We start from the raw sequence: 144179 nt of genomic DNA, 5'->3' as shown, positions 1-144179 counted from the left end.
CTAAAACTAAAAACAAACTAAAAACTACTTCCAAAAATATTCAGCTTTGATATTAATGAGTTTTTTGGGTTCATTGAGAACATGGTTGTTGTTCAATAATAAAATTAATCCTCAAAAATACAACTTGCCTAATAATTCTGCACTCCCTGTATAGTGGGGTTATGTAGTCGGAGCCAAGGCAACCCTAGTACCACCTCAACCGGTAGGTTCTCCAGGACAAAAAGGGAACATCTCTCTGAGTGGCACACACCCACGGTTAGAGAAATCTCTGAGGTACATGAGCTCACCGTACCACCAATAAGAGGAGTAGCATCAATAGCCATGACATGGATAGGAGTTGGTAAAGCAAACATTGGAATACCCAATCTTACAGTGTACTCAGAGTCAATAAAGCTGGCCGCTGAGTTAGAATCAATAAAGGCTTTACCCGTCCATTTTTCTACCCCCAGAGAAATCGTAATGGGTACCAAAAGCTTACATTTAGAAAAATCAGGGTGTACCTGGTCTTTAGGTTGCCTTGCCTTAGGAGACTTGACAGAGAGGACCTTCTTAGGACACTGGTTGATCCAATGGTCAGGATCTCCACAGTAAAAGCATTCTCCACGTCTGCGGCGAAGATTCCCTCGGGTCATGCCAAACCTGCATGGGTTCCTCGGTGGAGACCTCAGCGTTGTCTCTGGGATAGGCCTCTGGCTGGACCACCATCTGGGAAGAGAACTGTCGTTGCTGTCGTCTCTCTCTAACCCGTCGGTCAAGTCGGACAACAAGGGTCATCATCTCCTCAAAGGTCTCTGGACCTGACCTGAACTGACTCTTCAGGGCTGGTTCGTTCCATCCTGAGGGGACACACCACCTTCAGAATTGGGTGCAATAATCCTCCGCAGGTAGATTGCCCTGAACCAGTGCCTTTAGAGCCGTCTCGGCTACCAGAGCCCTGTCTGGTTCATCATAGAGGGTACCCAGGACCTGAAAGAACCCCTCCACAGAAGTTAAACAACTGGCGCCAGCAGGTAAAGAGAACGCCCAGTCCTGGGGATCACCCTGTAGTCGGGAAATGATAATGCCCACGAGTTGACTCTCGGGGCCAGAGGACACGGGGCGCAAACGGAAGTAAAGTCTGCAACTCTCCTTAAAAGAGAGAAACTTCTTTCGGTCTCCAGAAAAGGGTTCTGAGAGCTTAATCTAGGGCTCAAAATGCGGACTGGAGGCCTGAGGAGTGGAAGAACCTTGCCCTAACTCAAAAGAACAGAGTTTTTCCCCTAGCTCCTGCACCATCTGCGTCAGATTAGAGACATGGTCAGTCAGGGTCACCAGAGGATTCATTATACAGTGGTTATTGGGCCTGTTAATCTGTAACGGTCACGTACACACACACACAGGGGGGAGGATAGTGACCACTGCGCTCCACCCTCACCCCTGGCCCTGCCTACTTGCCTCACGGGTCCTGATGACAGGGGACAACTGGACGGCAGTCCCTAACTTAGGATACGTGCGGGAAGGACAGACAAGACAAATAACGGATAGTGAACGGACCGGGTCAAAACCAAGAGGACAACGCAGTACAGAGGGATAAGCAAAGAATGGTCAGGAGAAGCCGGGGTCATAGATACCAGGAGAGTCGAGAAGTACCAAAGGAGTCCGCAAAGAAAAGTCAGGTGGAAGCCGAGGTAAAAAATACCAGGAGGGATGTGCAGTACAGGAGGAGCAGGCAAAGGATCGTCAGGGAACAGGATCAGGTAAGTATACAGGTATCCAACAAACGCCAGGAACCTAAATTAACAGGCAACCTGTGGCCAGCAGGCTGCCTGTATTTATAGTGGGGAGTGAAGGTCATGTGACGTGGCCAGCGTCACATGACCGACAGACAGACCAGTCGAGCACCGAGTGATCAGCTCTGCGCTCAAGGCAGACCTAGGAGCAGGGAGCCTCCCAGCTAGCAAAGCCGCCCTGGGAACGAGGTCAAACACAGATCCTTGCTCCCGAAGCTAAGCAGCAGGTCTGCGGCTGATGGGAGACCGAGTGCGCCTTCGGCACCCCGTTACAGCCATTTTATTTTTTGTGGACGTTACAAGGCTTAGAAGTTTAGAAGCAAATCTTGAAATTTTTTGGAAATTTTCAAAAACCCACTTTTTAAGGACCAGTTCAGATCTGAAGTCACTTTGTGAGGCTTACATAATAGAAACCACCCAAAAATTACCTCATTTTAGAAACTACACCCCTCACAGTATCCAAAACGTATTTTACAAACTCTGTTAACCCTTTAGGTGTTCCACAAGAGTTATTGGCAAATGGAGATGAAATTTCTGAATTTTAATTTTTTGGCAAATTTTCCATTTGAATCCATTTTTTCTAGTAACAAAGCAAGGGTTAACAGCCAAACAAAACTCAATATTTATTGCCCTGATTCTGTAGTTTATAGAAACACTCCATATGTGGTCGTAAACTACTGTACGGGCACACAGCAGGGCGCAGAAGGAAAGGAACAACATATGGTTTCTGGAAGGCAGATTTTTATGGACTGGTTTATTTACACCATGTCCCATTTGAAGCCCCCCTGATGCACCCCTAGAGTAGAAACTCCAAAAAAGTTACCCCATTTTGGAAACTACGTGATAAGGTGGCAGTTTTGTTGGGACTATTTTTAGGGTAAATATGATTTTTGGTTGCTCTATATTACTTTTTTGTGAGGCAAGGTTACAAAAAATTTAAATTCAGAAATGTTATCTCCATTTGCCAATAACTCTTGTGGAACACCTAAAGGGTTCACAAAGTTAGTAAAATCAGTTTTGAATACCTTGAGGGGTTTAGTTTCTTAGATGGGGTCACTTTTATGGAGTTTCTACTCTAGGGGTGCATCAGGGGGGAACATGGTGTCAAAAAACCAGTCCAGCAAAATCTGCCTTCCAAAAACCATATGGCGTTCCTTTCCTTGTGCGTCCTGCCATTTGGCCATACAGCATTTTACTACCACATATGGGGTGTTTCTGTAAACTACAGTATCAGGGCAATAAATAAAGTGTTTTGTTTGACTGTTAACCCTTGCTTTGTTAACAGAAAAAAATTATTAAAATGGAAAATTTGGCAAAAAATAGCTGTTTTGGCACCGTTTTATACAAACCGGATTCCAGAAAAGTTGGGACACTATACAAATCGTGAATAAAAACTGAATGCAATGATGTGGAGGTGCCAAACTACTAATATTTTATTCAGAATAGAACATAAATCACGGAACAAAAGTTTAAACTGAGAAAATGTACCATTTTAAGGGAAAAATATGTTGAATCAGAATTTCATGGTGTCAACAAATCCCCAAAAAGTTGGGACAAGGCCATTTTCACCACTGTGTGGCATCTCCCCTTCTTCTTACAACACTCAACAGACGTCTGGGGACCAAGGAGACCAGTTTCTCAAGTTTAGAAATAGGAATGCTCTCCCATTCTTGTCTAATACAGGCCTCTAACTGTTCAATCGTCTTGGGCCTTCTTTGTTGCACCTTCCTCTTTATGATGCGCCAAATGTTCTCTATAGGTGAAAGATCTGGACTGCAGACTGGCCATTTCAGTACCCGGATCCTTCTCCTACGCAGCCATGATGTTGTGATTGATGCAGAATGTGGTCTGGCATTATCTTGCTGAAAAATGCAGGGTCTTCCCTGAAAGAGATGACGTCTGAATGGGAGCATATGTTGTTCTAGAACCTGAATATATTTTTCTGCATTGATGGTGCCTTTCCAGACATGCAAGCTGCCCATGCCACACGCACTCATGCAACCCCATACCATCAGAGATGCAGGCTTCTGAACTGAGCGTTGATAACAACTTGGGTTGTCCTTGTCCTCTTTGGTCCGGATGACATGGCGTCCCAGATTTCCAAAAAGAACTTCGAATCGTGACTCGTCTGACCACAGAACAGTCTTCCATTTTGCCACACTCCATTTTAAATGATCCCTGGCCCAGTGAAAACGCCTGAGCTTGTGGATCTTACTTAGAAATGGCTTCTTCTTTGCACTGTAGAGTTTCAGCTGGCAACGGCGGATGGCACGGTGGATTGTGTTCACTGACAATGGTTTCTGGAAGTATTCCTGAGCCCATTCTGTGATCTCCTTTACAGTAGCATTCCTGTTTGTGGTGCAGTGTCGTTTAAGGGCCCGGAGATCACGGGCATCCAGTATGGTTTTACGGCCTTGACCCTTACGCACAGAGATTGTTCCAGATTCTCTGAATCTTCGGATGATGTTACGCACAGTTGATGATGATTGATGCAAAGTCTTTGCAATTTTTCGCTGGGTAACACCTTTCTGATATTGCTCCACTATCTTTCTGCGCAACATTGTGGGAATTGGTGATCCTCTACCCATCTTGGCTTCTGAGAGACACTGCCACTCTGAGAAGCTCTTTTTATACCCAATCATGTTGCCAATTGACCTAATTAGTGTTAATTGGTCTTCCAGCTCTTCGTTATGCTCAAATTTACTTTTTCCAGCCTCTTATTGCTACTTGTCCCAACTTTTTTGGGATTTGTTGACACCGTGAAAATTGGAATCAACGTATTTTTCCTTCAAAATGATACATTTACTCGGATTAAACCTTTGATATGTCATCTACGTTCTATTACAAATAAAATATTGACATTTGCCATCTCCACATCATTGCATTCAGTTTTTATTCACAATTTGTTTAGTGTCCCAACTTTTTTGGAATCCGGTTTGTATTTGTTCATTTGAGGGATTAGGTCATGTGTTATTTTTATAGAGCAGATTCTTACGGACGCGGAAATACCTAATATGTCTACTTTTTTAAATTTATTTAGGTTTTACACTATAATATCCTTTTTTAAACAAACAAAAAAAAACATTTTAGTATCTCCATAGTCTGAGTGAGTTTTTATTTCGTTTTTAGCGTATTGTCTTAAGTAGGTGCTCATTTTTTGCGAGATGAAAGGACGGTTTTAATGGCACTATTTTGGGGGGCATATGACTTTTTGATCGCTTGCTATTACACTTTTTGTGATGTAATGTGACAAAAAAATGGCATTTTTTACACCGTTTTTATTTTATCTTTTTGACTGTGTTCATCTGAGGGGTTAGGTCATGTGGTATTTTTATAGTTCAGGTTCTTACGGACGCGGCGCTACCTAATATGTATACTTTTTTAATTTATTTTAGTTTTACAAAATAATATCATTTTTTTAAAAACTGTTTTAGTGTCTCCAAAGTCTGAGAGCCATAGTTTTTTTTTTTTTCTGGGCCATTGTCTGTGGCCAAATAGAATTAGAATTGGGGAAGGGGATTATAAATTTAGTACTCCATGTAAGTGTGGTATTCCCTGAAGCAACCGTCAATGCAGAGGCCCGGATGATCGGAGCACGTGTCACACTGAGTGGTGGTGTCCTTCCGTATCCCCCTCCTGTGACACACTCTACAATATTTTTGGGACCGTCCTTTCTTTCCAGTATGGGGGGGACGGGGACGATCCGGGCGCCTCCAGTTCCCGAGGTACTCTGGCCTGCTCTTTCCCGGTCAGAAAAGATCAGGGCCTTGAGGACTGCCTCATAGAACTGAAGGAATTTCCCTGTGTTGCCAGCACTCCGACACAGCACAAAAGAGTTGTACAAGGCAACCGGTCCCAAGTAGACTGCAACTTTTTTGTACCATGACCAGGTTTTGTGCATGGCGTTATATGGCTTGAGGACTTGATCAGAGAGATCAACTCCTCCAATATACCGACTGTAGTCCTCGATACAATCGGGCTTGAGGACCGTTGCCGCGGTACCTCGCACAGGGACAGGGGTGATGCCGTTACCATGAATTGTGGACAGTACAAGGACATCCGTCTTATCCTTATATCTGTCCAGCAACAGGTTTCCACTGGTAAGGGCTCGGGTCTCACCCCTGGGGATAGGTACCTGGAGGGGGTGGGTAGGGAGGCCGCGTTGATTTTTCTGCACGGTCCCACAAGTGGACTTGGATCTGGCGGCGAGGGACTGGAACAAGGGGATACTAGTATTAAAGTTATCCACGTACAGGTGGTAACCCTTATCTAGCAGTGGGTGCATAAGGTCCCACACAAGTTTCCCGCTAACACACAGAGTGGGGGGACATTCTGGGGGTTCAATACGGGAATCTCGCTCCTCGTACACACGAAACTAGTAAGTGTACCCTGAGGTACTCTCACAAAATTTGTACAGCTTCACGCCATACCTCGCCCGCTTAGAGGGAACATACTGGCTGAAAATGAGTCTCCCCTTGAAAGCAATGAGATACTCATCAACAGCGACCTCCCTTCCAGGTACATAGGCCTCCAAAAATTTGGCCCAGAAGTGATCGATGACCGCCCTGATTTTGTACAGGAGGTCATAGGCAGGATCACCTTCGGGGGGGGGGGAATATGCTGCATTATCTGCATAATGCATGCATTTCCGAATGGCCCCAAAACGGGAACGTGTCATGGCCATACAGTAGAGTGGGGTCTGGTAGAGGACGTCCCCACTCCAGTACTGCCTGACACTGGGTTTTTTGACTAGGCCCATGTGCAGCACGAGGCCCCAAAACGTCCTCATCTCGGCTGCACTGAGCGGAGTCCAGCCACCGGACCTAGCCAAAAAAGAGCCCGGGTGTTGAGCAATGAACTGTTGGGCGAACAAGTTCATTTGCTCCACCATCAGATTCACAAAGTGGTCACTGAAAAAAATAAAAAAAAAGTCAGTGAAGCCCACTGTGGGAATCTGGATTCCTGGTTGGCCAACAAAGTCAGGAATCACGGGCTCAAAATCCTCTGGGGTACACCAGCCAAGTTCACCGGTAGGGGGCTCAGGTGGACTTATCTGGTGGGCCGGAAAACTAGTACGAGCCCCAGGGCGGCTTATACTAGTGTGGGCCACAGGGTCCCTGGCATGGGGATCCCCTGGCTCCGTCTGGCCTGTACGCCCTGTGTCCTTAAGAGGTTAAGCATTTACATCATAACTCACAATCTGAAATAAGCATTTCTTGGCTATACGCCTGAAGCGTCCCCTTAATCTTAAATGTGGCTGTTCATCACGGACTTGTCCTTTTAATAATTGTACAAATTCCTTTAAAGGGCTTCTGTCACCCCACTAAACATTTTTTTTTTTTTTTTGTGTACTTATAATCCCTATACTGCGATTTATCCATACATAATGTGATTAATCATTTTGGTTCAGTAGATTCTGCTAAAAACGTACTTTTATAATATGTAAATTACCTTGCTACCAGCAAGTAGGGCGGTTACTTGCTGGTAGCAGCCACATCCTCCTCTCATAATGACGTCCCCTCCGCATGTTGATTGACAGGGCCAGCGAACGCGATCGTCCTCTGGCTGGTCCTGTCTGCTATCAAGATCTCGCGCCTGCACCGTAACGGTATTCAATCGGCGCAGGCGCACTGAGAGGAGGACGCTCGCTCGGCCGCTCCATCCTCAATGCGCCTGCGCCGATGACGTCACATCTACACCTGGCGCAGGCGCATTGAGGATGGAGCGGCCGAGCGAGCGTCCTCCTCTCAGTGCGCCTGCGCCGACTGAAGACAGATTTTGAATGCAAACAGGGCCAGCAGAGAAAGATCCCGTTCGCTGGCCCTGTCAATTAACATGCGGAGGGGGCGTCATTATGATAGGAGGATGCGGCTGCTACCAGAAAGTAACCGCCCTACTTGCTGGTAGACAGGTAATTTACATATTATAAAAGTACGTTTTTAGCAGAATCTACTGAACCAAAATGATTAATCACATTATGTATGGATAAATCGCAGTATAGGGATTATAAGTACACAAAAAAAAAAAAAAACAGTTTAGTGGGGTGACAGAAGCCCTTTAAGGTACAAAACTGGAGGGGCTACTAGCTAGGAGCGACCTTGAAGTCACAGTAGTCTCACACAGAGAAATTCACAGATTCTACACACAAAGGTTTTTAAGGCTTATAACATAAAATGGCTGTACGAGGCACAACATGGAGTCTCAACCCTCAGAATTCCCCCATTTTGAGATATTCACTCATCGCGAGTGACAGATACACATACTTCAGCTGGACGTTCCTCTTGCTGCTGGTTTTCCCAGATTCTGCATATCTGTATCTGCGTGAGGAATCATCTCAACATGTCTCATAATCTCTCCTGTTTCGATCCCTGTTACACATTTTATTCAAGCACATCAATGTGAGCTTAATTACAATGTAAATGAGTGCAACAATCAACAAAATCCGTATTATCCCTTTTACTATGCCCATACTCGAACAGTTCGATTTTTTAGGGCAGTAATATTGCTTGGGCACCAGGGGCCTCAACCCACCCTGTGATAGGGAGGGGAACTTCTGTAGAATTAAAGGGGTTCTGCAGTTAGTTTTAACTGATGATCGGGGGGGGGCTGACACCCTCTTTGAGAAGGCAGCGGCGCTCCAGCAGAGCCGCGGCCTTCTCACTGTTTACCGCAGGCCCAGTGACGTCACGACTAGTATCAACTGGCCTGGGCGGTGCTAAGCTCTGTTCACTTGAATGGAGCTTAGCCCCGCCCAGGCCAGTTGATACTAGTCATGACATCACTGGGCCTGCGGTAAACAGTGAGAAGGCAGCGGCGCTGCTGGAGCGCCACTGCCTTCTCAAACAGCTGATCGGCGTGTCGGACCCCCCCTGGTCATATGCTGATGATCTATCCAGAGGATAGATCATCAGTTTAAACAAAGTACAGAACCCCTTTAAGGTTAAGGCTATCATCTCCTGGCCTCCTGATCGATAAGAAGTCTTTGCAGTTCATGTTAACTAATTCTGACCACGGTACCGGAATGGCCAGATAAGGCATAGTCTTTGAATTCACAGGACTAACAGTTTTTATAATTGTCCGCATTTGTCATGTTTTTCAACATAACCTGATGATCAGGGCCGGCTCCAGGATCATGTGGGCCCTTGGGCAATAAAGTCTCAGTGGGCCCCCTTACACAGTGGTAACTCTCTGAGTACAGATAATACAGTAGATATCACCTCCAGTCCTATGTAACAGCATAGATAACACAGTCATGGCTATCTGAGTACAGAAAATGTAGTAGTGTTACCTGCAATCCTATGTAAAACCACAGATAACACTAGTCCTGATAATGTGGTAGTGACAGGGACAGACACACACACACACAGGGAGGGACAGACACACACAGGGAGGGACAGACACACACACACACAAGGACACACACACAGGGACAGACACGCGCGCACACACACAGGGACAGACACGCACACACACACAGGGACAGACACGCACACACACACACAAGGACAGACATGCACACACAGGGACAGACACACACACACACACAGGGAGGGACAGACACACACACACACAGGGAGGGACAGACACACACAGGGAGGGACACACACACACACACAGGGAGGGACAGACACACACAGGGAGGGACAGACACACACACACACACACAGGGAGGGACAGACACACACAGGGAGGGACACACACACACACACAGGGAGGGACAGACACACACAGGGAGGGACAGACACACACACACACAAGGACACACACACACAGGGACAGACACGCGCACACACACACAGGGACAGACACGCACACACACACAGGGACAGACATACACACACACACAAGGACAGACACGCACACACACACACACAGGGACAGACACACACACACAGGGAGGGACAGACACACACACACACACAGGGAGGGACAGACACACACAGGGAGGGACAGACACACACACACACACAGGGAGGGACAGACACACACACACACAAGGACACACACACACAGGGACAGACACGCGCACACACACAGGGACAGACACGCACACACACACAGGGACAGACACGCACACACACACACAAGGACAGACACACACACACACACAGGGAGGGACAGACACACACACACACACAGGGAGGGACAGACACACACACACACACAAGGACACACACACACAGGGACAGACACGCGCACACACACAGGGACAGACACGCACACACACACAGGGACAGACACGCACACACACACACAGGGACAGACGCACACAGGGACAGACACGCACGCACACACACACAGGGACAGACACGCACGCACACACACACACAGGGACAGACACACACACAGGGACAGACACACACACACAGGGACACACACACAGGGACACACACACACACACAGGGACAGACAGACACCCACATCATGGCCCTCAGAATACACCCGGATCTGTATAATAAACCCCCTTAATTGCACCAGATTCCACTCCACTTGAACCCCACTGCCCCCTCATATATGAGCTCCATATGCTTCCCCTCATGAAGTTCTGTGTTCTCCAGCAGCACATCCTCCCTCACTCTGCATCTTGCAGGCACACACAGCCCCTCAACCTTCAACAAGCTGCTGCTGCCGAGGGTTTGTCATGTGACCATGAAGGAGCATATGACCAGTGATGTCACAGACCTCCTTCTAACAACTACATTCTAGCATAGGATCGATCTACCGAAACAACTCCATCTACCCTGTTCTGAGTTCTGGGGCCGCCCACCCCAGCAGTGCACATGGCGAAAATTGTCTGCATTGCTGGGGAAAGCTGCCCTAGAATTCAGAACAGGCAGGACACAGCTGCAGGAGTGAGCGGGCACAGTGAGCCCCCCCAGGAGCAGGGGGCCTCGGGTTTGCCGGGTGGTGGCGCCGGCCCTGCTGATGATACCTAATAAGGGCATTGTCCCAGTCACTTTTCAGGTTCACATACAGAGCGTGAATGTTCAGGGCCAGGGTTAGCAGTACAAGAATCCTTATCCTTAGCCAGTGGCGTCGCTACAGGGGGGGGCAAGGGGGGGCACTTGCCCCCCTCCAGTTCATTCCTTGCCCCCCCGGGTCCCCCCCCCCACTGATTCACTGCTGCGCCCGGCCGCCCGCACTAGTGATGTCCGGTTCATGAACGAATCGTTCTTTTGAATGGATTCAGTTCACTGAACCGGAGGAGTCGATTCCTCTGACTGAGCCGATCCGTGTGAAGCCGCTCAGTCAGATAGCAGAGCAGAGAGAGCTGGCAGCAGGGAGGAGCCTAATCTGATCCTAGAGTGGAAGCCAGCCCCGCCCCTCCCCGCCCACCTCGGCCTGCAACCAATCAGAGCTCAGGCAAGCAGCTCTGAGTCACACACTGTACAGGAGGGAGTCTAAGAATCCAATGATTCACAGGTTAAAAGAATCTAAAGATCCGACTTATAGTTAGAGACTCATTCCATTCTTTGAGTTAAAAGAACCGTCAGTCACTAGAACAGTTTACACTGAGGCTGATGCTTTTGTTGCAGCAGTGATAAGGTTAAGGGGCAGTCAGCAGAGAGATAAGAGAAGTGACAGGGCAGAGTTTAGATTACAGGTTGAATTAACCCTTTAGGATCAAATTAGCTTCTCAAGGAGATATATATGTTAAAGGCATCCCTTCTTCTGAAACTTCTATCTCATTCAGTAGCTATATAACTAGTGGCGTCGCTACAGGGGGGCGAGGGGGGGCAATTGCCCCCCCTATGTTATTCTTTGCCCCCCCAGGTGCCCCCCCGCTGATTCCCCCAAAGCAGGCCGGTGAATACTAATGAGCGCTTCCATTATGGAAGCGCTCATTAGTACCAAAGGACCAGGAAGCGGTGAACGCTCTGTACTTACCACTTCCTGGTCCTCGGCTGTCGACTGTGCAGGGCTGCGCACAGCGTGAGGGCGCTCTGTGACCTCACGCTGTGCGCGCCAGTTCAGAGCACAGTCGACTGAGGGGAGAGAAAATTGCAGGCGGCGTCCAGGAGCAGGAGAGGTAAGTGTTTTTTTATTTTATAAAAAATGTGGCTGCTGGGGGCATAATAGGGGCTAATCATGAGAGGCATAATGGGGCTAATTGGAGGCATATAGGGGCTAATTAGAGGCATATGGGGGCTAATTAGAGGCATATGGGGGGCTAATGAGGCATATGGGGCTAATGAGGCATATGGGGGCTAATGAGGCATATGGGGGCTAATGATGCATAATGGGGGCTAATGAGGCATATGGGGGCTTATGATGCATAATGGGGGCTAATGAGAGGCATCATGGGGGCTAATTAGAGACACAATGGGGGTTAATTAGACTATTAGAGGCATATGGGGGCTAATGAGGCATATGGGGGCTAATGAGGCATATGGGCGCTATTAAGAGGCATAATGGGGGCTAATAAGAGGCATAATGGGGGCTAATAAGAGGCATAATGGGGGCTAATTAGAGACATAATGGGGGCTAATTAGGCATATGGGAGCTAATTAGGCATATGGGGGCTAATAAGAGGCATAATGTGGGCTAATGAGGCATAATGGCTCATAATGGGGGCTAATGAGGCATAAGGGCTGATATGGGGGCTAATGAGAGGCATGGGGGCTGATATGGGAGTGATTAGAGGCATAATGAGGGCTAATGAGAGGCATAATAAGTGCCCCCATAACAGTGTGTCTTCCACAGATCCACCATAACAGTATGTCTGCGCACTGACAAGAGACAGAGAGAAGGGGAAAGAATCCGCGGAAGCAAGCAGAGGACGGCACAGCAGACGACTGAATAGCTTCTTTTGTAAGTAAATTGTTTTATTATAAATGTATCCCTGCAGACCGCAATTCTCTCGTATTTTGTAATCTTATTTATATATACTTATTTTGTTTTTGCCCCCCCCCATTTTTGACTGTGGTATCTTTGTGCCCCCCTATATATTGTTCCTAGAGTCGCCACTGTCCATAGGGTTAGGCACTTTCTTACAATGTGAGGCTTGAATCCAGTTAGGCTTTCCTTCCACCTTTACAGAGGTTGCAGTTTTCAGCAAAACTTGGAAGGGACCATCAAATCTGGGCTCAAGGGTTTTTCTCACATGCCTCATTATCACCATCCAATCTCCAGGTTCAAGAATGTGTGTACCCTCTACTGAATCAGGGTCTGGAATGGAAGCAAACACTTGTTTATGAGTGTGAACTAACCTTTCAGTAAGGGCCTTCATGTAACTGACCATAAGATCAGTCTGCAACTGCAACTGTTGAGGAAAATACAATCCTAGCCTTGGGGCACTGCCAAACAATAACTCGAATGGGGATAACCCTGTATTCTTGTTTGGAGTGGATCTCATGGAATATAAGGCTAGAGGTAAACACTCTGTCCAGGGCCTCTGGGTCTCCCGCATGACCTTCTGTAGTTTCAGTTTCAATGTGCCATTCAGGTGCTCAACTCGGCCACTGCTGGGAATAGTAAGCTGTATGGAAGGCTTGGGTCACCCCTAATGCTTGCATAACCTCTCTCATCACTTCACCTGTAAAGTGGGAACCTCTTTCTGAGGTTCAGGACACCATACCTGCATATCCGTTCCCTGACCAGTTTCTTTGCTGTGTTCTTTGCATTTGCCTTAGACACGGGATAAGCTTCTGGCCACCCTGAAAAGAGATCAACCCACACAAGAACAAACTCATGCACTCCTACCTTTGGTAGTTGTATGTAGTCTATCTGCAGTCTCTGAAACGGGTAAAGTTGCCTAGGGGTGTGCTTGCTTGGAGTCTTCACCACTTGGCCGGGGTTATTCAATGCACAGACCATGCATCCTTGCACAAAACAGCTGCAACTGTAGAGAACCCTGGAGCAATCCACCCTTTATTTACCACACCACTTACCATGGCATCTTTTGACAGATGTGTAGGCCCATGGGCCTCCTGAGCCATAACCGGGTACAGAGGGCGTGGAGGGCAGATTCTGTCTTTGTTTCTCCATAGTCCTTGGTCATCTGGCCCAGCCCCTTGTTTAGTCCATAGTTCTTTTTCTTCAAGTGGGGCCTGCTCAGACAATTTGATCAGCATGTCTTTGGATATATTCACAGGTTTTAAGGCTCTTTCCAGGGTGGCATCGGCACTCAGTAGCTGGAGAACAGCTAGCTTGGCTGCCTTATCAGCTCTGTCATCGCTTTTTACCTCTGCCATGGTACACCTTGTGTGAGCCTTTACTTTCACAATAGCAATTTCTTCTGGCAACAGTAAAGAGTTCATTAGTTCAAGCACAGAGTCTTTGTTTTTAATGGGCTGACCTGCAGAAGTCAAAAAGTCTCTAGCCCGCCATATGGGTCCATAGTCATGTGCAATACCAAAATCATACCTGGAGTCCGTGTAGATGTTCACCTTCTTCCCTTCTGCTATTTTACACACCTGAGTGAGTGCCTGCAACTCACTCAGACATGTGCGGAGGGAGTTGTTCAGCAACGGCTACCTCATGCTGTGTCACCACTGCATATCCAGTGTGGAACCGGCCATCTTCTCCCATAAACCTGCTTCCATCTACAAAATACTTAACATCAGGGTTATCAAGAGGCTTTTTATGCACATGAGAAAATCCAGAAGTTTCTTGTTGCATCCATTGTGTACAATCATGAGGATAATTTTTAGCTAAATCAGACAAGAGGCTACCTGTGCTACCCTCCCCCATTTTTGGATCTGTAATTAGTAACAAAGTAGCAGGATTCAGAGTAGTACACCTTGTGAAATAAATATTGTCTGCCATGAGGAGGGCACATTGGAGTCTGAGTTGTCTAGCCACAGAAATATGTTTTGGTTGCACCTGTGTGAGAATGCCCTGTATGTAATGGGTAGTTTGCACAATCACCGGGTAGTCCAACACTACTTCTGAGGCTTTTTCATGCATTGCCTGCACTGCCACGACTGCCCTGACACGGGAGGGGGCACCTCGAACAACAGGATCTAATCTAGTTGAGAATTATGCCACTGGGCGTTGATGTTCACCATGTTTCTGAGTAAGCACAGCAGTACTGTGACCCTGCATTTCTAAACAGAACAGGTTAAATTCCTTATCATGCTTTGGAATACCAAGGGCTGGAGAAAAGCATTAATTTGACTGGCCACTGCTCTCTCCTGGGCATGACTGAGGAAGGGGGGATGTACGGAGGGGGCACTGCTTCAATCGAGGGGTCTGACATCCTGACTTAAGATACACAGAAACCGGAGACATATTGAGTTTCCCTATGTCTGTTCATAATTTTTATTTTTATTTTTTATTTATAATATCCATAATAGAATAATTTCACTCCTTTTTTACCTAAATTCAGAGGACACACATCCCTGTGTTTTTTTATGATTCCATCAGTAAAGCTGATTTTGCTCACACAGACAAAGAAATATTTCCCATACATTAACACACACACAAGTCTTTGAACTTATTAACAAATCACATTTTCTGGAGCTCCATACACTCACACTAAGTACCTTACACACATTGCCTTGTTATTTTCTCTTAAAATGATGACAGTGTTCTCGCTATTACACATTCCAATGCCGTGACGTCACTACCTACTGCAAGCAGCCCCTGCATTCTCCCCTCTGTCTCACTCTTCATACTCAGCTTTCCGTCTCCATATGCTCTCTATCTCAGCAAACACAGTTCCTACGGGTTCTGCAACATATTCACCAGGTAACAGGTCACACAGATACACAGACAGGCAAGGCATAATACTTCCATCTGTCTTCATGTCATAGCAGAGAATCAGGCTTCACGTCACCCACCACTGGAACAGGCCACTGTCACACATTTAGGCCCAGGCACCCAGGCAGAGGAGAGAGGTCCCGTAACAGAGAATCTGGCCTTATGTCAGCACAGAATCTGTCTTCATGTCATAGCAGAGAATCAGGCTTCACGTCACCCACCACTGGAACAGGCCACTGTCACACATTTAGGCCCAGGCACCCAGGCAGAGGAGAGAGGTCCCGTAACAGAGAATCTGGCCTGATGTCAGCACAGAATCTGTCTTCATGTCATAGCAGAGAATCAGGCTTCACGTCACCCACCACTGGAACAGGCCACTGTCACACATTTAGGCCCAGGCACCCAGGCAGAGGAGAGAGGTCCCGTAACAGAGAATCTGGCCTTATGTCAGCGCAGAATCAGTCTTCATGTCATAGCAGAGAATCAGGCTTCACGTCACCCACCACTGGAACAGGCCACTGTCACACATTTAGGCCCAGGCACCCAGGCAGAGGAGAGAGGTCCCGTAACAGAGAATCTGGCCTGATGTCAGCGCAGAATCTGTCTTCATGTCATAGCAGAGAATCAGGCTTCACGTCACCCACCACTGGAACAGGCCACTGTCACACATTTAGGCCCAGGCACCCAGGCAGAGGAGAGAGGTCCCGTAACAGAGAATCTGGCCTGATGTCAGCGCAGAATCTGTCTTCATGTCATAGCAGAGAATCAAGCTTCACGTCACCCACCACTGGAACAGGCCACTGTCACACATTTAGGCCCAGGCACCCAGGCAGAGGAGAGAGGTCCCGTAACAGAGAATCTGGCCTTATGTCAGCGCAGAATCTGTGTTCATGTCATAGCAGAGAATCAGGCTTCACGTCACCCACCACTGGAACAGGCCACTGTCACACATTTAGGCCCAGGCACCCAGGCAGAGGAGAGAGGTCCCGTAACAGAGAATCTGGCCTTATGTCAGCGCAGAATCTGTATTCATGTCATAGCAGAGAATCAGGCTTCACGTCACCCACCACTGGAACAGGCCACTGTCACACATTTAGGCCCAGGCACCCAGGCAGAGGAGAGAGGTCCCGTAACAGAGAATCTGGCCTGATGTCAGCACAGAATCTGTCTTCATGTCATAGCAGAGAATCAGGCTTCACGTCACCCACCACTGGAACAGGCCACTGTCACACATTTAGGCCCAGGCACCCAGGCAGAGGAGAGAGGTCCCGTAACAGAGAATCTGGCCTTATGTCAGCACAGAATCTGTCTTCATGTCATAGCAGAGAATCAGGCTTCACATCACCCACCACTGGAACAGGCCACTGTCACACATTTAGGCCCCGGCACCCAGACAGAGGAGAGCGGTCCCGTAACAGAGAATCTGGCCTTATGTCAGCGCAGAATCTGTCTTCATGTCATAGCAGAGAATCAGGCTTCACGTCACCCACCACTGGAACAGGCCACTGTCACACATTTAGGCCCAGGCACCCAGGCAGAGGAGAGAGGTCGCGTAACAGAGAATCTGGCTTCATGTCAGCACAGAATAAGTCTTCATGTCATAGCAGAGATTCAGGCTTCACGTCACCCACCACTGGAACAGGCCACTGTCACACATTTAGGCCCCGGCACCCAGACAGAGGAAAGGTTCATTCAACTTTGGGTTGCCCCGCAATATAATGGTAAAATTGAATTAAAAATAGTATTGAATGAGGAAGTGCCCTGGAGTAGAATAATATATTGTTAAGGGGAGGTAGTTAATATCTAATCTGCACAAGGGATGGACAGGTCCTGTGGGATCCATGCCTGGTTCATTTTTATGAACGTCAGCTTGTCCACATTGGCTGTAGACAGGCGGCTGCGTTTGTCTGTAATGACGCCCCCTGCCGTGCTGAATACACGTTCAGACAAAACGCTGGCCGCCGGGCAGGCCAGCACCTCCAAGGCATAAAAGGCTAGCTCTGGCCACGTGGACAATTTGGAGACCCAGAAGTTGAATGGGGCCGAACCATCAGTCAGTACGTGGAGGGGTGTGCACAGGTACTGTTCCACCATGTTAGTGAAATGTTGCCTCCTGCTAACACGTTCCGTATCAGGTGGTGGTGCAGTTAGCTGTGGCGTGGTGACAAAACTTTTCCACATCTCTGCCATGCTAACCCTGCCCTCAGAGGAGCTGGCCGTGACACAGCTGCGTTGGCGACCTCTTGCTCCTCCTCTGCCTTCGCCTTGGGCTTCCACTGGTTCCCCTGTGACATTTGGGAATGCTCTCAGTAGCGCGTCTACCAACGTGCGCTTGTAGTCGCGCATCTTCCTATCACGCTCCAGTGTGGGAAGTAAGGTGGGCACATTGTCTTTGTACCGGGGATCCAGCAGGGTGGCAACCCAGTAGTCCGCACACGTTAAAATGTGGGCAACTCTGCTGTTGTTGCGCAGGCACTGCAGCGTGTAGTCGCTCATGTGTGCCAGGCTGCCCAGAGGTAAGGACAAGCTGTCCTCTGTGGGAGGCGTATCGTCATCGTCCTGTGTTTCCCCCCAGCCACGCACCAGTGATGGGCCCGAGCTGCTTTGGGTGCCACCCCGCTGTGAACATGCTTCATCCTCATCCTCCTCCACCTCCTCCTCATCCTCGTCCTCCAGTAGTGGGCCCTGTCTGGCCACATTTGTACCTGGCCTCTGGTGTTGCAAAAAACCTCCCTCTGAGTCACTTCGAAGAGACTGGCCTGAAAGTGCTAAAAATGACCCCTCTTCCTCCTCTTCCTCCTGGGCCACCTCCTCTTCCATCATCGCCCTAAGTGTTTTCTCAAGAAAACATAGAAGTGGTATTGTAACGCTGATAACGGCGTCATCGCCACTGGCCATGTTGGTGGAGTACTCGAAACAGCGCAACAGGGCACACAGGTCTCGCATGGAAGCCCAGTCATTGGTGGTGAAGTGTGTCTGATCCGCAGTGCGACTGACCCGTGCGTGCTGCAGCTGAAACTCCACTATGGCCTGCTGCTGCTCGCACAGTCTGTCCAGCATATGCAAGGTGGAGTTCCACCTGGTGGGTACGTCGCATATGAGGCGGTGAGCGGGAAGGCCGAAGTTACGCTGTAGCGCAGACAGGCGAGCAGCGGCAGGGTGTGAACGCCGGAAGCGCGAACAGACGGCCCGCACTTGATGCAGCAGCTCTGACATGTCGGGGTAGTTGCGAATGAACTTCTGCACCACCAAATTCAGCACATGCGCCAGGCAAGGGATGTGCGTCAAACCGGCTAGTCCCAGAGCTGCAACGAGATTTCGCCCATTATCGCACACCACCAGGCCGGGCTTGAGGCTCACCGGCAGCAACCACTCGTCGGTCTGTTGTTCTATACCCCGCCACAACTCCTGTGCGGTGTGGGGCCTGTCCCCCAAACATATGAGTTTCAGAATGGCCTGCTGACGTTTACCCCGTGCTGTGCTGAAGTTGGTGGTGAAGGTGTGTAGCTGACTGGATGAGCAGGTGGAAGAAGAGGAGGAGGAAGCTGAGTAGGAGGAGGAGGAGACAGGAGGCAAAGAATGTTGCCCTGCGATCCTTGGCGGCGGAAGGACGTTCGCCAAACAGCTCTCCGCCTGGGGCCCAGCCGCCACTACATTTACCCAGTGTGCAGTTAGGGAGATATAGCGTCCCTGGCCGTGCTTACTGGTCCACGTATCTGTGGTTAGGTGGACCTTGCCACAGATGGCGTTGCGCAGTGCACACTTGATTTTATCGGACACTTGTTTGTGCAGGGAAGGCACGGCTCTCTTGGAGAAGTAGTGGCGGCTGGGAACAACATACTGTGGGACAGCAAGTGACATGAGCTGTTTGAAGCTGTGTGTGTCCACCAGCCTAAATGACAGCATTTCATAGGCCAGTAGTTTAGAAATGCTGGCATTCAGGGCCAGGGATCGAGGGTGGCTAGGTGGGAATTTACGCTTTCTCTCAAATGTTTGTGAGATGGAGAGCTGAACGCTGCCGTGTGACATGGTTGAGATGCTTGGTGACGCAGGTGGTGGTGTTGGTGGTACATCCCATGTTTGCTGGGCGGCAGGTGCCAACGTTCCTCCAGAGGCAGAGGAAGAGGCCGAGGCGGCGGCAGCAGCAGCAGAAGAGGCCGAGGCGGCGGCAGCAGCAGAAGAGGCCGAGGCGGCAGCAGCAGAAGAGGCAGCAGGGGGAGCCTGAGTGACTTCCTTGTTTTTAAGGTGTTTACTCCACTGCAGTTCATGCTTTGCATGCAGGTGCCTGGTCATGCAGGTTGTGCTAAGGTTCAGAACGTTAATGCCTCGCTTCAGGCTCTGATGGCACAGCGTGCAAACCACTCGGGTCTTGTCGTCAGCACATTGTTTGAAGAAGTGCCATGCCAGGGAACTCCTTGAAGCTGCCTTTGGGGTGCTCGGTCCCAGATGGCGGCGGTCAGTAGCAGGCGGAGTCTCTTGGCGGCGGGTGTTCTGATTTTGCCCACTGCTCCCTCTTTTGCTACACTGTTGGCTCGGTCTCACCACTGCCTCTTCCTCCGAACTGTGAAAGTCAGTGGCACGACCTTCATTCCATGTGGGGTCTAGGACCTCATCGTCCCCTGCATCGTCTTCCACCCAGTCTTGATCCCTGACCTCCTGTTCAGTCTGCACACTGCAGAAAGACGCAGCAGTTGGCACCTGTGTTTCGTCATCATCAGAGACGTGCTGAGGTGGTATTCCCATGTCCTCATCATCAGGAAAAATAAGTGGTTGTGCGTTAGTGCATTCTATCTCTTCCACCCCTGGGGAAGGGCTAGGTGGATGCCCTTGGGAAACCCTGGCAGCAGAGTCTTCAAACAGCATAAGAGACTGCTGCATAACTTGAGGCTCAGACAGTTTCCCTGATATGCATGGGGGTGATGTGACAGACCGATGGGCTTGGTTTTCATGCGCCATCTGCGCGCTTTCTGCAGAAGACTGGGTGGGAGATAATGTGGACGTGCTGGATCCACTGTCGGCCACCCAATTGACTAATGCCTGTACCTGCTCAGGCCTTACCATCCTTAGAACGGCATTGGGCCCCACCAAATATCGCTGTAAATTCTGCTGGCTACTGGGACCTGAGGTAGTTGGTTCACTAGGACGTGTGGCTGTGGCAGAACGGCCACGTCCTCTCCCAGCACCAGAGGGTCCACTAACACCACCACGACCATGTCCACGTCCGCGTCCCTTATTAGATGTTTTCCTCATTGTTCCCGTTCACCACAATTTTGAGAATGGCAAATTTGGGAATAGTTTTTCAACCCAGAACAAAAAGTGTGCTTTTACGGTCACTACAAATAACTTGACCAGCTAAAACAGTACAGATTTGGTTGAATAGAGATGTGAGGCCAGTTTTTTTTTGCGCTGTGTGACAGGTATAGGTTTAATCACAGAATCAGACTTCTATTTGCACGGTAGCGTGTGTCTTAGGTTTTTCTGAATGACACTATCAGTACCTTCAATGTAAGATATCCTTTTTGGGATAGATTTCAAGTAGGCCTCATATAGCAGAAACTAGTTATTTTGAGAATGGCAAATTTGGGAATCGTTTTTCAACCCAGAAAAAAAAGTGTGCTTTTACGGTCACTACAAATAACTTGACCAGCTAAAACAGTACAGATTTGGTTGAATAGAGATGTGAGGCCTGTTTTTTTTTTGCGCTGTGTGACAGATATAGGTTTAATCACAGAATCAGACTTCTATATGCACGCTAGCGTGTGTCTTAGGTTTTTCTGAATGACACTATCAGTACCTTCAATGTAAGATATCCTTTTTGGGATAGATTTCATGTAGGCCTCAAATACCAGAAACTAGTTATTTTGAGAATGGCAAATTTGGGAATAGTTTTTCAACCCAGAAAAAAAAAGTGTGCTTTTACGGTCACTACCAAATAACTTGACCAGCTAAAACAGTACAGATTTGGTTAAATAGAGATGTGAGGCCTGTTTTTTTTTGTGCTGTGTGACAGGTATAGGTTTAATCACAGAATCAGACTTCTATCTGCACGGTAGCGTGTGTCTTAGGTTTTTCTGAATGACACTATCAGTACCTTCAATGTAAGATATCCTTTTTGGGATAGATTTCATGTAGGCCTCATATACCAGAAACTAGTTATTTTGAGAATGGCAAATTTGGGAATAGATTTTTAAACCCAGAACAAAAAGTGTGCTTTTACAGTCACTACAAATAACTTGACCAGCTAAAACAGTACAGATTTGGTTGAATAGAGATGTGAGGCCTGTTTTTTTTTGCGCTGTGTGACAGGTATAGGTTTAATCACAGAATCAGACTTCTATCTGCACAGTAGAGTGTGTCTTAGGTTTTTCTGAATGACACTATCAGTACCTTCAATGTAAGATATCCTTTTTGGGATAGATTTCAAGTAGGCCTCAAATACCAGAAACTAGTTATTTTGAGAATGGCAAATTTGGGAATAGTTTTTCAACCCAGAAAAAAAAGTGTGCTTTTACGGTCACTACAAATAACTTGACCAGCTAAAACAGTACAGATTTGGTTGAATAGAGATGTGAGGCCTGTTTTTTTTTGCGCTGTGTGACAGGTATAGGTTTAATCACAGAATCAGACTTCTATCTGCACGCTAGCGTGTGTCTTAGGTTTTTCTGAATGACACTATCAGTACCTTCAATGTAAGATATCCTTTTTGGGATAGATTTCAAGTAGGCCTCAAATACCAGAAACTAGTTATTTTGAGAATGGCAAATTTGGGAATAGTTTTTCAACCCAGAACAAAAAGTGTGCTTTTACGGTCACTACAAATAACTTGACCAGCTAAAACAGTACAGATTTGGTTGAATAGAAATGTCAGGTCTATTTTTTAGGTGCTGGGTGACAGGCTCAACTTGCCCCTGATGTAGTATATGGCCAAAAAATAACCACACTGTTGATGGTTAAATGCACTTGGGTGACACAGGCTCAGCCTGCACCAGATGTAGTATATGGCCAAAAAATAATCAGACTGTTGATGGTTAAATGCACTTCGGTGACACAGGCTCAGCCTGCAGCTGATGTAGTATATGGCCAAAAAATAACCAGACTGTTGATGGTTAAATGCACTTCGGTGACACAGGCTCAGCCTGCAGCTGATGTAGGATATAGCACAAAATAACCACACTATCGATGGTTAAATACACTTGGTGATAGCTTGTGCTGGCGCACCACAAGTCACAAAATGGCCGCCTATCACCCCAGAAAAAAAGTGATCTAAAAACGCTCTGGGCAGCCTCAAAAAAGTGAGCAAGTCAATAATAGCACTTCAATGATCCACAGCTGCAGATCGATCACAGAATGAAGTCTTTTGGAGGAGTTAATCTGCCTAATCTCGCCCTAACGTCGCAGCTGCAACCTCTCCCTATGCTTGAATCAGCAGAGTGACGTGCAGCGCTATGTGACCCAAGCTTATATAGAGGCTGGGTCACATGCTGCACTGGCCAATCACAGCCATGCCAATAGTAGGCAAGGCTGTGATGGCCTCTTGGGGCAAGTAGTATGACGCTTGTTGATTGGCTGCTTTGCAGCCTTTCAAAAAGCGCCAAGAAAGCGCCGAACACCGAACCCGAACTCGGACTTTTACGAAAATGTTCGGGTTCGGGTCCGTGTCACGGACACCCCAAAATTCGGTACGAACCCGAACTATACAGTTCGGGTTCGCTCATCCCTAGTATTCTTAACCGGGTTATACTGTGCCTCCCCTAACTTCAGGGCTACAAAGTCATTTAAGTCTGCTCATATTGCTCTGTAAGTGGCCTGTATCTGTTGTAACATTCGGGATATGGGCATGGATCGCGTCAGTGGGTCAGGTATCCTTGACAGCAGTCCCAGTTGGTCCTTAGGACTCCATGGAACATACTGTACAAGGTGCTGTTGAAAATAATGGGGAGCCTGAGGAGGTAGTGCTGCCTGTTGGCCATCTTGGCCATCTCCACCACCAGCTTCATCGGCGGAGGGTGCCTGAGGGACCTGTGGTATCATTCCTGTTCTCAATATCACTGGATATAATCCAGTACTGTATCTAGGGACACCACATGCACTGCAGGTTTCAGTCCAATCTGGATTCTGATTCCCGCAGGTCCTGCATACTCATCCCTCCGGTCCCTGTGCAGGGGCCGTTGGAGAGGCATGCGCCCTTGGAGGATTATACGGTGGCAGAGTTTCCTCTTCAGGGGGTTTGAAGTACAACTTTCCCGTGAAAACTTGTGGCTTCCAACCTTCGGTTTCTATCTCTCTTGCTACCTTAATCGAGATGCTTATTTCATCTTCACATGCATGATCCTTAATCCACCCATTGTGGGTGTGCTTAAACCTTTCCCAAACCTCTAAATCGAGGTTTCCATGCTTCTTACCTGCTTTTTCCAACACTTTGTCAACTTTCTTCAATGCATCTTTGCCACCTGTCTTTCCTACCAGTTGTTTAGCTGTCTCATACTCTTCGGGAACGCTGTTCTGATTACCTATTGTCTATTCCTGAATGTGTGCTTACTAGGGGGAATCTTAGACATCTATTTTCTCCCACAGTGGCTTCCCCACCCTCTCCTTCCAGGTGTACCTACTGTGTTAAAGCCAAAGCCTCTCTGGGCTTCTGGCCCCTTCCCATAGCTTCCTGCCAGATTCTACACACACAATAAACAATGACAAATACGTAGACAGTTACTCCCAGAACAATCCCAAGCAATTTCCAGCTAAAATCCTGGTTTAAATCCATCCACCACTCATGCGCTTATCTGCTAGCCCTTTATCAGGGTCACAGATTCTTAAACATAAATTAGGCACGACTGTAAAGTTACCTTATACTCTGCCGGACCCTCGAACAAGACAAATGCCAGACAGGGAGGTACAGACTCCTTGGAAGAAAAAGCTCTTATCTCAGCGCTGATTTTCATCTGTTTGTCCTGGTGTGGCATGTCCAGGTGTTGGAGATCTCAGCAGTAAGGACTTAGTCGTGCCCCACGTTGGGCGCAAAGTTTCTGTTGGGGCAAAAACCCCAATGCCGGATGAGCGGTGGACTCCTAATTAGTTAATTATATGAGTACTCAGAGAGAATAATTGATACACACGCTCAATGCCATGTACCAAGTTTCTCTAAACTTTATTGACCGAAAGCAGAGATTATAAGGCAAATTTCTAGATCATTTCCAAAGTGGGAAACATAATTAAGCATTTACATCATAACTCTGCATCTGAAATAAGCATTTCTTGGCTATACACCTGAAGCGTCCACTTAATCTTAAATGTGGGTGTTCGTCATGGACTTGTCCTTTTAATAATTGTACAAATTACTTTAAGGCACAAAACTGGAGGGGCTACTAGCTAGGAGCAACCTTGAAGTCACAGTAGTCTCACACAGAAAAATTCACTGATTCTACACACAAAGGTTTTTAAGGCTTATAACATAAAATGGCTGTACAAGGCACAACATGGAGTCTCAACCATTACAGCTGCAATGGTATACACAAAGGTACCACAGTGCATTATAAAAGCTGTAACCTGTAGTGAGAGTAAAAAAAAAACTAATATAAGTAAAAAACAAAAAAAACAAACATAAGAAAACATAAGTAAAAAAAAAATAATTTATAACCCCGCACACATCTACTGTATTGTGCTGGGGTCACCACAACCAGTATGATAAAGATAATGTTATTTACGCCACCCCCTGATCAACGTAAAAAGATGAAAAATGCAAAAAATTATGGAATTGTTAAAGGGATTCTGTCACCAAGTTTTGGGCTATAGAGCTGCGGACATGCACGGCTAGATCGCCGCTAGCATGTCCGCAATATACCTGTCCTATAGGGCTGTGTGCTTTTATTTTCTTTAAAAAAGGATTTTAGAGATTAATTTACATTAGTCTTGTAAGGTGACCAAGGGGCTGTACGAACCTTCCTGGTGCCCAGCCACACCCGCCTGTGAAGGAGCCCAGCACCGCCTATGTCCTCCGAATCTCCTCCTTTCATCAACGATAGATTGCCGTAATTTCGCGATGCGCGAGCTCGTGCATGTGCAATTCTTTCCCTGAAGCTGATGCCAGCACAGGGAAAGAACACTACACCTTATGGTCTTACCGATATAAAATCGCCCTCAGGGGCACAGTAGTAAATATACCACGTGTGTGCTCCGGCAGTTGATAAAGGTGTTGACTCTGTGCTGGATCCCCGCGAACCCGATGCATTTTTTAAGGGAATTATGGGGGCATAGTGAGCAACTCCCACATCTAAAGTTTCCTTTGGGCAAATTACTGTTAAGCCAATTTTTACTCTTGCTGGGCTGGAACCTACTTCTAACAAGTCTGTCTTTTACAGTATGGGTCCTCCTAAAGGAAATAAGTGGTTTCTGCTCAGTAAGCTCATTCAGGGTTGCATCTCTCCTCAAGATATCCCAATTTTTTAAAATCACTGAGCGAATACGCTCTGCCATGGGGCTGTATTTAAATGAGAATGCAAACCTGGTGGGCTTGATGCCTATCTTTCCCTGGTTACCCTTACCGCTACTGCTCTTACGTAAATTCTCCTGAGAGAAATCCTCTTCTACTCTCCTCATGTCTACATTAAGTGGTCCTTCAGGGTACCCTCTCTTCATTAGGCGCTGCTTTAAGTCTTGGGCCTGACTGCGATAGCCACTGTCTTTGCTATTAATAGGCCTCAATCTAATAAATTGTCCGTGAGGTACGGCTTTTTTAGCACTCTGTGGATGGAAGCTGTCGTGGTGTAGCAAGGAGTTGGTCGCCGTGGGCTTTCGAAAGCCCTCCGTGACCAACCTGTCGCCTTCCACCAGGACAGCCACATCCAAGAACTCCAATCTGGTGCCTCCAAAGTTGAGGGTGAACGTCATTCCCATGTCGTTTTTATTAAGGAACTCCACAAACTCGCTGCATTCACTCTCAGTACCCTCCCACATTATGAACACGTCATCCACAAAACGTAAATACGTTTTCAACTTGGGTAAATGAGGGTTCATAGTGGAGTAAATGTACCTATCCTCAAGCCTGGCGAGGTACATATTAGCGAATGTGCAGGAGATGGGGGTCCCCATGGCCGTACCCAGCCTTTGCCTGTACCAATCATTCCCAAACTGAAATACATTATTGGTTAAAATAAACTCAAGTGCTTCACCAATGAAGTTACAATACATCTGACTTTTGCCCATATTGGCCACGATGTCAAGGACCGCCTCTACACCCGCATCATGAGAGATGCGGGTGTAGAGGCTTTCCACATCGAGGGATACCAATTGGTAACCGTCCTGCCAATGCAACTCCTTTAGGGCTAATAAAAAATCATTGGTATCCCTAAGATAAGCAGGGGCACTAGTGAGAGTAGGTCTCAAGAGCCAGTCCACATATTTGGACAAAGGCTTTGTCACTGAGCCAATACCCGTGACGATGGGGCGTCCCGGGGGATGGCTCAGTGACTTGTGGACTTCCGGAAGAAAGTACCAAGATGGTCTAGCTGGGGATGATGGGACAAGCTTGTCCAACATATTCCTGGGAAGAAAACCAACCTCCACATACTTGGTAATCAAGGACTTAAGCATCTGCTGGGTACTGGCCACAGGGTCCCCCCGTATCCTCTCATACACCCGAGTATCTCCCAGTTGCCTGAGAGCTTCATTCAAATAAAAATCCTTTGACATGAGAACTACATTCCCCCCCTTGTCCGCCGGTTTAACAACAATATTATCCTGGGGGTGGAGCCAAGACAAGGCTCTCTGTTCTTCCTGGGTGATATTGGGTTGAGCAGTTGACTATATAACTGCTCGAATATCTCTCATGACCTGATGTTGAAATATATCAATGCTACTACCGGCGGGCATGGGGGGGGGGCAAAAGGTGGATTTAACTCCACCCCTGAATGGATCCACAGAGGCATCACAAGAGGATTCCTCAGTTGTATCCACTCCAGTGAGAAAATCAAGACACTCTAGCTCCTCTTTACTGAATTTTGTGGATATTTGAAAAGCTGCGGGGTCAGGGTAAAGTGGGGACTCTCCCTGTGTGGTAGCCACTTTCTTTGGGGCATCCCTAAACATTTTATGTAAATGCAACTTGCGGGTGGCTTTAAATAGGTCAACTTCAAAAGTAACGGGATCAAACTGCTCCGTGAGACTATAACCAAGTCCTTTACTGAGAATCTTAATACACCCAGGTGGTAATACACAGTCCGTGAGGTTAATCACCAAGTTGACATTGTGAGAGATGGATTTATTATTCTATGCATATATAATGCGAACATTCTGTAGTACACATTTTTGTCCACTAGATGGCCGCAAACCATATGTATGAGAAGGTCAATAAGGGAGGGGGAAGAGGGGATTACATTACAGTCTTCAAATATACCTATAAACTCAGTTGAAGTTGCAGAAACCACTCCTATCAGGTTAAGGAGCGAATAGTCTCTTCTTAAGGAACACCCCCTTTGTGATGTCTGCTATTTAAGTCAAAGTACTGTGAATAAAGGGTCTCTTCTACCATGGCTCAGGGAAGATGAGAAGATGCTTTCATGAAACCACCTAGTGTGTCTGGTCTCATTATAAAGCTGTATGGCATGCACATACTTATACTTCTAATTGATTTGGCACCACACAAAGAAGAAGGAGAAGCGCATGAATTGCGCTAACAACATCAGGTGGTGGAGGGGTTGTTATTTCCTCCAGGACACCTGTTTCTTCTCCCTTTCCTATTTCCTGACGCCTGTTCTTCTTAGTCTTCCTCCGTCCCCTTCTGGTCTTTTTCCTAAAGGGTCATACGATTCCCCTGTAGTATCAGTTGGCACTTGGTTGGGGTCATCTGAAATACTGGAATCAGAATCCGTGGTCCAGTAGTCGTTGTTCTGACGGCAGTTTGGTTTTCTTTTCTGTTGTTTTTTGAACCTTCTGCCAGTATTCCAATCGAAAATATGGCCGGACTCATAGTCCTGTTTATATCTTACGAACTTATCCTTTTTTCTTTCCTTTACCTCAGCCTGTACGACTGTGAGTTTCTTGTTTAGTTTCTTATCAAATGCCTCCAGAAGGTTATCAGGCAACCTTGACTCTAATTCCAGCCTTGCTTTGGTGAGTTCCTCTTTCACCATATCATATTCCTTTATGTCTCTTTTCAAGACTGTGTCCAAAATTTGCAAGGAGAAATTTGCGTGCAACTGTTGCCATTCCTTCAAAAACATATCGTCATGTTGATATTGTGTAGGATATTTGTACACCCTTAAGCCCCTGGGCACTCTTCCACTCTCTTTATAAGATTTAAGTGACTTGACTGTCCAAAATAGACGTATTTCTTTATCAGCCAATTGCGCTACCTTCACTTCAAGCGCGCGAGTGCTGAGGTTCTGTAGGGTGTCCTTAGTGTTACACTGCGTGAAGAAATCTTCCGCCCCTTCTCTGCCTTCTAAAATAGACTGGCTGGATGCCTCTGAAGCCATGTTAGCGTGAAGATAGCACTGACTCGTACGGCAGGTACTTTGTGACGTGCTCAAGCCCCAAAGACAAAGTCCTAAAGTAAATAAGAATCCCGGAAGAGGGGTATATCTCACCCAGGTTCCTCAACTGGGTGAGATAAGTAAGTAAAGTTCCAGAGTGGTGCTGGCTTCAGCAAGGCATAGTTGCTAGAGCTATTTTGTTTAGTATTAAAGGGCTGCATTTTACTTGGATTGGGAGCTAGGTTGTTAGAGGGAGCTGCTAATCCACCATTCCCATTCCAGGACAGGTTTTTCTAGCATGAGGGATACCCAGGTGTAATCACCTGGGATCATTACTGGGGAGTAAAAGCCCATTCCAGACTGTCAGTCGGGGGCATGGTTGCAAACAGAGGCCGGGTGAGGCTCTGGGTGTGTGGTTCCAGCCGGGCTAGGCTGAGAAACCACGAGGCTGGGACATAGCCTGGACTGACAGTGTTACAGCCTGGGGGGCTGGTATACGCTTGGCTGAGAAAGCCGGACCTGACACTGTGTCTGAACAGCATTATATAGGTGAGTCAGGGATTCTACCTTATGTTTAGTTAGAGCCCAGTCGGGCAGGTGTTTGTTTTGTATTATGTTTGTTTTGCTCAGGTGCCAAATAAAAGCGATGTTTGGGCCTTAAATTTGGTGTCTGGCAAAGATACTTGTGTGAATGACCCCCGATCTAACCCCTCACAGTACCTATTAGATCCAGTGAAGCCTCCTCTTATGTAAACGTTTATTTTCCCCATTGGGAGCAGACCACCATGATGATTTCTTTCAGGCATGTCTCGTCCCTCAAGATTTTGACACACAGACATCGTAGATCCCTAACTTTCCCATCATTCTCCCCCTCCTGGTGCCCCAAAAGTGTCATCCTGCTGCTATCCCCAATATGGTGCCCACTGTGCTCCTCAATACCCCCAACACTATACTGCTGAAATAACATACAAATAGTCCACCACATACTTGCTTCCAAAAGTCCCACCAATTAGAATTATGTCCCAGAGTGACCTGATTAGTAATAGTGCCCCTACAGTGACGATGCTCCCTGAGTGCCCCATTAGTAGTAGTGCCCTCTATATCGTGCCCAATAATAATAATAATGCCCCCACAAAACTCTCAGTAGTGATAATGTCCCCTAAAGTGCCCCAGTAGTCATAAGGCCCCAAAAGTGCTCCCAGTTAAGAAATAAGGCCCCTCCATAAGCCCTCCTGTAGAGCCTCCAGTGTATTGTCCCCCAGTAGTTATAATGCCCTTCATACTGCCCCTGTACTTATAATGTCCCCAGTAGTGCTGCTACTGGTATTAATGCCCCTGGTATTGCCTCAGTACTTTTAACATCTCACTGTAGTGTCCACAGTAGTTATAATGCTTTCTTATATTGCCTTAGTACTTATAGTGTTCCCCTGCAGTGCCCCAGTAGTTATAATGTCCCCCTGTAGTGCCCACAGTAGTTATAATGTCCCCCTGTAGTGCCCACAGTAGTTATAATGTCCCCCTGTAGTGCCCACAGTAGTTATAATGTCCCCCTGTAGTGCCCCAGTACTTATACATACCTCTCAACTTTGAAAAAGCCCAGGGAAGGACATTGTTAGAGGCGCATGCAGCACACCGCAGCAAATGTTTTTGCCACTAAGCCACGCCTCTAACTGTACACGCCCCAATCCCACCCTGTGCCCTTAGTGCCCCCACGCAATATATAATGCCACCTTGATGACCCTACACAGTAGTGATGCTCCCGTAGTTCCCCCACACAGTAGAATGCCTCTTTAGTGCCCCCACACAGTAGTGCTGGCCCCTGTATTTTTTATAAAATTAAAAATTAAAAAGTAACACCTAGCCCAGTTCCCTTGGTGTATAGAGCAGGTGCTATAAAGCGATTCCATTGTGCCTGCTGAGCACTAGAGGACAGGGACCCAGGAATCATCATCATCCCTCGCCTCAGCGCTCTTGAGAGCAAGACCTGCCCCAGCCATTCTGGGACCACGGGAAAGCCACGGAAATCCAAGACTGTCCCGCTGAATCAGGGACGGTTAGGCAGTATGTATACTTTTCTGGTGTACAATCTCACCGATGGTGAAGTCAATATAAATAAATGAATACATGAGTAAATCAGTGCCATTTCTCTGTTACTATCAATCGCAGTGGGTCACTATATTACTGCATAGATTTAACTCCCAAAGTGTCTCTGCACTAATATACGGTGACGAATAAATGAATATAACAGAGACATGATGCACATTTATGTTGATTTTACAGGGTGTGTTATAGGGAGGAGAGGCTGGCACCCTCACAACACGCCTGACCTCCTCCGACCTCTGCATGTTCTGTGACTGCTGCTCCATCATCTCTCTGCCCCTACACCGCACACAGGTCCTTCACTGAGCCTAAGCCAAGCTGGGCCCTGTCCGCTCCCCCAATACCTAGTCATGGTCTCCAGACACTCATAGTGCTGACCCCTGCTGCCTAGTACATGCAGGGTCGCTGTTGTGGAGGAGAGCAGGAGCTTATTATCCTAGTACAGAAAACATCTGTTCACTTGCTGAGCTTGACCTGCTAATGCCGGCTGCAATGCACAGGAGAGAACAGAGCTCACTACAGACTGCCCGGGACAACGGGACACAGCTTGAAGGTCGGGACTGTCCTGCTGGATGCAAGACAGTTGGGACCTAGCTTATAATGTCCCCCTGTAGTGTCCCTACTAGTATTAATGCCCCCTGTATTGCCCCCAGTACTTATAATGTCTCCTTGTAGTACCCCAATACTTTTAGCATCTCTCAGTAGTGTCCCAAGTAGTTATAATACCTCACCATATTGCCCCCCTGTAGTGCCCCCAGTAGTTATAATGCCCCCTGTAGTGTCCCAGAAGCTATAATGTCCCAAGTAGTTATATCACCAGTGCCACCAGTAGTTATAATGCCCCCTGTATTGTCCCAGTACTTAAAATTCCCCCCTGTAGTATACCTAGTAGTTATAATGCCCCAAGTAGTTATATAGTCCCCTTGTAGTGCCCCCAGTAGTTATAATGCTTCCTTGCATTGCACCAGTATTTAAAATTTCCCTACTGTGGTGTTCCCAGTAGTTATAATGCCCCCTGTAGTTTCACAAGTAGTTATAATGCCCCCTGTAGTGTCCCAGTATCTATAATGCCCCAAGTAGTTACATCACCTCTCTGTAGTGCCACCAGTAGTTATATTGCCCCCTGTAGTATACAATAATATGTAATAATGTCCCTTGTAGTGACACTGTATTGCCCCAAAAGAGAAAACAACAACAACAACAAAATACTTACCTGACTTTTGCTCCTTGTTTCAGTCTGAGTTCTGGTCTGATGCCTGAGTTGCCCGCATTGTGACCACCTAGTGGCCTGTGGTCTATGAGAGTGAACGGTGGGGGCCAGGAACCACCACGCTATTCCGAGGACAGCAATTCAGCTGTATAACAAAAGAGAGGTATGGAGACAGCACGTCCTTTTTGTGGAATTTATTCCAGATGCAACGTTTCGGCTATAGAGCCTTTGTCAAGCATGAAACGTTGCATCTGGAATAAATTCCACAAAAAGGATGCGCTGTCTCCATACTTCTTTTTTTATATACGGATTTTCCGATAAGTAAGGGGAAGCACACCACTGTCAATCACTGATAGGACCTCCTCCTCATAGAGGGGCAGCTGTCAGTCACTAATAGGACATCTCATAGAGGGAATGCTGTCAGTCACTGATAGGACCACCTCCTCATAGAGGGAAGGCTGTCAGTCACTGATAGGACCACCTCCTCAAAGATGGAAGGCTGTCAGTCACTGATAGGACCACTTCCTCATAGAGGGAAGGCTGTCAGTCACTGATAGGACGTCTCTTCATAGAGGGAAGGCTGTCAGTCACTGATAGGACCTCCTCCTCATAGAGGGAAGGCTGTCAGTCACTGATAGGACCGCCTCCTGATAGAGGGACGGCTGTCAATCACTGATAGGACCGCCTCCTCATAGATGGAAGGCTGTCAGTCACTGATAGGATCGCCTCCTCATAGATGGAAGGCTGTCAGTCACTGATAGGACCTCCTCCTCATAGATGGAAGGCTGTCAGTCACTGATAGGACCGCCACCTCATAGAGGGAAGGCTGTCAGTCACTGATAGGACCGCCACCTCATAGAGGGAAGGCTGTCAGTCACTGATAGGACCTCCTCCTCATAGAGGGAAGGCTGTCAGTCACTGATAGGACCTCCTCCTCATAGATGGAAGGCTGTCAATCACTGATAGGACCGCCTCCTCATAGAGGGAATGCTGTCAGTCACTGTTAAGACCGCCTCCTCATAGAGGGACAGCTGTCAGTCACTGATAGGACCTCCTCCTCATAGATGGAAGGCTGTCAGTCACTGATAGGACCACCTCCTCATAGAGGGAAGGCTGTCAGTCACTGATAGGACCTCCTCCTCATAGAGGGAAGGCTGTCAGTCACTGATAGGATCGCCTCCTCATAGATGGAAGGCTGTCAGTCACTGATAGGACCACCTCCTCATAGAGGGAAGGCTGTCAGTCACTGATAGGACCGTCTCCTCATAGAGGGAAGGCTGTCAGTCACTGATAGGACCGCCTCCTCATAGAGGGGTGGCTGTCAGTCACTGATAGGACCACCTCCTCATAGAGGGAAGGCTGTCAGTCACTGATAGGACCACCTCCTCATAGAGGGAAGGCTGTCAGTCACTGATAGGATCGCCTCCTTATAGAGGGAAGGCTGTCAGTCACTGATAGGACCTCCTCCTCATAGAGGGAAGGCTGTCAGTCACTGATAGGACCGCCTCCTTTCAGAGGGAAGGCTGTCAGTCACTGATAGGATCGCCTCCTCATAGAGGGAAGGCTGTCAGTCACTGATAGGACCTCCTCCTCATAGAGGGAAGGCTGTCAGTCACTGATAGGACCGCCTCCTCATAGATGGAAGGCTGTCAGTCACTGATAGGACCGCCTCCTCATAGATGGAAGGCTGTCAGTCACTGATAGGACCTCCTCCTCATAGAGGGAAGGCTGTCAGGCACTGATAGGATCGCCTCCTCATAGATGGAAGGCTGTCAGTCACTGATAGGACCACCTCCTCATAGAGGGACAGCTGTCAGTCACTGATAGGACCGCCTCCTCATAGATGGAAGGCTGTCAGTCACTGATAGGACCACCTCCTCATAGAGGGACAGCTGTCAGTCACTGATAGGACCGCCTCCTCATAGATGGAAGGCTGTCAGTCACTGATAGGACCGCCTCCTCATAGAGGGGTGGCTGTCAGGCACTGATAGGATCGCCTCCTCATAGAGGGAAGGCTGTCAGTCACTGATAGGACCACCTCCTCATAGAGGGAAGGCTGTCAGTCACTGATAGGATCGCCTCCTTATAGAGGGAAGGCTGTCGGTCACTGATAGGACCGCCTCCTGATAGAGGGACGGCTGTCAATCACTGATAGGACCGCCTCCTCATAGATGGAAGGCTGTCAGTCACTGATAGGATCGCCTCCTCATAGATGGAAGGCTGTCAGTCACTGATAGGACCTCCTCCTCATAGATGGAAGGCTGTCAGTCACTGATAGGACCGCCACCTCATAGAGGGAAGGCTGTCAGTCACTGATAGGACCGCCACCTCATAGAGGGAAGGCTGTCAGTCACTGATAGGACCTCCTCCTCATAGAGGGAAGGCTGTCAGTCACTGATAGGACCTCCTCCTCATAGATGGAAGGCTGTCAGTCACTGATAGGATCGCCTCCTCATAGAGGGAATGCTGTCAGTCACTGTTAAGACCGCCTCCTCATAGAGGGACAGCTGTCAGTCACTGATAGGACCTCCTCCTCATAGATGGAAGGCTGTCAGTCACTGATAGGACCACCTCCTCATAGAGGGAAGGCTGTCAGTCACTGATAGGACCTCCTCCTCATAGAGGGAAGGCTGTCAGTCACTGATAGGATCGCCTCCTCATAGAGGGAAGGCTGTCAGTCACTGATAGGACCGCCTCCTTTCAGAGGGAAGGCTGTCAGTCACTGATAGGATCGCCTCCTCATAGAGGGAAGGCTGTCAGTCACTGATAGGACCTCCTCCTCATAGAGGGAAGGCTGTCAGTCACTGATAGGATCGCCTCCTCATAGATGGAAGGCTGTCAGTCACTGATAGGACCGCCTCCTCATAGATGGAAGGCTGTCAGTCACTGATAGGACCGCCTCCTCATAGAGGGAAGGCTGTCAGGCACTGATAGGATCGCCTCCTCATAGATGGAAGGCTGTCAGTCACTGATAGGACCACCTCCTCATAGAGGGACAGCTGTCAGTCACTGATAGGACCGCCTCCTCATAGATGGAAGGCTGTCAGTCACTGATAGGACCACCTCCTCATAGAGGGACAGCTGTCAGTCACTGATAGGACCGCCTCCTCATAGATGGAAGGCTGTCAGTCACTGATAGGGCCTCCTCCTCATAGAGGGAAGGCTGTCAGTCACTGATAGGACCGCCTCCTCATAGAGGGAAGGCTGTCAGTCACTGATAGGATCGCCTCCTCATAGATGGAAGGCTGTCAGTCACTGATAGGATCGCCTCCTTATAGAGGGAAGGCTGTCAGTCACTGATAGGACCTCCTCCTCATAGAGGGAAGGCTGTCAGTCACTGATAGGACCGCCTCCTTTCAGAGGGAAGGCTGTCAGTCACTGATAGGATCGCCTCCTCATAGAGGGAAGGCTGTCAGTCACTGATAGGACCTCCTCCTCATAGAGGGAAGGCTGTCAGTCACTGATAGGATCGCCTCCTCATAGAGGGAAGGCTGTCAGTCACTGATAGGACCGCCTCCTCATAGAGGGAAGGCTGTCAGTCACTGATAGGACCTCCTCCTCATAGAGGGAAGGCTGTCAGGCACTGATAGGATCGCCTCCTCATAGATGGAAGGCTGTCAGTCACTGATAGGACCACCTCCTCATAGAGGGACAGCTGTCAGTCACTGATAGGACCGCCTCCTCATAGATGGAAGGCTGTCAGTCACTGATAGGACCACCTCCTCATAGAGGGACAGCTGTCAGTCACTGATAGGACCGCCTCCTCATAGATGGAAGGCTGTCAGTCACTGATAGGACCGCCTCATCATAGAGGAACCGCTGTCAGTCACTGATAGGACCTCCTCCTCATAGAAGGACAGCTGTCAGTCACTGATAGGACCGCCTCATCATAGAGGGACCGCTGTCAGTCACTGATAGGACCGCCTCCTCATAGAGGGACCGCTGTCAGTCACTAATAGGACCGCCTCCTGGACTTCAAAGCCCTGAATGAGCAGGAATATAAATGTATAAATTACAGGTTTTACTGATTATTTTCCTGTAGAACTATATCAATCTGCTCAGCTCCTCCTGCTCTATAACCTGCTGCTTGCATCTCAGAGACCATGTTCAATATGACAGGTCCCCTTTAACTTAATAAAAGTTAAACAATTAGTTATATTTAGAGATGTCGCAAACATAACATTTTCCGTTCGCGAACGGCGAACGCGAATTTCCGCAGATGTTCGCAAACGGGCGAACCGCCATAGACTTCAATAGGCAGGCGAATTTTAAAACCCACAGGGACTCTTTCTGGCCACAATAGTGATGGAAAAGTTGTTTCAAGGGGACTAACACCTGGACTGTGGCATGCCGGAGGGGGATCCATGGCAAAACTCCCATGGAAAATTGCGTAGTTGACGCAGAGTGTGGTAAGTTGAATTCGCAATGCGATTAATATAACCTGTATTAATCGCATTGCGATTACAACCTAGATCTGAGTTCCTAATGGTTGTATTGCTAGAATTTACGAATATAACGAATATAGCACTATATTCTCAATCTTCGTTATATTCTAGCAATACAACCATTAGGAACCCAGCTCTTAGTTGAATTCGCAATGCGATTAATATAACCCGTTTTAATCGCATTGCGATTACAACTTAGCCAAATTTGTGACACTGCAGCTTCAGAATGAATCTAAGATGGATGCTGTCCTTGCTTTTTGATAGGCGGTGGGAGGGTCTGGGAGGGAGGGTCTGCTGCTGATTGGCTGGAATGTGTCTGCTGACTGTGAGGTACAGGTCAAAGTTTGCTCAATGATGATGTATAGGGGGCGGACCGAACATTGCATATGTTCGCCCGCCGCGGCGAACGCGAACAAGCGATGTTCGCCGGGAACTGTTCGCCCGCGAATAGTTCGGGATATCACTGGTTATATTATGCCAAAATGGTGTCCCTAAAAACTACAAATAAAAGTTATCACAAAAAAAAAACTAAATAAAAAATAATTGAGAAAAATTGATAATCATCCTTAAATAGAAAGTAATGTAGAGGGGGTTTAGGGGTTTTGTTTAGCAAAATTGCCCACCCTAAGGCCTCATGCACATGACAGTATGTATTTTGCGGTCCGCAAACATGGATCCGCAAAAAATACGGATGACGTCCGTATGCATTCTGTATTTTGCGGAACGGAACAGTACTATCCTTGTCCGTGATGCAGACAATAATAGGACATGTTCTATTTTTTTTGCGGAACGGAAATACGGACATACGGAAACGGAATGCACATGGAGTAACTTCTCCATTAAAATGAATAGATCCGCATACGGTCCTCAAAAAAGGAAACATAACGGACACGGAAAGAAAATACATTTGTGTGCATGAGCCCTGAGGGTGGGTTCACATCACGTTTTATGCCTTTTTTTTTTTACGTATACGTCAGTCTGAGGCATCTGTTTAACGTATACGTTAAACGGATGGGAAAAACGTGATGTGAACCCAGCCTTAATGGCAAACATAAGAAGCCACATGCCGATAAAGCATGCCTCTACAAAGTGTCCCTAGAAAACAGATTTCAGATGTTGACAACTGTACCCAAGGTGTGAATACGTCAATATAGCCAGGACCCAGATATGGCAGTGAAGAGGTTAAGAAGTGCTCAGTAAGTTTCAGTTTCATTTCTCTGGAAATGAATCTCTTCAGATGGAGAGGCGTATAGAAACACATTCAATACACAGTCAGTCTCCAGGAAGACACCAAGCTCTCCACACAGGTAAGTGCCTGCAGCGGGATTACCATTTGTACAGGGGCCCAGTAGATAAAGGGGCCACTGCTATCCTAAAATCAGCCTGCCACTGTCTGTTAGATCTCATGTAAGTGCCTGAGCTAATGAGCTTCGAAGACCGGAGCAGACCACACCGATTGTGGGAAATGTGGGCTCGGTGAGCATTCACTTTGGAGGTATTAAAGGGAACCTGTCGCAATGAAAATGCAGTGCAATCTGCGGGCAGCCTGTCCTCGAGCAGGAGGAGATGAGCAGACTGATATATAGTTTTGTGGGAAAAGATTCAGTAAAACCTGAAATGTATTCATTTAAATTCTTACTTGTTTTGGGCTGTGAAGTCCAGGAGGCGGTCCTATCAATGATTGACAGCCTTCCATCTATGACTGTGCATGCAGAGACAGCTGTCAATCACTGACAGGACCGCCTCCTGGACTTCACAGCCCAGAATGAGCAAGACTTTAAATGGATAAATTACTGGTTTTACTGATATATAAGTCTGCTCAGCTCCTCCTGCTCTATGACAGGCTGCCTGTAGCTTACACTGCATTTTCATGGTGGCAGGATCCCTTTGAGGGAGCATCCTACTCTGTGTTGGACACTTATGAAGGTTTCATTCTCTATTTTGGCACTTAGGGGGCATCTCACTGTGTGGGTGTAACTTATGGAATCATCATACTGTATGGGGGCATTAAGGGTGCATCACACTGTGTGGGTGCCCTTAGGGAAGCATCATATTGTGTGGGGCCCTTACGGCATTAATCGTACTGTGTGGGGCGCTTATAAGAGCATCATACTGTGTGGAGGCACATCATACTGTGGGGAGCACTTATGAGGCCAATATACTGTGGGGCGGGCACTTATAGGGGCATCATGTTGTACTTGGAGCACTTTAGGGGCATCATACTGTGGGGAGCTCTTATGAGGGCATCTTACTGTGGGGTGGCATTTTTTGGGGCATCATACTGTATGTGGGGCACTTAAAGGGCATCATACTGTGTATGTGCATTTTGTTCTGTCCCCACATGAAGGCGATTGAAGGTGTAACTGATAATGACTTTGTGACTGGCCTACCTTCGTATCCAAGCAGTGGAGCAGACCGGACCGGCAGATGCTCAGGTTAGATGGATCCAGACGTAGACATGAGGATGCAATCAAACGGGGGTTTATTTGATCCAGAGCAGTGACATACAGTGATACAATACAGGAATGCAGTAGATGCTGTGATGTGGATGTCTTTTCTGAGGCTAACTGCTGAGGCAACTGCTGGTCAAAAACTGATGCCTTCACAAGCCGAGGTGTGTGTCTCTAGTCACAAAGGAATGCAGCACTGAAAAAGGCTACAGGAAGTGACCAGGCCCAAGGCTGCTAAAACCACGCCCAGAGAAAACTTTATAGACAACGAACGAAGCGTGCAGCATACAAATTCCGGCCAGCAGATGGCAGCAGAGAACAATAGATTAAAACAACATAGGTAAAACAAGAAATAATACAGTGCAGAAATTCAATATGAAAGGAACAGCACACTCCCCGTCTGAAATTCACTTTGGGGATTTCACTATGACGAATGTCCATAAAATATAAACAACCTGTAAAAGAAAACATGTTAGAATGCAAACATGGATTAGTCCTATTTTCCAACTTGGAATGGAGAAGATCTGCGAAACTTGATACAGTCCTGTTCACCCATCAGGGACGTTCTCGATGGGTCTCATCCAACTGGAGAAACGTTCAAAGCGCTGACAACTGAAGCTGGCGGTTTGCTTTGTTCCAGTGACTAATGCACTAACTTCAGTGCGGATTTCTGGATCATTATCCGGATCCTGGATGCTGAAAACTTCCTGTACACATTTGTCTGCCTCTCCAAGCAGAAACTCTGGACCTGTAAGCCAAGTAGAGTTAGTAAAGGAACCTATAGACATAGGCCTAGTGGCGTGATCTGCTGGATTAAGTTCGGATGGTACGTAGTGCCATTGTTCAGGTTTGGAGGACCTCCTGATTCTCTCTATGCGGTTACTAACGTACACATAGAATCGCTTGGTCCGATTGTGGATGTAACCTAAAACGACCTTACTGTCGGTGTAATACTGGACTTCAGCTATGTCGACACCCAGTTCTTGTTGTATGAAATCCGCAATCTCAACTGCCAACACAGTCCCACAAAGTTCCAGTCTGGGAATAGTATGAGCGGGCTTGGGGGCTAACTTAGCCTTACCAAAGACGAATCCAACGTGGTTTTGGTTGTTAGGTTCTGTCACTTTCAGATAGGCAACCGCTGCGATGGCCTCCGTGGAGGCGTCCGAGAACACGTGGAGTTCTTTCTTTATGCTAGAGGAAAGTGAAGTTTTAATATAGCATCTCGGGATGTGGATCTCATCCAAGGCACACAAAGATCGCTTCCAGGCTTCCCATTTTTGCTCTTTCTCGGAGGGAAGTGGGGTATCCCAATCCTTGACTGTTTCAGAAAACTGTCTCAGTAGAGATTTACCTTGTATGGTAATGGGCGCTACAAATCCCAGCGGATCAAATAGGCTGTTTACTACTGATAGGACGCCTCGTTTTGTGAATGGCTTGTCTGCACAACTTATCTGAAAACCGAAGGAGTCGGCTGAGAGATCCCATCTGAGGCCCAAGCTCCTCTGCACAGGTGGACTGTCCAGTCCCAAGTTAATGTCCTTGAATCCTGGTGCATGATCGCCTGATTCGAAGGCCCTCATAACGGCCAGGCTGTTTGAAGCAATTTTGTGTAGTCTAAGTTTAGCTTGGTACAACATACTTTGAGTCCTTTTGAGCAGATCGATAGCCGCTTCTTCAGTCGGTAGTGATTTGAGTCCATCGTCTACATAGAAGTCCTTTTCTACAAAGTCTCTGGCGTCTTTACCGTACTTGGATTCTCCCTCTAATGCAGTTCGCCGAAGGCCGTAAGTTGCCACGGCAGGTGAAGGGCTGTTTCCAAATACGTGTACCCTCATTCGATATTCTGCCATCTCTGCGTTGGTGTCGTTATTCTTGTACCACAGAAACCTGAGGAAATTCCGGTGGTCCTCTCTGACTACGAAACAGTGGAACATCTGTTCAATGTCAGCGGTGATGGCAACGAGCTCTTTTCTGAACCTCATCAGCACTCCAACTAGGTTATTCGTCAGATTAGGACCTGTGAGAAGGACATCATTAAGAGATACACCTTGATGTTTGGCACTTGAGTCGAAAACAACCCTAATTTGATTAGGTTTCCGTGGGTGATACACTCCAAATGAAGGCAAGTACCAGCACTCGTCGTTCTTCCCTAAGGAAGGAGCTGGTTCTGCATGGTTGTTGCGGAATATTTTGTCGATAAAGGCAACGATGTGTTCTCTCATCTCAGGCTTACTGTTCATGGTACGCTGAAGAGAGTTAAATCTAGACAGAGCTTGTTCCCTATTGTTCGGGAGTCTCACCCTGGTAGCTCGGAAGGGTAATGGAGAAACCCAGTGATTGGTTTCGTCTTTAAGGAACTCATTGTCCATTATCTTGATAAATTCTCTGTCCTCTACTGACAAAGCTACTTTATCATCGTCCTTGCTTGTGTGAAAGACTAATCTTCCCAAGTTGTCAGCAAAGGGAGGAATGTCGTCAGGTGGTTGTATGAGGTCTGGAGGCTTCTCTTTCACCTCATAGTGATGAGGGCAAGGCTTAATGCAAGTCGTGCGTCCATCTCCACGCACATACGTTTTGAATGAGCGGATTTTTGGTTGATCCAAGCATACATTTCCTATGACTACCCATCCCAAGTCCAGTCTCTGGGCATATGGTGCATAGTCGGGACCATTACACTGTTGACGCACCTTGTGTACCCTTAGATTGTCTCTGCCAAGCAGGAGTAGAATCTCGGCGTTGTTGTCCATAGGTGGGATAACGTTGGCTAGGTGCCTTAGGTGTGGATGGTGAAATGCAGCTTCCGGGGTAGGAATTTCATCCCTATGGTTGGGTATTTGATCGCATTCGATCAGCGTCGGTAGAGGTATTTCTGTATTTCCACTGACGGAACAAGCGATGAATCCTTGTGCCCTCCTGCCGCTAGTCTCTATGCGACCCGAGCAGGTGTTTAAGATGTAGGGTTCTGACGGTCCCTTTATTCCAAAGGCTTCAAAGAATTTAGGTCCTGCTAGGGAGCGGTTGCTTTGGTCGTCAATGATGGCATACATTTTTACTGCCTTTTCTGGTAGCCCCTCCGGGTAGACCTTGATTAGGCATATGCGGGCACAACATTTCTCACTCTGGCCCTCCCCACATACGTCCAAGCATGAGCAGGAAACAGCAGTGGCTGTGTTAGCGTGGTTCTGGGGCTCCCCGCCATGACTTGGAGCAGGACTGGTGGTGACGGCAGCAGGTGAATCCCTTGTGAGTGGAGTTGGGTGCATAGCTGAGGCATGTCTATCACTATGACACTCCTCACACTTGATAATGGATTTGCAGTCCTTAGCCATGTGCTCCAATGAAGCGCAGCACTTGAAACATACCCCAAGCTCGGTCAGGACTTTCCTGCGCTCCTGTATTGTTTTGGATCTAAATCCTCTGCATTTGTTCAGTGAGTGTGGTTTTTTATGAATGGGACATTCACGATTGAAGGCCTTGTCTCCTGATGAGGTAGTGTACTGTCTACCAGTGGGTACTGCAGATGATGGTAGGTTAGTCTTTCTAACATTCACGCTGCTCTTAAAGTCTCTGTGTTTATGTACAATACTTTCATACCTTGATGATGGTGTCACTGAGGCTGTAGTATTGAACTCCAGGAAGTCGAGGCTGGGGTCATTCCTCATCTGGGACTGTTCATCGATGAATCTGCAGAAATGAATAAATGGGGGAAAAGTGACGTCATGCACTCTTTTGTACCTTGAGACTGATGCCGCCCACTTCTCTTGCAGGCTGTATGGTAACTTCACGACAATTGGGTTCACCCCATGGGCTGTATCCAGGTAGCACAGCCCGGACAGACGAGGGTCTCTTTTGGCAAGCTCCAGTTCCATGAGCAAATCACTTAAATCCTGAAGCTTATGGACATCCTTGAGACTGATCTTGGGGACGTTCTGCAGTCTCCTGAATAGTGCCTTCTCTATTGCTTCTGCGCTGCCAAAGGTGCGTTCGAGTCTCTGCCAGGCTGCAGCGAGACCTGCTTCTGCTTGTCCCACATAGACAGTTCTAAGGCTCTTGATGCGATTTGTGGAGCCTGGGCCCAGCCAGTTGATCAAGAGGTCGAGCTCCTGCTCTGCAGTTAGGTTGAGGTTGGCGATGGCGGCTATGAAGGTTGCCTTCCAGGCTCTATAGCTCTCCACACGGTCATCAAATTTTGAGAGACTGGTGTTAATTAGCTCTCTGCTCACCATAAACCTGGCAAACTCAGACATATCTGATTTCTCACTGCTTGTTGCCATGACAACTTGTGATGCCCCTGGGGCGTATAGGCTGCGTGGCGTGAAAGGGTGAGATGCTTCCGGGTAGAATGATGTTGCTGCAGGGTTGAGCTGTGGTCTAGCCTCTGTAGATTCTGATGACTGCTGCTTGAGCTGTGGAGGTAGGCCAGGAAACACCTGGTAGCCATCTTGCTGTAATAACTGTCCTTGAGAGGGTGCGTCTGGGCGACTGTTATTGGATTGCTCAGGTGCTGTGGGTGTCACTGGCACTGCAGGTAGAGCTGACTTGGAGGTTTCAGTGTTGTTGGCTTGGACAGTACTGCACACTGGGGGTGGTGCAGGTAACTGTTTCAGTACGTAGTCGCTGGTGCGATCAGCTGGATCGTCTATCTCCTCTGGTGGTAAGCAGACTGAATCAGGGCCTTGGCTCAATGCTTGCTCAAGTAGTCTTACTCTTGCTAATGCGATTTCCTCTTCCCTCTCTGATTCAAGGATCTTTATTCGAGCCTCTGCTTCTGCTTCTGCCCTCTTGGCTTTTGCCTCCGCTTCTGCTTCTGCCCTCTTAGCTTTTGCCTCCGCTTCTGCCCTCTTGGCTTCTGCCTCCGCTTCTGCCCTCTTGGCTTCTGCCTCCGCTTCTGCCCTCTTGGCTTCTGCCTCCGCTTCTGCCCTCTTGGCTTCTGCTTCAGCCCTCGCAAGGACTTCTTTTTCGGTGAAGGAACGCCTCACTTTGGATTGCTCTGCATTTATGCGGGCCTCTAGTAATCTGTCAATCAGGGTGGAGCTTCTAGAGCATGATGATCTGTAGGACCGCGAGGAATGTTTGGATGAATGCGATCTGTGTGATCTAGTTTCTTGCAAATGAGAGATACGGAGTTCCACTTTATCTTTAGCATCCAGCACCATGGCGTCTCTTTGTCTGTCTATTGATTCTGCCTTGCACAATTCTGACGGGGCTTCTTCAATATTAGAGTCTTTTAGAAAGGTTATATACCTTGTGGACAGTCTCTTGTATCTTTCATGGGCTGCGTTCAGCCGCCCGACGGCAACTTGTAAACTGGTGGCATCGCCTGAGGAGGACTTAAATCCTGATATGAGGGAGGAAACTCGTTCCCATAGCTCTTCCAGGTTGTCACATAGCTCATCTTTCCTGGTGTGATAATTTTCTGTGATCTTTATAGTTGGTTTGAGAGAGCGCGTTGGTCGCGTGACTTGGTCTGCTGGAAGTGTGGGTTCTACCTCCAGCTCTTCATAATGATCAGTATCAGGTAGCATTTGCTTTGTTTCATCACTGGGGAACTGTACGAGGTCCTTTTCGGCCATTTTGATTTAAGGTGCGCTGTCTCTTTAACCACCTCAGCCCCCAGTGCTTAAACACCCTGAAAGACCAGGCCACTTTTTACACTTCTGACCTACACTACTTTCACCATTTATTGCTCGGTCATGCAACTTACCACCCAAATGAATTTTACCTCCTTTTCTTCTCACTAATAGAGCTTTCATTTGGTGGTATTTCATTGCTGCTGACATTTTTACTTTTTTTGTTATTAATCGAAATTTAACGATTTTTTTGCAAAAAAATGACATTTTTCACTTTCAGTTGTAAAATTTTGCAAAAAAAACGACATCCATATAGAAATTTTGCTCTAAATTTATAGTTCTACATGTCTTTGATAAAAAAAAAAATGTTTGGGTAGAAAAAAAATGGTTTGGGTAAAAGTTATAGCGTTTACAAACTATGGTACAAAAATGTGAATTTCCGCTTTTTGCAGCAGCTCTGACTTTCTGAGCACCTGTCATGTTTCCTGAGGTTCTACAATGCCCAGACAGTACAAACACCCCACAAATGACCCCATTTCTGAAAGTACACACCCTAAGGTATTCGCTGATGGGCATAGTGAGTTCATAGAACTTTTTATTTTTTGTCACAAGTTAGCGGAAAATGATGATTTTTTTTTTTTTTTTTTTTTTTCTTACAAAGTCTCATATTCCACTAACTTGTGACAAAAAATAAAAAGTTCTATGAACTCACTATGCCCATCAGCGAATACCTTGGGGTCTCTTCTTTCCAAAATGGGGTCACTTGTGGGGTAGTTATACTGCCCTGGCATTCTAGGGGCCCAAATGTGTGGTAAGGAGTTTGAAATCAAATTCAGTAAAAAATGACAAGTGAAATCCGAAAGGTGCTCTTTGGAATATGGGCCCCTTTGCCCACCTAGGCTGCAAAAAAGTGTCACACATCTGGTATCCCCGTACTCAGGAGAAGTTGAGGAATGTGTTTTGGGGTGTCTTTTTACATATACCCATGCTGGGTGAGATAAATATCTTGGTCAAATGCCAACTTTGTATAAAAAAATGGGAAAAGTTGTCGTTTGCCAAGATATTTCTCTCACCCAGCATGGGTATATATAAAATGACACCCCAAAACACATTCCCCACCTTCTCCTGAGTACGGAGATACCAGATGTGTGACACTTTTTTGCAGCCTAGGTGGGCAAAGGGGCCCATATTCCAAAGAGCACCTTTCGGATTTCACTTGTCATTTTTTACAGAATTTGATTTCAAACTCCTTACCACACATTTGGGCCCCTAGAATGCCAGGGCAGTATAACTACCCCACAAGTGACCCCATTTTGGAAAGAAGAGACCCCAAGGTATTCGCTGATGGGCATAGTGAGTTCATGGAAGTTTTTATTTTTTGTCACAAGTTAGTGGAATATGAGACTTTGTATAAAAAAAAAAAAAAAAAAAAAAAAATCAGCATTTTCCACTAACTTGTGACAAAAAATAAAAAATTCTAGGAACTCGCCATGCCCCTCACGGAATACCTTGGGGTGTCTTCTTTCCAAAATGGGGTCACTTGTGTGGTAGTTATACTGCCCTGGCATTTTCCAGGGGCCCTAATGTGTGTTAGGTAGGTAAATGACCTGTGAAATCCTAAAGGTGCTCTTTGGAATATGGGCCCCTTTGCCCACCTAGGCTGCAAAAAAGTGTCACACATGTGGTATCGCCGTATTCAGGAGAAGTTGGGGAATGTGTTTTGGGGTGTCATTTTACATATACCCTTGCTGGGTGAGAGAAATATCTTGGCAAAAGACAACTTTTCCCATTTTTTTATACAAAGTTGGCATTTGACCAAGATATTTCTCTCACCCAGCATGGGTATATGTAAAATGACACCCCAAAACACATTCCCCAACTTCTCCTGAGTACGGAGATACCAGATGTGTGACACTTTTTTTCAGCCTAGGTGGGCAAAGGGGCCCATATTCCAAAGAGCACCTTTCGGATTTCACAGGTCATTTTTTACAGAATTTGATTTCAAACTCCTTACCACACATTTGGGCCCCTAGAATGCCAGGGCAGTATAACTACCCCACAAGTGACCCCATTTTGGAAAGAAGAGACCCCAAGGTATTCGCTGATGGGCATAGTGAGTTCATGGAAGTTTTTATTTTTTGTCACAAGTTAGTGGAATATGAGACTTTGTATGAAAAAAAAAAATAAAAAAAAAATCAGCATTTTCCACTAACTTGTGACAAAAAATAAAAAATTCTAGGAACTCGCCATGCCCCTCACGGAATACCTTGGGGTGTCTTCTTTCCAAAATGGGGTCACTTGTGGGGTAGTTATACTGCCCTGGCATTTTCCAGGGGCCCTAATGTGTGGTAAGTAGGTAAATGACCTGTGAAATCCTAAAGGTGCTCTTTGGAATATGGGCCCCTTTGCCCACCTAGGCTGCAAAAAAGTGTCACACATGTGGTATCGCCGTATTCAGGAGAAGTTGGGGAATGTGTTTTGGGGTGTCATTTTACATATACCCTTGCTGGGTGAGAGAAATATCTTGGCAAAAGACAACTTTTCCCATTTTTTTATACAAAGTTGGCATTTGACCAAGATATTTCTCTCACCCAGCATGGGTATATGTAAAATGACACCCCAAAACACATTCCCCAACTTCTCCTGAGTACGGCGATACCACATGTGTGACACTTTTTTGCAGCCTAGATGCGCAAAGGGGCCCACATTCATTTTATGAGGGCATTTTTAGACATTTGGATACCAGACTTCTTCTCACGCTTTGGGGCCCCTAGAATGCCAGGGCAGTATAAATACCCCACATGTGACCCCATTTTGGAAAGAAGACACCCCAAGGTATTCAATGAGGGGCATGGCGAGTTCATAGAAATTTTTTTTTTTTGGCACAAGTTAGCGGAAATTGATATTTTTTATTTTTTTCTCACAAAGTCTCCCGTTCCGCTAACTTGGGACAAAAATTTCAATCTTTCATGGACTCAATATGCCCCTCACGGAATACCTGGGGGTGTCTTCTTTCCGAAATGGGGTCACATGTGGCGTATTTATACTGCCCTGGCATTCTAGGGGCCCTAAAGCGTGAGAAGAAGTCTGGAATATACATGTCTAAAAAATTTTACGCATTTGGATTCCGTGAGGGGTATGGTGAGTTCATGTGAGATTTTATTTTTTGACACAAGTTAGTGGAATATGAGACTTTGTAAGAAAAATAAATAAAAATTCCGCTAACTTGGGCCAAAAAAATGTCTGAATGGAGCCTTACAGAGGGGTGATCAATGACAGGGGGGTGATCAATGACAGGGGGGGGTGATCAATGACAGGGGGTTGATCAATGACAGGGGGGTGATCAGGGAGTCTATATGGGGTGATAACCACAGTCATTGATCATGCCCCTGTAAGGCTTCATTCAGACGTCCGTATGCGTTTTGCGGATCCGATCCATCTATCAGTGCATCCGTAAAAATCATGCGGACATCTGAATGGAGCTTTACAGGGGGGTAATCAATGACAGGGGGGTGATCAGGGAGTCTATATGGGGTGATCACCACAGTCATTGATCATGCCCCTGTAAGGCTTCATTCAGACGTCCGGATGCGTTTTGCGGATCCGATCCATCTATCAGTGGATCCGTAAAAATCATGCGGACGTCTGAATGGAGCTTTACAGGGGGGTGATCAATGACAGGGGTGTAATCAATGACAGGGGGGTGATCAGGGAGTCTATATGGGGTGATCACCACAGTCATTGATCACGCCCCTGTAAGGCTTCATTCAGACGTCCGGATGCGTTTTGCGGATCCGATCCATCTATCAGTGCATCCGTAAAAATCATGCGGACATCTGAATGGAGCTTTACAGGGGGGTGATCAATGACAGGGGGGTGATCAGGGAGTCTATATGGGGTGATCACCACAGTCATTGATCACGCCCCTGTAAGGCTTCATTCAGACGTCCGGATGCGTTTTGCGGATCCGATCCATCTATCAGTGCATCCGTAAAAATCATGCGGACATCTGAATGGAGCTTTACAGGGGGGTGATCAATGACAGGGGTGTAATCAATGACAGGGGGGTGATCAGGGAGTCTATATGGGGTGATCACCACAGTCATTGATCACGCCCCTGTAAGGCTTCATTCAGACGTCCGGATGCGTTTTGCGGATCCGATCCATCTATCAGTGCATCCGTAAAAATCATGCGGACATCTGAATGGAGCTTTACAGGGGGGTGATCAATGACAGGGGGGTGATCAGGGAGTCTATATGGGGTGATAACCACAGTCATTGATCATGCCCCTGTAAGGCTTCATTCAGACGTCCGGATGCATTTTGCGGATCCGATCCATCTATCAGTGCATCCGTAAAAATCATGCGGACATCTGAATGGAGCTTTACAGGGGGGTAATCAATGACAGGGGGGTGATCAGGGAGTCTATATGGGGTGATCACCACAGTCATTGATCACGCCCCTGTAAGGCTTCATTCAGACGTCCGGATGCGTTTTGCGGATCCGATCCATCTATCAGTGCATCCGTAAAAATCATGCGGACATCTGAATGGAGCTTTACAGGGGGGTGATCAATGACAGGGGTGTAATCAATGACAGGGGGGTGATCAGGGAGTCTATATGGGGTGATCACCACAGTCATTGATCACGCCCCTGTAAGGCTTCATTCAGACGTCCGGATGCGTTTTGCGGATCCGATCCATCTATCAGTGCATCCGTAAAAATCATGCGGACATCTGAATGGAGCTTTACAGGGGGGTAATCAATGACAGGGGGGTAATCAATGACAGGGGGGTGATCAGGGAGTCTATATGGGGTGATCACCACAGTCATTGATCACGCCCCTGTAAGGCTTCATTCAGACGCCCGTATGCGTTTTGCAGATCCGATCCATCCATCAGTGGATCCGTAAAAATCATGTGGACATCTGAATGGAGCTTTACAGGGGGTTGATCAATGACAGGGGTGTAATCAATGACAGGGGGGTGATCAGGGAGTCTATATGGGGTGATCAGGGGTTCATAAGGGGTTAATAAGTGACGGGGGGGGTGTAGTGTAGTGTAGTGTAGTGGTGCTTGGTGGGACTTTACTGAGCTACCTGTGTCCTCTGGTGGTCGATCCAAACAAAGGGGACCACCAGAGGACCAGGTAGCAGGTATATTAGACGCTGTTATCAAAACAGCGTCTAATATACCTGTTAGGGGTTAAAAAAAACACATCTCCAGCCTGCCAGCGAACGATCGCCGCTGGCAGGCTGGAGATCAACTCTCTTACCTTCCGTTCCTGTGAGCGCGCGCGCCTGTGTGCGCGCGTTCACAGGAAATCTCGCGTCTCGCGAGAGGACGCACCGGCGCGTCCACCCAGAAGAGCAGGGCCGCCGCAAAGACGCAATCCTGCGTACGGCGGTCCTGAGGTGGTTAAGAAATCGAACTTTTGAATTGGGGGCTGAAAATTGCAGTGCAGCTCAGATGAGGCACCCCGATGAGTTTCCCAAAGTCCTTTTAGTGAATTGCGGGGTTTTGGTTTAAGGGAGGCCCCGCGTGCGTGAACAGTTCTTATATCATGCGAGCAAGGGTTAACATCGGATGTAGAAAGTGGCTTGGCGAGTAGTGGAGGACTTCCAGGCGAGAGTATATCTACTGCGGACACGCCGTGCTTCCCCTTAGGCTTATGGGACGTGCACTGTTGCTGGGCAGATTTGCTGGGAGTGGGCCTGTTGCAGGGGAGGTTCCTGAGTGTGGCACTGGGCTCTGAGGGAACCTGTAGCCGGCATTGGACATTCAGACGGGTATTTACTGGGGTATAAGGCTTTAAGGCAGTTTTTGACTGTTCTGTCCCCACATGAAGGCGATTGAAGGTGTAACTGATAATGACTTTGTGACTGTCCTACCTTCGTATCCAAGCAGTGGAGCAGACCGGACCGGCAGATGCTCAGGTTAGATGGATCCAGACGTAGACATGAGGATGCAATCAAACGGGGGTTTATTTGATCCAGAGCAGTGACATACAGTGATACAATACAGGAATGCAGTAGATGCTGTGATGTGGATGTCTTTTCTGAGGCTAACTGCTGAGGCAACTGCTGGTCAAAAACTGATGCCTTCACAAGCCGAGGTGTGTGTCTCCAGCCACAAAGGATGCAGCACTGAAAAAGGCTACAGGAAGTGACCAGGCCCAAGGCTGCTAAAACCACGCCCAGAGAAAACTTTATAGACAACGAACGAAGCGTGCAGCATACAAATTCCGGCCAGCAGATGGCAGCAGAGAACAATAGATTAAAACAACATAGGTAAAACAAGAAATAATACAGTGCAGAAATTCAATATGAAAGGAACAGCACACATTTAACCTCTTAAGGACATAGGGCGTACAGGTACGCCCTTGTGCCCTGGTACTTAAGGACACAGGGCGTACATGTACGCCCTGTGTATTTTCGATCACTGCCGTGCGGCTGGCAGTGATCGGAACCCGGTGCCTGCTCAAATCATTGAGCAGGCACCTAGGCTAAATGCGCGGGGGGGTCCCGTGACCCCCCCATGTCGGCGATCGCGGCAAACCGCAGGTCAATTCAGACCTGCGGTTTGCTGCGATTTCTGAAGTTTCTGGTCCCCGCAGTCCCTGACCGCAGGGATCAGAAACTTTATATGCCCAAAAAAAAGTTTTATTTACCCCCCCCTGCACCCCCGAATGATTTTTATGGTGGCGGGAGGTGCAGGGGGAGGGTTGCGGGCGGTGTGGGCGGTGCGGGAGGCGGGCGGTGCGGCAGGCGGGATCGCGATCCCCCGCCCGCCTCCCCTTGTATAATCGTTGGTGTCTAGTGGGTATACCAGGGTGCCAGCACATTGCTGGCACCCTGGTATAAACGGCTGACATCTGCGATGCGATGTCAGCCGTTTAACCCTTTCCATACAGCGGTCCGTACGGACCGCTGTATGGAAAAGGTTAACAGCGCAGGGAGCTCCCTCCCTCTCCCATCGGGGGGCTGCTGTGCCTTTGCAGCCCCCCGATGGGGAGGGAGAGAGCCCCCAGAGAGCCCCCCGAGAGATCCCCTCCTTACCCTTCCCCGTCTGCGAAGTTCTGAGCAGTACTGAGCAGACGGGGAAGGTTCCCATGGCAACAGGACGCCTCTCAGGCGTCCTGCTGTCCATGGTGCTGAACAGATCTGTGCTGAATGGCATAGATCTGTTCAGTGTAAGTAAAATACAGTACAGAACAATATATATTGTACTGTACTGTATTATTCAGACATCAGACCCACTGGATCTTCAAGAACCAAGTGGGTCTGGGTCAAAAAAAAGTGAATAAAAGTGAAAAAAAAGTAAAAATCAAAAAACACATTTATCACTGATAAAAAATGAAAAAAATAAAATTCCCTACACATGTTTGGTATCGCCGCGTCCGTAACGACCTGATCTATAAAACGGTCATGTTACTTTACCCGAACGGTGAACACCATAAAAATAAAAAATAAAAAACTATGATGAAATTGAAATTTTGCCCACCTTACTTCCCAAAAAAGGTAATAAAAGTGATCAAAAAAGTCGCATGTACGCCAAAATTGTAACAATCAAACCGTCATCTCATCCCGCAAAAATCATACCCTACCCAAGATAATCGCCCAAAAACTGAAAAAACTATGGCTCTTAGACTATGGAAACACTAAAACATGATTTTTTTTGTTTCAAAAATGAAATCATTGTGTAAAACTTACATAAATAAAAAAAAAGTATACATATTAGGTATCGCCGCGTCCGTATCGCCCGGCTCTATAAAAATATCACATGATCTAACCCCTCAGATGACCACCGTAAAAAAATAAAAATAAAAACGGTGTAAAAAAAGCCATTTTTTGTCATCTTACGTCACAAAAAGTGTAATAGCAAGCAATCAAAAAGTCATATGCACCCCAAAATAGATGCCAATCAAACCGTCATCTCATCCCGCAAAAAATGAGACCCTACTTAAGATAATCGCCCAAAAACTGAAAAAACTATGGCTCTTAGACTATGGAGACACTAAAACATTTTTTTGGTTTTAAAAATGAAATCATTGTGTAAAACTTACATAAATAAAAAAAATTGTATACATATTAGGTATCTCCGCGTCCGTGACAACCTGCTCTATAAAATTACCACATGATCTAACCTGTCAGATGAATGTTGTAAATAACAAAAAAAAAACGGTGCCAAAAAAGCTATTTCTTGTTACCTTGCCGCACAAAAAGTGTAATATAGAGCAACCAAAAATCATATGTACCCTAAACTAGTACCAACAAAACTGCCACCCTATCCCGTAGTTTCTAAAATGGGGTCACTTTTTTGGAGTTTCTACTCTAGGGGTGCATCAGGGGGGCTTCAAATGGGACATGGTGTCAAAAAAACCAGTCCAGCAAAATATGCCTTCCAAAAACCATATGGTGTTCCTTTCCTTCTGCGCCCTGCCATGTGCCCGTACAGCTGTTTACGACCACATATGGGGTGTTTCTGTAAACTACAGAATTAGGGCCATAAATAATGAGTTTTGTTTGGCTGTTAACCCTTGCTTTGTAACTGGAAAAAAAATATTAAAATGGAAAATCTGCCAAAAAAGTGAAATTTTGAAATTGTATCTCTATTTTCCATTAAATCTTGTGCAACACCTAAAGGGTTAACAAAGTTTGTAAAATCAGTTTTGAATACCTTGAGGGGTGTAGTTTCTTAGATGGGGTCACTTTTATGGAGTTTATAATCTAGGGGTGCATCAGGGGGGCTTCAAATGGGACATGGTGCCAAAAAAACAGTCCAGCAAAATCAGCCCTCCAAAAACCAAACGGCGCACCTTTCACTCTACGCCCCGCTGTGTGCCCGTACAGTAGTTTACGGCCACATATGGGGTGTTTCTGTAAACAGCAGAGTCAGGGCAATAAAGATACAGTCTTGTTTGGCTGTTAACCCTTGCTTTGTTAGTGGAAAAAATGGGTTAAAATGGAAAATTAGGCAAAAAAATGAAATTCTCAAATTTCATCGCCATTTGCCAATAACTCTTGTGCAACACCTAAAGGGTTAACGACGTATGTAAAATCAGTTTTGAATACCTTGAGGGGTGTAGTTTCTTAGATGGGGTCACTTTTAGGGAGTTTCTCCTCTAGGGGTGCATCAGGGGGCTTCAAATGGGACATGGTGTAAATAAACCAGTCCATAAAAATCAGCCTTCCAAAAACCAAACGGCGCACCTTTCACTCTACGCCCCGCTGTGTGGCCGTACAGTAGTTTACGGCCACATATTGGGTGTTTCTGTAAATGGCAGAGTCAGGGCAATAAAGATACAGTCTTGTTTGGCTGTTAACCCTTGGTTTGTTAGTGGAAAAAATGGGTTAAAATGAAAAATTAGACAAAAAAATGAAATTCTCAAATTTCCTCCCTATTTGCCAATAACTCTTGTGCAACACCTAAAGGGTTAACAACGTATGCAAAATCAGTTTTGAATACCTTGAGGGGTGTAGTTTCTTAGATGGGGTCATTTTTGGGTGGTTTCTATAATGTAAGCCTCGCAAAGTGACTTGAGACCTGAACTGGTCCCTAGAAATTGAGTTTTTGTAAATTTCGGAAAAATTTCAAGATTTGCTTCTAAACTTCTAAGCCTTATAACATCCCCAAAAAATAAAATATCATTCCCAAAACAATTCAAACATGAAGTAGACATATGGGGAATGTAAAGTCATCACAATTTTTGGGGGTATTACTATGTATTACAGAAGTAGAGAAACTGAAACTTTGAAATTTGCTAATTTTTTTCAAATTTTTGTTAAATTAGGTATTTTTTGGTGCAAAAAAAATTTTTTTTTTGACTCCATTTTACCAGTGTCATGAAGTACAATATGTGACGAAAAAACAATCTCAGAACGGCCTGGATAAGTCAAACCGTTTTAAAGTTATCAGCACTTAAAGGGACTCTGGTCAGATTTTCAAAAAATGGCCTGGTCCTAAGGTGTAAAAAGGCTGTGTCCTTAAGGGGTTAAGGGGCATAATACTGTGGGGGGAACTTATGGGGACATCATACTGTGTGGGGGGGTCACCATATTGTGTCGGGGAATTTAGAAGGGCAAAATGCTCTGTGGGTGCAGTTAGGGGGAGGGGGCATCATACTTTGTTGGGGTACTTAGGGGAGCATCATGCTCTGTAAAGGCACTTAGGAGGGCATCATACTCTGTGTGGGGCACTTATGGGGGCATAATACTGTGGGGCACTTTTAGGGTCATTATACTTTGTGTGGGCACTTATGAGGGTATCATAAATTATGTGAGGCACTTATGGGGCATCATATTGTGTGGGGGTGCAGCACGCCAGACCTGCAGGGTATTGCGACAGTGAGGTCACGGTTATGGGCAATCGAGGGTTACTCACTTTTTGGAGGACCCTGGGCAGGCATGCGGCAGTGAAGGAGAGGTAGACACAAAGTTCCTCTGGGGCACACTCTGTATGTAGGGACCAGGCCTGATGGTGGATGAGGTGCCCTGGATGTTGCAGGTGTTTTGAGTGCCTGAGGCAAGGTCCCTTTAAGGATTGTGACGCCAGTGCCTGTAATGGTGGCACACCGGTTTTCTAGTAGCAGTAATTGAGGTACACAAGTTGTATAGTGAACCAAACGTTGCTTTACTTTGGAAAACAGTCCAACTTTGTACAGACAGTTTACAGTTGATAATTGTACAGTACCTTGTATCACAAATGCCACAGCAGGTTTACTTTCAATAATGGAGGGTAAACAGTTAATGCTTAGCAGAACTATGCTGCACTATCCCCTTCAGCTATTCTAGCTGGCTGGATCCCAAGGCCCAGATGCCTAAATGCTGGCTTTAATCCTTGGTATATAAATCTTCCTCCAGTATTGACCCTTGCTTTATATTAAAGTACCTCTGCCCATCAGCTTACTTCTCTGAGCTGGTTGTACTGTTCCTATGCTGGGTCTGAAGGTGGCTGCAGGTTGCTCCCAGGAGGTAGATCTCTTCTCTTGGGGTAATCTTCTGAGCTAACTGAGGCTCACTTTATCTATAGGCAGGCTAGAGTCCTTTACTAGCCTCCTGGTAGTAGCTAGCAGCCTGGACTATCCAGCTGCATGTCAGGAGGAGGCCCTCAGCATATCTCTGGCTGGTGCCTTCTCACTTCTGTCTCCACAGACTCCTGACTATGATATAACTCCTCCCTGTCTGGGCCTGAACATTTATACTAGGGGCTCCCTATCTCCCTCTAGTGTCTAGGATGCCTAACTACACCCTAATAGGCCTGCTATGCATGACACAGGGGAAACATTGCATGTAAAAGCACATAGAAAATACATTAAAGTACATAGTTAAATATAATATTACTGTCCCTTAGGAGTAGAAATATGATATTTGCTTACTTGATATTTTGAGTTATCCACAATAAGGGCGTTCCCCTTGCGGCAGGCAAACACTTCTACCACATCATTTGCAGGATACTCTTCTAAATAGGTTTAGGTTTTTCCACTATGACCTTGTGTAATGGATAAGGACAATTCTGCGCACTAACTGTCCATTTGTGTCCTGGCACTCGGAAAGTTGCTCTCAGACACTTGTGCTAATGAGACAAATAGTAGTGTAGAAGCAGCACTGTGCGGTCTCAGGATAATGCGTCTATGTCAATGCAGCAGCCTAACCGTAGGCCCTTGATCCATCAGGCCAAATCGTATACGTGTAGAAAAGAAGATGGCTTCGGCAGCATTCCGCAATATCAAAAATACTTTAATCGTACCTCCAGACACAGATGGCAACGAACGTTTCGACTGTGTAACAGTCTTTGTCAAGCCTAATGACACAAAATCTGATAGGCATATATATACCCCCCTCATATAAAATACACACCCCGTTACATCATTAGTGCAGATCACTACACAATAGGATACACATGTTCATACTTTAACTCACAGCTAACGACATGTCCAACGAACTCGTGTAGTTCTCCTCGGCGTTCCCTTATCTGTAATGCGCAGTCGCGTCTCAACCCATCTAAAACCCGAAAGTATCATACGTCGCCATGGCGCCCGGAGGCGCACGTGTCTCTAGCCAATGAGCTGCCAGAGGGCCTCACTGACGTCACAGACTGCGCGTCAACCTCGTAACACTCACCCAAGAGCGCACATCCGTGCGTCGATGGCGTGGGTCACATGAGGTACGCAGCCAGTAACAACATCGCGCAGGTACCGGCGCCATGACAACGAAGACGCCACGATCCACGCTGCTTACTGTGGAGTAAATATGTGCTATCCGTATCCAAAATGAACTGGTTTGTGCAACATATAGACAACACAGATAATAGCCCGATTACAGAGGGACATCAAGCCGGACTGTACATATTCATGATCATAACAGGTATAGGGCAAAAACATATCATAGCAAGTACAGATAGCAATACAAACAGTGTATCCCATGTATACTTCACATATGGATCATCATCATAGCACTTTGACATATAAATTTGGGGACCATCCCCCGGTGGATGCGCTACATATAGGTTAAAATCATAATGTCCCTATACTAAGAGGACAAAACAATGACACACATCAATCGATGGATGAGACATTGAACTCTAGATTCAAACCAAAGGGTTGAAGGGACCTAAGGGTATGGATCCATTTAAGTTCCTTTTTCCTCAGGATTCCCTTCCTGTCCCCACCCCTTCTCAAATATCCCACGCTATCAATAGCCCGAAATCTCAATTGATTGATAGAATGTTTGCAATCAATGAAGTGTTTGGCAACCGGTTTGTCGAGTGCACCTGTTCTTATTGTACTTTTATGTTTATTAATTCTTTCCCTCAATTCCATCGTAGTCTCCCCCACATAGATCAAGCTACATGGGCACTGTATCATGTAAACCACATCTGTGGACTTACATGTATAGTGACCCTTGATTTTGAACCGTTTACCACTATAGGGATGTGTAAAACCGTCGCCTTTCATGATGCCACCACAGTTGCAACAGGAAAGGCAAGGGAAATTACCATTCCTCATTGGTGCTAGTCTTTTCTGTCTTTCGATGTCCTTACCCCCTATATCCGCTTTCACCAATCTATCCCGTAGGTTGGGGCTCCGTTTGTATGCCATCATTGGGGGAACTGAAAATTCAGTGACTGTAGGCAATCCTTTCTGCAGGATCTGCCATTCCTGACGTAGGATGGTGGCTATATTGCCGCTATCACTCCCAAAGATGGATACAAATGGAATTCGGGGGGTCTCATGTTTCTGTGGTTTCTTTACCAAAGTGGAACAACGTTCCATAGATGTAATCCTATGCTTGGTACGGTTAATCAATTTGGTGGGATAACCTCTCTTACTAAACTTATCGCACATCTCATCAACTCTGAATTCAAAGAGGGTGTCATCTGATACGATGCGACGTACTCTAAGTAATTGACTCCACGGAAGGGAGCTTACCATATTCTGAGGGTGACTACTGTCATACATTAACAAGGTGTTCTTGTCTGTAGGTTTTTGGAAGAGATCAGTACAGATCCTTCCATTGAGCACCTGAACTCGGACGTCAAGGAACTGCAGCTCACGGGCAGAATGCATCACGGTGAACTGCAGGTCCCGGACCCCAGAGTTCAGGTGCGCATGGAACTCATCCAACTCAGGCACAGTCCCCGTCCAAATCAAGAAAATGTCGTCGATGTAGCGCCACCAGCACAGGACTCTCTCAAAAAATGTGGAGTGATACACCAGCCGATCCTCCACCTCCGCCATGAAGATGTTTGCGTAGGTGGGGGCCACATTGGACCCCATCGCCACACCCCGCTTTTGCTGGTAGAAGGTGTCCCCGAAGAGAAAATAATTCCTCCTCAGGACCACCTCCAGGAGGGCGAGGATCAGCCGGCGCGCCCCAGGAGAGAGCCCTGTGCCGGCCAGGGCCACATCGACGACATTTAGACCATAAGAGTGATCAATGGATGTATACAGGGATACAACATCAAAACTCACAAGCAAAAACTCCGCCGGCAAATCAAGTGAATTCAGCTTTGTCAAGAAATGGCCAGTATCACTGATATAGGAGGGAGCCGTGGTCGCGTGGATCCGCAACACTTTGTCCAAAAAGATGGATACAGGATTAAAGATGGAACCCCTGCCCGACACTATAGGTCGGCCAGGGGGATCCACAAGACTCTTGTGGATCTTTGGTAATACATATATCACAGGGGTGATCGGATGGCTCACCCGCAGAAAGCTGTTTAGTTCATCGTCAATGACTCCTTGACTAAGAGCCTCATCCAATAACACCCCTATGATATCTGCTATGTCCCACCTCGGATCCTTGCCCAACATCTCATAGACATTAATATCTCCTACCTGTCTTTTGATCTCATCAATATATTTACAGGTGTCCATCACGACCACGGCGCCCCCCTTGTCAGCTGGCTTGATCGTCAATTGCTTGTTGTGTTCCAGCTCAAGAACAGCCCGCCTCTCATCTTGAGATAGGTTGTGTTTGAACTGGTGGGTTCCCTCCACCCTCAATTGCTCGATCCGTTTCCTGACAAAGCTGATGTAGGTTTCAATCACATGGTTGTTTTGCGGTGGAGTAAAGTGACTTTTATTGCGTAAATCGAAGTTTTTGCACATTAAGGTATCAGTGGAAACATCAAGTTGACTAATAGGTACATCAATATTTCTAACTGAAAAAAAAGCCTTCAGTCTCAAGCGTCTAAAGAACTTTTGTAAGTCGAGCTCAAACTCGAACCAGTCCCTTGATGTTGTAGGGCAGAATGTTAGGCCACGGCTTAGCACACTAATTTGTGCTTTGTCAAGCTGGAAGGAAGAGATGTTCACGACCAGGTTCATCATTTCCGCTGTCCGCGTCTCGTTACTCTCCCCTGGATATGGGTGGGGGCCTCTATCGATATTGGGGGAAGGGTTCTTGTTGGATCGGTGGTGTTTCCTACCACCCCTTCTATATCGCCCTCCCCTCTTTTTCTGCTTGGGCCTAAAAAATTAGACGCACCTGATTCGTCAGCGGAATCAGATTCCCCAGTGCTGAAGCCAAATCTGCCTTGATCAAAGCGTTTACCCCGTCTACGCCTATTAAACCTTTGTGGCTGAGATGACTGCCAGTTGTATATTTTGCCAGACTGGTAATCATCTAAGTCTCTATGCCACTTATCTCTCTTGACGTGTTCCACTTCCAACTTATGTCGTGCAATATGTTGTGTGGTCTTGTCTTTGTATACTGTAAAATCCTCAGCACTCATGAGGTCCTGGATCTGGACTTCCAACTCGGCTGTGGTTTTCCTCAGGTTGTCAACCTCTTTCTGCAAAAAGTCTATGTTTAATAACATTAATTCAAAAGAATATTGATTGTTGATAGCTTCAAAGGCTTTACAAAAATCACCATTCGTCGGGAATAAATTGGGGCGAAGATTAGATCTAAGTCCCCTAGGTATCCTCTGTTGCTTGTAATATTCCCTTAAGGTAATCAAATGTAATTCCATAGTATTCAATCTCTTGAGGTCCTGCTCTACTTTACGTTTCAGGATATCAACAGAGGGGGAGCTTAAAAATGTCACATCACATCCATCTACATTGATAAGTCGCTGTATGTCCTCATCAGTATATACATACATGTGTCTTGGCGAGGTATCCATATTCTTACTTGGACCTGGGGGACCCTCCATGATGTGTATCACCACTGCGTCCAACTCCCCAGTGCACGCCTCTCGGATCAAATGTAGAGACAAATAGTAGTGTAGAAGCAGCACTGTGCGGTCTCAGGATAATGCGTCTATGTCAATGCAGCAGCCTAACCGTAGGCCCTTGATCCATCAGGCCAAATCGTATACGTGTAGAAAAGAAGATGGCTTCGGCAGCATTCCGCAATATCAAAAATACTTTAATCGTACCTCCAGACACAGATGGCAACGAACGTTTCGACTGTGTAACAGTCTTTGTCAAGCCTAATGACACAAAATCTGATAGGCATATATATACCCCCCTCATATAAAATACACACCCCGTTACATCATTAGTGCAGATCACTACACAATAGGATACACATGTTCATACTTTAACTCACAGCTAACGACATGTCCAACGAACTCGTGTAGTTCTCCTCGGCGTTCCCTTATCTGTAATGCGCAGTCGCGTCTCAACCCATCTAAAACCCGAAAGTATCATACGTCGCCATGGCGCCCGGAGGCGCACGTGTCTCTAGCCAATGAGCTGCCAGAGGGCCTCACTGACGTCACAGACTGCGCGTCAACCTCGTAACACTCACCCAAGAGCGCACATCCGTGCGTCGATGGCGTGGGTCACATGAGGTACGCAGCCAGTAACAACATCGCGCAGGTACCGGCGCCATGACAACGAAGACGCCACGATCCACGCTGCTTACTGTGGAGTAAATATGTGCTATCCGTATCCAAAATGAACTGGTTTGTGCAACATATAGACAACACAGATAATAGCCCGATTACAGAGGGACATCAAGCCGGACTGTACATATTCATGATCATAACAGGTATAGGGCAAAAACATATCATAGCAAGTACAGATAGCAATACAAACAGTGTATCCCATGTATACTTCACATATGGATCATCATCATAGCACTTTGACATATAAATTTGGGGACCATCCCCCGGTGGATGCGCTACATATAGGTTAAAATCATAATGTCCCTATACTAAGAGGACAAAACAATGACACACATCAATCGATGGATGAGACATTGAACTCTAGATTCAAACCAAAGGGTTGAAGGGACCTAAGGGTATGGATCCATTTAAGTTCCTTTTTCCTCAGGATTCCCTTCCTGTCCCCACCCCTTCTCAAATATCCCACGCTATCAATAGCCCGAAATCTCAATTGATTGATAGAATGTTTGCAATCAATGAAGTGTTTGGCAACCGGTTTGTCGAGTGCACCTGTTCTTATTGTACTTTTATGTTTATTAATTCTTTCCCTCAATTCCATCGTAGTCTCCCCCACATAGATCAAGCTACATGGGCACTGTATCATGTAAACCACATCTGTGGACTTACATGTATAGTGACCCTTGATTTTGAACCGTTTACCACTATAGGGATGTGTAAAACCGTCGCCTTTCATGATGCCACCACAGTTGCAACAGGAAAGGCAAGGGAAATTACCATTCCTCATTGGTGCTAGTCTTTTCTGTCTTTCGATGTCCTTACCCCCTATATCCGCTTTCACCAATCTATCCCGTAGGTTGGGGCTCCGTTTGTATGCCATCATTGGGGGAACTGAAAATTCAGTGACTGTAGGCAATCCTTTCTGCAGGATCTGCCATTCCTGACGTAGGATGGTGGCTATATTGCCGCTATCACTCCCAAAGATGGATACAAATGGAATTCGGGGGGTCTCATGTTTCTGTGGTTTCTTTACCAAAGTGGAACAACGTTCCATAGATGTAATCCTATGCTTGGTACGGTTAATCAATTTGGTGGGATAACCTCTCTTACTAAACTTATCGCACATCTCATCAACTCTGAATTCAAAGAGGGTGTCATCTGATACGATGCGACGTACTCTAAGTAATTGACTCCACGGAAGGGAGCTTACCATATTCTGAGGGTGACTACTGTCATACATTAACAAGGTGTTCTTGTCTGTAGGTTTTTGGAAGAGATCAGTACAGATCCTTCCATTGAGCACCTGAACTCGGACGTCAAGGAACTGCAGCTCACGGGCAGAATGCATCACGGTGAACTGCAGGTCCCGGACCCCAGAGTTCAGGTGCGCATGGAACTCATCCAACTCAGGCACAGTCCCCGTCCAAATCAAGAAAATGTCGTCGATGTAGCGCCACCAGCACAGGACTCTCTCAAAAAATGTGGAGTGATACACCAGCCGATCCTCCACCTCCGCCATGAAGATGTTTGCGTAGGTGGGGGCCACATTGGACCCCATCGCCACACCCCGCTTTTGCTGGTAGAAGGTGTCCCCGAAGAGAAAATAATTCCTCCTCAGGACCACCTCCAGGAGGATTTTACAGTATACAAAGACAAGACCACACAACATATTGCACGACATAAGTTGGAAGTGGAACACGTCAAGAGAGATAAGTGGCATAGAGACTTAGATGATTACCAGTCTGGCAAAATATACAACTGGCAGTCATCTCAGCCACAAAGGTTTAATAGGCGTAGACGGGGTAAACGCTTTGATCAAGGCAGATTTGGCTTCAGCACTGGGGAATCTGATTCCGCTGACGAATCAGGTGCGTCTAATTTTTTAGGCCCAAGCAGAAAAAGAGGGGAGGGCGATATAGAAGGGGTGGTAGGAAACACCACCGATCCAACAAGAACCCTTCCCCCAATATCGATAGAGGCCCCCACCCATATCCAGGGGAGAGTAACGAGACGCGGACAGCGGAAATGATGAACCTGGTCGTGAACATCTCTTCCTTCCAGCTTGACAAAGCACAAATTAGTGTGCTAAGCCGTGGCCTAACATTCTGCCCTACAACATCAAGGGACTGGTTCGAGTTTGAGCTCGACTTACAAAAGTTCTTTAGACGCTTGAGACTGAAGGCTTTTTTTTCAGTTAGAAATATTGATGTACCTATTAGTCAACTTGATGTTTCCACTGATACCTTAATGTGCAAAAACTTCGATTTACGCAATAAAAGTCACTTTACTCCACCGCAAAACAACCATGTGATTGAAACCTACATCAGCTTTGTCAGGAAACGGATCGAGCAATTGAGGGTGGAGGGAACCCACCAGTTCAAACACAACCTATCTCAAGATGAGAGGCGGGCTGTTCTTGAGCTGGAACACAACAAGCAATTGACGATCAAGCCAGCTGACAAGGGGGGCGCCGTGGTCGTGATGGACACCTGTAAATATATTGATGAGATCAAAAGACAGGTAGGAGATATTAATGTCTATGAGATGTTGGGCAAGGATCCGAGGTGGGACATAGCAGATATCATAGGGGTGTTATTGGATGAGGCTCTTAGTCAAGGAGTCATTGACGATGAACTAAACAGCTTTCTGCGGGTGAGCCATCCGATCACCCCTGTGATATATGTATTACCAAAGATCCACAAGAGTCTTGTGGATCCCCCTGGCCGACCTATAGTGTCGGGCAGGGGTTCCATCTTTAATCCTGTATCCATCTTTTTGGACAAAGTGTTGCGGATCCACGCGACCACGGCTCCCTCCTATATCAGTGATACTGGCCATTTCTTGACAAAGCTGAATTCACTTGATTTGCCGGCGGAGTTTTTGCTTGTGAGTTTTGATGTTGTATCCCTGTATACATCCATTGATCACTCTTATGGTCTAAATGTCGTCGATGTGGCCCTGGCCGGCACAGGGCTCTCTCCTGGGGCGCGCCGGCTGATCCTCGCCCTCCTGGAGGTGGTCCTGAGGAGGAATTATTTTCTCTTCGGGGACACCTTCTACCAGCAAAAGCGGGGTGTGGCGATGGGGTCCAATGTGGCCCCCACCTACGCAAACATCTTCATGGCGGAGGTGGAGGATCGGCTGGTGTATCACTCCACATTTTTTGAGAGAGTCCTGTGCTGGTGGCGCTACATCGACGACATTTTCTTGATTTGGACGGGGACTGTGCCTGAGTTGGATGAGTTCCATGCGCACCTGAACTCTGGGGTCCGGGACCTGCAGTTCACCGTGATGCATTCTGCCCGTGAGCTGCAGTTCCTTGACGTCCGAGTTCAGGTGCTCAATGGAAGGATCTGTACTGATCTCTTCCAAAAACCTACAGACAAGAACACCTTGTTAATGTATGACAGTAGTCACCCTCAGAATATGGTAAGCTCCCTTCCGTGGAGTCAATTACTTAGAGTACGTCGCATCGTATCAGATGACACCCTCTTTGAATTCAGAGTTGATGAGATGTGCGATAAGTTTAGTAAGAGAGGTTATCCCACCAAATTGATTAACCGTACCAAGCATAGGATTACATCTATGGAACGTTGTTCCACTTTGGTAAAGAAACCACAGAAACATGAGACCCCCCGAATTCCATTTGTATCCATCTTTGGGAGTGATAGCGGCAATATAGCCACCATCCTACGTCAGGAATGGCAGATCCTGCAGAAAGGATTGCCTACAGTCACTGAATTTTCAGTTCCCCCAATGATGGCATACAAACGGAGCCCCAACCTACGGGATAGATTGGTGAAAGCGGATATAGGGGGTAAGGACATCGAAAGACAGAAAAGACTAGCACCAATGAGGAATGGTAATTTCCCTTGCCTTTCCTGTTGCAACTGTGGTGGCATCATGAAAGGCGACGGTTTTACACATCCCTATAGTGGTAAACGGTTCAAAATCAAGGGTCACTATACATGTAAGTCCACAGATGTGGTTTACATGATACAGTGCCCATGTAGCTTGATCTATGTGGGGGAGACTACGATGGAATTGAGGGAAAGAATTAATAAACATAAAAGTACAATAAGAACAGGTGCACTCGACAAACCGGTTGCCAAACACTTCATTGATTGCAAACATTCTATCAATCAATTGAGATTTCGGGCTATTGATAGCGTGGGATATTTGAGAAGGGGTGGGGACAGGAAGGGAATCCTGAGGAAAAAGGAACTTAAATGGATCCATACCCTTAGGTCCCTTCAACCCTTTGGTTTGAATCTAGAGTTCAATGTCTCATCCATCGATTGATGTGTGTCATTGTTTTGTCCTCTTAGTATAGGGACATTATGATTTTAACCTATATGTAGCGCATCCACCGGGGGATGGTCCCCAAATTTATATGTCAAAGTGCTATGATGATGATCCATATGTGAAGTATACATGGGATACACTGTTTGTATTGCTATCTGTACTTGCTATGATATGTTTTTGCCCTATACCTGTTATGATCATGAATATGTACAGTCCGGCTTGATGTCCCTCTGTAATCGGGCTATTATCTGTGTTGTCTATATGTTGCACAAACCAGTTCATTTTGGATACGGATAGCACATATTTACTCCACAGTAAGCAGCGTGGATCGTGGCGTCTTCGTTGTCATGGCGCCGGTACCTGCGCGATGTTGTTACTGGCTGCGTACCTCATGTGACCCACGCCATCGACGCACGGATGTGCGCTCTTGGGTGAGTGTTACGAGGTTGACGCGCAGTCTGTGACGTCAGTGAGGCCCTCTGGCAGCTCATTGGCTAGAGACACGTGCGCCTCCGGGCGCCATGGCGACGTATGATACTTTCGGGTTTTAGATGGGTTGAGACGCGACTGCGCATTACAGATAAGGGAACGCCGAGGAGAACTACACGAGTTCGTTGGACATGTCGTTAGCTGTGAGTTAAAGTATGAACATGTGTATCCTATTGTGTAGTGATCTGCACTAATGATGTAACGGGGTGTGTATTTTATATGAGGGGGGTATATATATGCCTATCAGATTTTGTGTCATTAGGCTTGACAAAGACTGTTACACAGTCGAAACGTTCGTTGCCATCTGTGTCTGGAGGTACGATTAAAGTATTTTTGATATTGCGGAATGCTGCCGAAGCCATCTTCTTTTCTACACTTGTGCTAATGAGGTCCATAAGCTGAGTTTAGCTGTTACTCTCACTAGTCTCTCCCCATATCCAGACATAGACTTACTGTCTTGTGCTTTGCTGCTGTAGATAAATGTTAGGTGTACTCCCTTGGCCTGGCCATGACCAAGGAGTAGAAATAGCATGTTGGACGAAGCCTGTTCCTCTCCTCCATGAACTTGCTTCTCCTCCTCTCACTAACTACTAACTTACTGTCTAGACACACCCAAGCTATATGTATTATGTGGCGCCAGCACCACCTAGGGGCGAGTGGGTGTAAATGACATTGCCAGTCTGATAAAAGGAAATACCATACAATGCAAATAAACACATGTATATATATTTACACACATATGTGGGACACTGCAATTTTTTGATGTTTTTTATGATCCTTTCTTACTCTATAATCAGTTGATGTTTTTTTTTTTTAGACGTCAAAATGCAGAGTAATGGCAAAGCATCTGGTTTTTGGTCTGGTAAGCGAGACCCCTCTGGTGCACCAAAGACTGCGTCACCATCTGTATTTAAATTGACTAGTGCAAACTTAACAGCCTCAGACCAAAACCAAAGCCTTCCAACACCAGTATCTACTACATCAGAGGAGAACTTACCACCAGCTACTGAGATACCCTCACAAGCGCCGGCAGCTAATGGAGGTACATTTCTTTGTAGGATACTCTTATTGAATATGTTTGTTGCTCATGTTATACATTTGAATGGATTTTGAACTTTATGTGCTTTTCTAGGTTCCTCCACTGAGGTATTCGATGTTCAAGACACAACGGTAAGGACCTATGTGCATTCACTACATATATTTATAGAGGAACGTTAACGCATAGTCTCACCTCAATTTTTTAGTTTTATGGTGTTTTTGCAGGGTTGTGGCGCCGCTAGGGGTCCCTTTAAGAGGGAAAAAGTCAGTAGTTGTGACACCAGTTGCAATGAAGCAACAAGGGCACAGGGCCCCTTTTATTGATATTGTGGTACCCAGTGTAGGAATGCCAGAGAGGTGTAGGGTGGCCTTAATGTCCCTAATGGTGTTGCACGTGGGACGGTGCTCCTACCTGGATACACTGGAACCCCAGGCATTGTCGTCTGTTGCAGAAAAAGAGATAGTTGATGAAAGGAATGATGCAATAAATTGAGTCCAGACCTTGTGATGAAGTTGATAACAGCTTTACTTGAATAAACCTTTCCCTAAAAGATTTACAGGCTTTGTCTTGGTTTCCAGCAGGTTTTGGCATTAACTGAACTGTGGCAGGCAAACTCCTCTCCGCTACGTCTGTTGCTTTCTGGCTCGCTGTGCTAACAGGATTAATTAGGAATCTTTTCCTTTCTGCTGTACTTAACTTTGTAATCTGCTCTGTCTCTAGTTGTATCCAGGGAACTTTCTCCTCCTGGTTCCAGAGGCTTAAGGCTTTGGCCTCAATATTCAGCAGAGCTGAAGGTGCTCTAGCTGGCCTAAGCAGGGCTTGTCCAGCAGGGACAGGTTCCTGCTGCCTTCCCCTAGCAGGGGGTACTCTATTCTCACTTCTAACTAGCTAAATTCTCCCTAGAGGGTGACAGAAGAATAGAAAGAAGGTTCCATTCTAGGTAAAATAGCCCTGCCATTGATGCTGCCACCTGCTGGTGAACCAGGCACATTACACTTGAACAGTTATATAACAAGAAATATGAATACCCATTTTGCAGGACCTGGAAATACATACATAGAATGACATGTGGTTAACCATAGGAGATAGTGGCAAAGTGTAAAAGTGGTAATGTACCTCTGGGGCGTTACATTTGTTCCATATTTATATGTCTCCAAAGTGTCTCGAATTCAGTATGATTGTTCCAAAAAGTCACAGAAAACTGTAGTGGTTACTGTACTCTCCTCAAGACACAATTGGTGCTGGGAGAAGGTAGCATTATCACTCAGTAACTAAGTGTGGGGGCTGGGTGGGGCACGTGTAGGGGGTAGGATACCATCAGATCATTCTGACTTATTGCTAGGACAACAAACTGAATCTTTGCCCTGGCCGAAATAATAGGTATCACCAGCTACTCAAGTCTAGAGACATGTGGATGGCGTGAAATAATATCCCACATAGATTGAGAAGAGCAGGTGGCAGACATTTTTGAGGCCATGTGGTTGCATGGTCTGTGAAGGGCATGTAGCATACACTTTTGGATGGCATGTGACTGGGACTTATGACTGACACTTTGACGGACACTGTTTCTGGCATTGCATTTGGGAGTCCTGTGGCTAACACCTATTTACAACCTTAAGCCATACCTTTCAACTGCCCCAACCTAAACGGGGTAGGTCATGTGCAAATATGTCCCAAAATTGGTGTTCCTCGACAGATCAGGGGTTGGGTTTTATATCTCCTGTGAACAAGAATTCATATGTTGGGAGGTACAGTATGTCTGTTAATGAAGGTTCTGACAACACCATGAAAGGCAGAACACAGAAACTTTGTCATGAATTTGTCAGAAAGTTGGTGGGTCTCAAGAATGTATCACAGATTAATCTCTGTTAATTTTGTTTTCCATTAAAAGGTACAACCAGACAATGTCCTAGGACAACAGTATGAGTACAAGATCCGTCCATGTATTGATCTCATTGACTCGTTGAGGTCATTGGGCGTGGAGAAGGATCTGGGATTGCCGGCGATCGCTGTGATTGGAGATCAGAGTTCTGGAAAAAGTTCGGTTTTGGAGGCTCTATCTGGGGTCAATCTTCCCAGGGGCAGCGGTGAGGACTTAGTCATGTGTGACTTATTCATAACCGTAAATCTAGGTCTAACATTTATGGAGCAGGAGGAAGCATTAGGAGGAAGGCTGCAGGCCGGAAAATGTCTGCAGGATTACATTAGTCTGAAGGCAGCCAAGAGTGCTTTTGGCCTCTGTTGGGCCAGTATATGTCGGTATACTTCAACAATAGCATACTATGCCATTCCATACAGCAGTAGTCAGTAATAAACATGTAATATTCCATTTATTTTAATGGAACCACCTAGATCAGTGGTTGGCAAAGTGCGGCTCGCGAGCCACAAGCGGCTCTTTAGACCCTTCAATACGGCTCTTTCCCACGGCGACCCATCCTGCACTACAGCGGAATCAGTGGCGTAACTATCAGGGAAGCAGCTGCTTTGGGGCCCGGGAGCAGTCACTGTACTTCGTCACCCCGGGCCCCTGTTAGAGCAGCTGACTTCTCCTGCACCACTTGCACTCTGTCACTGACCTCCTGACATCAGTGACATTGCTCCGCCTCTCCCCTACTTAATTCTTATGATGGACAGTGACCAGCATCAGGACGGCCCGACGTGGGCGGGGATATAATAGCCCCGCCCCCTTTTCTACCCGCGATTCCTGCTGCCTGAAGTTGAACCTTCCCTGCCCAGCAAGCTGAACATCAGTTGGATTGTCACAACTGCACCAGTGATGTGAGTAGCAGGGGAACTGGGGTTATATTCAGCTTTCCCAGACTGTGCACATGTGACCTGCAGTACAGTAGGAAAGCTGGGTGAATTATATCATGAAATGTCATACAGCTTCCCTGCTATCCTGCATGGCACAAGTGCAGAGGCATTAGTGTATGGGGGAGAGGCACAGCAGGAAAGCTGGGTGTCTATATATGTGTATTGTATATGTGTGCGTCCATGTATGTGGTGACTGTGTGCATGACTGCATCCATGTATGTGGAGAGTGTGTGTATGAGTGCGTCCATGTATGTGGAGAGTGTGTGTATGACTGCGTCCATGTATGTGGAGAGTGTGTGTATGACTGCGTCCATGTATGTGGAGAGTGTGTGTATGACTGCATCCATGTATGTGGAGAGTGTGTGTATGACTGCATCCATGTATGTGGAGTGTGTGTGTATGACTGCGTCCATGTATGTGGAGAGTGCGTGTATGACTGCGTCCATGTATGTGGAGAGTGCGTGTATGACTGCGTCCATGTATGTGGAGAGTGCGTGTATGAGTGCGTCCATGTATGTGGAGAGTGCGTGTATGACTGCGTCCATGTATGTGGAGAGTGCGTGTATGAGTGCGTCCATGTATGTGGAGAGTGTGTGTATGACTGCGTCCATGTATGTGGAGAGTGTGTGTATGACTGCGTCCATGTATGTGGAGAGTGCGTGTATGAGTGCGTCCATGTATGTGGAGAGTGTGTGTATGACTGCGTCCATGTATGTGGAGAGTGCGTGTATGAGTGCGTCCATGTATGTGGAGAGTGCGTGTATGACTGCGTCCATGTATGTGGAGAGTGTGTGTATGACTGCGTCCATGTATGTGGAGAGTGCGTGTATGACTGCGTCCATGTATGTGGAGAGTGCGTGTATGACTGCGTCCATGTATGTGGAGAGTGCGTGTATGACTGCGTCCATGTATGTGGAGAGTGTGTGTATGACTGCGTCCATGTATGTGGAGAGTGCGTGTATGACTGCGTCCATATATGTGGAGAGTGCGTGTATGACTGCGTCCATGTACGTGGAGAGTGCGTGTATGACTGCGTCCATGTATGTGGAGAGTGCGTGTATGACTGCGTCCATGTATGTGGAGAGTGCGTGTATGACTGCGTCCATGTATGTGGAGAGTGCGTGTATGACTGCGTCCATGTATGTGGAGAGTGTGTGTATGACTGCGTCCATGTATGTGGAGAGTGCGTGTATGACTGCGTCCATGTATGTGGAGAGTGCGTGTATGACTGCGTCCATGTATGTGGAGAGTGTGTGTATGACTGCGTCCATGTATGTGGAGAGTGCGTGTATGACTGCGTCCATGTATGTGGAGAGTGTGTGTATGACTGCGTCCATGTATGTGGAGAGTGTGTGTATGACTGCGTCCATGTATGTGGAGAGTGTGTGTATGACTGCGTCCATGTATGTGGAGAGTGCGTGTATGACTGCGTCCATGTATGTGGAGAGTGTGTGTATGACTGCGTCCATGTATGTGGAGAGTGCGTGTATGACTGCGTCCATGTATGTGGAGAGTGCGTGTATGAGTGCGTCCATGTATGTGGAGAGTGTGTGTATGACTGCGTCCATGTATGTGGAGAGTGTGTGTATGACTGCGTCCATGTATGTGGAGAGTGCGTGTATGAGTGCGTCCATGTATGTGGAGAGTGTGTGTATGACTGCGTCCATGTATGTGGAGAGTGCGTGTATGAGTGCGTCCATGTATGTGGAGAGTGCGTGTATGACTGCGTCCATGTATGTGGAGAGTGTGTGTATGACTGCGTCCATGTATGTGGAGAGTGCGTGTATGACTGCGTCCATGTATGTGGAGAGTGCGTGTATGACTGCGTCCATGTATGTGGAGAGTGCGTGTATGACTGCGTCCATGTATGTGGAGAGTGTGTGTATGACTGCGTCCATGTATGTGGAGAGTGCGTGTATGACTGCGTCCATATATGTGGAGAGTGCGTGTATGACTGCGTCCATGTACGTGGAGAGTGCGTGTATGACTGCGTCCATGTATGTGGAGAGTGCGTGTATGACTGCGTCCATGTATGTGGAGAGTGCGTGTATGACTGCGTCCATGTATGTGGAGAGTGTGTGTATGACTGCGTCCATGTATGTGGAGAGTGCGTGTATGACTGCGTCCATGTATGTGGAGAGTGTGTGTATGACTGCGTCCATGTATGTGGAGAGTGCGTGTATGAGTGCGTCCATGTATGTGGAGAGTGTGTGTATGACTGCGTCCATGTATGTGGAGAGTGCGTGTATGACTGCGTCCATGTATGTGGAGAGTGCGTGTATGACTGCGTCCATATATGTGGAGAGTGCGTGTATGACTGCGTCCATATATGTGGAGAGTGCGTGTATGACTATAAAGGGGTTGAGTTTAATATAAACTCCGTCAGCAACTGGAAATGTTAAAATTCAAAGTCGTGCTAAAAATGACAGTAAATACAGTAAATAAAAAGTCACAAAATAGCCGTATAAGAGGGGTTCGCACAAGAGGAGGCGGTTTGTGAAGAAGCGTGTAAGTGTGTGTGGGGGGCCCCGTACAAAAAGTTGCTGTGGGGCCCAGTCAGTTCTAGTTACGCCTCTGAGAGGAATCGAATCTTGCCTGTGGGACGCATTTACGTTCCACAAAGCAAGAAAGGGCGTGTTCGCTAACTAGTATTAGCGCACGCGCATCACAGTAGGGCCAGCAGTACGCACCTCCTTCCAGAGTAGACGTCGGAACGAGGAGGAAGTGACGAGGGGTATTGAAAACTTCCCGGGCAGTGAAATCTGCCAGAGACAGAACACCGCAGCCCGCATCATGGACCCATTCACTTCAGCATGCGCTTCCTTCCTATATATTTTAGGTTTTAAAAATGTGGCTCTCAAAAGAAATTTCAATCGTGGTTTTGGCGATATTTGGCTCAGTTGACAAAAAAGTTTGCCCACCACTGACCTAGATGACGGATGCCACTGTATGGTGTCCATTGAACGCCTCCATTTAGCATATTCATTGTATGCTTTTCCAAGCATATGCATTAAAGAGGTACCGTATATGCCGGCGTATAAGACGACCCCCAACTTTTACACTGAAAATATAGAGTTTGGGATATACTCGCCGTATAAGACTAACCCTTTTTCAACACACAGCAGTACATTAGGCATCCCACCACCATCCCTGGGTACCACCGCCATCCCATGGTATCACCACCATCCCTGCATCCCACCACCATCCCTAGGTACCACCGCCATCCCATGGTATCACCACCATCCCTGCATCCCACCACCATCCCTAGGTACCACCGCCATCCCATGGTATCACCACCATCCCTGCATCCCACCACCATCCCTAGGTACCACCGCCATCCCATGGTATCACCACCATCCCTGCATCCCACCACCTTCCTTGTCCCCCCTCCCTGCCTCCCAGACCCTAAACATGTGCCACCTATACCCTGAACATGTTTTTGTTATGTTATTCTTCATATTCACATATGCACATCTGCGCCGCACTTAGATACGCCGCACGGAGATCTCGCACATGCGCCTGAGCGAGATGCGAGCGGCCGGGAGGATGGCGGTACAAGGAGCATACAAGGTACAGAGCAGGGGGGAGGCATACAAGGTACAGAGCAGGGGCGGCATATGCCGTGGGTTACATCGCAGCTCTCAGCTGCTGGGGATACAAGGCAATAGCCCGGGCTCTCTCTGTTGATAATTCGGGCGTCCCGGCACTGCAGCGCCCGCCATACCCGGCGTATAAGACGACCCCCGACTTTTGAGAAGATTTTCATGTGTTAAAAAGTAGTCTTATACGCAGGAATATACAGTAAATCAGACATCATATAGCATATGACAATACCTTTCTATAAAGCTAGAACCAGCCCTGTACCTCACATGGATCCAGAGATCTCCCCATTCATTGCTTCAATTGCTCTGCCAGATTATCTTCACCTGGCAGCTCAGGGGGCGTGCCCTTTCTACAGCAGCTCTCTCCCTGTAACTACCACAGCTTCTAACAGAACATGTCACTGGTGACTGTTGAAGATTTTGGGCTCATGCACATGGCCGTATTTTCTGTCCACATCCGATCTGCATGTGGACCCCTTTCATCTCAATGTAGGCTCAAAAGATGAGGACAGCACACCCCTGTTCTATCCACATCCATATATCCATTCTGTGGCCCCGCAAAAAAAAATAGAACATGTTTGGTGGACAAGGATAGGACATTTCTGCAGTAGAAAAAAAACCATGGAGGCAAGCACTCGGTAGGGATCACTGTTTTGCGGATTTGCGGACCGCCAAAAATGGATAACGTCGTATGCAGGAGCCCTTAAACTGAGTATGTGTGACCACCTCAGTGAGGTGGACAAGAAATAAGGAAAAGAGCACACAGCAGGTGGCGCTGTACAGATGCATTTTATTGAATAGCTCAGTGGCATACTAAATTTTTCATGCAATTTGAAAAAGTATTCAGATCCAGGTACTGGTTTGAAAAATGTAGAATATGCTTTGTGACACAACCCCTTTGAATGGAGAATATAAGCTTGACCTGATCATAGCCTCAGGGTCTGTATACAACTCCCCCACCACTCCCTGGTCTCTGTGGGATGGGGCTGTACTCCATCACTTCGTGGACACTATTACTCTATGGACATATTTCCTTCACTTGACTCCCATTCATTGCCTCAGGTATACTTGCCAACATTTCCATGGTCAAAATGTACTGTACATTTTGGGGTGGGGATCTTTGGGAGCATGATTTGCCCCTTTGGTGGCCCAGTTCCTGGGATTGTCCTCGGAAAATTGGCATTGTATATGCTTCAGATAGTTGCAGCACCATGACTATTGTATCAAGGTGATGGACCGAGCACTGCCATGGTGCTCATATAATAACCAGGAGAACGGCTGCAATGTACAGCCACGCTGCAACTCAGAAAAAAACTTCTGATCTCGGCACTGTACAAGGCGGTGGTCCTGCTTGTAGCCATGATTGTCGGGGCTGCCAATGCAATACAGACAGACTGGATCCAAATAAAGATCCCTAGCTATGTCTCTATGGGGAGCTTAAAGGCAGAAAAGCTCTTGTTTATGCTTAGCATGTCTATAGGGTTACATTAACGTAGCGGAATGCCTCGATCACTTTTTGAAACTAAAATAAAACTAAAAAGTTGCAAAATTTGTTGCAGACTTATCATTTGCAATTTTTCTATGCCAGAGAACTGCCGTAGAGCTATAATGCATCGCCCTTTATCTCCTGACTTTAAGGCCTCATGTTTTTGTGGTCCGCATCCGAGCCACAGTTTTTGCGGCTCGGGGGCGGACCCTTTCACTTCAATGGGGCAACAAAAGATGCGGACAGCACTACGTGTGCTGTCCGCATCCGTTGCACCGTTCTGTGGCACCGCAAAAAAAATATAGCATGTCCTATTCTTGTCCGTTTTGCGGACAAGAATAGGCATTTCTACAATGGGCCGCCCGTTCCGTTCCGCAAATTGCACACGGATGGCTTCCGTTCTTTGTGGACTGCAAAAAAAAAAACGGCACGGTCGTGTGCATGAGGCCTAATAGTAAGTAGAGCCTTAAAGGACAACGCCACCTTTTTGAGGTTTTGATTAGGAAATCATTTTGCCCTTCTCTGCTTAAACCTAGTCCACCCAACGTGGACGACTGACCGTAGACATAGGTCTGAGAAACAGGCCCCCGCACTGCGGCAGACCACTCCTGCAGGTCAGTCTGTACAAACATCCTCAGGGACTGTTTACAAGACTTTGCCTGCAGTGAGAGAAGCAGCTATAAGGGCCGTTCACAAAATGTATTGGACTGGTTGTTCTTTTCCCCAGTCTGATCCTATTGACTCCCATTCTCCACCATCTAAGCATCCATTTCAAATGTGGGGCACAGGAGAAACTTCCTGTGGACCTCCAGTATACAAGCACTGTTATGGTTCAACCACCAGAGAAAGTGGTATCAGTGGATCCTCAAAGCTGGCTAAACCAAGGTGTGGAGTCTAAGGGGTTCCCTGGTATTTACCCCTTAAACTCTGTATTGGGATCTGGACTTCGATGCAGGGAATGGCAGGGTCAGGAACTAAGCGAAGTTTAACAACATAAAGGCAGGCAGGAGGCGCCAAGCCATGAATCCTTCACAAACGTAGTCAGGGGCTACCCAGAGTTGAGGACCAGTGGAACATGACCAGAAGAGATCTCTGCCATACTAGATAGTGTTGATCACGAATATTCTATTCACAAATTTTTATCGTGAATATCGGCACTTCGAGAATGTAGAATATAGTGCTATATATTCGTAATCACGAATATTCTAGATTTTTTTTCCAGCAGTAACCTCCCTTCTTGCTTGTGGGCCAATGAGAAGGCTGCAATATCTTTGTCAGAGCTTAGCAACATCCCAAGCAACCAATAGGAAAGTTGCCTACCCCTTACTATATAAGAACCTCCCCAGCAGCTATATTCTGCTGTTTTTTTGCAGTTCTGAGACAGAGAGCAGTGTCATTGCTGTGCTCTGTGCTTTCATCTGGATCCTATTCCTTATCCAATTACATTAGATAGTTACAGTAGCTCATATATACTGTATAATACAGATAGTTAGTGGGAGATAGTCAGTGTAGGTTAGATAGTGATATAGTGTAGCTGATAGGTTCCAGTGCAGGGTGTTAGGTAGTGTGATAGGAATTACTGTTTCTCTGCTGTCCATACATACATGCTACATACATAGTGCTGTGATGTCACAACAATACTCAGTGCACCAATCAGTAATATCTACTCAGACCTGATAAAATGTGAAGTTGCATGTAGTGCGCAAAAAATATGCGCATCATAAAATAATGACTGGAGATCACGAATTCTAGAATTACGTAATATTTTGCAAATAATTTGTAGAATATTCGTCATATATTCGCAAATTCGCTATTATTTTCTTGATCACGAAAATCGGCAATGTAATATTTGCGCAATGCGCGCGCAATACAGGCGTGGGTCACTATAGCTACATTTTTCAAGCTGCTAGAGGTTCCTTAGACTGGGGAAAATGATTGGCACGTCTGGAACATTAGAATAGCTTTATATGCAGCTAGAGTGCTCCAATATATTCGCTATTGCGAAATCGGCACTAATGATGCGAATATTTGGCGCAATACGGGCAACTTCACATTTTAACAGGTCTGACTACATATTAGTGATTGGTGCACTAAGTATTGTTGTGAACTTGTGACATCACAGCCCTATGTATGTAGTATGTATGTATGGACAGCAGAACCTATATCAGGATATAGCCTACACTGACTATCTCCCACTAATTATCTGTGTGGCGAAACCAACCTCGCCACTGGGTTTTGGAGAGGCCTGTTTATCAGCCTCTTGCCTCAGGATTATGGCCCATACTAACTTTAAAGGAGAAGACAGAGCGGCCGCACAGCTTAAATCTGTCTTTGGAATTGTATTTTGTTATGTGAGGGTACCCAGATAGCTAATTTTATTGTATTCGTGTATTCTGAGAGCCATTCACCTAATGATATGCACTCAGACTTGAGCTATCTGGGAATATGTTAAATGTCTGTGTTTGCTGTGGGGGTGTGACATTGTGTGTTTGGGTCGTGATTTCTGTCCTGTTGTCCCCACATGTGTATTGGCGATTTCTCTTTGTCCTGAGAGATAATTGGATTACTCCTCGGGTGTCTCCAGGGCAGAGAGGAGGAAACCATGATGCATTGTGGGGATGTGTTGTGTCTGTGTATCCTGAGTTGCTGCGTATCTGTCCTGTGTCACAGTCTTCCTTCTGGTCCCCTAGGGGCGTGTCCACCAGATGGGGACCTGCATAAATACGGGCGGGTAGCCCTCAATAAAGTGTGCTGCTTTATACCTTCATGAAGTCTTGGCTCATGTTTGGGGAATGTGATAACTACACTCTTGGGGATTTCTATATCACAATACTCCCCTGAGTATAAGCTCTTGTAAGAGCTTGTTCCTGGTTCCTGTCTCTGGATTTAGGAGAGGTTCACCCACTGGAGCCTGGAGCCTTGTCGTAGGTCCAGGGTGAGTAGGAGACGGCGAGACCTCCACCAAGCTTCGGCGATTCGTGGGGTCTGCAGCGCTGACTGTGTCAAGTGGAGTGCTTGGAGTCCTCTGGAAGCACTAGGAGCATCTATCGACGGAGGTACCCGGTCGGGGTGCTAGGCGTTCCGTTACAATCTGTATTATATATATAAGCTAACTAAATAACTAACTAATGTAATGACACTGCTGTCTCTCTCCGATCTGTAAAATACTGCAAACAAGGGCTGCTGGGGAGGTTCTTATATAGTAAGGGGTAGGCAATTTACCTATTGGTTGCTAGGGATGTTGCTAAGCTCAGACAAAGACATTGCTGCCTTCTCATTGGCCCACAAGCAAGAAGGGAGGTTACTGATGAAAAAAAAAATCTAGAATAATTGAAATTACGAACTTATATCACTATATTCTAAATATTCGCGAATTCTCGAAGTTGCTATATTCGCAAAAAATATTCACGATTCGAATTTTCGCACCCAACACTAAACACAAGGTCACCATAATAAACTTACCATGTGTTATGTAATACATAGGTTTTAGATAAAAATCATGCATTTTCATATAATATATAGGAATAATTTGATATTATAAAATGTATTGGCTCATATTGATATAATCATTTCTGATATTTCCTATAGGTATTGTGACACGATGCCCCCTGGTCCTAAAATTGAAAAAATCCAAGAAGAATTCCCCATGGAAAGGCAAAATAAGCTATCTAGAGCAGGAAGTGGTAGTGAAATCTCCAGCGGAGGTGGAGAAAGAAGTTCGGAAAGGTAACGATGGTCCAGCAGCAGCCATGACATGTCCATATCTTTATCTGATATACTTCAGCCTGGGAGGTAGACATTGAGGGTGCAGGGAACAATCACAACTGGACCATGGCATCAGAGGAGTTAAAGGGCCATTCGGAAGACATCAGTATTAAAAATGGTACATGGCCAGTGTGGGCCCTGTAACTGATTTTTCATTAGAACCTAGAAGCTACAGGTCAAACAAACATCTTTGACTCAATATAAACGGAACCCTTTATCAGCAGTGCAGACTGACCCTTGTGTCTAGTTGGGTAGCAAACCACGTGGCTACTATCATGACCAACATTATATTACTTATATGTACCTCCCTCCAGCTGTGCATCTCATTCAGCTACCATTACTGATGGGGGTTAGGAATCCTGAAGCAGCTCTCTGCAGATGGATGTCTGGTTTGGGCTATATGAGCTAATTTCTATATATTTTCCCATGGAGCATTGCCTGTCAATAGGCCTCCATACACTGCTCATATACAGTCTCTTCAATGAGAGTCAGTACCCCTGTAGCTATAAAGAAAATATTTGATGTCATGCATCTACCTTTGATGTGTTACCAAGATCATATTGTCTTCTAGCCCAAGACCATATTGCTGGTGCTGGTAATGGAGTCAGTGAAGAGCTCATCACCCTTGAAGTAGAGTCTCCAAATGTCCCAGACCTGACATTGCTCGATCTTCCGGGAATAACACGAGTTGCTTTACCCAACCAACCTCCAGATATAGGACAACAGGTAAGCTGAAAATCCTATATGCGTATTGTATACTGCATATCAAGACCAACGAATAGAGGAAAGACACATGGGGCAGAGTGACGTCCATGATGTTCATAAACTTCTCATTTTTTTCTCCCACTTTATGCCGGTCTTTGTGAACTGGATACTTATTCCATGTTTTATAACAGGTCCCCCTGGAAAATCTTTCCTCTGCTTTTCCATGAGATAAATGCAGCAAGCCTCAACACCACTAGGGGAGCTACGTATGCCGTGAGCCGGGGCGTGGTACGGTAGCCAACTATGCAGTGGGTCAGGATAGATGTATATAAGTCTATGGTTTGTTCGTGACGCCAATTGCAATGTGCGCAGGGTACTGTTGCAGGGCCCTTTAAGATGTTATAACTCACGTACCAGGTGAGGAATGCCAGAGGGGGATAATGTCTCTGTGTAGTAGGTATTGTGTCAACGGTGTCTCCTACCTGGGTACGGCTGGACTCCTGGATCCTGGCTCACTTGCAATAAAATGAGTGTTGCTAGTAGGAGTAACTGAGGAACTTTGGTAGTAAGGAATGAGATCCAGACTGGTGATATAATCCAACTTGTCTTTACTTAATGCAGCATAAATCCATACGAGTTACAGCAATAGTCTTTTTGGTCCCAGCAGGTATTGGCAATATGTGGCAGGGATTAATATCTCTTCTGCTTCTTATCATATGCCTGGGGGAATATGGCAGGTATCTATCTTCTGCTCTATCTTCTGCTTGGTGTGGGCCTGACTAGTGTTGATTTCGAATTTCAAATTTTTATCGCGAATATAGGTACTTCGAAAATTTGCGAATATTTTAAATATAGTGATATATATTCGATTTTTTTTTTAACCAGCTCAGCTCCCCTAGCTTAAACCCCCTTAATGACCAGACCACTTTTTACAATTCTGCACTATACTACTTTCACGGTTTATTGCTCGGTCATACAACTTACCATCCAAATGAATTTTACCTCCTTTTTTTCTCACTAATAGAGCTTTCATTTGGTGGTATTTCATTGCTGCTGACATTTTTACTTTTTTTGATATTAATCGAAATTGACCGAATTTTTTGAAAAAAAATGTAATTTTTCACTTTCGGTTGTAAAATTTTTCAATTAAAACTACATTTCTATATAAATTTTTCTCTAAATTTATTTTTCTACATGTCTTTGATTAAAAACAAATGCAATAAGTATATTTTTATTGGCTTGGGTAAAAGTTATAGCGTTTACAAACTATGGTGCAAAAATGTGAATTTCCGCTTTTTGAAGCAGCTCTGACTTTCTGAGCACCTGTCATGTTTCCTGAGGTTCTACAATGGCCAGACAGTACAAACACCCCACAAATGACCCCATTTCGGAAAGTAGACACCCTAAGGTATTCGCTGATGGGCATAGTGAGTTCATGGAAGTTTTTATTTTTTGTCACAAGTTAGCGGAAAATGATTATTATTACATTTTTTTTTTACAAAGTCTCATATTCCACTAACTTGTGACAAAAAATAAAATTTTACATGAACTAACCATACCCCTCACGGAATACCTTGGGGTGTCTTCTTTCCAAAATGGGATCACATGTGGGGTATTTATACTGCCCTGGCATTTTAGGGGCCCTAAAGCGTGAGAAGTAGTTTGGAATCCAAATTCGTAAAAATGCCCTGTGAAATCCTGAAAGTACTCATTGGAAATTGGGCCCCTTTGCGCATCTTGGCTGCAAAAAAGTGTCACACATGTGGTATTGCCGTACTCAGAAGAAGTAGGGCAATGTGTTTTGGGGTGTATTTTTACATATACCCATGCTGGGTGAGAGAAATATCTCTCTAAATGTCAACTTTTCCCATTTTTTTTTTTTCCAAAGTTGTCATTATAGAGAGATATTTCTCTCACCCAGCATGGTTATATGTAAAAAGACACCCCAAAACACATTGCCCAACTTCTTCTAAGTACGGCGATACCACATGTGTGACACTTTATTGCAGCCAAGATGCGCAAAGGGGCCCAATTTCCTTTTAGGAGGGCATTTTTAGGCATTTGGAATCCAGACTTCTTCTCACGTATTAGGGCCCCTAAAATGCCAGGGCAGTATAAATACCCCACATGTGACCCCATTTTGGAAAGAAGACACCCCAAGGTATTCCACGAGGGGCATGGCGAGTTCATAGAAGTTTTTTTTTTTGGCACAAGTTAGTGGAAATTGATTTTTTTTTTTTTTCTCACAAAGTCTCCCTTTCCGCTAACTTGTGACAAAAAATTAAATCTTTCATGGACTCACTATGCCCCTCAGCGAATACCTTGGGGTGTCTTCTTTCCGAAATAGGGTCATTTGTGGGGTATTTATACTGCCCTGGCATTTTAGGGGCCCTAAAGCGTGAGAAGAAGTCTGGAATATAAATGTAAAAATTTTTTTACGCATTTGGATTCCGTGAGGGGTATGGTGAGTTCATGTGAGATTTTATTTTTTATCACAAGTTAGTGGAATATGAGACTTTGTAAGAAAAAAAAAAAAAAAAATTTCCGCGAACTTATGCCAAAAAAAAATCTTCTATGAACTCGCCATGCCCCTCAAAAGTGATTTTTTTATAGCGCTGCAGCAATTTTAGGGTCCATTCACACGTCCGTTGTTTCTTTCCTGATCTGTTCCGTTTTTTGCTGAACAGATCTGGACCAGATCTGGACCCATTCATTTTCAATGGGTCCTGAAAAAAAATCAGACATTGAGCTGTCCGTTTTTTTTCAGGACCCATTGAAAATGAATGGGTCCAGATCTGGTCCAGATCTGTTCAGCAAAAAACGAAACAGATCAGGAAAGAAACAACGGACGTGTGAATAAGGCCTTACAGTGTTTTTGCAGTGATCAGAAAAAAAAAATTCTGTCACTGCGGTGGGGCAGACTGAACGCAAGTGTGCGCACAAAATCAGGCCTGATTGGGCGAACACTGCGTTTTTTGTAGAGCCTATAGAACATGTCCTATTCTTGTCCGCAATTGCGGACAAGAAAAGGCATTTTCTATATAGTTCTGGCAATGTGCGGATCCGCAAAATGCAGAAAGCACATTGCTGGTGTCCGTGTTTTGCAGATCCGCGGTGTCCGTGTTTTGCGGATCCGTGGATTCGCGGATCCGCAAAACATATACGGACGTCTGAATGGAGCCTTACAGGGGGGTGATCAGGGAGTCTATATGGGGTGATCACCCCACTGTAAGGCTCCATTCAGACGTCCGTATGTGTTTTGGATGGATCCGCGGATCCGCAAAACACATACGGACGTCTGAATGGAGCCTTACAGGGGGGTGATCAATGACAGGGGGGTGATCAGGGAGTCCATATGGGGTGATCAGGGGTTAATAAGGGGTTAATAAGTGACAGGAGGGGGTGTAGTGTGGCTTGGTGCTACTTTACAGAGCTGCCTGTGTCCTCTGGTGGTCGATCCAAGCAAAAGGGACCACCAGAGGACCAGGTAGCAGGTATATTAGACGCTGTTATCAAAACAGCGTCTAATATACCTTTTAGGGGTTAAAAAAAATCGCATCTACAGCCTGCCAGCGAACGATCGCTGCTGGCAGGCTGTAGATGCACTAGTTTACCTGCCGATCCTGTAAACGCGCGCGCCTGTGTGCGCGTTCACAGGAAATCTCGCGTCTCGCGAGAGGACGCCCCGATGCATCCAGAAGGAATAACAGGGCCGCCGCCAGGACGCAATCCTGCGTGCGGCGGTCCTGTAGTGGTTAATCAGTACACATGATCCCTCCCTGCTTCTAGCTTATGGGCCAATGAGAAGGCTACAGTATATTTGACTTTAGGAGTACTGTTGTTTGCGAATTTCCATAATGCGAATTTCCATAATGCGAATTTTTGTAATGCGAATTTTTGTAATGCGAAATTTTGTAATGCGAATTTTTATTGTAAATTTTTTCAACTTGCAACTATTAGACAAAGAAGATTATAGCACTATATTAGCTAAATTGCTCTATATTCATTTTTTTCGAATATTCGCTATATTGCTATAACTTTGTTTTTTCGAATATTCATAATATTCTAAAACAAGAATATATAGCAATATAGCGAATATTTGAAAAAAACGAATATAGAGCAATTTAGCTAATATAGTGCTATAATCTTCTTTGTCTAATAGTTGTAATTTTTTTCTTATCTGAAGTTCAGATTGGAAAAAAATTACAACTATAAAAAAAAGATTATAGCACTATATTAGCTAAATTGCTCTATATTATTATTTTTTTTTAATATTCGCTATATTGCTATATATTGTTGTTTTAGAATATTACGAATATTCGAAGAAACAAAGTTATAGCAATATAGCGAATATTCGAAAAAATCGAATATAGAGCAATTTAGCTAATATAGTGCTATAATCTTTTTTTTAATAGTTGTAATTTTTTTCCAATCTGAACTTCAGATAAGAAAAAAATTACAACTATTAGACAAAGAAGATTATAGCACTATATTAGCTAAATTGCTCTATATTCGTTTTTTTTTTCGAATATTCGCTATATTGCTATATATTCTTGTTTTAGAATATTACGAATATTCGAGAAGACAAAGTTTTTGCAATTTAGCGAATATAGTGCTAAAATCTTCTTTGTCTAATAGTTGTAAGTTGAAAAATTCTCAATAAAAATTTGCATTACGAAAATTCGCATATTACTTGATCATTACCTTGCCGATTTTTCGAGTAAAAAAATTGTAGAATATAACGAATATTCGAATTTGTGAATATTCGACGAATATTCGACAAAATATTCGCGAAATATTGTGAATTCGAATATGACCCCTGCCGCTCATCACTAGGCCTGACTAGCTGAGGAGGAATTTGGGCTTCTCCTGGTCTCTGGATGTTACTCACAGCTTGGCTCACAGGGAATGCTCTTCCTGGAGGCTGGAGGTGGCTGCTTGCTTGTCAACCAGCTGAGGCTGATGGCTCAGGCTGGGAAGGTTCTCTGGTCTCAACCGAGACAGGGTCCTGATTTGAGATCCCTATTTTCTGGGAGCTCCTACTAACACAACCTTTCCCCTGTCAGCCTTAATATTATCATTGAAAGGGGTTGTCCAAGTTACTCTTTTAAGGCAGGGAAGCTACAGTATGAGGATAATAAAAATAACATACTCTCCTATTGCAGCACGCCAGACCTGCAGGGTATTGCGAAGTGAGGTCACGGTTATGGGCGAAGTGAGGTCACGGTTATGGGCGAAGTGAGGTCACGGTTATGGGCAAACGAGGGTTGCTCACTATAATGGAGAACCCTGGGCAGGCATGCAGCAGTGAAAGAGAGGTAGACACAGTTCCTCTGGGGCACGCTCGGTATGTGGGGACCAGGCCTGATGTTGTGTGAGGTGCCCTGGATGTTACAGGTATTTTGAGTGCCTGGGGCAAGGTCCCTTTTGCATTCGTGACGCCAGTGCCTGTAACGGTGGCACACCGATTTGTAGTGGGAATAATTGAGGAACACAGATGGTATAGTGAACCAAACGTTTCTTTACTGAACAGTCCAACTTTATACAGTAAGGTAGTTATACAGTCCTTTGTACTACAACTTTGCAAGCAGGCTATTCCACAAGATGGCAGGTATAAGTTATGCAAGATACTCAGAGGGTAAATCCACAATGCACGCAGAATCAGGTTGTACCTTTCCTCAGAAATAGTGTACACTGTTCCTTTCTAGAACTCCTGTCTGGTTTACAATCCCAAGGCCCGAATGCCTAAATGGTGGCTGAAATCCTTGGTATATATATATCTTCCTCTTGTATTAAATCCTTGCTTTTCTTTCTTAAGCATCTGCCTATCAGGGTTACTAATCTTTGCCTGTGATATACTTGCTTTATTGCTGAAGGGCTGTGGTTTCTCCCAGGAGGTGACGTCCTGCAACCGGGGTGTCTTCAGAGCTAACTAAGGCTCTCTTGATCCGCGGGTAGGCTAGGATCCCTCTACTAGCCTCCTGGTAACAACTAGAAGCCTGGGCTGTCTAGCTGCATGTCAGGAGGAGGCCCTCAGCATATCACTAGCTGGTGCCTTCTAACTTCTGTCTCTGCAGACTCCTGACTCTGAACTCCCTCTCCCTGTCTGGGCCTGAACCTTTATACTAGGGGCTCCCTATCCCCCTCTAGTGTATGGGATGTCTAACTACACCCAACTAGGCCTGCTATTGCATCATACAGGGAAACATTACATACAAAAACACATTAGCAAATACATTGATTGCACAATGACATATGACATTTCTGTCCCTTGTGAGTATGAGGAACGCGCACACCAATTGACCCTTGTGTAGTGCCCACGCCAATCCAGCGGGACACTACACTATCCTCCCCACCACCATGATGTAATGCAGCGAGGATGTGCCTATATGTTGGACTTGACCACTTCAGCCAACCGCTGGACTCAATGGTATATAGCATAATACCTCTGAAGCCAGTGGTCAGTGTCTTGCTGCAGCTGGCCATAGATCATCATAGCTGTCAGCTACAGGGTGAGGTATGGACATCAACATATGCCCAGAATGAGTCTGAAGCTGACTAGGTGTGTTGTGATGCTGGTGTGCTGCACCACCACCCTATTCGGAGGAGTAAGTTATGAGAAGGTAAGAGGTTTGGCATGGATAGTGTCTAATGGTATTGGGCTTTGGCCTATGAGATAGTTAGGCCTGAGTCTTGCCCATCTGGTGAGTTTTGAAGAACTTTAAGCCGGTGCAAGCCTGGTCATCAGGAGAAGTGGTAATGGACTGGAGGATGCAGTGGCTAGCCTATTGTGGAGCTAAAGGCAGCCTGGAGGCCAGCAGACCTTATATGGGGTCTGGAGAAAAGCAATGCATAGGGTTATCTGGTGTTTGTGTATAATTCCCTTTAGGCGAGTGGTTCCACTGTTTTACTAATCAATCCACCGTGTGCGCCCTGTGCCCATGCTGGGGACTGCAAACAGCAAGCATGGGGCACACAAATTCGTGTGACTGAGCCCTTAGTTTACGTTCTGTAACGTAAGGTAACGGCACCACCAAGTGTGTATTGTAACTGCTGAGATTGTGCCTCATCTGAACATTGTAACCATCCTGCTTGCTGTGCCACTATATTTAAAGAAGAGAAAGTAAATTTAAAGTGTTTGAACTGAATTTGAACTATGATTCTTTTATGTTAAAGGGGAACCAGTTAAGAAACCCCACTTTATAGGTCTCTCCTGTGACCTAAAATGTTGTTGACTTCAGTGGATTTGATCTCTTCATGTTTCTCCTATCTTTCATGATAAAAATCTAATAATTTATACATATCACAATTTCACAGATCAAGAATATGATCACGAAGTACATAAAAAGGCAGGAGACCATCAATTTGGCTGTGGTTCCCAGTAACGTGGATATTGCCACCACTGAAGCTCTAGAAATGGCTCGGGAAGTGGATCCTAAAGGAGGGAGGACACTAGGTAACAATGACTGATATAAGTTGTAGAGCTCTTATTATGTATACGCAGAACTGGACAATAATGAGCTACTTTAGGCAAAAGGATAAGCAAAACTAAGAGGCTCAACAAAATACCTACAATATGAGACTTTCCAAGGCAAAAAAACAATATAAAAATTTTGGTACTTGTCATGAAAAACAGAGATGGTGCTGAAGGAGCCTGCCGCTACCTTTCAGTGTGAACTTCAAGATTGCTCTTTCACCACTCCAAACTTTAAACTTTCTTTGCACTGCCAATTTTTTGCGTCTACTGCTTCCTATAAAATTCTAACTTCAGGTTCCAGGCCACATTCCAGAAAGTACCAGCTAACAGTACATGTGCACAACAAACACCCTATTGTTTCAATATCGTCAGATTCTCTTTTTATTTCTGTTGCGCCAATATACTACAGGTTGTACAGAGGTTGTCATTAGAGATGAGCGAAATTTTAAAAAATTCTATTTGGCTGGGTCGCCGAGTTTTTAGAAAAAATTTGTTTCGATCCAAATTTATTCGCGGTGAATCGTGTTAAAAATCGGCTATTTTCTGGCTGCAGAGAGCCTTTATAGTGGTGTAGAATACTGTACCTTGCAGTAACACGCATAGGGAGTCTGCTGTGGTAGTGAAATAATACTGTGAGTCCGTATGACATGCAGATGACAGGCGTCGCTCTTAGAATGACTGCACTCTTCACTTATTTGGGTAGTCACAGGGCCAAAACTGACCAAATAATTAAAGTATAAACTCAGCCTTACATGTCGATGTTAGCGCCAAGAAGAAGCGCACTCCTTTTACACTGTCGTCAGCTGATTCCACATAGATTTCTACAGAACCTGTTCTAATCAACGCTTATACAAGTAGAGCCCCCCAACAGAGTGGAGAGGGTGTCAGCAGTGAGTATGTGTTGACGTCACTGATTACTTTGCCCTTCCTCTGATCCGTCAGAACAATAACCCCCAAAAAACTGATTCTGTCTGTTGAGCATCTGCCTTCACTCGGTCAGCATTTGGTCAGTAATCCGTCAGTATTGCTAATGCCAAAAAAACAGGAGTGGATCCAAAACAGAGATGACATGTGAATGGAATATTTGCATGTCTTCTGTGTTTTGTACCCACTCCTGCTTTTGGCTACCAAATCACAAGCCAATTCTGATTGGACCATACAGGCCTTACCGCTGCTACACAGACAGGATCCGTTGTTTGTCTCATTTTTCCTTCCTTCTGACAGATCAGAAGAAGGGTCAAATAAATGATGCATCCAGGCCGAAAGGCAAAATAGTGGCCCAGTTATGAAGTGGGGAGGTTAGGAACAGCATGAGAAGTCCACAGAGTGGCCCTATGACATAGTGGTGAGGTGGAAGCAGCATGGGAAGACCAAAGAGTGGCCTAATGACAGAGTCTGGAGGTGATGGCAGCATCAGGAGCAGGCCACAGAGTGGCACAATGACAGCGTGGAGGTGGCGGCAGCAGCAGCATCAGGAGGAGGCCACAGAGTGGCACAATGACAGTGTGGAGGTGGTAGCAGCAGCATCAGGAGACCACAGTGGCAAGGTGACATAGTGTGGAGTTGGCAGCAGCATCAGGAGACCACAGAGTGACCCAGTGACAGAGTGTGGAGGTGGCAGCAGCATGAGGAGACCACAGAGTAGCAAGGTGACATAGTGTGGAGGTGACAGCAGAATCAGGAGACCACAAAGTGGCAAGGTGACATAGTGTGGAGGTGACAGCAGCATCAGGAGATCACAGAGTGGCAAGGTGACATAGTGTAGAGGTGGCAGCAGCATCAGGAGACCACAGAGTGGCAAGGTGACATAGTGTAGAGGTGGCAGCAGCATCAGGAGACCACAGAGTGACCAGGTGACAGAGTGAGGAGGGGGCAGCAGCATCAGGAGACCATAGAGTGGCAAGGTGACATAGTGAGGAGGTGGCAGCAGCATCAGGAGACCACAGAGTGACCCAGAGTGGGGAGGTGGGTGGCAATACGAGTACCAGCTGAAATTGGTGGGTGAAAGAAGGAGCATTTGGCATCAGATGTGTGGTATCAGGTGGGTGGCAGCATCAGAATAGGAGCTGAGGCAGGTAGCCAAAAGAAATCCTGGCTGATCCACGCCTGATTCATCTTGACAAAGGTCAGTCTCTCCACATTTTGGGTGGACAGGTGAGTTGGGGTAACTATGGCCCCCACCGCACTAAACACCCGCTCTGATGCCACACTACTGGCTAGGCAGGACAGCTTTTCCAGGGCAAACTCGGCCAGTTGCGGCCACAAATCCTGTTTAGCTGCCCAATAGCACAGCGGATCTTCAATATGGGGTGGCAGGGTACTGTCCAAGTATACCACCACCTGCTGGTTCTGGTCCTGCTCCAGGTCTAGCTGCTGGTGAGTAGTTTCTTTACTAGGCGGGTGAAGAAAGCTGCTCATCAGCGACTCTAGACTCAAGTTGTTGCTGATGGAGCTGGAACTGCTCATACCCCCCACCCTGCCACAGCAGCCATGGCAGAGGAACTTGATGGCAGAGGGCCCCCGGTCATACCTGCGAGAGAATGGACCATGGCGCAGATAGGCAGCACCCAACTCACTACATAGGATGTCTCTATAGTAGTTCAGTTTGTCCTCCCTCTCAGCGGGTGTAAAAAAGGCCCCCATTTTGGACCAGTAGCGAGGGTCCAACAAGGTGGAGAGCCAGAAGTCATCCCTCTGCCCAATGGTGACAATTCAGCTGTCATTACGCAAACAAGTGCATCGGGTATCGGGCCATTTGTGCAAGTGACTCAGAGGGACTCTCTGCCTCCATCTCCACTGCATACTGCCACGAGGTGTCTGGGTCCTCTGCCTCATCTTCCTCATCACCCTGTAGCTCCTCTGGCTGCTCCTGCTCCTCCTCTCCTGTCACCTGTGTGTAAAAACCACCCATTTCACTACACATTGCTTGTGCTTCAATATCCTCCTCCTCCTCCAGTTCAGCCCCCACAGGGCTCATGTGGCCGTGAGATCTAGGCGCCACATCTCCAGTCACCTGACCAGCCAGATTTACCAGCATCTGTTCCAGGACATGAAGCAGTGGAATTACGTTGTTCATCCCGTAGTCCTGGTAACTGACAAATAACGTGGCCTCCTCAAAGGGCCTGAGCAAACGGCAGGTGTAACGCATGAGCTGCTACTGGCTGACATCGAAGTTACACAGAGGAGTACTCCTGTCCGCTTGGATCATCAAGAAATTGTTTATGGCCTTTCTCTGTTCGTATAGTCGGTCCAACATATGGAGGGATGAATTTCAACGAGTGGAAACGTTGCATATTAGCCTATGTTGGGAGATGCCGTTCTGCCGCTGCAGCTCAAGGATGTTGTGCTTTGCGGTGTACGAGTGTCTGAAGTGCATGCAAAGTTTCCTGGCCATTTTTAGGATGTCTTGCAGATTGGTGGAAGACTTCAGGAAGTGCTTGACTACCAGATTTAACACACGTGCCATGCAGGGTGCATGGCTCAGCCCTCCTTGATGCAGTGGCGACACCATGTTCTTCCCGTTGTCGGTCACCATGGTTCCGATTTTGAGTTGTCATGGAGAAAGCCACGATTCGATTTCTTGATGAAGGACACGGAGCAGTTCCTCCCCTGTGTGACTCAGTTCGTCCAGGCAAACGAGGTGCAGAACAGCTTGACACAGCCATGCCCTGCACATGTGGTATGCTGGAGGGGCACTGTGAATTGTCCCTGCAGTGGAGGCTGAGGACACGGTGGAGGATGAGGAGGCAGAGGCGGACATTGTCGCAGGACCAACGGCGTGACAACATGGAGGCGGAAGCTGCATCACCTGGCCAAGTTGCTTGTGTGGCTGTGCAGGAACCACATTCACCCAGTGGGCCGTAAAGGACATGTATTGTCCCTGACCGTAGTTACAGCTCCACACGTCGGCGCTGCCGTGCACTTTGGCAAACACCAACAGGCTCAAGGACTGGCCCACCTTCTGTTCTACATGTGTGTGCAGGGCTGGTACTGCCTTTTTGGCAAAGAAATGACCGCTTGAGACTTTCTACCTCAGCTCAGCACAAGCCATCAGTTCTCTGAAAGGTGCAGAGTCCACCACTTGGAAAGGGAGGGACTTAAGCACTTCGGTGATCGATTACTGACGGAATGACTGATGAGGAGTGGGAGCAGGAGCATCTGGATCAGCAGATGATGGGAAGGACAGACAGCTCCATTCGGCTGAGGTGGTGGAACCTTGACTGCCTAAAACCGGGTGCGTGCCAATGGGTGATGCAGCGGTTGCTGTTGCAGGCTGGATCACCACATCGGAGCCACGGTTCTCCCAGGACACTGTATGGTGACGCTGCATATGTTGATGCAGGGCCGTGGTACCAACATTGATACCCTTGCCACGCTTCACCTTCTGCCCACAGATTCTACATATGGCCATGTTCAGCTGTTAAAATTTTTTAGCACAATGAAGTCTTTCCTAGCACTGTCCCTAGCGCCTGCTGACATCTCTCCCTGCACTAAGTACACTGAAAAGTGGCAGAATCCAAGATGGGTGAGACAATTTATAGGGCTGGCTGCTGATTGGCTGCATGCATGGCATTGTGGGTGATCCCGAGTTCCTTGCTCCATGTCCTCACATGTGCAGCAGCCATTTTAGGAAAAAATGTGATTCGTTACCACGAAGCGTGAGAAAATTCGGATTCAGTGCGAATCTAATTTTTCCTGAAATTCGGATCGAATTCCACTTCGTCAACTTCGAGTCGCTCATCTTTAGTTGTCATCATTTACATCACAATCTAAATTTCACATATCAACTATCCATACATTGTAGGGTCAATTTTAATAATAGCCAATTCATTGAGCAGTATGTTTTTAGAGTATGTGAGGAAACCCATGCAAAGTCATGAGTGGGTTATTGGTTATTCACTCGGGGGCCCCTCTCTTGCTGCTTTGCCCACACCTTTAACCCTAACTCCCCAAATAAAACACAGAGACCAAACTTGGATTATAATGGCCACAGCAGCCGTTTATTAACATAAATACAATAAACCATAAATAACATTACAATTTCTTACCCCTGACGAGGGAGGTCCTTGAAGCCCCAAATTCGTTTAAAACACAAGTCCCCAAAAACTGGCACATCCGTGTTGCCTCCAGCCGTAAAGCACCAGCTCGGAGACCACCTGATGGACGCCTTTCATCCGAGCCAACTGTCCAACCATGGGAGTCCAGCCCCACCATTGAGGCCCTCCCATTCACCTGAAGCATCCTTACCACCAACTTCGAGGACCTCCCACCGCCTAGACTGCCGCGACATAACATACACGTACAACACATAAAAACCCATGCCCCAACCCAACAAGCCACCTACCCCCCAAAGCCTTCCCCAAGGGAGGGAGGGTGGGAGTTTGCTCCGTCTCCTCAGATTTGAAAATCTAAAATGGCTCCGACACCCCTCCCCTTAATATAACCTTCCTATACCACCCCCTTTTTACTCCACCCACCGCAATTCCTACCTCCACATTAACCCTATCACCACTGGCCCCCTCCTACCAAAACCCCTCATGACGGCCTCCCCTAACTGTCGCCCAGTACGGCCTCACTTGAGTGGGTTATTGGTTATTCACTCGGGGGCCCCTCTCTTGCTGCTTTGCCCACACCTTTAACCCTAACTCCCCAAATAAAACACAGAGACCAAACTTGGATTATAATGGCCACAGCAGCCGTTTATTAACATAAATACAATAAACCATAAATAACATTACAATTTCTTACCCCTGACGAGGGAGGTCCTTGAAGCCCCAAATTCGTTTAAAACACAAGTCCCCAAAAACTGGCACATCCGTGTTGCCTCCAGCCGTAAAGCACCAGCTCGGAGACCACCTGACGGACGCCTTTCATCCGAGCCAACTGTCCAACCATGGGAGTCCAGCCCCACCATTGAGGCCCTCCCATTCACCTGAAGCATCCTTACCACCAACTTCGAGGACCTCCCACCGCCAACAACGCGCAACCTGACTCAACACCCTCAGAATTGCGCGTTCCTCCACACACCCAATGCTCGCTCGATTCCTCCTTGAAGCCCCAACGACCACAAGTCAATACCAACGGCATTCAAATGCACACCATCGGCCCTCCAAAACGCCCCCACTCCAGGCTCCAACTCAGAATGCCGCACTGCCACCGCCCCATTCCTGGCCATAAACTTACCCAACGCCCTATTAACCTTTATCCTTGCCTTATTGAGGCGCTCCACTGAACGCGCCCCACGCCATACCTGCCTAGGCACAATGTCTGACCACACCGTGACCATGCCCGGGAATAAAGACCACAAACGTAACAGGTCAAACTTAATATCATTTAACAACTCGCCTAACCGAAACGCTCCAAAAAATGCCAAAGAAAAAGCTGCCCTAAACAACTTTACCTCCCAACCTGAACTACCGACCGATTCCAACTGCGTCCCTAATCTTAACAACAAATCAAACGAAACTGGCCTCCTTCTGTCCGCAACCTTCTGTCCACGCCGCCAACCACGCAACACCTGCCTCACCAAAAACATCTTCGTCACATCTGCCAAACCCCTCAATTTGAAACCAAAAGCCAGCCCAGCAATCCACTTATTCAATTTTGACACCGACCAATCCAGCTCCTTAACATGCCCCAAAAACAACAATAACGGGTTATCCCCCTCATCCACTCGAGCCCCCAACTCCTCACACCAACGCAGCCACTCCCCCCACACTTTACCGTACGCCAACCACGTCCCGGTACTCATTGAATCCCGAAGGAGACCGTCTATGGTACCTCCAACATCTCCCACATGGACTCCGGACATTCCAATCCCTCGGCATCCGCTCCTGGCGCCAGCTGCCGAAACCGCTCCAGCTGCGAACGAGAAAGGGCATCCGCAATGTTATTAAAAATACCTGGCACATGTACTGCTACCACCCAAACATTACGTGACAAACAGACCAAAACCAAATGCTGTAACAGGCGAATCACCGGCGGCGAGGACGCCGTCATACCATTAATAGCCTGAACCACCCCCAAATTATCACAATGAAAACGGATTTTTTTATCCTTAAACCGGTCCCCCCACAACACCATAGCTAATACAATCGGAAAAAGCTCCAACAATGCCAAATTCCGAACCCATCCCCTCTCCACCCAGGTCGTCGACCACCTGCCCGCACACCATTGCCCATGACAGTACACACCAAATTCCGAACCGCCCGAAAACAACTCAAAGTCAAAATTATCCACAGCTGTCCCCAAAACCAAAGTCCGTCCATTAAAATGCTGCAGAAAATCCCCCCACACCGCCAAATCCCCTTTTAATTCCTTCCCCAACCTAATAAAATGATGCAGGGCCGTAACGCCCGCCGTAGCCCCCGCCAATCGACGACAAAAAATCCTCCCTATTGGCATAATCCGACATGCAAAATTGAGTTTACCAAGCAGCGATTGCAAGTCCTTCAACCTGATCTTAGCCGATTTCCTAGCCCTCTCCACCACCATACGTAAATCCTGCAATTTATCCTCAGGCAACCGACATTCCATCCTTTCTGTGTTAATAACAATACCCAGAAAACTCAATTCCGTAGTGGGACCCACCGTTTTTTCCTCAGCCAACGGCACCCCAAATAAACCAAAAACCGACTCCAATGTGCTAAGTAACAACGAGCAAACCCTAGATCCCGCCGGACCCAAACAAAGAAAGTCATCCAAATAATGAATAATGGATGAACAACCCGAAACGTCCCTAACGACCCACTCCAAAAACGAACTGAATGCCTCAAAATATGCGCAGGACACTTAACACCCCATTGGTAAACACCTATCCACGAAATAACCCCCCTCCCAATAACAACCCAACAAATGCAAACTATCCGGATTAACTGGCAACAACCGGAACGCCGCCTCAATATCCGTTTTTGCCAACAACGCCCCCACCCCCAATTTCCTCACCCACGCTACAGCCGCATCAAATGAAGTATATACCACCGAACAGAGTTCCGGATCAATACCTTCATTGACCGACGCACCTTTAGGATAGGACAAATGATGAATCAACCGAAACTTGTTCGGCTCCTTTTTGGGGACAATCCCCAAAGGTGATATCCTCAAATTGACCAAAGGCGGACTCAAAAAGGGGCCATCCATGCGCCCCAAAGATACCTCCTTCGCCAATTTTTCAGATACCACCTCGGGATGCTCAAGTGCCGAACGCAAATTTTTTCTCCCTGCAATCACCGGTACGGGAAAAGAAGGGATACCAAACCCTTCCGTAAACCCGACCCTCAAAAATTCCGCCATCCCTTGATCAGGATATCTATTTAGAAAGGGCCCCATCTCTGCTACCCGAACCGGTGTCAGCCCCTTTTCCACCTGCCTCCCCCCCTTCTGCCTACCCCCTCTGAAACAACGACTGAATCCATGATTCCCGCCGCATGCGGAACATTCATGTTTAAAACGACACTTTGCCCCAAACCTGCAGTTGCCCTCGTTAAAGAGGAAGCAAAGCCTTTTTGCCGACGCCGCTGAAAAAGCTGCCTGTCCCGATCCACCCGACTCCCCCCGAAAGGACTGCCCCGCACGCACCGGAGCCATCACCCGCATCCATAACCCTATGTCCTTATGATCCCATCTAATGGTACTACGCACCGCCATCCTCTGCCGGAACTGCTCGTCGTAACGCAACCAGCCCGTCCCCCCGTACACCCGAAATGCTTCCCCAATCGCATCCATATAACAGAAAAGAGCCGAACAACACTCCGGCTTCTTTTCCCCCACCACACTGGCCAAAATAGCAAATGCCTGCAGCCAATTAGAAAACGTCCGTGGAATAAGACGAAACCTCCGTTTTTCTTCATCATCCTTCTTGCCATCCTCCTTCTTACCCCTATCTAAATTAAACCTCTCCAGGGGGAGCAAGGAAAATATTTCCACATACTCCCCCTTCCATATGCGCTCCCGCACTTCCACTTTTAAGTGCGCCCCCAACGGACCCTCAAAGCAGACATACACTTCCCCCCGCGGTGTGTCGTCCACTTTTGACCTATCATCCCCCCCCCCAACCTGCGTCTGCACGGACACCGAGTCTCCTACCCTGCTTGCCACGCTGGCCGGTCCTCCACTAACCCCAGCCCCCACTCCCCATGCCGGCACCGGTGAAATTCCTGCCCCCCCAAAACCAGACACTCAACCCGCCAAACTCTGAAAAAGCTGCCCCAATCCCTTACCCAAATCACCTTGTGGCACCCCACCCCCCCCTTGGCCACCCGTCCACGCATTAATGGTACCCCAGTTAGCCTCACCAAGCTGCCGGGGGGCTGTGAACCCCGCAGCCGAAGGTCCTGCTTCCTGATGATCTTCCACCTCAGCACGAACATCTTCTCCCTGCGCCATCAACATCCCAGCACCTGGCCTGCTGGATGTGCCTTGCACCGGCCCTTGATCATCTCCCCTCACACGATGGGCGGAGCCTCCGCCATGCTGTCCATCCGTCTCCTGTGGCCTGTGTGCAACCGCCATTTCCCTGCACACAGCCACGACCGCATGATCCTCGCTCCCACGCCGGGCGGCCTCCCCCGGACTGGGGGCACCCGCCGTACGTGGTCCCGCATCCAATACTCTCACTGCCGCAGGCGGGGGAGGAATCCGCCCGCCCGTTCTAGGGCTCCGCCGTGCATATTGAGTCCTCCCACGTCGGGAGGATCTGGCAGCAGGCACACCGCCGCCCTCCCTAAGTGAAGGGTCCCCGGAGGGGCTCTGCACCCGGCGCCGAGCCCTGGGGGTCGCATCCGGACTAAGGCGCGCCGGCGGCCGTACCCACCGCGGCCGTCTAACAGTTGGCGGTGAGCTTACACTACTCACCGCCGCCCCCTGCAACACACCAGCCACCTGGTCCTGCAGCCATTCGGGTCCCCGGGTCTCCGCCGCTGCCCGCAACTGCTGTATTAATGCCTCAACTTCCATCACGTAAGTTTGCTAGTTTGCTCCGTCTCCTCAGATTTGAAAATCTAAAATGGCTCCGACACCCCTCCCCTTAATATAACCTTCCTATACCACCCCCTTTTTACTCCACCCACCGCAATTCCTACCTCCACATTAACCCTATCACCACTGGCCCCCTCCTACCAAAACCCCTCATGACGGCCTCCCCTAACTGTCGCCCAGTACGGCCTCACTAGATCATAAAAACTCCATTCAGATGTTTCTTGGTAGAATTTGAACCCAGGACCCTGGCGTTTGAAGGCATCAAGCCTGCTTGGATGTAGACATTGATATGGATGGTGATTTCTTCACTTTTCTCAGCCCTGTAAATTATTATACAGACGACACACTTGATTACCAAACCAAATTTCTTTCACAGGGATCCTGACAAAGCCAGATTTAGTTGACAAAGGATCTGAACAAGATGTCGTCAGCGTTGTCCGAAACCTGGTGTACCCTCTTAAGAAAGGCTACATGATCGTCAAGTGCCGCGGGCAGAGTGAGATCCAGAGCAACATCTCTCTGGAGACCGCCTTACAAAATGAGAAAGATTTCTTCAAGAACCATGAACATTTCGGGTAAACTGGATATGGATGGATGAGGATGCCCGGGGCCAGGCTCTGTTAGGGCTGTTTCACACGAGCGGATGCCGTGCGTGACATCCGCTGCGTGAATGACAGCCAAGACCCGATGCGGACAGCAGAAGCACGGAGCAGTAACATGATTGATAATGCTCCGTGCCTCTCTGTGATCTCTTTACTACGAAATCACAGTGAGATAAAGTTGTCACTGTGATTTCGTAGTAAAGAGATCACAGAGAGGCACGGAGCATTATCAGTCATGTTAATGCTCCGTGCTTCTGCTGTCCGCATCGGGTCTTGGCTGTCATTCACGCAGCGGATGTCACGCACGGCATCCGCTCGTGTGAAACAGCCCTTAGGGTTTCTTACAGGGACATAATAATAGGAAGTAGAGAAGTAATAGTTGAACCCATCAATGGTTTTTGAGGGTGATCTAAGCCCCCCATGACATATAAGAAAACACCGGTATTATAAATGGCTAATGTTGGGTAAGGTGTATCAGTATAAACCATTATGAGGGAATCATTGAGCAGCACACATCTTTCTTTGCTAGTGATTCCAGACTGATAGCTCTTACCTAAACTGATACCTTGCAACAAATCCCCAGCTATGTAAGTAGCACTAGGTCAGGAATGTAAACTGTGAATGTTTCCATTTACAGATGACTAGTAGAGACTTTGAAGATAGTGAGGATTGGGGGAGGCTTGCTGCTGCAGCCAGTTGCCCTACAGCCAGAGTGCTGATCTGTAAAGAGGAATGGGATAGACGTGGATGATCTCATGGGACACACATAGACAACTCACTTATAATTTTCTCACAGTTTTGAATGTAATTAAGCCTAGGATCAAAGGAGAGGAAGATATTTAAGGAGAAATTGGTGGATTTTTATTATACTTGTATAAGTTGTAGAACACCTGTAATGGGGCATCATATTTTTTTAGGGTTCTTCTGGAAGAGGGACGTGCTACAATTTCCTTGCTGGCAGAAAAACTTACTGTTCAACTTGTGGATCATATTTCTGTAAGTCAACCATCAAGAAGGGTCCCATCTTTGGGCCACTAACTTATGGAGGTACCTAGGGGTCCGTCAATTTCATCCGACCATCAGCAGCCACTAAGAGAGAATTGCTACCTCTCCATTGATGACCAATTGGCATCAGTAAAATGGGTCAGTGGCAGTACTACCACACTGCAAAAACATGGGTGGTATAATTTTCCTCATACCCTTATTTTATTAAGGGAAGCAACCACAGATTTGTCATCTGATAAAATTATTTGTGCCAGTAGCTGCCACTTGGAGGTGCTCCTTACAGGTTTGGATTATAAATCTAGTATCTAACTTAGTCGAGAAGAAGCAGATGATTTATAGCTCTGTAAATAGTAGATGGAGCTTTAACCCCCTATAAAGATATATTATGAATTGATAGCGAAATTTTGGACCTACATAAATCTTGAAATAAAGTAAAAACACAATAGCAAAAAATGAAAAAAGAACACCTGAAAAACTTAATATGATTGAGATGAGATTGGAAAAGTATAAACTGCCATTGGTGCTTGGTCACTATTCACACAACCAAGGTTGTGCCCCTTTTATTTTCGGTTCTGGAGCAGAGTATATGTTGAGGCAGGGTCACATTAATACTAGGTGGCATCTCCCCTGTGGTCACTCCAAGATCTTTGGAGCCGTAGTTCAGCCAAGGTGGTTTTTGGCTGTTGTGCATGGGAGATCCGTTTCCCCATCTAGTCCCAGACATTCTCAGTTGGTTATCGAGCTGGCCAGAGTAGCTGCTGGAGACCCTGAAGAGCACGTTGTGTAGCGTGAACAGACATTATCTTGATGGATCACCACGTCTCCTGAGTCACAAAAGGCAGTAGGACTGGTTCCATGATGTCCTGGACATACCGGAGATGGGTCAATGTTCTCACCACGAATACCAAACAGTTACACCCATGGTAGCTAATGTTACCCCACACCATGACACATGTACTAACCCCTAGAATGATATGGTGGCTTAGAGGTGATAGCATTCCTAGTAATATGAAGAATGTTTGCATAGTGAGGATGAGGGGGGATTGTGTTAATATTTATACATTTCTTTGTATGTTTTAGAGAACGATACCTATTTTGGAGGTCCAAATAAAAAAAAAACTTCAAGAGGCAGAGAAGAAAATGAATATAATTGGTCCAGGCGTCCCAGAGATGGAGTCAGAGAAGCTATTATTTCTCATAGATGTAAGAGCTGTGTGAGCGAGGTTAAAGTGGTTTTCAAAGCATTTTATACTGATGACCTATCCTCAGGATAGGTCATCAGTATGTGGTAGGTGGGGGTCCAACACCGATCAGCTGTTTGAGTAGGCTGTAGCGCTCATCGGCCTCCTCGCAGCTTAGCAAACACAGCACCGTCCATTTGATAGCGTGTGTGGCTGGTATCGCTACTCAGCCCTATTCACTGCACCCAGATCATGTGGCTGATGTATGTGAAGTTAATGGCCCAGGTAAAGCTGCGAGGAGGCCGCAGAGTTCACCAAAGGACTGTGGCTTCTTCAAGCAAGTGATTGATGGGGATGCTAGGAGTCAGACCCCCACCAATCAGATAATGATGACCTATCCTGAGGATCAAACACTCAGAGAAATCCTATAATACACTTCTATTTACTACACTGATCAGCTATAACTTCTTGTCACAAACAAAGGCTTTTAGGCAGAACTGTCAGTTCTTGCAGTGAATGTTTTGAAATCAGACACAAATTGAGCAAACGTAAGGAGCTGAGCGACTTTGGAAATGAACAAAATCTGATGGTCGTGTGGGGTGTCCCCAGTAAATAATGGTTAGTACCTACCAAAAGTGGTCCAAGGATGGTCAGCTGGTGAACCACTGTAGCAACAGGGTCATGGCATCCAAGGATCACTGGGCATGTTAGCATCAGAACATGGAGCAATGTCCTGGTCTGATGAGTCACAGTTTATATCATCTGGATGGCTGAGTGCGTATGCATCACTTACCTGGGAAGGAGATGGGTCAGGATTGACTATGGGAGGAAGACAAGCTGGCGGAGGCAGAGTGGTGGTTTGAGTAATTTTCTACCAGGAACATTTCGTTCCTGGCATCACGCGGATGTGATATGTACTACCTACTTAATCAGAGTACAGACAAGTACCCCCTTTATGGCAGCAGTGCTTCCTAACAACAGTGGCTGCCGTAACTAGGATAATGCACCAGCCACACTGGAAAATTGTCCAGGAATGACAAAGAGATAAAGGGGATGACTTGGCCTCCAAATTCTACAGATCTCAGTACGATTGTTATCTGTGGGATGTGCTGGAAAACCAAGTCAAATCTATGGAAGCTGCATCTAGCAACTTACAGGATCTGCTGCCAATGTCTTGGTGACAGATACTACAGGACACCTCAGAAGTCTTGTGGAGTCCAGGCCTTGACGGGTTAGAGCTGTTTAGGCAGCACACAATATTAATATCATGGCTGATCGGTGTATAGTCTTCTCCAGTTCTCATTGCTGAATTACGATTGGCATTATCTTATTTCATTCTTATCCTCTTGACAGAGACTCAGACATTTTAGTTATGGAATCACTGAAGTCACTCAAGGAGAAGAAGAGGTCACATATGGAGAGCGGAAATTGTTCACCATCATCCGAACAAAATTCTCCAAATGGGAAAAGGAATTGAAGCAATCAACTGCTACATGTAGGTGTAGGTCACAAAATGCAGAACCATATGGCAAGGCAAGGTATCCAAACATACTTCACTCCACTCCCTTAACGTATGGAGAAAGATCAGTAACAACAGTTCTGAGCAAATTTACTACGAAGAGCTTTAATTGTCACTTTAGTTGCAATAGAAAAGGAAGTCATACGAGGTCTGTGTCCTAAAGGATGTGTGGCCTCCATCAGCCTAAATCCAGCCCTGTTTGGTGTCCATTCAGTCCACTGCCATCTATTCTGGCACAAAGAGGGGGGATTCCAAGTGTTAGACCCTCTTTAATGGGATCAACTAGACAGCCACCATAAGCAGTCATGTATATGTAAAGTCTGGATCTTTCAAAATTTGATAACCAATCCTTTATCTTTCAGTGTGTGATGGCATAATACAGGACATTACTGATTATGAGAACCAACATCGCGGAAGAGAACTTACAGGATTTGTCAACTACAAAACATTTGAAAGCATTGCAAAGAATCAAATCCAGACATTCGAGGAGCCGGCCATTGACAAGCTGAACGAAATCACAGGTAGGAAAATATCAGTTATCAACAAAAGTGTGTATAGAGCATACCAACAATTATAGCAGCAGGTTAAGTGTGATTTGATTTTGTCTCAAGAAAGTGACCTATATAGTCCTTTGAAGACAGGTTTAGGCTACTTTCAACATTTCCGGTATTGAGATCTGTCCCCATTCATTGTCAATGGGGACAAAACTGAACTGAACAGAATGGAATGCTCCAAAATGCATTCCGTTCCGTTTGGTTGCGTTCCCAGACCGGAGAGCAAACCGCAGCAAGCTGTGGTTTTCTGTCCGGCATGGGATCAGGAGCAAAACGGATGACCCACAATGCAAGTCAATGGGGACGGATCTGTTTTTTCGGACACGTTTTTCACAAAAGAAAACGGATCCGTCCCCCATTGACTTACAATGGTTTTTAAAGATCATTGCTATGTTAGAGATAATACAAACTGATCCGTTCATCATGGATGCAACCGTTGTATTATTAAAAATGGAAACGGTTTTGCTGATCCCTGCCGGTTTAGGCAAAAACCCAAGTGTTAAAGTAGCCTTAAAAGAATATTCCAGTTTTTTGAAGTTATCCTCTATCCACAGGATAGAGGATAATTATTAGATTGGTCATGAGAATGGGGACCTTACCTCCTTCAGCCCCCTTAAAATGAATGGAGAGGCCGGTTGGGCATGCGTGTGGCTGCACTATTCATTTCTATGGGAGCTCCGGAGATAGTACATCACTCAGCTATCTCATTCCCATAGAAATTAATGGAGCGGACGCACGCATGCCCAACTGGCTATTCATTTCAGGGGGGCTGCAGGGTTAGGACACCCACCGATCTAATAGTTATCCCCTATCCTGTAGATCGGGGATAACTTCAAACAACCGGAATACCCCTTTAAGTGTAGGATGTATGGCTAGATTCTAGGTAGGGCAAAAGGATTATTGCCCAAGGGCCTCTTCTACTCGGCAGTCTTCCAATGGAGGATTATCATATGGGCCTTTTGGGTGGCTGCCCAGGGCCCGAGGCTCCCAGAGGGACCATGGATGACTGACCTAAATGTCCATATAGTTATCTTCAAATGACACAGACTGACCTAGCCTTATACCTGCGCTAAACATAAGAGGACCTTACCCCCTTACACATACAGCAGCTGTTTCTAGGACTGTTGCGTTGACCCCAGTGATCTCCAGTTTAGACCCAGTGTCCCCTGCTGGAGTGCGCAAAAAGAAGTGTATGGCAGAGAATATTTGGCTTGGTGGCAAGAGGAAGAAGAGAGAGAAGTGTAGGCAGCAGTGTCGCAGTCTGTGACTGCATTCTCACAGTGACAACCCTACCATGTGTCCACTCAACACTTTAGGGTAGAGTAAGGTAACATACTTGGAGCCAGGGGCGGATTGGCCATAGACCTTACAGGGAAATTTCCCGGTGGGCCAATGCCCAGAGGGCCTCCTGGGCCCTCCTCATGGCCAACCAATGGAAGTTTTTGTGGATGTATTTTGTGCTTCTGGCAGTATTTTCTGATGGACTGTAGAATTTGGTTCTGCTGGGGTGGTATAATGTGCCACAATATGGTATTTCTGGCCCTGCCTTCCATCAATTTGGACCCAAGTACAAAATAGGGCCACTTTTAGTATTTTTTCCAGGGTCTTTTGCTATAGTGATTTGACATGACTACGAATCTCATAAGATCCATAGTAAGCAGAGGACCCCACAAACTAGAGCTGCTCTTCTGTGTATACAGTAAGTCTGTAGAAGACTGCTGAATAGATAGGTGCTGGTTCCACCTTTGGGACTCACACCTATATCCAGAACGGGCCCCCAGAAGTGAAGGCGAGCACACCACGCAAGCACTGGCGCTCTATGTTCACTTCTATGGAAGTTCAGAAAATAGTCAGGTAATTTTTGGAAGTCCCATAAAAGTAAAAGAGAGCAGACTGCGCATCCACAGCAACTCGTACATTAACCTATATGGGACTGCCGGAAATTGCCGAGCCAGCCCTTGGCTATTTTTGAAACTCCCTTTGAAGTGAATGGAGGGCAACCTCGCTTGTGTGGTGTGCTCTCTTTTACTTCGGGAGGTCTGTTCCAGAGATAGGTGCGGGTCTCAGAGGGTGGACCTGCACTTATCTGACTTTGATGGCTTATCCTAACGATATGTCATCAAAGTCTGAGAGTCACAAGTGTCACAACAAGCCTGGCCTCTTCCTTTTCATCTGTCAGAAACCGAGCAGTCTTCCTGAAGCATTTTTTATTGCATCGAAGTTCCACAGCCTCACCCCGTTCATACATTAGATTGCTACTCACAGTTGCTTTGGTTCAAACCTTTAAAGTGTAACTGTGATATTTTTTATTTTATTTGCTAGTTTATTAGAGCTAGGCATGTATACCTGAGTTAGTCTGTCAATGATTGTCAAAAGATCTGTAATTACCTTATAATAACAGCTTTCATTAATGTCCCCTGTCCCTTTCCACTGCTCCCTTAAAAGACCGTTGCTATGGCTTGCTGAAGAAGACAGGAATACGGAGGGGCGGTCCTTCACACTTCATGCTTGCATTAGGCTTCAGAGTGAGGAGGCGTGTCTCTCAGTAATCCAATCTGATTGGCTGGCAGGGAGCTGCTGGCTACAGCAAGTGTGTATGGGAAATGAGGGAAAGCAGTTTTGGCCTCAGAGAACTGGCAGAGGAGCCATCTTGGGAAGGTCCTCATATTGTAGAAGTTATAACAGCTGTATCTAAGGGAAAAACTCAAGGAAAACTGTGGTATGTGAATAAACTAAAGATTGCTTTATGCATAATGCTGCTGCAGCAGTAACATACTAAAATTAGTTTTTTTTTATGAAAACATGACAGTTACATCTTTCCATTAGAATACATCTCAGTATACTTTCAGGTAGCCATCACAGAGAATGCGGACAGCACACAGTTTTTCCGTTCCATAGCCCCGCAAAAAATTTAGAGCATGTCCTATTCTTGTCCAGTTTGCGGACAAGAATAAGCATTGTTAAAGTGGATCCGCAAGAAAAACGGATGCAATACGGATGCCAAAAGGAAGTCATCCGTATTTTTGGCAGATTAGTGTTTTGCAAAACACATTAGGAGAAATGAACCATTCTCGTTACGCCTGTTTTTGGCATAGAAAAGACTTTTCTAATCGCAATAGGCATTTTACACCGCCTTTTCATCGACTTGGCGAGGGCACTGTAAAATGCCTATTGCGATTAGAAAAGTCTTTTCTATGCCAAAAACAGGCGTATCGAGAATGGTAAATTTCCCCAATGTGTTTTGCAGAGGAAATAAACATGTGCATAACAAAACATGTGTAATTGCAATCATTTTCTAGAAGAAATACTTCATTCTCTGGACAAATTTCAGGGGTGCCAACACTTACGGCCATGACTTGTATAACCCTTTAGGTTTAAGGCCAGACGAGTGAGTTCAGTGCAAGAAACTCGCTGCATGTGGCCGTGTGGGATCCCCTTCTGAACCCTGAAAAATGTGTATTCAAATCAAAAAAATAATGCAACGGAAAAAAACAAAAAACGCAGGATTCACAGTTTTTTATTCACCTTGTCCCCCCCCCAAAAAAAACATTAAATAACTGTGATCAAAAAATCTTACGTCCCACAAAAATGATAACAATAAAAGCTACAGTTTGTCCCGTTAAGGCCTCATGCACACGACCGTTTTTTTTTGCGGTCCGCAAAATGGGGTCCGTAGGTCCATGATCCGTGTCCGTTTTTTCTTACGTGGGTCTTCCTTGATTTTTGGAGGATCCACAGACATGAAGGAAAAAGTCGTTTTGGTGTCCGCCTGGCCGTGCGCAGCCAAACGGATCCGTCCTGACTTACACTGCAAGTCAATAGGGACGAATCCGTTTGACGTTGACACAGTATGGTGCAATTGCAAACGGATCCGTCCCCCATTGACTTTCAATGTAAAGTCAGGAGTCCCTATTATACCATCGGATCAGAGTTTTCTCCAATCCGATGGTATATTTTAACTTGAAGCGTCCCCATCACCATGGGAACGCCTCTATGTTAGAATATACCATCGGATTTGAGTTATATCGTGAAAACTCATATCCGACAGTATATTCTAACACAGAGGCGTTCCCATAGTGATGGGGACGCTTCAAGTTAGAATATACTAAGAACTGTATACATGACTGCCCCCTGCTGCCTGGCAGCACTCGATCTCTTACAGGGGGCTGTGATCCGCACAATTAACCCCTCAGGTGCCGCAATAGCGGTCTGCAACCAGCGCAGGATAAATGTCTGCATTTATCCTGCATATAAATGTATATATATTGTTTGATACCTTCCTTTGGAATATAACACGAAAAAACCTAACATGAGCAAAAGCTGTTCCCTTAGACAAAATACAGTCAAAAACAAATATTGACTCAACATCATATCTTCTTAAATATCTCTGTGTCTCACTATCTACACACCGCGCACGTCTGACCTGGACATTTAAAATCTTCACAACAAAAAATATATGTATATTTTACCTGTTTATAAGCTTATGCTGTTGCTAGTTCTCATTGTATATGTACATATATCTCAGCAAGCATGCGCTGACTTCTGTATGGCCTTTAAAGGGGTATTCTCATCTTTAAGATCATAGCTAAAATAAATCCCCTAGTGCCATAGACTATTTTTGCAATTAGGTTCTATTATTTATAATGCAGCCATTCTGAAAAATTATTTCTTTCTTACAGCATAGTTTACATTTGGAAACCCATAGATACGGCCACCGCTCCACGGCCGCATCTATTGGCCGCGCTTGCGCAGACCGCACTTACTGTTCACCCAGACGGCCAGCCAGTCTCACAGGAACGCGCACGCTAGCCGCGCATGCGCCGATCTAATTTCTTCTCTGCCGTGTCTGATACAGAGCCTCTTGCTCTGTATGCAGCGCGGCCTTCCAGGCGAGCGTCGGAGAGAGAGAGAGGGTGCCCATAGGAGCGAGCGGCAGTACCGAGGAGGTGCATAGACAGCATATGTAAGTGCCAGGAGAATCTCAACCACTTATCCACCAACGATTTTATTTATTAGAACTATCAAAGGGGGTAAAATATATAGAGCAGGGACGCTGGGCACAATGTAATTTATTGCAGGGACGCTGGGGCCAATGTAATTTAGTTTAGGGAAGCTGGGCACAATGTGATTTATTGCAGGGACGCTGGGCACAATACTATCATACTATCCACATGAACGAGCTCTCAGTGTGAGCTAATAAGGAGGTGTGGCCGGCCTTCACTCTAGCTTTCTAAGCCCGCCCAGCTTTAGAAGCCTCAAACCAGGAAGTGATTTCTGCCGTAACTGCAGCTCAGGATGATTTAGCAAGATGAGAATACCCCTTTAAGTCTGGGCCGGCACCAGGTGTAGATGCCCATCATTGGTGGCAGCGGAGAGTTCCGATCGGAGTCCCAGTTTAATCGCTGGGACTCCGATCGGTAACCATGGCAACCAGGACGCTACTGCAGTCCTGGCTGCCATGGTTACTTAGCAATTTTAGAAGCAGTATACTTACCTGCGATGTCTGTGACCGGCCGGGCGCTCCTCCTACTGGTAAGTGAAAGGTCTGTGCGGTGCATTGCTTATAGCACAGACCTTTCACTTACCAGTAGGAGGAGCGCCCCCGGCCGGTCACAGACATCGCAGGTAAGTATACTGCTTCTAAAATTGCTAAGTAACCATCGCAGCCAGGACTGCAGTAGCGTCCTGGTTGCCATGGTTACCAATCGGAGTCCCAGCGATTAAACTGGGACTCCGATCGGAACTCTCCGCTGCCACCAATGATGGGCATCTACACCTGATGCCGGCCGAGACTTAAAGGCCATACAGAAGTCAGCGCATGCTTGCTGAGATATATGTACATATACAATGAGAAATAGCAACAGCATAAGCTTATAAAAAGGTAAAATATACATATTTTTTTTTTTTGTGAAGATTTTAAATGTCCAGGTCAGACGTGCGCGGTGTGTGGATAGTGAGACACAGAGATATTTAAGAAGATATGATGTTGAGTCAATATTTGTTTTTGACTGTATTTTGTCTAAGGGAACAGCTTTTGCTCATGTTAGTTTTTTTTGTGTTATATTGCAAATGGAGGTATCAAACAATATATATACATGCAGACCGCTATTAAAACTAACCAAGGGGGGGGGATTTTAATAAGGAGGGGGGGAGAGGGGAGGCCGCACTGGCCACCAATGAATGTAATACAGGGTAGGGAGGGGGTGTACTGTCGGATCTGAGTTTTCACGAAGTGAAAACTCAGCTCTGAAAAAGCTTTTATGCAGACGGATCTGCGGATCCGTCTGTGTGAAAGTAGCCTACGGCCACGGACGCGGATGTCAATCTTGTGTGCATCCGTGTTTTTTCACAGACCCATTGACTTGAATGGGTCCGTGAACCGTTGTCCGTCAAAAAAATAGGACAGGTCATATTTTTTTGACGGACAGGAAACACGGATCACGGCCGCGGATGAACAACGATGCATTTTCAGAGTTTTCAACGGACCCATTGAAAGTCAATGGGTCCACAGAAAATCACGGAAAACGGAACAATGGCCACGGATGCACACAACGGTCGTGTGCATGAGGCCTAATAAAAGGCCCTGAGAAAGCTCTGTTGAGAGAAATATAAAAAAGTTATGGCTGTCAAAGGATGGCCATGCAAAGAAAATTTTGATTTTTTTAACAACAGTTTTTTATAGTTCTTTTTTTAAAGTAGTAAAATACGTAATCATATTGAATAAGGATGTAATGTCTTTTTTAGCGCAGCTTGAACACAAAAAACCTTGGCGGAATTGTGAGGTTTTTTTTCAATTTAACCCCACAAAGAATTTTTTTCCCGTTTTTCGATACAAGAAATGGTCAATGAAATGGTGCCATGAAAAAAATACATCTCACAAAAAATGAACCCCTCATATGGCTATATGAACGGAAAATTTAAAGTTATGGCTATTGGAACGTGGGGATGAAAAAAATGAAAATGCAAAAATGGAGCCCGGTACTTAAGGGGTTAATACCTATCTCATCTAAAATAGTCGCTCTCAGGTGGAAATGGCTAATACGGATGCCAAACAGGTGCTTTAAATACCGGTTCTATTTTTTTTCTTTTTTTTTTCCTGTTCTTCTGACGGATCAGAAGAACGGAAAAAAAAATTGTGATGTGAACCGGGCCTTAGACAACAAAAAACATTTGCTAAGAACCTCACATTTCTCATATGTATCATATCAAATGCGGTATTATTATTATATTATGTGTGTAGAGTTTGAATTTAGAGCATTGAGAGTGATGTTCTATTCTCTTTCAGCCTCTGAAATCCCGGACACGGGATGGATATGTTTCAAGAGATTGTTGAGAAAGAGTTACTACACGTAAATGATGCTTCCCAGTTTAGACGCCGGTCTTAATAAGCCCCTGTGCTGGCGGTGGATTCTCCAAAGTTATGAAGAGGCGCCGGCCACCGCAGCACTGGTGCCTATAGGTTGGTGTGGCCCAGTGCCGTGGGAGGCTCAGCCTGACAGCGGGGTTGTTGTTGGGCTGCTGGGTTGTGCTGCCTTGGTTGTGGTGTTGCTGCGACGGTGGCCACCATGCGGCACGGCACCACTTTAGAGTAAGCACCCACTCAAAAGAGGTCACCTTGACGTGGTGAGTGGGTTTATGCATCATCATCAAAAAGTATACAAAGTACCTCATGTGCTGTTTATAAATGATGCTGAAAAGCAATACGTCCTCGCATGGCATGGGGATGCACAATCCGCTCTTTTCTATTTAAAAAAAAAGAGCATAAGCGATATTTGCAGGTATCAGGTACTGACCGCGCATATCTTTATCTCATAGAATTCGTCAGATATAATTTCAATAGTACAGCGCAAAAGCATTTCACCCAATATCCGAATCTCTACAGAACTGCAAAGGTAAAGTAGGACTTTAGTATTTTTGTTTTAATATTTTTAGGATTACATTCATTTATACGGTATGATTTTATAAAGCCAACACATCTGGTCTGAAAATCCTGTTGATTAATGTTGAGCGATTCGAAGTTGATGGAGTAGAATTGGGGTGAAATAGCGTTTTAATACTACTGATTTTGGGGTGTTCACGTTGACCATATAGTATACAACTACATATTTTATACTATAATGTACTGCTATACACATCTCTATATAATATACAGCTACATACTGTATACTATAATGTACTGCTATACACATCTCTATATACTATACTACTACATACTGTATACTATAATGTACTGTTATACACATCTCTATATACTATACCGCCACATACTGTATACTATAATGTACTGCTATACACATCTCTATATACTATACCGCTACACCCTGTATACTATAATATACTGTTCTACACATCTCTATATACTCCACGTTGTCACGCGTTGGTCCTGCGACAATGTCCGCCTCTGCCTCCTCATCCTCCACCATGTCCTCAGCCTCCACTGCACGGACAAGTCACAGCGGTGGCCTTCTCCTGATGCTGCTCCTGCTGCTGCCGCCACTTCCAGACTCTGTCATTGTGTCACTCGGTGGCCTCCTCATACTGCTGCCACCTTCGGACTCTGTCATTGAGCCACTCGGTGACCTTCTGATGCTGCTACTGCTGCTGCCGCCACCTCCAGACTCTGTCATTGTGCCATTCGGTGGCCTCCTCATACTGCTGCCAACTCCAGACTCTGTCATTGTGCCACTCAGTGGCCTCCAAATACTGCTGCCACCTCCACACTCTGTCATTGTGCCACTTGGTGGCCTCCTGTCACGACCTTTGCTGTGTGCGCCGTGACACTTGTGCCATGCTTGCGGTTGCCGGTGGCAATGTGTTGCTGTTATGGCATGTGGTGGCAGTGTCTTGGCTTTGGCTGTGTGCGCTGTGACATGGTTGCCACGCATGCTGTTGCCGGTGGCAACGTGGTGGCTGGTGTGTGCACTTCCCCTTTAAGTTGTAGCCTTCCCCTGTCTGGTGCTGTTAGGGTTAACCCCCTGATTGGGTGTGGTCACTAGGTGCTTCTTATACCTGTGGCCTTTGGCCAGAAGTCAGTTGTACAGTACTCCAGCCTTGGTGTGTGCTGGAGTTATGCTCCTTGTCTGGATGTTCCATCTTCCTGTGTGAGGGCCACCTAGTGGGACATCGATGTCTCCAGCGATGTCTTCCCATTCAATCCTCCATGTTCCCCTACCTTACCTGTGTGGATGTTTGTTGTGGGTTTATGTTCAGGGTTTGGTGTCTCGTCTTGTTGTTGTTACATGTCTGGTAGTTGGCGGTTTAAGTCCAGCATGTATGCAAGTCGTACCCTGTTAGTTGTGCCCCCGGAAGGGGGCTCCATGGTTTCCCGGAGGGGTGAACCAGAAGCCAAGTCTGGGTGCTGTTGCTGGAATGCTGGTTCCTGTATGTCAGTACGTACTGCATCCGCATGGTGTTTGGATTGCAGTACGTTTGTATGGGTTCCAGTTTACCTTGGTGTGGTGTTTATCTGTCATTCCACGTGGCTTCCTTTCCCTGCTGCTATGCCATTTGAGACTCCTGTTCATCCGTGTCTGGGAAGAACAGGTCGTCTCTCCCTTGCTCCTATGTGAGGGATTATCAGGGCGACTCAGGGCCAAAGGTATTCTGGGTATGAGCCGTCCTACCATCCAGGTCCGCTCATACGGTGAGGAGTTAGGATGAGGATTTGGGACGCTGTAGGAGGTGACCTGCTCCCTGATCCTGACATCCTGGCCTAGCTGCTTCCCTATTATACCTTACATTGTACAGTAGGGGGTTTCCCCCACTCCCCACCGTGACACCTCATCATACTGCTGCCACCTCCAGACTCTGTCATTGTGCCACTCGGAGGCCTCCTCATACTGCTGCCACCTCCAGACTCTGTCACTGTGCCACTCGGTGGTCTCCACATACTGCTGCCACCTCCAGACTCTGTCATTGTGCCACTTGGTAGCCTCCTCATACTACTTCCACCTCCAGACTCTGTCATTGTGCCACTCGGTGGCCTTCTCCTGATGCTGCTACTGCTGCTGGTGCCACCTCCAGACTGTCATTGTGCCACTCGGTGGCCTCTTCATACTGCTGCCAACTCTAGACGCTGTCATTGTGCCACTCGGTGTCCTCCTCATACTGCTGCCACCTTTAGACTCTGTCATTGTGCCACTCAGTAGCCTTCTCCTGATGCTGCTACTGCTGCTGCTCATTGTACCGCTCTGTGGCCTCCTGATGCTGCCGCCACCTCCAGACTCTGTTATTGGGCCACTCTGTGGTCTCCTCATGCTGCTTCCACCTCACAACTATGTCATAGGTCCACTCTGTGGACTTCTCATGCTGTTCCCACCCTCCCCACTTCATGACTGGGCCACTATTTTGCCTTTCGGCCTGGCTGACATCATTTATTTGAACTTTCTTCCAGGGGCGTTGCTAGGGTCTCAAAAGATCCGGGGCACAAGCCCCAATAAATATGTTGCCCCCTCCCCCCGCACTTTGCTGTACTTGCTATACAGCAGCACTTACCTGTCACATCCAGGGCCTCCAGGTGACGTCTCCTCTCTGTCATCATCTTCTCTGTAGATCTTCTCTCTCATCATCTTCTCCACTCGGTCTGGACAACTTCTCTCAGCCGCCTCGTCTCTGCAGAGTGTGACACACAGACATCTTAGCTTCCTCACATTCTTTCATTATCCCCCAACTGGAGCCCACACAGTGTTATCCTGCTGCTTGCTGTACCCCCCCAATTCCCCCAAGTACTATCCTGAAGAAACATTACTGCCCCCCATAGTAATAGTGCTCCTCATAGTCCCACCAATAGTAATTCCCTTCTAGAATGCCCTCATTAGTAACACTGCCCCAACTGTGATAATGCTCCTCAACAATGCCCCCATTATTAGAAGAGCCCTCCCATATTAATAATACCCTCACAGAGTCCCCAGTAGAAATAAGGCCCCCTATTGTTCCCCCAGTGGTAATAAAGCTCCCTACAGACCCCTCAGTAGTAATAAGGCCCCCATAGTGCGCTTAGTAGAAATAAGGCAGATCTATAAGACCCTCCTATAGAGCCCCCAGTAGTAATAAGACCGCCTATGATGTCCCCTGGATCTGCAGTGCCCCCTGCAGTTATAATCCTCCCTCCACCATACAGTCCCATGTAAATAACATCACCTCCTCCCCAGCCGCCTCCAACGCACAATCCCATGTAAACATCACCCCCTAAGGCTAGAAACATAGAAACATAGAATGTGTCGGCAGATAAGAACCATTTGGCCCATCTAGTCTGCCCAATATATCTGAATCCTATGAATAGTCCCTGGCCCTATCTTATATGAAGGATAGCCTTATGCCTATCCCATGCATGCTTAAACCCCTTCACTGTATTTGCAGCTACCACTTCTGCAGGAAGGCTATTCCATGCATCCACTACTCTCTCTGTAAAGTAATACTTCCTTATATTACTTTTAAACCTTTGCCCCTCTAATTTAAAACTGTGTCCTCTTGTGGTAGTTTTTCTTCTTTTAAATATGCTTTCACACTTGCGTTCGTGCGGATCTGTCCTGTACTTGTACAGGATGGATCCGCACCGATAATACAAACAAATGCATCCGTTCAGGACCGATTCGTTTGTATTAGATTTGAATTTCTAAGTCCCAATACGGATCCGTCCTGACTTACATTGAAAGTCAATGGGGGACGGATTTGTTTACAATTGCACCATTTTGTGTCAATGTAAAGGGATCCATCCCCATTGACTTACATTGTAAGTCAGGAAGGATCCGTTTGGCTCCGCAAGGCCATGCGGACACAAAAACGCTGCTTGCAGCATTTTGGGGTCCGCCTCCAAAACAGAACGGGGGGCCGTACGGAGCCGAACGAATGCATTAATGCGTTAAATAACTACAACTCCCAGCATTGCTCTGCCTCTCCCTTCACTTACCTCTCCTCATGTACAGACATCACCATTAGGCTCTTTCTCCTCTTCACTCCGGTCCAATCCTGCACTGGTCACATGATGGTGACATCATCCAGGTCATCCTATCACAGCCTGTTTTTCTGATCACATGACCTGTGATGTCACCACAGGTCCTTCATCTCTTCCCAGTGTATTAGATTCAATTGTATTGCTGTTCTGTGTACGGCAATACAGTTGTATCTAGCAGGCAGGCAGGACATTCAGGGCCTGGGACAAAACATCAGGGGCCCTGGCCCCGAATGTTTTAACCTAGCGACGCCCCTGCTTTCTTCTGATCTGTCAGAAGGAAGGAAAAATGAGACGCACAACGGATCTTGTCTGTGTAGCAGCTGTAAGGCCTGTATGGTCCCATCAGAATTGGCTTATGATTTGGTAGCCAAAAGCAGGAGTGGGTACAAGACACAGAAGACATCCAAATATTCCATTCACGTGTCATCTCTGTTTTAGATCCACTCCTGTTTTTTTGGCATTAGCAATACTGATGGATTACTGACCAAATGCTGACCGAGTGAAGGCGGATGCTCCACAGACAGGATCCGTTTTTTGTGGGTTATTGTTCTGACGGATCAGAGGAAGGGCAAAATAATCAGTGACGTCAACACAAACTTACTGCTGACACCCTCTGCACTCTGTCGGGGGGCTCTACTTGTATAAGCGTTTAATAGAACAGGTTCTGTAGACATCTATGTGGAATCAGCTGACGACGGTGTAAAAGGAGTGCGCTTCTTCTTGGCGCTAACATTGACCTGTAAGGCTGAGTTCATACATGAGTTATTTGGTCAGTTTTGGCCCTGTGACTGCCCAAATAAGTGAAGGGTGCAGTGATTCTAAGAGCGACGCCTCTCATCTGCATGTCATACGGACTCACAGTATTAGTTCACTACCACAGCAGACTCTCTATGTGTGTTACTGCAAGGCACAGTGTTCTACACCACTATAAATGCGCTCTGCAGCCAGGAAATAGCTGTTTTTTTAATAAGATACGCCGCAAATAAATTAAGATCGAAGCGCATTTTTCCGTAAAATTCGGCGAACCGGCCAAATCGTATTTGTGAGAAATTCGCTCATCTCTAACTATGATGTACTGCTATACACATCTCTATATATATTATACTACTACGTACTGTATACTATAATGTACTGCTATACACTTATCTATATACTATACTGCTACTGTAGACACTGTATACTATAATGTACTGCTATACACTTATCTATATACTATACTGCTACTGTAGACACTGTATACTATAATATACTGCTATACACATCTCTATATACTATACTACTACATAATGTATACTATAATATACTGCTATACACATCTCTATATTCTATAGTGCTACATACTGTATACTATAATGTACTGCTATACACTTATCTATATACTATACTGCTACTGTAGACACTGTATACTATAATATACTGCTATACACATCTCTATATTCTATAGTGCTACATACTGTATACTATAATGTACTGCTATACACTTATCTATATACTATACTACTACATACTGTATACTATAATATACTGCTATACACATCTCTATATACTATACTACTACATACTGTATACTATAATATACTGCTATACACATCTCTATATACTATACTACTACATACTGTATACTATAATATACTGCTATACACATCTCTATATACTATACTACTACATACTGTATACTATAATATACTGCTATACACATCTCTATATACTATACTGCTACATACTGTATACTATAATGTACTGCTATACACTTATCTATATACTATACTGCTACTGTAGACACTGTATACTATAATATACTGCTATACACTTATCTATATACTATACTACTACATACTGTATACTATAATATACTGCTATACACATCTCTATATTCTATACTACTACATACTGTATACTATAATATACTGCTATACACTTATCTATATACTATACTACTACATACTGTATACTATAATATACTGCTATACACATCTCTATATACTATACTACTACATACTGTATACTATAATATACTGCTATACACATCTCTATATATTATACTGCTATATACTGTATACTATAATATACTGCTATACACTTATCTATATACTATACTACTACATACTGTATACTATAATATACTGCTATACACATCTCTATATACTATACTACTACATACTGTATACTATAATATACTGCTATACACATCTCTATATTCTATAGTGCTACATACTGTATACTATAATATACTGCTATACACATCTCTATATTCTATAGTGCTACATACTGTATACTATAATATACTGCTATACACATCTCTATATACTATACTACTACATACTGTATACTATAATATACTGCTATACACATCTCTATATACTATACTACTACATACTGTATACTATAATATACTGCTATACACATCTCTATATACTATACTACTACATACTGTATACTATAATATACTGCTATACACATCTCTATATACTATACTACTACATACTGTATACTATAATATACTGCTATACACATCTCTATATACTATACTACTACATACTGTATACTATAATATACTGCTATACACATCTCTATATACTATACTACTACATACTGTATACTATAATATACTGCTATACACATCTCTATATACTATACTACTACATACTGTATACTATAATATACTGCTATACACATCTCTATATTCTATACTACTACATACTGTATACTATAATATACTGCTATACACATCTCTATATACTATACTACTACATACTGTATACTATAATATACTGCTATACACATCTCTATATACTGTACTACTACATACTGTATACTATAATATACTGCTATACACATCTCTATATACTGTACTACTACATACTGTATACTATAATATACTGCTATACACATCTCTATATACTGTACTACTACATACTGTATACTATAATATACTGCTATACACATCTCTATATACTGTACTACTACATACTGTATACTATAATATACTGCTATACACATCTCTATATACTGTACTACTACATACTGTATACTATAATATACTGCTATACACATCTCTATATACTATACTACTACATACTGTATACTATAATATACTGCTATACACATCTCTATATACTATACTACTACATACTGTATACTATAATATACTGCTATACACATCTCTATATACTATACTACTACATACTGTATACTATAATATACTGCTATACACATCTCTATATACTATACTACTACATACTGTATACTATAATATACTGCTATACACATCTCTATATACTATACTACTACATACTGTATACTATAATATACTGCTATACACATCTCTATATACTATACTACTACATACTGTATACTATAATATACTGCTATACACATCTCTATATACTATACTACTACATACTGTATACTATAATATACTGCTATACACATCTCTATATACTATACTACTACATACTGTATACTATAATATACTGCTATACACATCTCTATATACTATACTACTACATACTGTATACTATAATATACTGCTATACACATCTCTATATACTATACTACTACATACTGTATACTATAATATACTGCTATACACATCTCTATATACTATACTACTACATACTGTATACTATAATATACTGCTATACACATCTCTATATTCTATACTACTACATACTGTATACTATAATATACTGCTATACACATCTCTATATACTATACTACTACATACTGTATACTATAATATACTGCTATACACATCTCTATATACTATACTACTACATACTGTATACTATAATATACTGCTATACACATCTCTATATACTATACTACTACATACTGTATACTATAATATACTGCTATACACATCTCTATATACTATACTACTACATACTGTATACTATAATATACTGCTATACACATCTCTATATACTATACTACTACATACTGTATACTATAATATACTGCTATACACATCTCTATATACTATACTACTACATACTGTATACTATAATATACTGCTATACACATCTCTATATACTATACTACTACATACTGTATACTATAATATACTGCTATACACATCTCTATATACTATACTACTACATACTGTATACTATAATATACTGCTATACACATCTCTATATACTATACTACTACATACTGTATACTATAATATACTGCTATACACATCTCTATATACTATACTACTACATACTGTATACTATAATATACTGCTATACACATCTCTATATACTATACTGCTACATACTGTATACTATAATATACTGCTATACACATCTCTATATACTATACTACTACATACTGTATACTATAATATACTGCTATACACATCTCTATATACTATACTACTACATACTGTATACTATAATATACTGCTATACACATCTCTATATACTATACTACTACATACTGTATACTATAATACAGTGGGATGCGAATGTTTGGGCAACCTTGTTAATCGTCATGATTTTCCTGTATAAATCGTTGGTTGTTACGATAAAAAATGTCAGTTAAATATATCATATAGGAGACACACACAGTGATATTTGAGAATTGAAATGAAGTTTATTGGATTTACAGAAAGTGTGCTATAATTGTTTAAACAAAATTAGGCAGGTGCATAAATTTGGGCACCACAAAAAAGAAATGAAATCAATATTTAGTAGATCCTCCTTTTGCAGAAATTACAGCCTCTAAACGCTTCCTGTAGGTTCCAATGAGAGTCTGGATTCTGGTTGAAGGTATTTTGGACCATTCCTCTTTACAAAACATCTTTAGTTCATTCAGGTTTGATGGCTTCCGAGCATGGACAGCTCTCTTTAAGTCACACCACAAATTTTCAATTATATTCAGGTCTGGGGACTGAGATGGCCATTCCAGAATGTTGTACTTGTTCCTCTGCATAAATGCCTTAGTGGATTTTGAGCAGTGTTTAGGGTCGTTGTCTTGTTGAAAGATCCAGCCCCGGCGCAGCTTCAGCTTTGTCACTGATTCCTGGACATTGGTCTCCAGAATCTGCTGATACTGAGTGGAATCAATGCGTCCCTCAACTTTGACAAGATTCCCAGTCCCTGCACTGGCCACACAGCCCCACAGCATGATGGAACCACCACCATATTTTACTGTAGGTAGCAGGTGTTTTTCTTGGAATGCTGTGTTCTTTTTCCTCCATGCATAACGCCCCTTGTTATGGCCAAATAACTCAATTTTAGTTTCATCAGTCCACAGCACCTTATTCCAAAATGAAGCTGGCTTCTCCAAATGTGCTTTAGCCCACCTCAAGCGGCACTTTTTGTGCTGTGGGCGGAGAAAAGGCTTCCTCTGCATCTCTCTCGCATACAGCATCTCCTTGTGTAAAGTGCGCCGAATGGTTGAACGATGCACAGTGACTCCATCTGCAGCAAGATGATGTTGTAGGTCTTTGGTGCTGGTCTGTGGGTTGGCTCTGACTGTTCTCACCATTCGTCGCTTCTGTCTATCCGAGATCTTTCTTGGTCTGCCACTTCGAGCCTTAACTTGAACTGAGCCTGTGGTCTTCCATTTACTCAATATGTTCCTAACTGTGGAAACAGACAGCTGAAATCTCTGAGACAGCTTTCTGTATCCTCCCCCTAAACCATGATGGTGAACAATCTTTGTCTTCAGGTCATTTGAGGGTTGTTTTGAGACCCCCATGTTGCTACTCTTCAGAGAAAATTAAAAGAGGAGGGAAACTTACAATTGACCCCCTTAAATACTCTTTCTCATAATTGGATTCACCTGTGTATGTAGGTCAGGGGTCACTGAGCTTACCAAGCCAATTTGAGTTCCAATAATTAGTTCTAATGGTTTTGGAATCAATAAAATGACAACAGTGCCCAAATTTATGCACCTGCCTAATTTTGTTTAAACAATTATAGCACACTTTCTGTAAATCCAATAAACTTCATTTCACTTCTCAAATATCACTGTGTGTGTCTCCTATATGATATATTTAACTGACATTTTTTATCGTAACAACCAACGATTTATACAGGAAAATCATGACGATTAACAAGGTTGCCCAAACTTTTGCATCCCACTGTATACTGCTATACACATCTCTATATACTATACTACTACATACTGTATACTATAATATACTGCTATACACATCTCTATATACTATACTACTACATACTGTATACTATAATATACTGCTATACACATCTCTATATTCTATACTACTACATACGGTATACTATAATATACTGCTATACACATCTCTACACCCTGTACAGAATTATTAGGCAAATGAGTATTTTGACCACATCATCCTCTTTATGCATGTTGTCTTACTCCAAGCTGTATAGGCTCGAAAGCCTACTACCAATTAAGCATATTAGGTGATGTGCATCTCTGTAATGAGAAGGGGTGTGGTCTAATGACATCAACACCCTATATTAGGTGTGCATAATTATTAGGCAACTTCCTTTCCTTTGGCAAAATGGGTCAAAAGAAGGACTTGACAGGCTCAGAAAAGTCAAAAATAGTGAGATATCTTGCAGAGGGATGCAGCACTCTTAACATTGCAAAGCTTCTGAAGCGTGATCATCGAACAATCAAGCGTTTCATTCAAAATAGTCAACAGGGTCGCAAGAAGCGTGTGGAAAAACCAAGGCGCAAAATAACTGCCCATGAACTGAGAAAGTCAAGCGTGCAGCTGCCAAGATGCCACTTGCCACCAGTTTGGCCATATTTCAGAGCAGCAACATCACTGGAGTGCCCAAAAGCACAAGGTGTGCAATACTCAGAGACATGGCCAAGGTAAGAAAGGCTGAAAGACGACCACCACTGAACAAGACACACAAGCTGAAACGTCAAGACTGGGCCAAGAAATATCTCAAGACTGATTTTTCTAAGGTTTTATGGACTGATGAAATGAGAGTGAGTCTTGATGGGCCAGATGGATGGGCCCGTGGCTGGATTGGTAAAGGGCAGAGAGCTCCAGTCCGACTCAGACGCCAGCAAGGTGGAGGTGGAGTACTGGTTTGGGCTGGTATCATCAAAGATGAGCTTGTGGGGCCTTTTCGGATTGAGGATGGAGTCAAGCTCAACTCCCAGTCCTACTGCCAGTTTCTGGAAGACACCTTCTTCAAGCAGTGGTACAGGAAGAAGTCTGCATCCTTCAAGAAAAACATGATTTTCATGCAGGACAATGCTCCATCACACGCGTCCAAGTACTCCACAAAATGGCTGGCAAGAAAGGGTATAAAAGAAGAAAATCTAATGACATGGCCTCCTTGTTCACCTGATCTGAACCCCATTGAGAACCTGTGGTCCATCATCAAATGTGAGATTTACAAGGAGGGAAAACAGTACACCTCTCTGAACAGTGTCTGGGAGGCTGTAGTTGCTGCTGCACGCAATGTTGATGGTGAACAGATCAAAACACTGACAGAATCCATGGATGGCAGGCTTTTGAGTGTCCTTGCAAAGAAAGGTGGCTATATTGGTCACTGATTTGTTTTTGTTTTGTTTTTGAATGTCAGAAATATATATTTGTGAATGTTGAGATGTTATATTGGTTTCACTGGTAAAAATAAATAATTGAAATGGGTATATATTTGTTTTTTGTTAAGTTGCCTAATAATTATGCACAGTAATAGTCACCTGCACACACAGATATCCCCCTAAAATAGCTAAAACTAAAAATAAACTAAAAACTACTTCCAAAAATATTCAGCTTTGATATTAATGAGTTTTTTGGGTTCATTGAGAACATGGTTGTTGTTCAATAATAAAATTAATCCTCAAAAATACAACTTGCCTAATAATTCTGCACTCCCTGTATATACTATACTACTACATACTGTATACTATAATATACTGCTATACACATCTCTATATACTATACTACTACATACTGTATACTATAATATACTGCTATACACATCTCTATATTCTATACTACTACATACTGTATACTATAATATACTGCTATACACATCTCTATATACTATACTACTACATACTGTATACTATAATATACTGCTATACACATCTCTATATACTATACTGCTACATACTGTATACTATAATATACTGCTATACACATCTCTATATTCTATACTACTACATACTGTATACTATAATATACTGCTATACACATCTCTATATACTATACTACTACATACTGTATACTATAATATACTGCTATACACATCTCTATATACTATACTACTACATACTGTATACTATAATATACTGCTATACACATCTCTATATACTATACTACTACATACTGTATACTATAATATACTGCTATACACATCTCTATATACTATACTACTACATACTGTATACTATAATATACTGCTATACACATCTCTATATACTATACTACTACATACTGTATACTATAATATACTGCTATACACATCTCTATATACTATACTACTACATACTGTATACTATAATATACTGCTATACACATCTCTATATACTATACTACTACATACTGTATACTATAATGTACTGCTATACACATCTCTATATACTATACTACTACATACTGTATACTATAATGTACTGCTATACACATCTCTATATACTATACTACTACATACTGTATACTATAATATACTGCTATACACATCTCTATATTCTATACTACTACATACTGTATACTATAATATACTGCTATACACATCTCTATATACTATACTACTACATACTGTATACTATAATATACTGCTTTACACATCTCTATATACTATACTACTACATACTGTATACTATAATATACTGCTATACACATCTCTATATTCTATACTACTACATACTGTATACTATAATATACTGCTATACACATCTCTATATACTATACTACTACATACTGTATACTATAAAGTATTGCCTGGTCCTGCAGAAAACAGTGGATTCGCCCAAGCTTTATTATAGTTTCTATGCTCTGCTGAAGCCTGTAATTCAGACCCTGGTGCTCTCCATTCTGCAGCAGCAGACCAGAAGATAAGCTGCACCTTTCGATAATTAACCCTTACGTGCCTCCTGCACCCATCACTATAATGGTCTTTTTTTCTAACTTATCAAGGGAAAGCTAGAAGAGATTTGTAGTGAGCAACAAAAGGAGGCTGAGAAAGCAATCCGCACACAGTTCAAGATGGAACAGATCATATACTGCCAGGACACCATTTACGGAGGATCTCTGAAGGAAATCCGAGAAAAGGCAAAATGTGCTACATTTGGAATAAAATCAGATATACAATTGTCTGTTGAGGAAATGTCCCAACACATACAGGCATATTTACAGGTAAGACTTTTATGATGTGATCAGATAAAGATTTATATTTTAAAAAATTCCCACAAAGACTGATTGTATCATAAAAAATGTAAGAGAATATTTCTACTATACTGCATCTGTGTACAATAATATACAGTGACCAAAATATAAACGCAACACTTTCGGTTTTGCTCCCATTTTGTATGAGCTGAGCTCAAAGATCTGAAACATTTTCTACAGACACAAAAGACCCATTACTCTCAAATATTGTTCACAAATCTGTGTAAATCTGTGTTAGTGAGCGCTTCTCCTTTGTCGAGATAATCCATCCCACCTCACAGGTGCGGCATATCAAGGTGCTGATTAGACAGCATGAATATTGCACAGGTGTGTCTTAGACTGCCCACAATAAAAAGGACACTCTGAAATGTGCAGTTTGATCACACAGCACAATGCAAAAGATGTCGCAACGTTTGAAGGGGGCATGCAATTGGCATGCTGACTGCAGGAATGTCTACCAGAGCTGTTGCTCGTGCAATGAATGTTTATTTCTCTACCATAAGCCGTCTTCAAAGGCGTTTCAGAGAATTTGGCAGTACATCCAACCAGCCTCACAACCGCAGACCACGTGTAACCACACCAGCCCAGGACCTCCACATCCAGCATGTTCACCTCCATGATCGTCTGAGACCAGCCGCCCGGACAGCTGCAGCAACAATCGGTTTGCATAACCAAAGAATTTCTCCACAAACTGTCAGAAACCGTCTCAGGGAAGCTCATCTGCATGCTCGTCGTCCTCATCGGGGTCTGGACCTGACTGTAGTTCGTCATCGTAACCGACTTGAGTGGGCAAATGCTCACATTCGATGGCGTCTGGCACGTTGGAGAGGCGTTCTGTTCATGGATGAGTCCCGTGTGTGGCGTTGTGTGGGTGAGCGGTTTGCTGACGTCAACGTTGTGGATCAAGTGGCCCATGGTGGCGGTGGGGTTATGCTATGGGCAGGCGTATGTTATGGGCAGCGAACACAGGTGCATTTTATTGATGGCATTGTGAATGCACAGAGATACCGTGATGAGATCCTGAGGCCCATTGTTGTGCCGTTCATCCACGACCATCACCTCATGTTGCAGCATGATAATGCACGGCCCCATATTGCTAGGATCTGTACACAATTCCTGGATAGTGATGTCGCGAACATAAAATTTTCAGTTCGCGAACAGCGAACGCGAACTTCCGCAAATGTTCGCGAACTGGCGAACCGGGCGAACCGCCATAGACTTCAATAGACAGGCGAATTTTAAAACCCACAGGGACTCTTTCTGGCCACAATAGTGATGAGAAAGTTGTTTCAAGGGGTCTAACACCTGGACTGTGGCATGCCGGAGGGGGATCTATGGCAAAACTCCCATGGAAAATTACGTAGTGGACGCAGAGTCGGGTTTTAATCCATAAAGGGCATAAATCAACTAACATTCCTAAATTGTTTGGAATAACGTGCTTTAAAACATCCAGTGTGTGTATACGATCAGGTATGATGTTGTATCGATCAGGTAGTGTAAGGGTTACGCCCGCATCACAGACATTGACAGACCAAACTCCCCTTTTAATGCACCGCAAACAGTTCATTTGCACAACCGCAAACTCCCCATTTGCACAAGGTTGGATACCAAGCTAGCCACGTCCCGGTGATGTCATTGAAGGTTTCTTCCTCCACCCTGCCACGTACAACACCAAGGGTCCCCGAAAGGTCAATTGAATTGATTTTTCGAACGGGGAGATGGTTAAAAAAACGCTGGCTCCCTCCCCTTTGTTTTTATCCACGGTGACTGCGTCTGCGCCGTGCAATTTACTGTCACACCCGATATGAGTGGTATTTTCTGTAGTACTATTCTCATCAGTTTAATCCCTCTAACGTCCCCGACTCCCCAATCTGGGGGCCATTTATTAAACAGATTTTTCGGACGGGGAGATGGTTAAAAAAACGCTGGCTCCCTCCACTCTGTTTTAATCCACGGTGACTGCGTCTGCGCCGTGCAATTTACTGTCACACCCGATATGAGTGGTATTTTCTGTAGTACTATTCTCATCAGTTTAATCCCTCTAACGTCCCCAATCTGGGTGCCATTTATTGAATAGATTTTTCGAACGGGGAGATGGTTAAAAAAAACCTGGCTCCCTCCACTCTGTTTTAAACCACGGTGACTGCGTCTGCGCCGTGCAATTTACTGTCACACCCGATATGAGTGGTATTTTCTGTAGTACTATTCTCATCAGTTTAATCCCTCTAACGTCCCCAATCTGGGTGCCATTTATTGAATAGATTTTTCGAACGGGGAGATGGTTAAAAAAACGCTGGCTCCCTCCACTCTGTTTTAAACCACGGTGACTGCATCTGCGCCGTGCAATTTACTGTCACACCCGATATGAGTGGTATTTTCTGTAGTACTATTCTCATCAGTTTAATCCCTCTAACATCCCCAATCTGGGGGCCATTTATTAAATAGATTTTTTGAACGGGGAGATGGTTAAAAAAACGCTGGCTCCCTCCACCGATATGAGTGGTATTTTCTGTAGTATTATTCTCATCAGTTTAATCCCTGTTACGTCCCATATCAGGAATTGCCTTTTATGAAAAAAAATTTAGGCCGGGTACCTTCGACTGCCTTCACAGTGACAGACCAAACTCTCATACACTAAACTGAATTGATTTCAGGAACCGGGAGATGGAAAAAGCAGCTTGGTCGGTCCTCTTACTCCCAAATTGGGGCACTGCGCGTGCACAGAGCAATGTGCTGTGACACCCTATATGAGTGGTGTCTTAACTAGTACTATTGCTATCAGTTTAATCCCTGTTACGGACCCTATCCGGTCGAATTGATTAACCATTGTCGAATCCCCCATTGACATCCCCCTTATAAGCTGTGTAAAGCATATTTTTTAGTTTGGTTTTGAACTGCTGCATCCTTTCCGACTTTTGGTAATTTGGTAACATTTCTGCCACTTTCTGCTTATACCGGGGGTCTAGTAGCGTGGCCACCCGATCGCTTTTGGTCTGACCATAATGAAGCAACGGCCTTATCATCTGGGGTGTGGCAACATTGCCAACACACTTTTATAGAGGTGATGATGATTGCTTCATTGTGATACGCAAGCCCCTTCACCACAACAAGGTAACGATCACGAAGGGGAATTGACACTTGTATGTGCCTTTTTTTTTTGGTTTGTTTTTGCAGCCACAGTGCTGCACCATAGGACAGAAAAATTAGGCATGTACACATGCCTGAAAAATAATGGCACTGTTGCAGACGCTATTGTAGCAGCGGCCGGAAAAATTTATGTTTTCCAGGCAGAAAAGTGACTAAAACATTACGGCTTGAACCCTAGTTGGTGGTGGAGAATTCACGAAAGTCATTCGGTATGCAGACATTAAATACAGCAGCGTGGGGACCATTTTGAGGCCAAGGCATGTAATCAGGCCTTTTGTTAGTCAAACGTATCCCCCACTGTCAGTCCCTTCGGGATCCATGCCTCATTCATCTTTATGAAGGTGAGGTAATCAACACTTTTTTGACCGAGGCGACTTCTCTTGTCAGTGACAATGCCTCCTGCTGCACTGAAGCTCCTTTCTGACAGGACACTTGAAGCAGGGCAGGCCAGAAGTTCTATCGCAAACTGGGATAGCTCAGGCCACAGGTCAAGCCTGCACACCCAGTAGTGAAGGGGTTCATTGCTCCTCAGAGTGTCGATATCTGCTGTTAAGGCGAGGTAGTCTGCTACCTGTCGGTCGAGTCGTTCTCTAAGGCTGGATCCCGAAGGGCTGTGGCGATGAGTAGGACTGAAAAAGCTCCGCATGTCCTCCATCAACAACACATCTGTAAATCGTCCAGTCCTTGCCGCCGTGGTAGGAGGAGGATTACACTCACCTCTTCCCCTGTTAGATTCCCGTTGTGCTGTGACATCTCCCTTATAAGCTGTGTAAAGCATATTTTTTAGTTTGGTTTTGAACTGCTGCATCCTTTCCGACTTTCGGTAATTTGGTAACATTTCTGCCACTTTCTGCTTATACCGGGGGTCTAGTAGCGTGGTCACCCAGTACAGATCGTTCTCCTTTATCCTTTTTATACGTGGGTCCCTCAACAGACATGACAGCATGAAAGACCCCATTTGAACAAGGTTGGATGCAGAGCTTCTCATTTCCCGTTCCTCGTCCTCACTGATGTCATTGACGGTCTGTTCTTCCCCCCAGCCACGTACAACACCATGGGTCCCAGATAGGTGACAACAACGAGCACCCTGGGGTGCCTGCTGTGGTTGGTCTTCCTCCTCCTCAAAGCCGCCACATTCCTCCTCTGACTCCTCTTCCTCATACTCCTCTTCCAGCGTTGCTGCAGGTCCGGCAAGCGATGATGACAAGGCTGTTTCTGGTGGTGATGGTGACCACAACTCTTCCTCTTCCTCTTCACGCTCATCTACAGCCTGATCCAGAACTCTTCGCAGGGCACGCTCCAGGAAGAAAACAAATGGGATGAGGTCGCTGATGGTGCCTTCGGTGCGACTGACTAGGTTTGTCACCTCCTCAAAAGGACGCATAAGCCTACAGGCATTGCGCATGAGTGTCCAGTAACGTGGCAAAAAGATTCCCAGCTCCGCAGAGGCTGTCCTAGCACCCCGGTCATACAAATACTCGTTGACGGCTTTTTCTTGTTGGAGCAGGCGGTCGAACATTAGGAGTGTTGAATTCCAACGTGTCGGGCTGTCGCATATCAAGCGCCTCACTGGCATGTTGTTTCGCCGCTGAATATCGGAAAAGTGCGCCATGGCCGTGTAGGAACGCCTGAAATGGCCACACACCTTCCTGGCCTGCTTGAGGACGTCCTGTAAGCCTGGGTACTTAGACACAAAACGTTGTACGATGAGATTCAACACATGTGCCATGCACGGCACATGTGACAACTTGCCCAAATTTAATGCCGCCAACAGATTGCTTCCATTGTCACACACCACTTTGCCGATCTCCAGTTGGTGCGGGGTCAGCCACTGATCCACCTGTGCGTTCAGGGCGGACAGGAGTGCTGGTCCTGTGTGGCTCTCTGCTTTCAGGCAAGTCAACCCCAAGATAGCGTTACACTGTCGTATCCGGGATGTGGAATAGCCCCTGGGGAGCTGGGGGGAATCAGTTGATGTGCAGCCAGACGCCGCAGCAGAAGAGGACTCAGCCGAGGAGGAAATTAAAGAGGATGGAGTAGGAGTAGAGGAGGTGGCAGTAGGTCTGCCTGCAAGTCGTGGTGGTGTCACCAACTCCGCTGCAGAGCCACGCATTCCATGCTTGTCAGCCGTCAGCAGGTTGACCCAATGCGCAGTATACGTGATATACCTGCCCTGACCGTGCTTTGCAGACCAGGTATCAGTGGTCAGATGGACCCTTGCCCCAACACTGTATGCCAGAGATGCCATGACTTCCTTTTCAATGACATGGTAGAGGTTTGGGATTGCCTTTTTTGAAAAAAAATTTCGTCCGGGTACCTTCCACTGTGGTGTCCCAATAGCGACAAATTTTTTGAAGGCCTCAGACTCTACCAGCTGGTATGGTAAAAGCTGGCGGGCTAAGAGTTCCGTCAAGCCAGCTGTCAGTCGCCGGGCAAGGGGGTGACTTTGTGACATTGGCTTCTTATGCTCAAACATGTCCTTGACAGACACCTGACTGTGGGCAGATGAGCAGGAACTGCTGAAGGTGAGAGATGGAGTGGCGGGTGGTTGAGAGGGGGCAGGGAGGACAGCAGTGGTTGACGTGGCTGAAGATGCAGGACCAGGAGGAGCATGGTGGCTTTGAGTTTGTGTGCTGCTTGTACTCATGTGTTGATCCCATAGGCGTTTGTGATGTGAGATCATGTGCCTTCGCAAAGCAGTTGTACCAAGGTGGGTGTTGGACTTCCCACGACTCAGTTTCTTTTGGCACAGGTTGCAAATGGCATTGCTTTTATCAGAGGCAGACACACAAAAAAAATGCCACACTGCTGAGCTTTGCAATGACGGCATTCTAGTGGTGGCAACAGCATGCGTTGACTGGCGTGCTGTCTGGCTGACCCCAGGTGCCGATACATGCTGTCTGACTGTGCCACTAACTCCTTGCGACGACCTCCCCCTGCTTCCAACTCGTCTCCTCATTCTCTCTGTCTCCCCTTCAGAACTTTCCCCCTCTTCTTCTCTTCGAGCAGGCACCCACGTGGCATCCGTGGACACATCGTCATCATCAACCGCTTCACTTGTATCATCTGACACCTCAGCAAAGGAAGCAGCAGCGGGTACAACATCATCATCATCACACTGTACGTCCATGTGTGTAATCCTGCCTGACTGAGACATATCCCCGTAATCTACATCATCTGGCAATAATGGTTGCGCATCACTAATTGCATCCAACTGATGTGTAAATAACTCCTCTGACGGATCAAGTGAAGCGGCTGTGGTGGCTGTGGTGGTAGTGGCGACGGGCGGGTGCGTGGTAACTTGAGAGCAGGTGACCGAAGCTGAGTTGGAGGAGGATGGTGCGTCAAGGTTCTTAGCGGAAGCTGTTAAAGATTGGGTGTCCTGTCTAAGCCAGTCAACTACGTCCTCTGAATTTTTCGGGTTCAGGGTACGTGGCCTCTGAAAACTGGGCATTATTCCAGGGACAGTGGAAATCACAGCACCACGACCACGACGGCCCCTGCGGGGTGGCCTGCCTCTGCCTGTCATTTTTTTTTTAGATAAGTGGTACTACGCGTGCTAGGTACTGTGCCACCCGGTATGAGTGGTTGGCACTGGCAGTGGGCACACTACAGTCTGTGGAAGTGGGCCTGACACACACTGGCAGCAGGCAAGCAACTGAATTTAGACTACTGTCTAAAAATTAAATGCCTTATTTATCGGCAAGCTACTGTGCCACCCGGTATCAGTGGTTGGCACTGGCAGTGGGCACACTACAGTCAGTGGAAGAGGGCCTGACACACACTGGCAGCAGGCAAGCAACTGAAATTACACTAAAGTGTAAAAATTAAATGCCTTATTTATCGGCAAGCTACTGTGCCACCCGGTATGAATGGTTGGCACTGGCAGTGGGCACACTACAGTCAGTGGAAGAGGGCCTGACACACACTGGCAGCAGGCAAGCAACTGAATTTAGACTACTGTCTAAAAATTAAATGCCTTATTTATCGGCAAGCTACTGTGCCACCCGGTATCAGTGGTTGGCACTGGCAGTGGGCACACTACAGTCAGTGGAAGCGGGCCTGACACACACTGGCAGCAGGCAAGCAACTGAAATTACACTAAAGTGTAAAAATTAAATGCCTTATTTATCGGCAAGCTACTGTGCCACCCGGTATGAATGGTTGGCACTGGCAGTGGGCACACTACAGTCAGTGGAAGAGGGCCTGACACACACTGGCAGCAGGCAAGCAACTGAATTTAGACTACTGTCTAAAAATTAAATGCCTTATTTATCGGCAAGCTACTGTGCCACCCGGTATCAGTGGTTGGCACTGGCAGTGGGCACACTACAGTCAGTGGAAGCGGGCCTGACACACACTGGCAGCAGGCAAGCAACTGAATTTAGACTACTGTCTAAAAATTAAATGCCTTATTTATCGGCAAGCTACTGTGCCACCCGGTATCAGTGGTTGGCACTGGCAGTGGGCACACTACAGTCAGTTGAAGTCGGCCTGACACACACTAGCAGCAGGCAAGCAGCTGAAATTACACTAAAGTGTAAAAATTAAATGCCTTTTTTATGCAAAGTCCTGTGCCAGCCGGTATGAGTGGTGGGCACTGGCAGTGGGCACACTACAGTCAGTGGAAGTCAGCCTGACACACACTGGCAGGCAACTAACCTTAGATTAAAGAGTAAAAATTAAGTGCCTATTTTTTAAGCAAAGTCCTGTGCCACTCGGTATGACAGGGGTGGGCACTGGCAGTGGGCACACTACAGTCAGTTGAAGTCGGCCTGACACACACTAGCAGCAGGCAAGCAGCTGAAATTACATTAAAGTGTAAAAATTAAATGCCTTTTTTAAGCAAAGTCCTGTGCCAGCCGGTATGAGTGGTGGGCACTGGCAGTGGGCACACTACAGTCAGTGGAAGTCAGCCTGACACACACTGGCAGGCAACTAACCTTAGATTAAAGTGTAAAAATTAAGTGCCTATTTTTTAAGCAAAGTCCTGTGCCACTCGGTATGACAGGGGTGGGCACTGGCAGTGGGCACACTACAGTCAGTTGAAGTCGGCCTGACACACACTAGCAGCAGGCAAGCAGCTGAAATTACACTAAAGTGTAAAAATTAAATGCCTTTTTTATGCAAAGTCCTGTGCCAGCCGGTATGAGTGGTGGGCACTGGCAGTGGGCACACTACAGTCAGTGGAAGTCAGCCTGACACACACTGGCAGGCAACTAACCTTAGATTAAAGTGTAAAAATTAAGTGCCTATTTTTTAAGCAAAGTCCTGTGCCACTCGGTATGACAGGGGTGGGCACTGGCAGTGGGCACACTACAGTCAGTTGAAGTCGGCCTGACACACACTAGCAGCAGGCAAGCAGCTGAAATTACATTAAAGTGTAAAAATTAAATGCCTTTTTTAAGCAAAGTCCTGTGCCAGCCGGTATGAGTGGTGGGCACTGGCAGTGGGCACACTACAGTCAGTGGAAGTCAGCCTGACACACACTGGCAGGCAACTAACCTTAGATTAAAGTGTAAAAATTAAGTGCCTATTTTTTAAGCAAAGTCCTGTGCCACTCGGTATGACAGGGGTGGGCACTGGCAGTGGGCACACTACAGTCAGTTGAAGTCGGCCTGACACACACTAGCAGCAGGCAAGCAGCTGAAATTACATTAAAGTGTAAAAATTAAATGCCTTTTTTAAGCAAAGTCCTGTGCCAGCCGGTATGAGTGGTGGGCACTGGCAGTGGGCACACTACAGTCAGTGGAAGTCAGCCTGACACACACTGGCAGGCAACTAACCTTAGATTAAAGTGTAAAAATTAAGTGCCTATTTTTTAAGCAAAGTCCTGTGCCACTCGGTATGACAGGGGTGGGCACTGGCAGTGGGCACACTACAGTCAGTTGAAGTCGGCCTGACACACACTAGCAGCAGGCAAGCAGCTGAAATTACATTAAAGTGTAAAAATTAAATGCCTTTTTTAAGCAAAGTCCTGTGCCAGCCGGTATGAGTGGTGGGCACTGGCAGTGGGCACACTACAGTCAGTGGAAGTCAGCCTGACACACACTGGCAGGCAACTAACCTTAGATTAAAGTGTAAAAATTAAGTGCCTATTTTTTAAGCAAAGTCCTGTGCCACTCGGGATGACAGGGGTGGGCACTGGCAGTGGGCACACTACAGTCAGTTGAAGTCGGCCTGACACACACTGGCAGGCAACTAACCTTAGATTAAAGTGTAAAAATGAAGTGCCTTTTTTTTAAGCAAAGTCCTGTGCCACACGGGATGACAGGGGTGGGCACTGGCAGTGGGCACACTACAGTCAGTTGAAGTCGGCCTGACACACACTAGCAGCAGGCAAGCAGCTGAAATTACACTAAAGTGTAAAAATTAAATGCCTTTTTTATGCAAAGTCCTGTGCCAGCCGGTATGAGTGGTGGGCACTGGCAGTGGGCACACTACAGTCAGTGGAAGTCAGCCTGACACACACTGGCAGGCAACTAACCTTAGATTAAAGTGTAAAAATTAAGTGCCTATTTTTTAAGCAAAGTCCTGTGCCACTCGGTATGACAGGGGTGGGCACTGGCAGTGGGCACACTACAGTCAGTTGAAGTCGGCCTGACACACACTAGCAGCAGGCAAGCAGCTGAAATTACATTAAAGTGTAAAAATTAAATGCCTTTTTTAAGCAAAGTCCTGTGCCAGCCGGTATGAGTGGTGGGCACTGGCAGTGGGCACACTACAGTCAGTGGAAGTCAGCCTGACACACACTGGCAGGCAACTAACCTTAGATTAAAGTGTAAAAATTAAGTGCCTATTTTTTAAGCAAAGTCCTGTGCCACTCGGTATGACAGGGGTGGGCACTGGCAGTGGGCACACTACAGTCAGTTGAAGTCGGCCTGACACACACTAGCAGCAGGCAAGCAGCTGAAATTACATTAAAGTGTAAAAATTAAATGCCTTTTTTAAGCAAAGTCCTGTGCCAGCCGGTATGAGTGGTGGGCACTGGCAGTGGGCACACTACAGTCAGTGGAAGTCAGCCTGACACACACTGGCAGGCAACTAACCTTAGATTAAAGTGTAAAAATTAAGTGCCTATTTTTTAAGCAAAGTCCTGTGCCACTCGGGATGACAGGGGTGGGCACTGGCAGTGGGCACACTACAGTCAGTTGAAGTCGGCCTGACACACACTGGCAGGCAACTAACCTTAGATTAAAGTGTAAAAATGAAGTGCCTTTTTTTTAAGCAAAGTCCTGTGCCACACGGGATGACAGGGGTGGGCACTGGCAGTGGGCACACTACAGTCAGTTGAAGTCGGCCTGACACACACTAGCAGCAGGCAAGCAGCTGAAATTACATTAAAGTGTAAAAATTAAATGCCTTTTTTAAGCAAAGTCCTGTGCCAGCCGGTATGAGTGGTGGGCACTGGCAGTGGGCACACTACAGTCAGTGGAAGTCAGCCTGACACACACTGGCAGGCAACTAACCTTAGATTAAAGTGTAAAAATTAAGTGCCTATTTTTTAAGCAAAGTCCTGTGCCACTCGGTATGACAGGGGTGGGCACTGGCAGTGGGCACACTACAGTCAGTTGAAGTCGGCCTGACACACACTAGCAGCAGGCAAGCAGCTGAAATTACATTAAAGTGTAAAAATTAAATGCCTTTTTTAAGCAAAGTCCTGTGCCAGCCGGTATGAGTGGTGGGCACTGGCAGTGGGCACACTACAGTCAGTGGAAGTCAGCCTGACACACACTGGCAGGCAACTAACCTTAGATTAAAGTGTAAAAATTAAGTGCCTATTTTTTAAGCAAAGTCCTGTGCCACTCGGGATGACAGGGGTGGGCACTGGCAGTGGGCACACTACAGTCAGTTGAAGTCGGCCTGACACACACTGGCAGGCAACTAACCTTAGATTAAAGTGTAAAAATGAAGTGCCTTTTTTTTAAGCAAAGTCCTGTGCCACACGGGATGACAGGGGTGGGCACTGGCAGTGGGCACACTACAGTCAGTTGAAGTCGGCCTGACACACACTAGCAGCAGGCAAGCAGCTGAAATTACATTAAAGTGTAAAAATTAAATGCCTTTTTTAAGCAAAGTCCTGTGCCAGCCGGTATGAGTGGTGGGCACTGGCAGTGGGCACACTACAGTCAGTGGAAGTCAGCCTGACACACACTGGCAGGCAACTAACCTTAGATTAAAGTGTAAAAATTAAGTGCCTATTTTTTAAGCAAAGTCCTGTGCCACTCGGTATGACAGGGGTGGGCACTGGCAGTGGGCACACTACAGTCAGTTGAAGTCGGCCTGACACACACTAGCAGCAGGCAAGCAGCTGAAATTACATTAAAGTGTAAAAATTAAATGCCTTTTTTAAGCAAAGTCCTGTGCCAGCCGGTATGAGTGGTGGGCACTGGCAGTGGGCACACTACAGTCAGTGGAAGTCAGCCTGACACACACTGGCAGGCAACTAACCTTAGATTAAAGTGTAAAAATTAAGTGCCTATTTTTTAAGCAAAGTCCTGTGCCACTCGGGATGACAGGGGTGGGCACTGGCAGTGGGCACACTACAGTCAGTTGAAGTCGGCCTGACACACACTGGCAGGCAACTAACCTTAGATTAAAGTGTAAAAATGAAGTGCCTTTTTTTTAAGCAAAGTCCTGTGCCACACGGGATGACAGGGGTGGGCACTGGCAGTGGGCACACTACAGTCAGTTGAAGTCGGCCTGACACACACTAGCAGCAGGCAAGCAGCTGAAATTACACTAAAGTGTAAAAATTAAATGCCTTTTTTATGCAAAGTCCTGTGCCAGCCGGTATGAGTGGTGGGCACTGGCAGTGGGCACACTACAGTCAGTGGAAGTCAGCCTGACACACACTGGCAGGCAACTAACCTTAGATTAAAGTGTAAAAATTAAGTGCCTTTTTTTAAGCAAAGTCCTGTGCCACACGGAATGACAGGGGTGAGCACTGGCAGTGGGCACACTACAGTCTGTGGGCCTGCAGCTCCTCACACACAGGCAGGCCAGGCAACTGCAATATGTATATAAAGGAAAAAAAAAAAGCAGACTAATGTTGCAGCCCTAAAAAGGGCTTTTTGGGGTGCTGTCAGGACGCTGTCCTTACAGCAGAGATCAGATGAGTCTTTCAGGACTGGAGTGGACACTGAATTCACTAGCCTAGCTATCGATTTCCCAATTAAATCAGCAGCAGTTACAGTCTCCCTCCTCTCACTAAGACTGCAGCTTCAGAATGAATCTAAAATGGATGCTGTGCAGGAGGTGGGAGGGTCTGGGAGGGAGGGTATGCTGCTGATTGGCTGGAATGTGTCTGCTGACTGTGAGGTACAGGGTCAAAGTTTGCTCAATGATGATGTATAGGGGGCGGACCGAACATCGCATGTGTTCGCCCGGCAGAGGCGAACGCGAACAAGCTATGTTCGCCGGGAACTGTTCGCCGTCGGATAGTTCGGGCCATCTCTATTCCTGGAAGCTGAAAACATCCCAGTTCTTGCATGGCCAGCATACTCACCGGACATGTCACCCATTGAGCATGTTTGTGATGCTCTGGATCTGCGTATATATGACAGCGTGTTCCAGTTCCTGCCAATATTCTGCAACTTCGCACAGCTATTGAAGAGGAGTGGACCAACATTCCACAGGCCACAATTAATAACCTGATCAACTCTATGCGACGGCGATGTGTTGCACTGCGCGAGGCAAATGGTGGCCACACCAGATGCTGACTGGTTTTTTGACCCCCCTCCCCCCCCCCCCCCCCCAGTAAGGCAAAACTGTGCACATTTCAGAGTGTCCTTTTATTGTGGGCAGTCTAAGGCACACCTTTCGGTTTTGCTCCCATTTTGTATGAGCTGAACTCAGAGATCTGAAACATTTTCTACATACACAAAAGACCCATTACTCTCAAATATTCTTCACAAATCTGTCTAAATCTGTGTTAATGAGCGCTTCTCCTTTGCCAAGATAATCCATCCCACCTCACAGGTGTGGCATATCAAGGTGCTGATTAGACAGCATGAATATTGCACAGGTGTGCCTTAGACTGCCCACAATAAAAGTCCACTCTGAAATGTGCAGTTTGATCAAACAGCATAATGCCACAGATGTCGCAACGTTTGAGGGAGTGTGCAATTGGCATGCTGACTGCAGGAATATCTACCAGAGCTGCTGCCCGTGCAATGAATGTTCATTTTTCTACCATAAGCCGTCTCCAAAGGCGTTTCAGAGAATTTGGCAGTACATCCAACCGACCTCACAACCGCAACATGAGGTGATGGTCATGGATGAATGGCACAACAATGGGCCTCAGGATTTCGTCACGGTATCTCTGTGCATTCAAAATGCCATCAATAAAATGCACCTGTGTTCGTTGTCCATAACATACGCCTGCCCATACCATAACCCCACCGCCACCATGGGCCACTCGATCCACAACGTGTCACGAGGGTATCAAGAGCCACGTCTGACTCCGTTATACCCGGGGTCAGGAAGTCGCAGCGGGTGGCTGCGCGCTCTATATCTAAAGATCACGTTGTTTCTTAGTGATTGTTTTCTGTGTTTGCCTTGCTATCCTTTTTGTCTCACTCAGGGATCCGTAGCTTCTCCTCCTCAGCTGTTTCTTGTCTGCCACTCCCAACCTCCTTATATTCTCCCCTCACACTTCTCTAGTTGCCAGTTATAGAGCTTCCTGCCTGGACTTCTATACTGACCTACTGGAGTTGTGAATCCTGGTTGTCGTTCCAGAGTGCTTCCCTCCGGATCCCTGTTGGGCTTCTTGTTGTCTCCTGTTGTCACCCACCTGGGATTATATGTTGAGTCTGTATTGTCTGTCCTCCCCTTGGTGTTTTCCTTTAGAGCTAGTGGTGCGGACTAGTGTTCCCACCGCCCTATTCACTATCTAGGGCTCAGCTTAGGGAAAGCCAGGGTTTTAGGCACGTGATCGGCGTACGGGTGAGGAACCCGTCTAGGGACGTCAGGGCAGCCAGGTGCCAGCCGCAAGGTGAGTCAGGGGTCACCACCTTCCCTCTCACTTGGGCAGGGCCTTCCTCTTTCCCTCCCTCTGTGTCACGTATGTGATAGTCACGCTGATCGTGATACAACGTTGACGTCAGCAAACCGCTGCCCTGAACAGTGAAAACCGGGTCTCATCCGTGAACAGAAGACCTCTCCAACGTGCCAGATGCCATAGAATGTGAGCATTTGCCCACTCAAGTCGGTTACGACGACGAACTGTTGTCAGGTCCAGACCCCGATGAGGACGACGAGCATGCAGATGAGCTTCCCTGAGACGGTTTCTGACAGTTTGTGCAGAAATTCTTTGGTTATGCAAACCGATTGTGGCAGCAGCTGCTCGGGTGGCTGGTCTCAGACGATCATGAAGGTGAACATGCTGGATGTGGAGGTCCTGGGCTGGTGTGGTTACACGTGGTCTGCGGTTGTGTGGCCGGCTGGATGTACTGCCAAATTCTCTGAAACGCCTTTGGAGACAGCTTATGGAAGAGAAATGAACATTCATTGCACGGGCAACAGCTCTGGTAGACATTCCTGCCGTCAGCATGCCAATTGCACACTCCCTCATACGTTGCGACATCTGTGGCATTGTGCTGTGTGATCAAACTGCACATTTCAGAGTGTCCTTTTTATTGTGGACAGTCTAAGGCAGACCTGTGCAATATTCATGCTGTCTAATCAGCACCTTGATATGCCACACCTGTGAGGTGGAATGGATTATCTCGGCAAAGGAGAAGCGCTCACCAACACAGATTTACACAGATTTATTAACAATATTTGAGAGTAATGGGTCTTTTGTGTATGTAGAAGATGTTTCAGATCTTTGAGTTCAGCTCATGCAAAATGGGAGCAAAACCGAAAGTATTGCGTTTATATTTTTGTTCAGTGCATGTACAGAATATAACTACTATAATACTGCTTCTATGTACAACAATATAAATATTCTTCAATTGTGTTGATGACATCACGTCTTCTCCTATGTACTTCTGTTTAGTAGTATGGTATGAGTAGATCTGTCCATTAACTTTCAGTTTTCTGTGTTTCTTTTGACCCTAGAACACGACCACTCATTTGTTGAAGCAGATCCCTCTGATCGTCCTGCACTACATGCTAAATGAGTTTGCTGACAAGCTGCAGGCCCAAATGCTGCTCCTGCTCCAGAAGAAAGACAGCCTTAATGTGTTACTTGTGGAAAAGGACGACCTGTCCAGCGAGCGTCAGAGTTTAAGAGACCAGATCAAACGCCTCCGTGCAGCCCAACGGACATTAGCCAAATTTCCATGCTAGTCATTTTGCCCCTTACCCCAACATTATTGGAACAGAACTTTGAGTGAGGGGCTCAACGTCAGCAGAACGATGAGTGAGGGGCTCAACGTTAGCAGAACGATGAGTGAGGGGCTCGAGGTCAGCAGAACTATGAGTGAGGGGCTCCAGGATTCCCCACTTGTTATGACAAATTGCCATTGGTATATTTATCACATAAAAGAAGACCCCCGAACCAACTAGTCTGCCATTATACTAATTCCTTTTAGTTTTATCTTATTATAGATATGTTTATCCCTGGGATGCAGTATACAGTATATATTTTTGTGTCTGTATTGTGAAATTTAAAAACTCCCCCCCGCCCATGCATGAGTCTTGTCTAATTCTTACACCTCCTGAGTTGAGGTTGTGACTGAGTACGTGAAATAGTAAAGTGAGAAGCCATCTGATACAAGGAGTAGCTTGTCCATGACATCCCCTCTTTCAAAAGTAAAGGGGTAATCTGGTTGCAACAAGTTGTCTGTATTCCAATATTAGATCATTGGGAGTTCGACTGCTAGGACCTCCACCAGAAGAACGGGTACCCTTTAACCTGAGATGATCCCCGATAGAAAAGGAGAAGCAGGTCGAGAATGTACACTGCTGCTCCACTAATTTGTATTGGTCTGCTGGAGATAGCTCAGTACAAGCTCTCAGCTATTTTAGGCAGTCCCATAGAGATGAATGGAGCAGCAGTAAGCATGCTCATCCTGCCACACAATTCATTTCAGGGGCCACACAGGGTACAGAGTCCCCATTCTCGTGATCGATGAGGGTCCCAGCAGTCACACCCCCCACTGATCTAATAGTTACCCTCTATCCTTTGGGTAGGGGATAACTGGTAAGGAACCTAGATACTCCCTTAAACCAGCCCAGCAGAATTTGCTGCTAGTCAAACGTTTCCTCTGCAGCGGCCACTGCAGGAGAAATGTGATATGACATGTTGTCCTTTCAAATTATTCATATAATGTATAGCTAGGTTGGGTCAGGAACAGGAGCTGTTATGGCTTTAAACAGCCCATATGCTCTAATAGGACAATTGAATGGGTGTCATCTTCATGAGACAACCCCAGTCTGCTATACCAGCCATTTTCAAAGTGCAAGACACGTTTCCCCCACTAATAGAGATACCCCATTAGTCTACTGCTAGGCCAATGAAACCATTTTTCTTAAGGATTTTGGCGTTGTCCTTGATTGGACATCATGGTGTCCATCATCAAGTATTTCTAGCAGCCGTGGACTAATTCTTCTCTAGACCATTGAGTAAGTTGGGTTTTCAGGGTGGTCATGAGAGTGGCACTTGGATTTGTGGCTTTTTATGAAGACATGATTATATGGAGGGCACATAAGGTGGGGGCCTTAGGCCCTCCCCCCCACCTTCTCAAATGGCCATCCAGCCATGAAGAGTTGGGTCACATACTGTATTTTTGCAGCTGTTTTGAAGTCTAAAAGAGTCGATGGCTCAACTGTTTCCATAACTGGCGTACACTTCAGTGAAGAGGGTCACTCTTGCACATGACCACCTCCTCTGTATGTGGCTTCAATAGGCAGTCAGGTTTGTTCTGGTTCTCAAAGGAGGTCGCCACCAACCTTGGTTTTGTGACTTACCTAGAGGAATGGGTAGGGTAAGTCTCATTTAGGGGCAGGGGAAAAGTGTTAGAGAGTTTCATGTGACATGCTTTGGGGAAATATACGGATGAGAAAATCGATTTGTCCACCAAATGAACCTGAAGCTTTTCAGGTTTGCTTCAGACAAATCCAGGGCGCACAGTGACATTTTAATGCACATGTTGGCGGGAAAAACCACAAGGGGGGAAAAGGAAGGATGGTCACATGACCCTGGGAGGAAGTGGGGGGGGGAGACTTGCACTGATTGGCTCTCAGGCTGACAGACAGCCTAGATCAGTCAATCAATGGGGCAGCAGGCATGGAGATACTTGTGCAGAACCAGCAGAATGTCATTCTGTGTTGACCCGTCAATGAGGGTGGATAAGTGTATGCAGTGTCTGACAGAAACCGATTTTACACAGTATACAGAGTCAAAAGCAGGCATCTCTTCTAGTGTAACACATAGTGTAGGGAAAGAATAGAAAGAAATATTTGAGGGTCTTTGATCAGGGAAAGCAGCTTGAGGAGGCAAGGGGCTAAGGAACAGTCTTTAATAATACAGCTGGTTGTAGAACTTCATTGCAACCTACAAGAAAAGAAAATACTTTTTTCTCATGTGAACAGAGAGACAGCTGTTCCCCCCCAAAACCACAAATTTCTATATATTATTATTGCAGCACAGTACCCCAATAGCATTATGCTGCTGAGCAATTGCACATTTTCCCAGCGCATTATATCTGTCCAGTGCAAATTACACAGTATAAGATTGTTGCTTTGGTAGGGGAGAAGAATTGCATTACAACTTTGCAGCCTGTGTTTTACAGTAGAGAATGTTCTTTTCTGAAACTGTGTTTATAAACGCAAACAACACAGTAGTCAAATCTTACACTGGCCTTTCCTGCATCGTTATACTGGTGTTGGTGGGGGAGAGTAACTACATGACAAGTTTACAATGTGCTCTAGAGTAGATAAATGTCTTTTTCTGAAACTGTGTTTTTAAACGCAAATAAATAAGATAGTAGGTATAAGACAGGAGGTATAAATATTACTGGAGCCAATACTGCATTATTCCCAAAGTAAATTGTCAATAGCAGTATTTACTGTGGTGTAGAAGGGGAGGACATTGAATTGCATCTTTGTCTTTAAGTTACAGAAAACATGCTTGCAATTTTACTATAACCATTCGATAATTTGTGTGACTGTGTACCAAACCCAGGACTTTCCAGTTAGTGAAGCTGCCACGTGAAGCTGCCATTTTAGGAAAACCTGATTTGTTACCACGAAGCGCGAGGAAATTGAAATTTTACTAAACTTCAGATCCAATTCTGCTTCGAATGCTTTGCTTCACTTAACACTAGTTTTCATGCAAGAATATTCAATAGAGTGAAGGATTTTAAAGACTGTTAAGGTGCTGATATTTCTACTTGTGACACTCGGCTGCCGCTAGCTCTGCGCAAGTATCTCTCGTCTGCCAACTTTTCTCCATGCTACTGGAAGACAACAGTATTGCCTTGTGCAAGATCTGCAAGAGTAAAATAAGCCATGGGCAGTCAAACACAAACATAGGCACCACAGCCCTACTGAACCACATGAAGCAGCATCACTGATCCAGAGGGAAAACAGAGGTGTCCGCCAGCTAACAAGAGTTTCTTTCTTCTCCCGGTTTCCTTTGCAGCACCCAGGCCTCATCCACAAGCAGGACAGTATCTTTCTCATCGTCCTCATCTCATCATCACTTACTGTTTTCCTGCTCAAACCCCTCCTCTTCCTATACTCCGTTGTCAGCCATCGATAATGAGTGGCCAGGAAACAACTTTACACACCCAGAAATCTGATGGTGAACAAGGTTAATTCCCACCTGGCCAAGTTGTGCAGTCTCTGCCATACCATCTAGTATAGCCTGCTGCCTTTATGGAGCTGAAGGTGTGTACTCAGCCTCGCTGGAAGATACCTAGCAGCCATTATTTCTCCCCAAAAATTATCCCTGCCTTGTAATCTCACATGGCGAAAAATGTGGGCTACTCTTTGCAATTCTCGCTGTTGGGCAAGGTGCACACCATAGAGGACATCTGGAGCAGCTGTTATGGGCAGGGCCAGTACATGTCTCTCATGGCCCACTAGGTCAATGTTTTTCACAGCAGAGGCAAGGCAGCACCCCAGCAACAAGGCCAGGTCCTTTTGACACCTCAACGTTTGTGTCGGCCTGGCTCCCACAGACGGCACTTATCCACCTCTTCCAACTCCTCCTCCATTGACATCCTCCTGTACACCAACAACCTCAGGGCATAGTGTAGCTCCTAATCCTTTTCCTTCCTATCACATGTGTCAAGTCAAGCATTGCCATGCGGTGTTGGAGCTGACTGGCCTGGATGATAGTTGCCACACAGCCAATCACTTGCTAAAGCGCATCTGCAGTGTCCCACACCGTATCAGGAATGGGGCCCTGTGTGTTTGAGGGTATTTGCAGAATGTAATTCTATGCTGTGTATGTACAGTCGTGGCCAAAAGTTTTGAGAATTACATAAATATTGGAAATTGGAAAAGTTGCTGCTTAAGTTTTTATAATAGCAATTTGCATATACTCCAGAATGTTATGAAGAGTGATCAGATGAATTGCATAGTCCTTCTTTGCCATGAAAATTAACTTAATCCCAAAAAAACCTTTCCACTGCATTTCATTGCTGTCATTAAAGGACCTGCTGAGATCATTTTAGTAATCATCTTGTTAACTCAGGTGAGAATGTTGACGAGCACAAGGCTGGAGATCATTATGTCAGGCTGATTGGGTTAAAATGGCAGACTTGACATGTTAAAAGGAGGGTGATGCTTGAAATCATTGTTCTTCCATTGTTAACCATGGTGACTTGCAAAGAAACGCGTGCAGCCATCATTGCGTTGCATAAAAATGGCTTCACAGGCAAGGATATTGTGGCTACTAAGATTGCACCTCAATCAACAATTTATAGGATCATCAAGAACTTCAAGGAAAGAGGTTCAATTCTTGTTAAGAAGGCTTGAAGGCATCCAAGAAAGTCCAGCAAGGGCCAGGATTGTCTCCTAAAGAGGATTCAGCTGCGGGATCGGAGTGCCACAAGTACAGAGCTTGCTCAGGAATGGCAGCAGGCAGGTGTGAGCGCATCTGCACGCACAGTGAGACGAAGACATTTGGAAGATGGCCTGGTGTCAAGAAGGGCAGCAAAGAAGCCACTTCTCTCCAAAAAAAACATCAGGGACAGATTGATCTTCTGCAGAAAGTTTGGTGAATGGACTGCTGAGGACTGGGGCAAAGTCATATTCTCTGATGAAGCCTCTTTCCGATTGTTTGGGGCATCTGGAAAAAGGCTTGTCCAGAGAAGAAAAGGTGAGCGCTACCATCAGTCCTGTGTCATGCCAACAGTAAAGCATCCTGAGACCATTCATGTGTGGGGTTGCTTCTCATCCAAGGGAGTGGGCTCACTCACAATTTTGCCCAAAAACACAGCCATGAATAAAGAATGGTACCAAAACACCCTCCAACAGCAACTTCTTCCAACAATCCAACAACAGTTTGGTGAAGAACAATGCATTTTCCAGCACGATGGAGCACCGTGCCATAAGGCAAAAGTGATAACTAAGTGGCTCGGGGACCAAAACGTTGACATTTTGGGTCCATGGTCTGGAAACTCCCCAGATCTTAATCCCATTGAGAACTTGTGGTCAATCCTCAAGAGGCGGGTGGACAAACAAAAACCCACTAATTCTGACAAACTCCAAGAAGTGATTATGAAAGAATGGGTTGCTATAAGTCAGGGATTGGCCCAGAAGTTGATTGAGAGCATGCCCAGTCGAATTGCAGAGGTCCTGAAAAAGAAGGGCCAACACTGCAAATACTGACTCTTTGCATAAATGTCATGTAATTGTCGATAAAAGCCTTTGAAACGTATGAAGTGCGTGTAATTATATTTCACTACATCACAGAAACAACTGAAACAAAGATCTAAAAGCAGTTTAGCAGCATTCTCAAAAATTTTGGCTACAACTGTATATTGCTGTGTATGAAGCCCTTCGAAGAGGGCATGAAATTTGCCAGTAGCGACAACTGCGACATGAATAATCTCATTCCTCTCATATTTATCTTAGAAGAAGAACAGCTAATACGTCTTGCTGCTCGGCCTGTAGCTGTTTGGACCCACATGGAAAAAGTCCTATGGAGGAGGAGAAGGAGGATGAGGAGCTGCCACTGGAGGAGCAG

At 45.9% G+C, this 144179-nt stretch overlaps 1 protein-coding gene across 2 annotated transcripts; it reads left to right on the top strand.

The window, feature by feature from the left end:
• Window positions 1–37928: 37928 nt before the first annotated feature.
• Window positions 37929–138668, top strand: LOC120994465 (interferon-induced GTP-binding protein Mx2-like). Of its 2 annotated transcripts, none has more exons than XM_040423060.1 (15): window positions 37929–38001; window positions 66685–66909; window positions 67000–67037; window positions 68798–68993; window positions 78397–78534; window positions 79145–79299; window positions 86596–86734; window positions 97107–97305; window positions 98250–98328; window positions 99418–99540; window positions 100872–101013; window positions 101400–101558; window positions 109407–109483; window positions 122636–122854; window positions 138095–138668. In XM_040423060.1, exons 1-15 carry the CDS (start codon window positions 37932–37934, stop codon window positions 138323–138325), a joined length of 2190 nt encoding a protein of 729 aa, XP_040278994.1. In that variant the 5' UTR covers window positions 37929–37931; the 3' UTR covers window positions 138326–138668. The 2 variants fall into 2 exon arrangements, with proteins under 2 accessions (XP_040278994.1, XP_040278995.1); XM_040423061.1 differs by lacking the exon at window positions 37929–38001 and adding an exon at window positions 38080–38101.
• The last annotated feature ends 5511 nt before the right edge of the window (window positions 138669–144179 follow it).

This window comes from Bufo bufo, chromosome 3 (genome assembly GCF_905171765.1).
Source record: "Bufo bufo chromosome 3, aBufBuf1.1, whole genome shotgun sequence".
Taxonomy (NCBI): Eukaryota; Metazoa; Chordata; class Amphibia; order Anura; family Bufonidae; genus Bufo; species Bufo bufo.
Note: the sequence above shows the minus strand (reverse complement) of the source record. Positions and strands in the feature narration are given on the sequence as shown.

Coding starts and splice junctions, on each gene's coding strand:
- LOC120994465 (XM_040423060.1), top strand. CDS start 37,932: ATGGAGAGGCGTATAGAAACACATTCAATACACAGTCAGTCTCCAGGA. Junction 101,559..109,406: donor CAAGCTGAACGAAATCACAG/GTAGGAAAATAT, acceptor TTTATCTCATAG/AATTCGTCAGATATAATTTC. Junction 109,484..122,635: donor ATCTCTACAGAACTGCAAAG/GTAAAGTAGGAC, acceptor TAACTTATCAAG/GGAAAGCTAGAAGAGATTTG.